This window comes from Erpetoichthys calabaricus, chromosome 1 (genome assembly GCF_900747795.2).
Source record: "Erpetoichthys calabaricus chromosome 1, fErpCal1.3, whole genome shotgun sequence".
NCBI classification, from domain to species: domain Eukaryota; kingdom Metazoa; phylum Chordata; class Cladistia; order Polypteriformes; family Polypteridae; genus Erpetoichthys; species Erpetoichthys calabaricus.
This window is the reverse complement of record NC_041394.2, coordinates 34076211-34220389: the sequence shown is the minus strand read 5'-3', so window position 1 is coordinate 34220389 and position 144179 is coordinate 34076211. Positions and strand designations below refer to the sequence as shown.

Genomic DNA, 144179 nt, shown 5'->3' with positions numbered 1-144179 from the left:
GAGAGAGAAGAAACAAGATGGGAGGAGGAAATGATGTGAGAAGACAGGAAGGGGGGAGTGAGGTGGGAGAGTGTGGATGGACAGCAAGAAGAACAGATTCCAGAGTTAAAGGATAAGTTTGGTATTTTTCAAGTCAAAGTAATTTCTCTTATTTATTCATACCACTTCATGAACATGGTATGTATACATTTGCCATGCGAAACTGTCTTCCAAAGTTTAATATTTTCAATAACTTTTTAATAATCTCTTGCTTGCTCTGACATTTTATATTGGAATTAACGGGGCACAGGTACAGCTGGAAAACAACAGCCTTAAAACTACGGGGAGACTCTAATGGGTGGGACCCCGAGTTATAATGTGTTACTCACGCAATAATGAAGCGATAGAAACAAAATAAATACAGTGCATACCTTGATAGAAGTGTAAACAATCCAATCACATTTGGTGCAGGAAATAGGCGTCTTCTTCTTTCAAACACAGATCAACATATTGGCAAAGGTATCCGCAAGCATTGTAGGAGTGATGGCAGCAATTTCCTATTCCATGTTTGCTGTAATTGTTCAAGTGTACGAGGCTTGTCCTTGTACACCTTTCCTTTCAGCGCTCCCCAAAGGAAGAAACCCAGAGGTGATAGATCCGGGAAACAAGGTGGCCATACTCCCTTTGAAATGACACGATTGCCAAAAGACGATTCAATCTGTGCCATGCTGTGAGCTGATGGATGACAGGTTACCCCATCTTGCAGTTCATTCACAAATATATAAATATATATAAATATATACGGTACACACACACACACACAATGGTCTGAACACACACTAGAATAATAAGCAACAAATTAATAATTAATAAAAATAATAATAACTTATTTAACAAGAATTAATAAGCAACAAATAAGTAATCCTGTTAGCATGTTAGCTGTGAATGTAATTTAAGTCTACTGTAGACACAGTGGGACAAGAAAACAACCTGGTGCACTACTGTGACATCTTAACTTCATATCACTTGTATTCAGTTTATATATATTTATATATTTTTAAAAATTTACCAGCCTTTTTCCATCATGCTATTTCTAGCTGCAGATGGCCGGCCAAAATGCACTTTAGTAGGCTGCCTTGAGACACTAAACTGTAAAAATGCCAGGCTCACTGCCAGCTGGAATCTCTTTCTTAAGTCAGCTTCCACATTTAAAAGAGTTTACAATACTGACTTTACCAAGCTGTACATTTTTAAAATGAATTTCAGGATTTTTTTTTACCTCCTATGCCAGCGTTTCTCAACCTTTAAGTATTTGCGACATGGGTTTTCATAACAGTTTTAATTGCGCCCCCCTAACATTTTTTTGACCACTAATACCAGTTTGTTAATTAATTATATCTCATAAATGCATATTTTATTATACCTGCTTAACTTTTATCGACATTTATCTAACTCTATATTTATTTTTCTAGTATCAGAATGTAGTTTAAGTTAATTTGTTTTGGTTTCAATAGATGTATTTTTCATATTTTCGATTCTTGTTTTCTTTTTTTCACATCTTCGCTCCCCCCTTTTTGTTACTTTGTGCCCCCCTATGGGGGGCCGCCCCACAGTTTGAGAACCACTGTCCTATGCTGTACAATTCTCTCCTGAGGTTTGACCATGAGACTCTTTCCGTTGTACTATTCACCCAAAGGTCTGACCCTTCTCTGTCCTGCTTATTAAGCTTACTCCTTCATTTAATTAATTTTAACAGGCATTATCTGTGCCTCCGCTATGTAGAAACTGCATTAATAGAAGGACAGATGGGTACTTTGACAATTGCACAGAAATTTGCACTGCTGACCCAACATTTAAGGACCCGTCACTGAGTTTTTAATCCAGTCTCTTCCTGTGTATTGATACTGGAGAGACTGTGTAGACACAAATTGTTGCCCTGGTTTTTCACCAGTCACCACTTTATGAGAGAGTGGCAAAGAAAAAGCCACCGTTAAATACGTCCACAGGACATCTCAGCTAGAGTTTGGCAGATGGCACATGGGAGACTCTGAAGCAAGCTAGAAGAAGGTTCTGTGATCTGGATAGACCAAAATTTAGCTTTTAGGCCATCAGACTAAATGCCATGTTTATCAAAAATTCTGTGGAGCGTGGTGGTGGCAGGATCATGCTCTGGGGATACTTCTTCACTCAGCCCAGGAAGTCTTGTGAGGTTGGAGACTCCAGATGCAAGGCTGTCATGGCTGTCAAAGACGGATTGAATATTTATACAATCAATTATTTTGCCTTATAATATCTGTAATTAAGTTTGACCCCTTTGCAGAGATATGTTTTCAGTTTGTCATTAATGAATCTTTTTTACATTGATCAGTGTGGAAAAAGCCAAATTAAATCTGTGATTCCATGTTGTACAACACCCAAATGTGCAAAATTCCAAGGGGGTGAATACATAGGCACTGTATACACATAAACATAAACTACATATCTATCTATCTATCTATCTATCTATCTATCTATCTATCTATCTATCTATCTATCTATCTATCTATCTATCTATCTATCTATCTCTTTTCACTTTTACCTTTTCATCAATATCGCATTGAATTTTTTGATTCCATGTTTGGAATTACATCGTGACACACGCAATGCATAACTGCCCGTGAGTGAATATCGTTTCTTTCTCTACAAGAAATGTGTCTGACAATAGCATTCAAACAAATGAGAAATGATTTCTCTCACAGGATTTCACTTTCACCAAACAACAAATCTTTCAATTCTCACGGATACGCCTCTTCATTGGGAAGAAACACTGCTTTTTTTTCCTGATGGCAACATGCATTATACCATCTACAAGTCTCTGACTTAAAAGTTTAAATCTGAACAATATATTCAATCTCTTTTCGCTGTTCCGTTATTTCACCAAGTAATAATTTCTGTTTGTTTGCGCTAATGTGATCTTTAGAATCCGTTTTTTGAGACTTTTGAACCCTGGGCGTGGTTAAATTTGTTGGCACAAAGTCTCATCTCACGGGACGTGAAAGTGTCTCTCTGAGAAGATATATATATATATATATATATAGTCACAGATGACTGCGGTCATTACCTGGCCGGGATGCCTGGAGGGACCGGAAAGGGACATTAACAGCTTCCGGAGCACAAGGGGGCAGCCACCCTGGATAAAAAGAGGACCACGGGAAAGGGAGAAAGAGGATTTGACCTATTGAGGGAACCGTGGCCATCGCCAGGGGGCGCTTTAAGACTCAGGAGACCCGGATGTGATTACTTCCGCCACACTTGGCAAGATGGTGGAGGGATTGGCCAGGGACGCCCGGAGTGCTTCCAGTTCAAAGGGCAGCACTTCCGCCACACCAGGAAGTGCTGCCGGATGGACATCATCAGCCACCTGGAGCACATCCGGGCAGGAATAAAAGGGGCCGCATCCTTACAGTCAGTGAGCCAGAGTCGGGAGTGGGAGTAGGATGAAGCTCCCAGGAGGAGAGGAAAGGCGGCCAAGGACTGAGAGACTTGATTTTGGGGTGATTATTGCATTGTGTGCTGTGTGGATTTGTGTTTATTAGTGATTTAATAAACGTGTGTCTTTTATAAAGAAGTGGTCTCCGACTGGTGGTGTCCGGGAAAGTCTCACAATATATATATACATATATATATATATATATATACACATATATACATATATATATATATATATATATATATATATATATATATATATACACACATATATATATATATATATATATACACACATATATATATATATATATATATATATATATATATATATATACACATACACATATATATATATATATATATATATATATGTATATACATATATACACACATATATATATATATATATATATATATATGTATATACATATATATATATATGTATATACATATATATATATATATATATACATACACACATATATATATATATATATATATATATATATATACATATATATATATATATATATATATACATATATATATATATATATATATATATATACATATATATATATATACATATATATATACATATATATATATATATATATATATATATATATATACATATATATATATATATATATATACATATATATATATATATACATATATATATATATATATATATACATATATATATATATATATATATATATATACATATATATATATATATACATACATATATATATATATATATATATATATATGTATATACATATATACACACATATATATATATATATATATATATATGTATATACATATATATATATATGTATATACATATATATATATATATATATATATACACACATATATATATATATATATATATATATATATATACATATATATATATATATATATATATATACATATATATATATATATATATATATATACATATATATATATATACATATATATATACATATATATATATATATATATATATATATATACATATATATATATATATATATATACATATATATATATATATACATATATATATATATATATATATATATATATATATATATATATATATATATATATATACATATATATATATATATACATACATATATATATATATATATATATATATACATATATATATATATATACATACATATATATATATATATATATATATATATATATATATATATATATATATATACATACATATATATATATATATATATATATATATATAGAGTGTGACATGCATACGCATAGGGGACAATTTAAGGGCTCTGGTGGCGATAATTCTCTGCTGCTCCAGGGATAATGCTTTTTCTTTACCCTCTGCGTCCTGGAAGACTGATGGCTTTTCCAATATAGACATTGTTTGAAGAGGCGTTTCTTAACATTTTTATCCAAGTAAGCCAATACTTCTTACTGTGTTTACTTGTTTATATACAGTATATATATATATATATCCATCCATCCATTTTCCAACCCGCTGAATCCGAACACAGGGTCACGGGGGTCTGCTGGAGCCAATCCCAGCCAACACAGGGCACAAGGCAGGAACCAATCCTGGGCAGGGTGCCAACCCACCGCAGGATATATATATATATATATATATATATATATATATATATATATATATATATATATATATATATATATATATATATATGTGAAAGGTTCAGCCCAGATCACAGACAGATACAGGGCAACCGAGTCCAAAGGCACACAAGTTTATTTCTGTTCTTCTACTCACAACACAGTGCACCAACACAGCCACAATAACTCAGTCCTTTACTTTACTTCCTTCTTCTTCTCTGCTGCCCTTACTCCTCCACTCGCAAACTCTGTCCTCTTCCTCCCGACTCCAGCTCCCCAAATGGAGTGAGGTGGCCCCTTTTATGTTGCACCTGGATGTGCTCCAGGTGCGCCCTGATGAACTTCCTGCAGCATTTCCTGGTGTGGCAGAAGTGCTGCCATGCAGGGCTCCGATGATCATCCACGCTTCCCCTGGCAGTGGCCATGGACCCCAAATGGGTTGAGCTTTCAAGCTCCAAATCTGTGGCCCTGATGTAATCCAGGGGGTCTGCCCTCTTGTGTCCCAGGGAAGATATTGCCCCTCTTCCGGTACTTCCCTTCTCCAGGCGTTCCGGCGGGGCAAGGTCCCAGGTCACCTGCCACAATATATATATATATATATATATATATATATATATATTCACGGCATTCGAAGTCATTCCCGAGAGGGAGTGCAGTGGAGTGTGTACGCCTGATGAGCCCAGAATGAGGGCGAAATACTTGTCGCGTACTCTTTGCATTTATTTGACAGTAAACTATTTCAACCATATATATATATATATATATATATATATATATATATATATATATATATATATATATATATATATACATACACATATATAAATAAAGTCAAAATGTGGTGTGGTGGGTCCACAGCTCTCTCAACGAAGGCCATTTTAAATAAATAATCACTGTGCTCGCGGCTTAGCGAGGGGGCATGGTGGTTGTGGCTGTAGCGTCTCAGGGCCATCTGTGGTGTGGGTGTTTCCCACCTAAGTGCACAGGTGAGAGGCTGCCCACATCCGTGATTGATCCTGGGGATGCTAATGGGCTGCAGCTGCTATGTCCTCGACAAAGGACGAAAGAGAACAAAAGACAGAAGTTGCTGGAGAGCAAGGAGCAGGAGAAGAAAGAGAGAGCCGGTGCGGGCGAGCGAGCTAATCAACATGCAACATGTCACCACTCTCCGACGATATGATTAGTAAGTAGAACTTACCTCAAAACTTTACTGTTCCTTGGTGAAAAGTTCAACTGTACTGTTCTTCCATGAATATAATTTTTATTACTGCATCATTAAAATTTACATTATGTTATCTGCTACTTACAAATATAGGTGCATATTGTACTGTACTGTATTTAACAGAAGGATGTCCTCCAGCTATGAAGTACGAGGAGGGTTCTTTCTATTATTTACTTGCCTGGCTGCCAGCAGAAGCTTAAGTCAGTGTCCCACCCAGAGCAGTGCATTGCAAATTATGTTCTTTAGCATTACTAGCTTTACAGCTTGAGTATAAAATAGATATGAGATTTAAAAACAAAATCAAATTAAAATCAAAAAACATCAAATGGATGGTTTGCTTAGATAGACAGCTTTGATTTCATCCTATCTGGCTGGATGGCAAGTCTGAGCCAAACTAATTTGAATCACAATACTGTAGATGCGGTGGGTTGGCGCCCTGCCCAGGATTGGTTCCCTGCCTTGCGCCCTGTGTTGGCTGGGATTGGCTCCAGCAGACCCCCGTGACCCTGTGTTTGGATTCAGCAGGTTGGAAAATGGATGGATGGATGGATGGATGGATACTGTAGATAGTATCTGATACCTACATTTTTACAAAACAAAGCAAGCAGACAATCACATATTTGATTTTTACAAGGGTCATAGGGTCAATTGGAGCAAAACACTTATATAACATTTATCCTCCACTGCCATATTTTACAGATGGGTATGAGATTTTATCACGGTATGCTTCACCCTTCTGATGGTAAGCACAAGGATGGCTGAGTGACCAGAGATCATTTTGATCTCATTTGACTGTAGCTGCCAGTTACGATCATAATCAACAGCAGATGCTGAAATACAATGACATTCTAACAGCTGCATTCATTTTGTCTCTGCGGTTAATGCCGCTGTCTCATGAATGCAGCATCCTAGGTTTGAATTACATACACACTCCTTGCCTATTTGGAGTGTAAATATTCTCAATGTGTTGGTGTGGAATTCTTCTGGTATCTTCATTTTCTTCCTACATAGCTGAAGATGTTCATGGTAAGTTTTTCCCCAGTTTAAATTGGGCCTCAGTGTGAGGAATTGTCAGTGTGTGAGGCCTGTGAGGCCTTATGCTCCATCCAAGCTAATTTTCTGCTTAGCGCGCAGTGTAGTCTAGAAAGGCTCAACACTGAAATGGATTAAGACAATTTCAGAATGTCTGTAGCCAAAAGTATGAAAATACAGTAAAACCTCGATTATCCGTTTCTCGATTAACCGTCAGGGAAAAAAAAAAACATTGCGCAAGCCGGGCCGGCCTATTACTGTACCACAGTACGCTGCGAGCTTTGCACATTGGAACAAGTCTCCCTTGTGCTAGCGTGTAGTGTTCTTCTCCAGCACCACAGTGTCAGTCACATACCTTCAGTTTTAATAGCGTTTCATAACTTTTCTCTTTTGTTATAATTAAACTGCTATACATTGTTATGGGCAATAAACGTATGAATGTGGTGTTGGAATTGTCACAGAAACTGAAATTATTAAACATTTACGAAATGGTGAAAGCTGCGGTGGGCCGGCGCCCTGTGTTGGCTGGGATTGGCTCCAGCAGACCCCCATGACCCTGTAGATAGGATATAGCGGGTTGGATAATGGATGGATGGATGGAAATGGCGAAAGTGTTTCAAGCATTGCTTCAATTTACGGAGTAGGAAGAACAGTGAATGATATAAAGTGTGATGCCAACAAAATTGAAAAACGTGTGGAAAATGGAAACCACTGACAGCAATGTTATTCTGTATTAATGTTAGTGTTCTTCTGTACTGTAATTTTCTTTTTTAAATTCTGTTATATTATATTTTGTTAATATATTGTGACATGCAGGTAGCTTGTGATGCGCTGTACGGGAGCAGAAAGGGTGGAATGAATGCTGTAAGTGATGGGACTGAGTGAAGGGCTTCTGTTCTGTAAGGAGCGTATACACCTCTTAGGAGATGAGAACAGACAGGAGAAGTTTGGAGAAAAAGGAACATGCGGCGTAAAGAAGTTTTGAATGGGGAGTCAAGAGACAATAAGTAGGGTGTTTGCGATATAGAGAAAAAAAGAATGTAAGTGGCAGGAGATAAACTGATTGGTAGGGAAAGATTTATTTTATTGTTTTGGAGGTGTGCTCCATAACCCAGATAACGGCGTATAAGACTGGCACTGATTGTTATGGTATAAATACTCCACGTAAAACGTAGAAAACTCCAGTACCACTGAGTTGCATTTGCTTATTACGCTGGTCATTACAATGTTATATGAATTTATTAATTGTATTAATACTATATTCTGTTAATATAATTTTGTTTTGTAAATAAATATGACTATTCACTGATTTACTAAATATCATTTTTAAAGTAGCTGTTCTGTTATCCGTCTTATCTCTTATCCATCACGGCCTCCGGTCCCCACCCCTGACAGATAATCAAGGTTTTACTGTAATGTGCATCCTTTGACAGCAGTGCTTCCATTTTCTAAGAATTTAACATCTGGCTGTGATTTTGGAACACATTTAAGTTATACTTATCTATCTGATGCAGCTACCTGTAAATGTAGTGAGTTAGGAGCAAACAAAAGTGATTGGTATTCGTTATGGAGAATTGGTGTAGAGGTCTACATATACTACAAATGCTTAAACATAAACCCTCAAAGGTGTGTGATCAAACACACCATTTCAATTTGTGTGATGGCAGAGCATTTTAAATTGACTTGATTGAATTTAGAATATCTGTTAGTGAATGAAGCTTGAAGGTCTTAATTAAAGATTATAATATAAATTCTGTTTCTTTTTAAAGTGAAAACTATCATAAGATGCCACACATATTTTAATGCAGTTTAAAAAGAGAGCGCACAAGTGACTCACTCTGAGTAAAGACAATGTGTCCGCCAATAAATTACACAAATATAAGTTCATTCATTTTTACTGCTTATAAATTGAGAACATTTTAAATTTGGTGCATTTATCAGAAAGCATAACTTCTCTGCCTAAGTCAAGCAAATGCTTGTGTGGAATCCAGCCTGTAAAGGAAATGTGTAAATTCATTGCATCTGCCTATTAAATAGGTGAATTCAGTTACAAATTGTTTACAATTCTGTGAAATTAAAATATAGTGAATTTAGCAAATCTATTTGTGAATATGGGCAACATGGAAAAATATCAAATGAATTATTTGGTAGCGCTGCTGCCTCGCAGTTAGGAGACCTGGGTTCACTTCCCGGGTCCTCCCTGTGTGGAGTTTGCATGTTCTCCCCGTGTCTGCGTGGGTTTCCTCCGGGCGCTCCGGTTTCCTCCCACAGTCCAAAGACATGCAGGTTAGGTGCATTGGTGATCCGAAATTGTTCCTGGTATGTGGGTGTGAGTGTCCTGTGGTGGGTTGGCGCCCTGCCCGGGATTGGTTCCTGCCTTGTGCCCTGTGTTGGCTGGGTTTGGCTTCAGCCGACCCCCGTGACCCTGTGTTTGGATTCAGCGAGTTGGAAAATGGATGGATGGATGGATTATTTATGAATTCTGTGTGTTCGTCCTTTAGTGCAGTGTTTCCCAAACTCAGTCCTGAGGACCCCCTGTGGCTACAGGTTTTTGTTCCAACCAACTTCTGTTTTTAATTGGACTCCTGGGCTAATTAAGTGATGTGTTATTTCTCAAGTTATGTGTTTTGGGAACAATATAGAAATTAGAAAACTAAGCTTGGTAAAAAAAAATATTTATATATATTAAAATGTACCAAGCAGTTATATGGGAATAATGTATTTTTTTTCTTTTTAACAATATTTTCATCTTGATTTTCATTCTACTTTTCTAGGTGTTCTAATTGTTTAATTAATCCATTATTTACTAATTAGTGGGTCTGATGCTAAAGTAGTTGCAGCCTTTGATTATTTAGTGTTGTTTTCCTGGGTGTCTGATCTTCTCGTTTTTAATTGTCATTAATAAGATACAACGAAGGGGGAAAAACTACACAGAGAAAGGGCAAAATATAATGAAATCAACAAATGAGAGTTAAGCATTTAAATCTATAGCAAAAGCAGAAATATTTCTAAATGTCTTATAAATGTAAAAATCATGCTGCTGTGCTTTTCTGAATGTCGAATAAAAGAAAAAAAAAATACCAGCTAATTACAGTAAATGAGCTCAGTGTTATCAGGTGTTGTCACTGATTAGGAATCTGGTTGGAACAAAAACCTGCAGCCACAGGGGGCCTCCATGACTGAGGTTGGGAAACACTGCTTCAGTGAATTTCTTCTTCTTCTTCTTCTTCATAATGCTCTTGGTGTATTGACCTCCTAAATGTATCTACAGCTTCTATAAAAAGTATTCATCCCCTTGGACATTTTCACATGTTATTGTTATATATCTTTGAATCCAAGTGGATTTAATTTGGCTTTTTTGACACTGAGTAACAGAAGAACACTCTTTAATGTCAAAGTGAAAACAGATGCCTGCAAAGTAGTCTAAATTAATTACAAATGTAAAACACAAAATAACTGATGGATTAAGTATTCACTACCTTTATTATGATACACCTAAACCATCAATGATGTAGCCAACTAGTTTTAGAAGTCACACAATTAGTTCAATGTAGGGGTTTGATTGTTAAATAAATGCACATGACATCTCTGCTAGACTTTGCCAGGAAACAAATGGGAGACCATAGGTCAGCTGCATGACGGTTCAGTGGTCTGAGGAGACCAACATTCAGAGTTTTGGCCATTAAACTAAATGCTACAGTATAGACATGCACATTAGCAAAAACACGGCATCCTCACTGTGAAGTATGGTGATGGCAGCAGGAAGGCTTCTGAGGCTAGAAGGTTTAGGTTTAGGTTTAGGTTTAGGTTTAGGTTTCTTTATTTAGTCATGTTTACACAAGAAAACATGAAATTTGCCTTCTCAGTTGCATCTAATAACAGGTAACAGACAGAATGAAATAAAACAGACAAACAGAAATAAGAAAGGTTAAGGTAAGGCAGTTAGATAAAACATATTTACACCAAAAAAAATAATAAGGGATAATGAATGCGGCAAAACACAGCAAACTCCTAGAGGAAAACCAAATGTAGTTCCCAAGAAATCCTCTGCTGTGGGAGAAAATTTGTTTTCCAGCAACAAAATGATCCCAAAATTAAAGCCAGGAATGGCTTAAAACTGTGATGGCCGAGTCAGGGTCCAGATCTCAACCCAAGTGAATAATAGTGGCTCGACTTTACAAAGGTTGGTCACTCACAGTCCCCATGCAACCTAACATTGCTTGAGCAGTTTTTCAAAGAAGAAGGGATGTGTAAAACGTATTGAAAGAGACCTGTGCACACAGACTCAAGGCTGTCATGTGCTAAATATTGAAGGGGGTGACTACCTATGTGATCAATAATTTTGTGTTTTATATTTGTAACTAGGGGGCTTACCCCTTGCTCACTTCGTTCTCCAACCCCCCCTTTTCTGCACTACACACCAGCCACTTTGCGTCTCTGCCACTCACATTGTGAAGACAGGGGCTGAGTGCACCGCAAGGAGACATGGTCGATCCTCCGAAACCCCCCTCTTAAACGGTGATACAATGGGAAACAAATACAGTTTTTTTTTACCTCCTCTTTGCTCGATCAGCTGCTGGCTTGCTGCTGCTGCCGTGCTGTATGATCTGCATCTTGCATGGCGCTTTGAACATTTAAAAGCCTGTACAGCAGCTGTTCTTCTCTTTGTCTTTTATTTCTGGCCCTGGGCATGGTTAAATCTCTTGGCACAAAGTCTCGTCTCGCCGGACATGAGCTCTTGATATTTTAGTTTATAATTTAAAAATGGAATAAGAATCTGAAAATCTAACAACATCACATTAAAGTTTGATAGATTCTGAAAAGAATGATACCAAACATATATATGTAGGTTTAAAATAAGCCTGTTTTAAAGCATGACAAAAACGTGACATAAAAATGTCACATAAAATCGTTGTGCAAAATCATTGCACTTTTATGATTAATCTACTCTCTATATATAAAATCCTATCAACATGCAGAGATCTGTCTTCACTCTGACATCTGTTATGCCTTCCCCAGACCACATGGGGGTGACCGCCCTGGTGGCTATGTGGACCACGGGTGCAGAGCTTTGAAGCTCAACCCTGTAGGGGCCCGTGGTCACCGCCAGGGGGCGCCCCAATGCCTTGGGAGCCCCGGACCTCAGCACTTCCGCCACACCTGGAAATGCTGGGGGGAAGAGGATTGGGGACACCCGGAGTGTTTCCGGGTGCACAGCCGGCACTTCCACCATATTGGGGAGTGCCGGCGGAAGATTGTCGGGAGGCACCTGGAGCACATCCGGGTGACGATAAAAGGGGCCGCCTCCCTCCATTCAGGGGCTGGAGACGGGAGTGAAGGAAGGACAAGGTCTGGGAGGAGAGACAAGGAGGCGGCCTGAAGAAAGTGAGGCATTGTTGTTGACCAGGACTTTGGGGGCTTTGGGGTTTGGTTGCACATTTGTAAATATGGAGTACTGGAATAAACGTGTGTTGGGTGACTTAAACAACAACAACAACAACATTTATTTATATAGCACATTTTCATACAAAAAGTAGCTCAAAGTGCTTTACATAATGAAGAAAAGAAGAATAAAAGACAAATAAGAAATTAAAATAAGACAACCTTAGTTAACATAAAAAGGAGTAAGGTCCGATGGCCAGGGTGGACAGAAAAAACAAAAAAAAAAACTCCAGAAGGCTGGAGAAAAAAATAAAATCTGTAGGGGTTCCAGGCCACGAGACCGCCCAGTCCCCTTTGGGCATTCTACCTAACATAAATGAAATAGTCCTCTTTGTAGTTAGGGTTCTCACGGAGTCACTTGATGCTGATGGTTATACAGACTTCTGGCTTTTAATCCATCCATCATTGTTGGAACATCATGGTGCTTTGGGTAGATGGTGGTGGCACAAGCCACCACCAATAGGACACCGGAAAAGGAAACAGAAGAGAGAGTAGGGGTTAGTACAAATTTTGAATGAATAAACGTGTCCGCCTGTCTGTGTTTGGGGCATCTTCCACAGAGTCTTTTTCGTTGATCAATATCAAATAGGCCAAATTAAATCTACTGTGTTTCAATGAATAATAATAAAATTTGAAAACTTGCAGTGTGGCGACATTAGAATATTTAAGCTTAGAGTTAGGTATGGTAACACTTTAGTTTAGGTACTGCAAAAATGCAATGATTACACATTTACTATGATAACAGGAACTTAACAAAGTTGGGTCTTCAAAACTCAAAGCATCAGTAAAATGTTTATTCATCTCTGCAATGAGGCCTACTAAATAAAACTTCACTTTGAGTGGACTAAGGTGGCTTAACTGAGACACATTTCTGTTGACATTGCATATTTAGTGTACAAACTGTGAATTCTTCATATTAACAAGTAATCTGACCATCTTGTCAATATGCCACACTACACAGACATGAATAACCAATCTACTATGCCTCATAAGTATTATGAAGTAGTAAATGCATTTTTGTAGTACCTAAAGTGTTACCGAATATTTATTAACATAGAGCTTCACTCATAATGGAATCTGTGTATGTCAGAAAATTCAAATTATAACATTTCAGCAGTCTAGCATCCTATTTAGTGCTGTGATAGACAACAGGGGATCTTGTCCCACCGGGATGCCGGGAGAAAGGAAGGACCGGGAGAGGGGCAGTATTTTCCCCGGGATGCAAGAGGGCAGCCCCCCTGGATTGCACGGGGGCTACGGAGCTTGGAAGCTCAACCCCAGGAGGCACCTGGATGGTTCCAGAGCCAAGGACTGCAGCATTTCCACCGCAGCAGGAAGTGCTGCAGGAAGGTCATAAGGCAGCACCTGGAGCACCATATTATAAAAGGGGCCGCCTCACTCCATTCAGGAAGCCGGAGTTGGGTGGCAGAGGATACAGCTTGTGGGAGAGGAGTGGAGGTGGCAAAGGAAAAGTAAAGTAAAGTAAAGTAAAAGGACTGAGCATTGTGGGTGAATTGTGCACTGTGTGTGTGCCGGTTAAAAGTCAGTCAGTCATTCTACAACCCGTTATATCCTAACACAGAGTCACGGGGTGGTCTGCTGGAGCCAATCCCAGCCAACACAGGGCACAAGGCAGGAACAAATTCTGGGCAGGGTGCCAGCCCACAGCATGCCGTATAAAACGCAAAAGAAAATTCAAAGTGTGTGCTTTTTGAAATTCTGAGTCCGTCTCTGTCTGTGTTCTGGGTGTCTTTCACATCGCTTGTTCCTGTATTTCAGGTGCTGGAATATCCTACAGCTCCCTTGACTAGAAGAAATTACAGTAGTATGAAACAAAAATGAACAGATGAATTGGGAGCTTGGCCAACTTTCTATGTCTGTCGTGTAGATTCAACATATTAATTGACAATGTTTCTGCAAATAAAATACAAAATGAATTAACTGTACACTGAGTAAAGTCTCTGGGTATGTTCGCACAATTTTCACTCATCTCTCAGCGGAATAATGATGTCTCTTCAAAGGAGGCCGTGTTCTGTATAGTTTTTATTAAACATTTGGTGTAACATTTTGCAAAAAGAAAAAAATGCTCTATAAGAATTAAAAGCAGTTTGCTGAAAGTTCTTTAGGAAAACGGGCATAAGTGATGTTAGTTAACACCAAACCAGCTTGGAGCTGAAACAAGTTGGCTGGCCTTTCAAACTTGTGCTGCAGTGAGTCACTAAGGTTACACATTCAGTAAAGTCAAGCACTGACTTAATGACTTCAGCTAATCTGACCTTACGCGATAAGCAAAACTGCGGTGAAGCATTAATGGAGGCAAAATGCCAGTAAACTTCCTCCTAAAAAATTGATGCTGGAAATTCAATGCGATCAACTCCTACTGTGTATTAAACTTTATTACTTTGTTTATCATGTGATAACAAACGTCATTACTCCCTCTTAACCAGTTATTAAAAAAGCATTCCTTACTGGTGATGTGTGGAAACTGTCGTCAGAATTTATTTGTTTTACTATGGTCACTAGCAAGCTCTTTTGTTCCTGAAGCACTGAAAATAGGAATGCATGTTGATGTACTGGCAACTTTTCAAGCTTCCTGTCATCATACATCTCCAAGTTAAAAACTTTAAATTAAAAAATAAATCCCATTTAATTGGACAGTTTCTACAAAGGGGAAAGAATACACATTCTTCTGAAAATGTCCCACACTGTAGACACAGGAGGTAGCTAAAAGAACAGTCCATTAAATGCAAGTAAGTAAGGCACAGCTAACTGGATGGTAGTAACTAAATTGTTGTGCTTTATGACATTTTTGAAGCTCTAGATATTAAAAATACTGTGCTTCTTTGTCTTCTAGGTGGTGCAGAGATTCTGGTTTTCAGATCCTGGGTCTGTATTCTGTGTCCAGCTTTCTCTGTGTGATCCTACCCATGGCGGCGTACATTCTTCTGTGTGATGTAAAAAGGCAACACAACAATTCCAAAAAGGAATAAAGCTTCTGAAAAGTCCCACAAAGCAGGCCAGGACTTTCCCATATGTAGCCTCACCCTAGGAGGCCAGCCTCCTAAACGCCACAGACAGTCTTTGGCCCAGGGGTAGGCAACGTCGGTCCTGGAGTGCCACAGTATGTGCAGGTTTTTGTTCCAACCCAGTTCCTTAACGAGAACTCAATTATTGCTGATGAAGCACATATTGCTTAAGTGACATTTTAATGCTTCATTTTAGTGGTCTCGCTTGTTAAGGTTCTCCAACCTTAATTGCTTATTTCAATCTTAAACTGCTGCATTCAGTGTTTTAATTGCTCCTTATTAGCAATAAGATGTAAAACAGGGGTAGGCAATGTCGGTCCTGGTGAGCCGCAGTGGCTACAGGTTTTCATTCAACCCAATTGCTTAATTAGAAACCAATCATTGCCAATCTCAGACCTTATTTAATTTTATGGCTTGTTAGTCTGTGCAATGTAAGGCTTTTATATCGTAGATTTTTTTCCTTTCCAAGGATATCATCCAAATGATTTGAAGCCTAAAACAGATCATTTTCAGTCTGTCACATTTTTCTATTAAGTGTTTTATTAAATCAAACCGTGCATGATGAACACACACAGATGTAATTGGAAAAAAGCTAGCTGGAGAACTGCTGGCTGCTTTGTCTTTTACATCTTATTGCTAATAAGGAGCAATTAAAACACTGAATGCAGCAGTTTAAGATTGAAATAAGCAATTAAGGTTGGAGAACCTTAACAAGCGAGACCACTAAAATGAAGCATTAAAATGTCACTTAAGCAATATGTGCTTCATCAGCAATAATTGAGTTCTCGTTAAGGAACTGGGTTGGAACAAAAACCTGCACATACTGTGGCACTCCAGGACCGACGTTGCCTACCCCTGCTTTGGCCTACAGAGGACTAAAATGGGGCCCTGGCTTTTAAAATTCAAAATATACCTCTAACTATCCAACAAAAACCTCTGGCTTGAGTGGCAAGTCCATTACAAAAAATCTTTATAAATGATGAAATATTTATTGCTATGGCAAAAATAGCAAATTTAAGGCACCAGACTTTACCTAAAAAGGCAACCCACCGCATGCAAATCCTAAGACCAAACCAAGAAAAATCCAGAAAACTGACACTCACAAATAATAGCAATCTTCCACAGTCAATGATCCACTGGAGGATGAGCTTCCCAGTCTCAAAATATAAAGGCTGAGGGCAGAACTTAAGCTGTGATGTCAGAGTGGCCCCACCTCCTTGGGTTCCACCCACAAAACACAAAGAATATACTTAAAGTGAAATACACAATACATAATTGAACAATATATTAACAACACACTGCGGTGGGCCTAGTGCCCTGCCCGGGATTTGTTCCCTGCCTTGCGCCCTGTGTTGGCTGGGATTGGCTTCAGCAGACCCCCGTGACCCTGTAGTTAGGATATAGCGGGTTGTATAATGGATGGATGGATAAACAACACAATAATAACAAAACTTACATAAAAACACAAAATTCATGACAAATAATAATCCAAAAAAATCGTCAGTAGGCTTTGCACCCTAGGAACCAAGTTACCCGAACAATTTTATAGCATTTCAACAATTACCGCTCTGATGCTGATCTTTCTGATCATAAAATAGGACATTACGATAGCAGTTGAGGAGAAGAATTCATAATTAATTGCAGAATAATGGTATTTAAGGGATCCTCTAAAGTGCTTCTTTCTCTTGCACGATTTGGCTCAAAAATGAATCAGTGCATCGTCATCTCATAACAGGCTTAAGTTTCGAGCTCGGTATTTTTCCATCCTCAAGAAGCTGTGACACACACACAGACAGGCAGACAGACACACACCCATCATCGACATATCAATGGTTTCGGTATCAGGGGACCCTAAAACCTTGAGATAAGGTGAAAACTGGAGATCGATATTTTTGATGAATCTAAAGCTTTCATTCCTCTCCCATAGACGATAGGTTATGGTTGGGGAGGGTGCAAAGCAAAAAAAAAAAACACAAATATCAAATACACAAAAACAGCTCAAAGTTACCCTTCCCTCTCCCTACTAAATATTGGTACAAAGGCAGGTCACTCCTTTCTAATTTCTTATGGAATGGTAAAAGACCTTCCCATTAACATTCCACTTTCATGTGTAACAGGAAACGCCATTGAGTATCGCTTCCCAGTTAAGAATTCTACCAGCGGCCATTCACTCTGCACTGTGTGAGGTCCTGCTTTTGTCCCAGACCCTTCTATTATTGGACCTCTCTACCCTCACTCTCACTTTTTACCAGTGTAAAGTGTTCTGTCTTTCTACTTTAGCAGCCAAATTACTCACCGCCTCTCAATGGAAAACCCCAGAGCTTTCAACAGTTGGTACTCCTCATTTTCTTATTTAATCTCTTTTGAACGGTCCATATGCAGAATCAATCGTGCTTCAATTAAATTCATAGAGAACTGGCTCAGTCAATTTGAACCCGGTTGTCTGTGACTAATGATAAAGTCTTTTTCATTCAACTAGCCTGCTTAGGTGGTGCGGTTAGTTTTCTACTGTTTTTATTTATTTTTTCTTTTTGTCCCTAGGCTGTTATTGGGGGCATTGTGTGGGGCATTAGGGGATTTGGGTGTCTACACTACACTTCTTATTTGGCTTGTCTTTAGGTATCATGTATACACAGTTTATTTCAGTACAAAAAACAAAGAATAAAAAATAAAAAAATAAACTTAAGCTAGAGCAATAAACCTTTCTGAACCGTAACATTCCGGTTTCTATCCCACATCCTAAAATGTGGACTAGGTGGATTGGCAATTGTAGTTTGTTCCTGAGTTAGTGTGGCTATGTGAATGGGCAGGTCTTGTGATAGGCTGGCATCCCATCAAGGGTTGTTTGTTTCCTGCCTTGTGCTGTTGCAGCTAAGCATAATGATGCGTTCCATTTGAAGTTTGAAGTAGGAATTTTTGAGTTCCTGTTTGTAATCTTCAATTCGAACGTTCCCTTAAGTCAGATTTCTGATTTGGAAATTTAGGGCTAGTCTGTCAAATCCGACTTTGTTCGACTTCAGATAATGACATCAATCCAAAATGGTGATGTACACCGTGAACCTTAGCGAAAGCTGTAGCATTATGTTTATTAGCACCTCTGTCTGTTTGTGCCCCAATAAATCAGTTGTACACAAAGTACTGTCCAACTTCTATCAGTAAGGTTTCTATGGTGTTTGGAAGTGCAAAATACTACATAATGTGTTGTTATCAATTGCTAGTTATTGCGATGGACCAAGTGCAACAAAGGTTGTCCTGCATGCGTCCATATTGGTTTTCTGAATGTTTTACTCGTACATGGTAAACTCGGGTGTGACATCATTCCCAGCTCCAACATCTGTGATAAATGGAACATAGCATATGTTCTGAGCCTGTTTGATCCTGAATTGGATTAGGCTGGTCAGATGATGGTATGTTAATCACCCAAGCTTTTGCAACAGCTGGCCTAACTGTCATGCTAATAACAGCTAGTAATCATGCTAATTAGACAGTTTTGCTATACTTATAGCATTTGTGGAGGATGGCCAGGACCCTTGCCCGGCCAGGATGTCCCTCTGATGGAAGGACCAGGGGACAGGAAATGTTCACAGCAATACCTCCCTCGGAATATGAGAGGGCAAGATCCCTGGATTACATCGGGGCCATGGCTTTGGAGCTTAGAAGCTTAACCCTGCTGGGGCCTGGACAGTTCCGGAGCCCTGGACTGCAGCACCTCCGGGACACCCAGAAATCCTGCTAGAAGAGGATCTGGGATCACCTAGAGAACTTCTGGGTGCACATGCAGCACTTCTGCCACACCTAGGAGTGCTACCGGAAGTGGATCAAAGACCACCTGGAGCACTTCCAGGTGCACTATAAAGGAGCCGCCTCACTCCGTTCAAGGAGCCAGAGTCGGGAGGTGGAGGACAACGCTTGCTGGGAGAGGAATGAAGGCGGTAGTGGAGAAAGAAAGAAAGAAAGAAGAAAGAGAGAGAGAGTGAAAAGGGACTGAGCAGTATTGTTGTGCTTAGTACTGTTTATTGTGTTATGAAGTGGGGAGTGTGAAATAGATCTGCCCCACGAAGAAATAAACAGTGTTCTGTTTTGGACTTGTGTGTCTATGAGCCTGTCTGTGTCCGGGTTTGGGGAGCTATACGACCCCCTCTATTCCACACATTGAAAGTCATTTAAAGATGTGACATGTCTCTGTAACATTACATAGTGCTTTTCTGATATAATGGTTTATAAAACAAATTTTGTTTTTAGTGATACCATCAGGCTAGGAAAATGATGAGAACCAAAGGTGTAATAGGTACAATAACAAAGTTAAAAATATTTTTCAAAGCTTGAAGAAAAAAAAGTTAGATAGTGTTAGATTATTTTTGGTCAGCTCTTAGGGAATGGCAGTAGCACCTGCGAATGAACCACTAAAAAAGCTCATCTAATCTACTTAAAAACACAGATCATTGTAAGTGTTACTTTGTAAAATGTGATCTCTTAGCAACTTAATTTATATTAGTCTTCCATGTCATCTACATTGTTTCCTTGACTAGCTTCTCAATGACAAGTGCAATCCTCACAGGTGGCGCAGTGGTAGTGCTGCTGCTTTGCAGTAAGGAGACTGTGGAAGATTGTGGTTTCGCTTCCCGGTTCCTCCCTGTGTGGATAGCGCTTTGAGTACCTAGAAAAGCGCTATATAAATGTAATGAATTATTATTATTAATCATGAGAAACTACATTTAATGACACATGGATGGAGAGAGGTCAGCATCCACCGCTGTAAATTGGGGAGACTGAGGTGCAGACAGTGGCCACATTTAATTTTCTTGGGATTAACATCTCTGAGGATTTCACTTGAACCTACCACACCACAGACCTGGCAGGGAAAAACCTGACAGAGTTTGTATTTTCTGAGAAGTTTGGCATGCCAAACACTATCATCAGCAACTACTACAGATGTATAGTTGAGAGTATCTTCATCTACTCCATCACAGTCTGGCTTGAGAATAGTACAGTATGGGACTGCAAGGCTCTAGAGCGAGTGGTTAAATCACACAAAATATCATTGGAACAGCACTCCCTGCACTAGAGGACATCCATGACACCAGAGATCTCAGGAGGGCCCATAACATTATTAAGGACACAACCCACCCAACAACATGAACTATTCATACTGCTACCACAGGAAGATGCTGTAAGAGCATAGCAGCTAAGACATCAAGGGTAAAAAGACAGTTTTCTCCATTATGACCTCAGGCTTGTAAACAGAAAACAGTAAACAGAACCCACCAACTGACTGCTTCCATTGAATCATCAATTTATTTGCATGTGCACTTTTACTTCTGTTTGTTTTTACATTTCTTTTTCACCTGAGTGTTTTAAATTATTGTTGTGTATTCCTGTTTATTGCTGGAGGACTCAAAGAATAAGATTTTCATTTTACTGAGTACATATGACAATAAAGTTGAAGTTTAGAGTTTAATTTAGAGTTTAATTTATCCACCTATAACTATGTTGGCAAGTCTGCTTAAGGTTATATTACAAATGATTAAATTTGTGCATAATTCATAAAGTGTCACTGTATCTGATTGTATTCGGGGAGGTTACTTGCATCCAGATCTTGTAACTCCGGTGGAAAAGAACTATCCGTTAATTTTGCAACAGTTCCTCTTCAGATTACTGGTCTCTTTTCCAAGGATAATAAATTGAGAGAAGCCAGTGGGTAAACAGCAATAATATTGGCACACTTGGTTTTCCAAGAAATCTTGTGCCTACTCAGAGAAGTGGAGGGTCTTGTTTCAGGCATTATTCAGGATGCATTTATTTATTTATAAGTATTTTGTCTATGGATGGGCTTTGAGATGGTTGGCAACAATTCCTGCTTAAGTTAGGTAAAGCCCCCATTGGCTAACATTAGAAAGTTGTTTTCAATACATAATATCGGATTGAATACAAGGTTGTTTTGAAAATCTTCTAACTAGATAAACAGACTTTCTCCTAACTGGCTACTGGGTAAGTCCATTAGCCTGTCAGGCACATACAAGCTTACCCAGGTGGACATCTGCTCAGTTCAAAATGTGAAATGTTCTTGTAGCTTATTAGTCTGTGCCAAGTCGAGATAGATTATATAGTACCAGTAACAGCGCATACACTTGACTTATAGTTTTCATGCTCTTTCTCTGTACGTTTAGCATTCATTTGCTCAGAGGTTGATGCGCTTGCTGCTTCCTGAGCAGCTCTTCTTTTCTCCACCCTAGCGGCCCACTTCTTCTCTTCTTTCATTTGCATCTTTTTGTGTTAAAACTGATTAAGTCAGTGCTTGTGTTGTAATTACTTAGTAAGTTTTCCTTAATTTTTCACTTAAGCTGACACTTAAGTCTTCAATCTGCCTCAAGAATGATTTAAGATATGAAGAAGTAGGTGAAGTGACGTCATAGGTGGTAGGGATGAAAATGGCGCCCATTAGCATGCACCACACGGCTGCCCTTCTGCCCGCTGCCAAGAGTTGATTCTGCAATTAAATAAAATAAAAATAAAAAGAAGAATAACCTTGGAGGTCAATCATCACCAACGAAAGCGGATAGTAGACGTCATGTAGTATATGTGTACCAAATTTCAGGTCAGTAGGTCAAACGGTTTGCAAGCTACAGATGATTTTAAATCCTGGACAGACAAACGAACAGACACGGTAGCATATTATATCAGACCAGTAACGGCGCACTGCACAATAACGTGCAGTGAATCCACTTGACTTGAGCATTCCTAGTTTTCATTCTCTTTCTCTGTACATTTAGCATTCGTTTGCTCAGAGGTTGATGCGCTTGCTGGTTCATGAGCAGCTCTTGTTTTCTCCACCCTAGCAGCCCACTTCTTCTCTTCTAATGTCGGCAGAATGTACTTTCTGATTTGAAATGTAGAAAGTTTTGAAGCCTTTAAACATTTACAAGACTGAGTTGTAGCAGCAATGCCAGGCTTGTGTTGCTGTTCCTGATGCTTATATTACAGATAGGAATCAGAGATGTACCCTTCTGGAATGGGACACAACTTTAAATGGTTAACTAAAGGTGCGAGGAACACTGTTAAAAATGGGTGAAGATAAGAGTGGTGTCCCTCAGAGGTCAGTTTTAGGACTGCTGCTATTTTTAAAAAGTATAAATGATTTGGATAGGAAAATAAATTAAAAGCTGGTTAAGTTTGCAAATAATAACAATCTAGGTGGACTGGCAGATAATCTGGAATCCGCTGAATCATTACAGAGGGACTTGGACAGCATACAAGCTTAGGCAGATTTGTGGCAGATGAAATTTAATGAAATAAATGTAAAGTAATGCATGTAGGAATTAAAATGTTATGTTTGAATAGACAATGGGAGGTCTGACAGTTGAAAGTACAACTTATGAAAAGGATTTAAGAGGTGCAGTGGATTCCACACTGTCACCTTCCAGACAGTGTTCAGAAGCCATTAAGAAGGCTAACAGAATGTCAGGTTATATAGCACCCTGATGTGTGGAGTACAAGTCACAGGAGGTTCTGCTTAAGCTTTATAACACACTAGTGAGGCCTCATCTGGAGTACTGTGTGCAGGTTTGGTCTCCAGGCTACAAAAAAAGGACATAGCAGCACTAGAAAAGGTCAAGAGAAGAGAGACCAGGCTGATTCCAGGACTACAGGGGATGAGTTACGAGCAAAGATAAAAACAGCCAGATTGATTAAGAGAAGACATAATCAAAGTGTTTAAAATTAAGAAGGGAATTAGTCCAAGGGAATGAGACTGTTATTTTAAAGTGAGTTAATCAAAAACACAGGGACACATTTTGGAAACTTCTTGAGGGTAAATTTCGAACAAAGTTTAGGATTTGTTTTTTCCACACAGAGAACAACAGACACATGGAATAAGTTGCCAAGTAGTGTGGTAGACAGTAGGACTTTAGGGACTTTCAAAACTAGACTTAATGTTATTTTGGAAGTAGTAAGTGGATAGGACTGGTGACCTTTGTTCTCGTCTAGATTATTCTAATGTTCTATATGCAGCTTAAGAAGGCTCTTAACATTAACAATGAACAGGCTTACCTAGATAAAGTGGAGAGTCTGTCACACTAGTGTTAAGACACCAGTGTTATCCTGAATGTCAGCAAGGCAAAGGGGCTGATTGTGGACTTTGGAATAAAACAGCAGAGGCACTATAACCCCTTCAGCACTGACAGTACTGCAGTGGAGAGGGTGGACAGTTTCAGATATTCTGTGTCCACTTCACAGAAGACTTCACCTGGTCTAAGCATGTTGATACCCTGGTGAAGAAGGCACAACAACATCTTCACCACCTCAGGTACTTTATAGATTTTAGGCTTCACTCCTAGATATTAAAGAACTTCAACATATCCACCATTGAAAATATCCTGACAGGAGGTATTATTGCCTGGTTTGGAAACAGCACAGCAGAACTTCAACAGTCTGAAGAGAGTGGTGCGGTCAGCTTAGCACATCTCTGGGTATGGACTGTCCAACTTCTAGGACATCCATATTAAGCAATGTCAGACCAGGGCAAAGAAAATTATTAATGATACCAGCCATCCCAACAATGGCCTCTCCGCAGTGCTACAGTCCGGGAAACATGACCACTACCTGAAGGCCAAGTCGTGGAGACTGAGGACTAGCTTCTGTCCACAATCCACCTGCATCCTAAATGAGGGCAGTGCCTACAGATACATGATGCTCTGTTTCTAATTCTCTTATATTAAGTTATTCATTATTTATGCTGTCACTGTACATATTAAATTTTATTGTGTCTTTTATATTCTACTTCTAATACACAGTGTTGGTGTTTATCATTTCACTACTGTTTTGTCTTGGTAGAGTCAGATATATTGCTCTACTTTCCCCTATTGTATTATTAATATGTAGCTTTAGAATGCCTAATCTCACAGACTTGCCACTGTTTATAAGATACTATTGTATAAAACTTATCCCCACCTTCCCTTCTATATCTATAACCTCAGGCAATTAGATGTAGTAAAAAGACAAGCAGAATTTAAGTTACACATAAAATAATGTATTACTGATAATATTCATAAATAATAACAAAATGCAAAGTACATTTGAATATTGGCAACCATAAAATCTGATTAAATGGTGATATGTAGTTCAGGCGGCACACAGATTTATAGTTACTTAAAATGTCTCTAGTTAAGGCATCATTGGTGCTCAGCTTTCAGCCACATGTCTGTTCAAAATGGCTGCTAAACTGTTCTTCATTGTGTTGTCTTCATCATCACAGGTTAGCAAGAGAGAGATACTTCTTCATCATATGTTGGTTGGTAAGAGAGAGATACTTCTACATCATCACAGGTTAGCAAGAGAGAGATTGTGAGGTTAAACACATACATTTATAGATGTTCTGTCCAACCTCTACAGCCAATAGGACATCATGGTACTTAAAGGCCTCTGAGACAAGCCAATTCCAAACAGCCATACCTCAGACCAATGGGGGAATACAACATCTTAATACCTGCCCCCAAACCATATGTTAAAGTACACCTTAGCCTATTTGCGGGGGTAGAAATGACTTTAGCAAAGAAACACTCGGCAAACTGGTTTAAGACACATCCCCCAAATCCTGTCGTAAAATTCAAACAGACCCATTCCTAAGCCGGGGGGGTGGTAAACACTAAATTACATTGCTTTGTCTAAATTACAAATAAAGACATTCAAAATATTCATCAAATTATATGTAAAATCTCACATCACAACAACTACATATTGTACTGTGAGTATAACTATATGTGGCAAATTCAATTTAATTTGATTTAATGGGGTACATATTAAAAGACTGGGATACAACTGATGCTCATGACATTCTCGGACTGCTTTGAGCCAACAGCAAAGCTCCAATTCAGAACTTAAAAACTGTAAGGACATAAGGAGTTTGACAAAAAAGAGGACACCATTCAGTCCATCAGGCTTGGTTAGCTAATAGCTTAATCATCCTAACCTCTCATCCAGATCATTTTTAAAAGTTCTCTGCTTCAACTACACGACTTGGTAGTTTGTTCAGATTCCTGCAACTCTGTCTTGTTAAGAAGTGTTTCCTGGTTTCAAACTTGCTTTTCTTTAAATCCTGCCTTCTCTGCTCAAGACTAAATAACTTAAAGTCTTTTTATTGGCTGGATACATCTAAATTATAAAAGAAAAATCATTCTTAAAGTGCTCATACTTTAATTAGAGGTGGGCTTTCTTTAAGAACAGGGGAAAGCATAAAACAATATGGGCGCTGACATGTCAACATGTTAATGCTGTTGGATATCATTTTGACTATGTGAGTATCACTATCTTAGTTCAAAAGGACAGTTGTGCAGTTGATTCATTGCAGAGTTTCAGACGGGAATATAAACCTGTGTATCATCAGCATAGCAGTGAAAAGAAATGTTATATTTCCTAAAAATAGCTCCAATAGGGTGAAGGTATATAGAGAATAAAATAGGATCCAAAATGGATCTTTGAGGAACACCACATTTAAGAGAAGCAGTAGAAGAAGAAGATGAATTAAAAGTCACTGAAAAGTGTCTACCAGTTAAATATGACCTGAACCAGTTAAGAGCAGCCCCTTTAAGTCCAACAAGATGTTCAAGCCGCAACAGCAATATCTCCTGGTCAATACTGTCAAAGGCAGCGGACAGGTCAAGGAGAATATGGACTGCAGCACCACCTGAGTCAGTAATAATAGAGATATCATTGAATACTTTCAGGAGGGCCGTCTCAACACCATGATAACGCCTAAAGCCAGATTGGTAGATCTCAAATAAATTATTTGAGTTAAGGTGATCAACCAATTGATCATAAATAATTCTTTCTAATATTTTAGCCAGAAATGGCAATTGGGAAATCTGGCGAAAATTGGCTAAAACTTTAGGATCTAATTCTGTCTTTTTTAGATGGGGACGCACCGCAGCATGTTTAATAAATGAGGGCACAACCCCCTCACTAATAGAACCATTGATAATGACTAGTAATGGCTTTGGATACTCACAATCCTGCCATGATTTAGAAAACGGATGACTGAATGGAATGGAATTCACTGGCGTTCCCTGACACTTTAAAAGTTATCAAGCACCAAGAAACCTATTACACCTGAAATCAAAAAGACCTCATTCCTGCTGACATTTTCTGCAAAAGCAGCTACCAAGACTGTAGAGAAATACGGTAGACATGGAAAAGAACTTACGTTATATGTTATACACGTTATAAGGAATATTATTTTAGTCTTCAAATTTGTTGGGTTATAAATTGATCTGTTTGTATGGAATGATTACAATGAAAATTAATAAAATAAAAATATATAAGAAATATTATTTGTACTAAAACTAAATGCAAACACATGTGTTTACTACATTGCAATGTGATGCATATTTATGTGATATTGTTTAAATTTAATTTTTTTTACTTAAATACTTAAAAACATATCAACCAAATGATCAATTGCTTTTCAGTACTGCACTCAAATTTCATGTCAGTTTAAAATGTGATACAAAAGCGTATTACATTTTAATTCATGTCCATAGATTGTGAGTCATAACCAAAAGCAAAGCATACTTATTTAATTTCACTTAGTGGCTGCTCTGAGGGTATTGCTTTTTGATTCAAGTGTGAGACAAGGGGCGTCAACAGTTGGGGTAAGAAGTGTTATAAGAACAAGTGTGTTCACACAGCACTAATGGTGGAAAAAGGGGAGTTGATAAATCTGGGGATCTGCTACCTCATCAAACAGGTCAAAGCTGGCAATGTAAATTATGATTTCATTACCTTTTGTTTCAAATGGTTGCTGCAGTAACTTGTAGTAGCCATTACGTGAAATACAAGATGTTTTACTTGCTTTTAGTGACTATACATGATCTATGGATATAAATGAAAATATAATAAGTTTATGTATTGCATTTTAAAAATTGTGCGCCACAGTGAAAAACAATCAATCATTTGATTGGTATGTTGTTAAGTATGACATGTTAAACCTGTGTCACAATTAAATGCACCACATGCATATGCATTGCATTACAACACATCAGTTTGCATTTAATTTTGTCATAACTAATATTCCATACAAAAAGAGGGAATCCTTTAAACTGCAACCAGATTGTTCAGCTTCCAAATGGTCACTTGTAGAGTTACAATCAATTAAAATAACTGCTAGATTAACGTAATATTTAATGTAAAACACAGTTTCATTTCAAAGCTAGCAATACTGCCATATTGGGTACTATAGCAACATTCTAAAAAGGGTAAATCCATCCATCCATCCATTATCCAACCCGCTATATCCCAACTACAGGGTCACGGGGGTCTGCTGGAGCCAATCCCAGCCAACACAGGGCGCAAGGCAGGAAACAAACCCCAGGCAGGGCGCCAGCCCACCACAGAAAATGGTAAAAAAAAAAAAAAAAAAATATATTAAATAATAAAAACTATAAAATAAAGTTAAGATTGTGTTTGTGTTTTTTAAGTTTGTTTAATGTTAAGCTTTTGATTGAGTCATTTAGTACTGTTTATGCTCAGTATTTTTTGTTTTTCTGTGTTTTAGTGGTTGATGTTGTAATTTTATACTTTTTTTTTTCTTGCACCATTTTGAATTTCTCCTGTGGCACAGACATTTTATAAACTTTTCACATGTGTGCAGTCATATTGTTTACTGTTGCCATGGCTGTTACTAGTCAAGTGACCAGGTTGGTCATGTGCGGTAATGCATCATCATCTCCAGCCTGTAAAGGATGAAGGTGCTATACTGACTGCATCCTAGTGGTGGGGTGTTTTTAAACAAATACATGAAATCTCACATTTGTTTCCTGATTTTTCATTTTTTTCCATGGATTTTTAAAAGTCATATTGGCTCCATAATTTTGATTGTTCAGGTTTTTACCCTTTGTAAATTAGGACTACTTCTTCTCAGTCCTTCATCATCTGGTTCTTCATGACAAAACCCTATTTTCCCCATCTAGGCAGAATTCTAGAACAGATTAAACTGTTTTTTATGAGACAAAACAGCCCCAATAGGAATAAAAGACCATCCAAAAACAAATGGAGTAGCTGGCAACTACTATGCAGCACTTAGCGCCTCAAAGTAATGGCCTACAACAACAACTTGAAATTGAATCTGCTTGTGACGCCTCTTTAGTTTTTCTTGTGCATTAACAACAAATTCCACACTCTGAATGTTTTAATGGAAATGCTGCCACGTTTAGGGGATTTCCTAATTAATGCTGGCTAAATATTTGTCTGAAAAGGCTAAATCTTGTATTTTAGAATACTTTTGATTCATGAGCCTTAGGAATGGGTGTCTACCCTTTGAAACAAATCATCCTTGTGTTAATAAGGAGGATGATTTAATAAGAGAATTTCGAGGCATAATTTATCAGCCAGAAGAACAGGGGTGTAACCACTTATTGCCTGATGAGTTTGAAGCAGGGGTCACTCCCAATTAGTAATTAAATTATCACCTTGAAAATGTTGGCACCTGACTCAGGGTGGATTACATCAGCTCTGATCTCAGCTGCCATGAATTCTGACTGTTTTTATTTTATTTTTTTTCTGAAGGAAATACATTTTGTTTTCTAAAGTAAGACCTTCTTTGTACGGATTTCATCCTTGCGATTCTTGTGGCAAAATTAAAACCATTATACAAAACCACTTTCAAAAAGTTATAATTATTTGCAGTTGCATTTTCATCTCATCACAACAGCATTTTGCATCTCACTTGCTACACAGTTCAGAGTTACTGGGGGCAGGTCCAGGAACTTACGCTCTTTTCTGTCATTGGCATAATGGCATGAAAGCCGGTGTCCTTTAAGAGTATCTGACAGTCCAAATTTGTGGATATCTAAAAGGCTTTTGGTATGCATTATTATTGAGTTTTCAACTTCTCTTTGTTTCTGACTACAAATATGGCTTCCCCCTTAGGCTTGACGAAAATGATGCATTTTCTTAGTTCTGACTCTAAAAATTTATACCCCACAGTGAAGTGATACCCTGAAAGAGTGAGCAATTTAGAATGGCAACTCACAGATAGATGCTATCGCTGCCTTTAATAATTTGGTTGAACAGTTTAAAAGACTCGAGATTCAAGTAGAAATTAGGGCTTGTTTACTCCTAGCCGCTAGTAGTGCTGAAACCGCGGTTTAGATAGATAGATAGATAGATAGATCTTTATTGTCATTGTCACTTTTTACAAAGGAACAACGAAATTGAAGGTGCAATCGACTCAGTGTGAGGAATAAGAGTTAAAAAGACAAAAAGACAAGAAGAGAGAAAAATAATAACAAACCAAATAGTAATAAAAGCCACAACTGATTCTTGGGGGATCAACAGAAGTACCTTGACTTCATAAGTCAATGTAAAATGGTCTTCAAACAATAGCTTCAAATTCAAAATAGCAAATAGAAAAAAAGATTTCTTACATAATCCCTGTTTAGGCTGTAAGCCCCCTGAAAGGGTGGCGGCTCTCCGTACTAAATATCATCCCATCCGTTCCTCATTTGAACTGTGTCTTGAGGAACTTCAAGTCATATTTGATATTCCTGAAAAGGCAGAAGCAGCAGTTAATCTGTCGTTCACATTATGACAAGGGGACCAAAGTGTGAGTGACTACGTAATTCAAAACAGTTGCTGCAGAAGTAGTGTGGCCTGATGAACTATTAATCTCTTTATTTAAAAAGGGTCTTTCTCCTGAGATTAAGGATGCTGGGTATTTCGTAACATTTTTCAAGCTTCCCCGGGTCTTTTGCTACAAATTTGTTTTCAACTCCTAGAATATAGTGATGACATTAGTTTGTCGCTTAATAGCTTGATTTTATTTTTGTGAAATATTTTAGAAAATTTCCAATGCCATTCTTTGAGCTCCCTTTTTCGGGGATGTGTCCTCTGAGGTTGTGCACAATCACTCATGATACGATGGGATAAAAGTTCATATCCATATCCAGGTTCACAGATTAAAAACACAAGTCCTTGATATTACCTCTCTTAACGATTTGATGACTAGTACCTTTGTTTAGATTCTGGTTGCTGTAATTCTTGCTCTCCAGGTATTTGACCTGTTTTTGTCTTTTCTTCTGGTTACCTATTAAAATCCTAAGTGCTTTCCCACAAAGTGTGACAGTACCTTGAAGTGACCACAAGGTCAGATGTAAATTTAGGGATTTGAGGGAAGTTCAGGATGATGTTAAAACCTTTACAAAAACAAATGATGGAGAAACAAATATCTTTACAAAAGCTCGTTCACAGAGAGGTTAGACATATCCTCACATGGTGAAGCGCTGGCACTCCAAAAAAAAAAACAGACAGCCATACCACATCCAATGAGGTTTATGGATGACCCAGATGAGTGTTGTGGTTTTCTCAAGTAGTACAAAATACTTTTAAGCACAACCACAAATGTATTTTGATGACCGCACTTGCGTTGTGTTTATAATGTCACAGCTTCACAAAAAACACCACAATGTGCATCCACAATGTTTGACACAAATCACTTGATCTCTTTGTGCAGGAGAAATTATGATGCTCCAGCGTAGTCAGAACTAAAGGCTAATAGGTTTTTTAAAAAGTCGCAATGGCACAAGCTCCATTAATTAATATATTACTGCTCATAAAAATTAAAGGAACAGGGCTGTAGTAGGTCCTTAACCCATCAGCAGGACCGGTATCTGCTACTTTGGTCACGGAGGAACAGGATGAGCACTGGCAGAGCCCTACAAAATGACCTCTAGTAGGCCACTGGTATGAATGTCTCTGACCAAACAATCAGAAACAGACAACATGAGGGTGGCCTGAGTGCCCAATGTCCTCTGGTGTGCCCTGTGCTCACTGCCTGGCACCATGGAGCTTGATTGGCATTTGCCATAGAATATCTGAATTGGCAGATCCACCACTGGCACCCTGTGCTTTTCACAGATGAGAGTGGGTTCACCCTGAGCACATGTGACAGACGTGAAAGGGTCTGGAAAACATTATGCTACCTGTAACATCTTTGGGCATGACCGGTTTGGTGGTGAGTCAGCGATGGTCTGGGAAGGCATATCCATGGAGGATCGCACAGACCTCTACAGGCTAGACAACAGCACCTTGACTGCCATTAGGTATTGGGATGAAATCCTTGGACCCATTGTCAGACCCTATGCTGGTGCAGTGGGTCCTGGGTTCCTCCTGGTGCATGACAATGCCCGGCCTCATGTGGCGAGAGTATGCAGGCAGTTCCTGGAGGATGATGGAATTGATACCATTGACTGGCCCCCACGCTCACCTGACCTAAATCCAATAGAACACCTCTGGGACATTATGTTTCGGTCCATCCGACGCCGCCAGGTTGCACCTCAGACTGTCCAGGAGCTCAGTGATGCCCTGGTCTAGATGTAGAAGATCCCCCAGGACACCGTCCGTCATATCATTCAGAGCTTCCCCCCAACCGACGTTGTCAGGCATGCATATAAGCACGTGGGGGCCATACAAACTACTGAGTTGCTGCAATGAAATTTTGGCAAAATGGACTAGCCTGTCGCATCATTTTTTCACTTTGATTTTCAGGGTGTCTTTGAATTCAGCCCTCTGTAGGTTGATCATTTTCATTTCCATCAAGCGATGTGACATCCTTTCGTTCCTAACACATTACCCAGTCCATATCAGTAGAGATAGCCAGCAGGATTATTTTTTCCCATTGAGATCTGATGTGTTTTCAAAGTGTTCCTTTAAGTTTTTTGAGCAGTTTATAATGAACGTTCAAATGCTGGCAACTGAAGCAGGTTGGAAGGATGAGGCTCTGAAAAGTGTGAATCTCCTTAGTTAAAAGATGAGTTAGCTAGTCATGACCTTATGGGAATTCTAGAAAAATTAATTGAAAGAGTACAGGCATTGAGTACCCATTGTAGAGAACAGAAAATGAAGCACAGATGAGAAAGCACTTTGAATTTCATGGAAAGTCAAGTTCCCCCCAGAGCGTATGGAATTGGGAAAAACATCTCTGGGTATAAAAGAGCAAAAATGTAGTGTCACAGAGAGATTTTGTTTTTGTTGCATCAAATCAGGACACATGGTGTCAAACTGCACACTTTGGGTAAAGCAGGTCTCCAAGGTGAATAAACACATACTTAGTATTTATGTTATGCTAAAATCAACGTCATGGCAGCATTATCTGAACATTATTATTGCAAAGAACGGATATTATCAACCTGCAGCTAATGGGTGTTTGAAGTAATTAATTACACAAGAAAGGTGCAGCTCCCCTTAATAATATAAGCATAAAAAGAGTTTAGAAAGGGAACTACAGTTTACATTTACATATTTGGCAGACGCCTTTATCAAAGGTGACTTACAACATTTATGATACAATTCGCTACATTCCTTTTGGTTTTCCAAATGGAGCACCGGCGGGTGAAGTGACTTGCTCAGGGTCACACAGTGTCAGTAGCAGGATTTGAACCCACAGCCTCAGAGCCTAAAGTCCAAAGTCTTAACCTAGTTTGTATGTGGGCAGAAGATCAGAGCGGAAGGACATGCAACAAGGACTGCACTGTGGTGTACAGTTTCTACAGAGCATGAGCAGTCTCATTGTGCCACAAATAGCAAGGACAGAGCAAAACTGCAGCTTAGACCATGTTATACGTAACGTATAGCAAAGACTGACTTGGGGTTAAGGTTTATCTGCGTCTGAAGAGCCTCATTTGCTTCTATGTAACATGGGACAGACATTTAAATCTTTGTGATTAGTGTGGCCTTTCGTTAGTTCCTTTCCAAGTTCTTAGTTATTTGGATAATTGAGTTTTAACTAATATTAATAGCTAGATGCAGAAATCAGTGCCTTTGCTTTTCTCCTTTCATTGAGTAATACTGATTGTGATTTTCTTTTAGTATTGGTCATTTTATATTTATATTACTATTTTATAATTAACATTATTTTAAATTTAGTCAGTCAGTCATTATCCTAACACAGGGTCACGGGGGTCTGCTGGAGCCAATTCCAGTCAACACAGGGTGCAAGGCAGGAAAAACCGCGTGCAGGGCGCCAGCCCACTGCAGGTTGCGCGCACACACAGAAACACACACACCAAGCACACACTAAGGACAATTTTGAATCACCAATGCACATAACCTGCATGTCTTTGGACTGTGGGAGGAAACTGGAGCACCCGGAGGAAACCCATGCAGACGCGGGGAGAACATGCAAACTCCATGCAGGGAGGACCCTGGAAGTGAACCCGGGTCTCCTAACTGCGAGGCACCAGCGCTACCACTGAGCCACCGTGCTGCCTTATTTTATACTTATTTACTTTTATTTCTTTGATTTCACTTAATTGTTGGCATTTAGTAGGTGTGGTGCTGTTACTATAGTTGAGAAAGAGAAGCCTGTCTTTACTGCACTGAATATCTGTTCAGGTGGATAGTGGGGGTTTATTTTGTTATTTTAAAAAAAAATCACATTTTTAAATAAAAACTACACTTGCATCTTTAAAGATAATATGATACCGTGTCTGTGCATTTGTCTGTCCAGGATTTTAAATCACCTGTAGCTCGCAAACTGTTTTACCTATTGACCTGAAATTTGGCACACATACACTACGTGACATCTACTATCCACTTTTGGGGTGATGATTGACCTCCAGATTATTCCTCTTTTCATTTTATGTTACTGTAGAATCAACTCTCAGAAGCAGCCAGCAGGGTGGCCATGCGGCACATTCGTACGGGCGCCAGTCTCATCCCTACCACCTTCACCGCCAGTTCCCCTACCTCTACATATCTTAAATCATTCTTGAGGCAGATTGAAGACTTAAGTGCCAGCTTAAGTGAAAAATTAAGGAAAACGTGCTAAGTAATTGCAACACAAAAACTGACTTAATCAGTTTTAACACGAAAAGGTGCCAACGAAAGAAGAGAAGAAGCGGGCCGCTAGGGTGGAGAAAAGAAGAGCTGCTCAGGAAGCAGCAAACGCATCAACCTCTGAGCAAACGAATGGTAAACGTACAGAGGAAGAGGATGAAAACTAGGAATGCTCAAGTCAAGTGTATTGTGCTGTTACTAGTTACATAATAATTCAACATTTCTCTGACACTGCAATTTATCAGTAACACTCTAGACCTGTTCTTCAATCTGAGGCTTTAACATTGATTTTACCTCTCTATTGGGTACTTCTTTTAAAACCGTGATGCTTAAGAAATATGAACAACAGTTAGACACAGACCCTCCTCACCTAACAAGACAGCATCAATCAACGCTACTTTTATGTCACTTTAATTGGACTCTGCTGTCTATGAAAGCACTTGAGCCACCACAAGTGTATTTGGGCTCTGTTTTCAAACACATGATATTGTAATTCCTCAAATGTACCTGAATGTTACACTATGCATACATTTTCTAACTTGTTGTACTCTGAATTACCCTGAAAAGTAATCTCCGCCATTCTGTTAAAAAACTCTGCATTCAGTCTACCTGTTAGTTTGACTCAGACAACTTTCAGCAGTTTTTTTAACACTTTTCATATTAGTTTGCCTGGTCTGTTATCTTCCTTTGTCCAGGACGGACAAGACAGTTTAAGCACTACTGTCAGTAGTCACCGTGCTTGGTTTAGACCTGACTCCATTCCTCCACTTGCTGGTGTGAGCACGAGGGGGTGCCACTGAGCCCCAAATCAAAGACACAATCGGACCTGACACAGTTTCAAATTGAAATAAAATCCCAAAACTTATCCATTATGGCATCTTCACAGGAAATGTACCCTCATGAAGGTCCCAATTGGCTTCTACAGACTGAGCTAATATGTACCACTCTGGTCAGTGATCTATCACCTGTTACTACTTCATCATGACAAAAAGGGATAGAAAATAAGAAAAAGCTTTCCATTTTTTAGGTTCAGGAATTGCTTGCCCTTCCTCTTGTACTTATTGTACTATTTAATGACACTTTATAATTGTTTGTTTGCTTCATCAGTATCAAGCTCCATTGAAAAGCCTTGTTAGAAACTTGCACTTTATTCATTTCACTTTTATATTTGGACAAGATGATGATAAGGAGCTAATATCTATGCATTCAGATCCTCAGTAGTCATGGAATTAATTTCCAGAAATGCAAACAGAATGGTGAGCTATACTTAAACACAGTTAGAAAACGTAATTTTTATACTGGAGTAAAAAAATAAATAAAATGGATTTTGTGCATTGTTCATATTCCCCAAGGCAATGAAACCTTGCCATATTTTAGTCAGGTGATTATGCAGAATTAATCATTTGTTGTCATTTATCATGTTTTCATCCTGATTACCACCAGGTTAAACATTCTCCAACTATTTATGGAAACCATTGAACCTAATTTACAGGAGTCATAGAGACGTCAAATCTCCAGGCGTCATGTAGTCAAGTAAACTTTGCTATAATAAAACAAGAGGGCATGAGATATTTAAAATAAGTATTCATTCCAGGCAGCAAGATGGTTAGCACATCAGCCTCATAACTCAAGAAACTTTGGTTCAGTTCCTGCTGTTGTCACTGCTCTTGTTGAAGTTGTGCATTTGTTTTAAGTTTTCCATCCACATCACAATGCAGAATAGAATTTTATATATCACTACATACTGTAAATTCAATGGGGTCACTGTGCCCCTCAATAATTAATGCCTGATTCTGATATAGTATGCTTCAGCTCCCTGTGATCCTTTAAAAAAAAACTTTACACTAAATAGATATGTGAACTTTATACATACAGTAGATTATTTTCCATGCCACATTGCATTCTTGAGATTGTGTATAACAATATAAATTCTGAATTGATACAATAAATTCTCAAAATGTCAGATAAACGTTTTGACATAGAGGAGGTGAAAACCAAAGGTTTAGTTTAAAACGAATAAAACAGCATACAAAACTAAATAATTATAGATCAAAAATTTAAAGCAACTTGATAAATACTAGATCTCCAGAAGGAAGGAGTAAGAAGATAAAATAAAAATGTGGAAGAAAAAGACAGCTATATACTTGTTAAATTTAGGGTTTATCAGCTCAAAGAGCAACAATTAAAAAAGAGCTTGTGATTTTCTGTTTGCATGTTCTCCACGTATGTGTTCATGGATCACCCACCATGCACTCCAGTTTTCCTCTCACATCCCTCATACAATGTAAACTGGTCCCATTGGAAGTGTGCGAAAGTAGACCCTGTGATGGACTGGCACCCTGTTCTGTTCTGGTCCCTACTTTGTGCTGGACACTGCTGGGATAGGCTCACTTTCCCCTTGAACCTGAATTTCATTAAGCGGGTTTATGAAACTTATGTTATGTTAAAAGACATTGGGTCATGCACGTGTGCTTGGGAGTCAGCTTAAGGGCTCTGGTGATGGTAATTACCGCTGTGTGCTAATGCCTTCTCTCTCCCTCCATCTGCAGAATTGAAGATTGATGACCATCCCATTGCTCACTGCACGTCCATTGTCCGCCATCCTGGACCCACCCTTCCTGCCTAGAATTCATATGACTGGATGTTCTGCCATTTTAAATACAATACAATTTATTTTTGTATAGCCCAAAATCACACAAGAAGTGCCGCAATGGGCTTTAACAAGCCCTGCCTCTTGACAGCCCCCCAGCCTTGACTCTCTAAGAAGACAAGAAAAAAATCCCCCAAAAAAACCCTTGTAGGGAAACAATGGAAGAAACCTTGGGCAAAGCAGTTCAAAGAGACACCCCTTTCCAGGGGTGCAGTGCAGTGGGTGTCAAACAGAAGGTGGTCAATACAATACAATACACAGAACAGAACACAAGTAATCCTCAATACAATATAAAAATAAAAATATTACAAGTACGGAGCAGAATTTAATGGTAGATGATATCACATAATAAGATTTATTTAGAGTCCTTAAGACTTCAGCTATCAAGCTGCCTCCCCCAATTGGCCATTCCACAGCTGAGACAGCGCTGAGCCAGCCAAACCGATGAAAGGACCCTCTACCCAATGATTCCTGCGATCCTCCATCAGGGATGACTTTATCTTAGGCAGGCAAAACAACTTGGCAGGTGGGCTGTGGCAACAAGTGCCACATTTGAGTACCGACAAGAGAAACAGAATAGGTAAGGGTTAGTAACAAATTATAACTATCATATTACTTATGTTTTAGTGCTAATGACCAGCAACAGAGATGCAGTTTGTACAGTTAATCAGCAGCTCTAGTCAGGGTGTGCTAAACTGAAGTAGTGAGTCTTCAGCCGGGATTTAAAATCTGAGACCAAAGGGGCATCTCTTATTGTAGCAGGCAGACCATTCCACAGTTTAGGGGCCCTGTAACTAAAAGCACGACCTCCCACTGTTATTTTATTAATCTTTGGAATCATAAGCAGACCAGTATCTTGAGATCTTAATGTACGCTCTGGTTTGTAAGTCATGATAAGTTCAGACAAGTAAGCCGGACCTCGGCCATTTAAAGCTTTATATGTTAAAAGGAGAATTTTGAAATCTGCCCTAAACTTATCCGGGAGCCAGTGTAAGGATTTAAGAACTGGAGTTGTGTTCGTATTTGCTTGTTCTTGTAATAATTCTGCTGCCCAGTTCTGTATTGGACTCCTGTCTGAAAAGACATCATTTTCACCTTTGTAAAAAGGGTAATTTTGCCTTCATTTATTTCAAAAACACGAGGTTTTGGACATGCCCCAAACCTTTTCCTATATTTGCTTTTTATCTTACAGTAGAAAAATACAGAGAAAATATTTCTATTAATTTAAAAATCATTTTATTATTTTAGCACTAAGAGATCAAACAAGAAGGAAACGAGACATATCAAAAACAGCAAAGATTAAACTAAATATATAGTTTATATGAAGGAATAACAAATACTACGTTTTATGGGTGTGGTGTAGTTACAGCACAATTTTATGTAGTGTGTGGGTGATGTTAAATAAAATGAAGTTATGAATTTTTATATTCTTGTTTATCATGGTCCTGGATAGTGATGACAAGTTACATATTGGCTGGACATGTAAGTAAAAATTTCTCTGTACTTTATACACAAGACAAAGCTGCAGCTACATTATTTAATTATGAGAGTGAAAGTGGGGGCATGTGCAGAAGTGTGCCCTGAAATGAACCGGTGGTCTGTCTGGGTCTGCTTCCATTGTAAATCTGAGTTGGATTAAGTTGTTTTAAGAATGTTATAGTTTGTTATTACTTTTCTCGTGCTTTCACCTGTAAAGAGACGCACTACACTGTGTGAATTTCCCCTTTGGGATTAATAAAGTATCTATCTATACTAATCATTATATAGAAAATACTATAATTGATTAAAAATCATTGGAGATTATATCGAGCAATGTGATATAAAGACTGAAATGGATGAAATCAAATAAATAGCATGACTGAGAAACATTCACCTTTCTAAGTATCCAGTACAGGCTTTCCCCCACACTGATGTGTTCTTCTTTCCTTAATGAAACATTAGAAAAACATTTTTTACAAGAACAGGCCATTCAGCCCAACAAAGCTCACCAGTCCTATCCACCTACTTTCTCTAAAATAACATCAAGTCGAATTTTGAACATCCCTACAGTCCTACTGTCCACCATGTGATGATGCCGGTCCCCTACAGATTCCCTCTTCCCACATGGGAGTCTGCTGAACCAACACCATCGATATTAATGACCGAGATGAGCTGACAAATGAGGACATTTCTCTGATGATGCCAGAGGATGGAGGAAAAAGTGCCCAAGTGCTTTTATTAAAAAACAGTCAAACAAAAGTAAAACCAACAAAAGTGTCAATTGTACAGTGTTCTAAAAACAGTAAATACTGTATATAAATCCAAAAAATTCAGTGAAAAGTGGGGATAAAAAAAATCAATAAATAAATCCGTTAAAAATCAGAGGTTAAAAATGCAGGCTAACTCCTCCCGATCTCAGCCCACCTCCTTCTCATTCTCCCAGGCTCACCCATTGCTCGCGTAGCCGGTGGAGACTCAGCAGCCACGAGCTCCATTATGCCGACCCCTGTCTTGACTGCCTCCGGACATCGCAGCCAGACCGTCCGAGGTCGGCTCTCCTCCCTTCTTGCTCACTTGGTCGCACCTAGGAAGCCAAATATTCAGTGGGTCGAACTAGCCCGTAGAATGCCACAGCCAACGCTCCTTCACGAAGCCCCAGCTCGTACTACTTCCTCCTTCTAGGTGGCCAGATCGTACTTCCAAGACTGCCTTTATTGTTTTTTAACCTCTTTCCTTTCCATGTTTTTCCTTTTCTTTGATTCATCTCCCCCTTTTGTGTCGGCCCATATATATACACACACACACGTCTCTGTGGGCGCAACACCTTAATCACATGCTGCAGGAAGCCAATGAAGCAATTGAGAATGATCGCACCCACACGTGCCGGTGCGACTTGCCCCAACTACCTCATTAACTCCACACGGTCGTGCATTCGCGTCCAGAGAGAGTGACGTGGCTTTAAGGATTTAAAACCTGGCCCTTTTTTTTTGAAGCCGCTGACCCACTATACCATACACAATACATGGTTATTTATTCCATGTGTCTATAGTTCCCTCTGTGAAGCAAAACTTACTAACGTTTGTGCAAAATTTACCTGGGTGCATTTGCATTAGTGTACTCACACTAGGCCCCTCTTTCCCTCTTTCAGGCGGGGGATTACATGTGGACATGGAACAAATTGCAAGTGTGAATACAACCTTAGTATAAGGGGAACCATTGTCAGGGAACATCACCAATAGGCACATTCATTAATGTTTAGTTTCTATAGCACCATTCATTAAGAGCACCACTATAAAGTAACATAAGATTATTTGCTAAGAAAACATTACATGGATTTATGGGATACTAAGCCTATCAAAAATGTTAACTTTTGCCCTCATTCACATTTGAAAGAATACTTATTATTACACCAACACAACACGTGCCACACAGGCTTTATATGGTGTTTGGGTTGGTCCCTTGCTGTGGCCTCGTCCCTTAAGGCTCAATATACTGGAAACAAGAATAAATGAGTTAAAAGTATTAACATAAATTAAAAATGATGATTGAAAAAGACAAAATTGATTAAAGAAAGAAAGTACTAGGGTGTTGTACCATGTTAACCATTATGGATGCAATGAGACGTCAAGCAAAATGACACCTTTTATTGGCTAGCTATTTATTTACATCTTTCCTGAAAAAGGGAACTAAGTTGCCTCGAAAGCTTGCATACTGTAATCTTTTTAATTAGCTAATAAAAGGTGTCATTTTACTTGACTTGTCACTACATTCAAAATGCCTAACATGGTACAACACCCTAGTACTTGTGGCTAACTAAAAAGACAAAAACTTATAACTTGAGGAAAGCAGACTTTATGGAATGAGGCTCAAAATAAGTTTATTCTGAAATCCAATAAAACAAAGAGGAAATGGAAAAATAAGGAGCATTATTAAAAAAAGAAAGTAATACTGAAAAGATCACTGTACAAGAAAATTTTTAAAAAGACAGATAATTAAGACATAGAGGAATACCAGACACTACAGCAAGAGATCAAAAAAAGAATTTGAAATGTCAAACGAGAAACTGAAATAGAAATTGCTAGAGAAGCCAAGACAAAAGTAAGCAATATTTTCAGTACTACTCGAAGCAAAAAGATCCATCCATCCATTAACCCGCTATATCCTAACACAGGGTCACGGGGGTCTGCTGGAGCCAATCTCAGGGCACAAGGCAAGAACAAACCCCGGGAAGGGCGCCAGTCCTAACGCAGGGCACACACACCCACACACCAAGCACACACTAGAGTCAATTTTGGATCGCCAATGCACCTAACCTGCATGTCTTTGGGCTGTGGGAGGAAACCGGAGCACCCAGAGGAAACCCACGCAGACACGGGGAGAACATGCAAATTCCACGCAGGGAGGACCCGGGAAGCGAACCCGGGTCTCCTTACTGCGAGGCAGCAGTGCTACCACTGCGCCACCGTGGCACCAAGTAAAAAGATAATAAAGGAAAATTTAAGAAACCTTAGGGACACAAATGGAGAAATGATTGAAATTAAGAAGGAAATAGCAAATGAATCAAACAAGAATTTCACCCAAGTATTTATAAGGGAATGCCTCATGTAGAAGTAAAAACAAATGCTGAGATCATAGATTTTAAAATATAAGCGTCAGATGTGCTTCAAGCCCTCAATATGTTGAAGACTAATAAAACCCCTGGACCTGAAGGGATTTTAACAATTGTACTGAAAGAAACGAAAAGATACCATCTATAAATCTGTATTAGGTGAGTTTGAGAAGTCACTTGAAAAAGGAAAAGTACCTAAGCATTGGAAAGTTTAAAATGTGACTCTAGTCTTCAAGACGACAGACAAAATGGAGCCTGGTAATTACAGACCAATAAGTCTTACTTCTGTGTTATGCAAAATTATGGAAACTATAATAAGCAATAAATTTGAAAATTACCTAAATGAAAATAATATACTAAATAGCAGCAAGAATGGGTTTATGAGAGGAAGGTCCTGCAAAACCAATCTTTTGATTTTTTTGAAGAAGAAACTAGAATAGTTGACAAAAACAAAGCATACGACATAATTTACCTCGACTTTCAAAAGGCCTTGATACAGTCCCACAGCAAAGATTACTTCTGCATGTAGAAGCTGTAGGCATCAGAGGTAACCTACAAAACTGGATTTCTAGTTGGCTAACTGGCAGGAGACAAAGAGTACAGATAAGAGGAGAATGCTCCTCATGGAGCGAGGTCATCAGTGGAATCCTTCAGGCTCTGTTCTTTGGACCTTTACTTTTTCTGATTTACATTAATAACATTGGTTCTGGTATAGTTTGTATACTTGTAAAATTTGCAGATGACACTAATATTGGAGGGATGGCAGACACTAAGGAGGCAGCAAGAAGAATTCAAAAAGTTGTGAACAACCTTCAGCAGTGGGTTAACACTTAAAAAATGCAGTTTAATGTAGACAAGTGCAAAGTGCTACACGCGGGCAAAAGAAACATAAATTATAAATACACCAGTAACGGTGCACTGCACAATAACATGCAGTGAATACACTTAACTTGAGCATTTATAGTTCTCATCCTCTTTCTCTGTACGTTTAGCATTCGTTTGCTCAGAGGTTGATGCTCTTGCTGCTTCCTGAGCAGCTCTTCTTTACTCCACCCTAGTGGCCCGCTTCTTCTCTTCTTTCGTCAGCATCTTTTTGCATTAAAACTCATTAAGTCAGTTTTTGTGTTGCAATTGCTTAGTACGTTTTCCTTAATTTTTCACTTAAGCTGGCAGTTAAGTCTTCAATCTGACTCAAGAATGATTTAAAATATGAAGGGGTAGAGGAAGTGACGGCGAAGGTGGTAGGGATGAGACCAGCACCTGTACGCATGGGCCCCATGGCTGCACTGCTGGCCACTGCCAAGAGTTGATTCTACAATAAAATAAAATAAAAATAAAAAGAGGAATAACCTTGGAGGTCAATCATCACTCCGAAAGCAGATAGTTGACGTCATGTAGTATATGTGTACCAAATTTCAGGTCAATAGGTCAAACGGTTTGCGAGCTAAAGGTGATTTAAAATCCTGGACAGACAGACAGCCATGGTAGCCTATTATATAAGAAGATGGGAGACACTACAGTAAGCAAAACTTGAAAAGGATTTAAGGGTTTATGTTTACGTAACATTTTCATAAACTAAGCCATGTAGAGATGTTACAGCTACAGCTTTGTATTTAGTATAATTGTTTATATTCTTTGAGTTAGTCATGAAATTTACAGATCTGAATCTGTTTAGCTCCATCTATAACCGGATTGTCTGGCAAGCTGATCATACCATAGTAATTGGCCTGATACAGTAAACAATAAGGCTGCATGTAGGAATGAGATGACTAATCATACAGAACAGTGTTTTAACAATAACCAGGCCCTGAAAGCTGTTATGTCAGTATAATTCATATAGACTTAAGAAATCAAATCAGGCCACATGTAAAAGGATATCAGTACAATCTTTTAGGTGCTTCAGATTCCTTCAGTTGCATACTGAAAAAGTCACAAGAGTGCCTCTACATTCTGAAGTACTTACAGAAAAGAGGGACGAGTTAACACATACACTAATTTTGTATGTACTTTTTCCAGTTTTTCTCAATTGCTTTGACGCATTTTACACACCAAAAAACACCATTCTCATAAAAGTTCCTGAAATCCCCAAAGCAGTAACACATTTGGGAATGGCTCGGTCACATTTGTCATCCTGTTTATACAAACTGCAAATGCTACAGCACACATTGCACAACTCCAAACACATTTCTCACTGTGTTTATGCATTCTTCATCTGAATCTGATGAGCCTTTCAAAACAATCTTTACAGTCCACTATATACATTTCTCACTTGTGTAGACAAAATTGTGTTAATTTTTGCATACAAAACACTTCATACATACAGCATGAATATATCTATAAAGGACAAGACTAATGTGAAATTTGTTTTCACATGCAGTTAATCCTCCGGTAAAGCCTCCTCCTCTTGAAAACAAATTCATACACCTACTGTCAATAATGTGCATATCGTAAAACAGGTCATAGCATATATTTCAAACTGTAGTTTAGAATCTATGGCCTCTGCCCATCACTTTATATGTTACTAGATTTTTAGAATTGTACCACTGCCCCACTCTAGTAGCACAGGCCTTGTATTCACACCTGACAAAGAAATAGAAATATGGTGTCGACATGGTGAGTGAAAACAATGCCATTGTCTTTGGGATATTCAGAGTGCTATCATGGAAGACATTAACATCTTTATGAACATCATCTCTGTGAGCTTTTCCACCAGAGACAGGGTTGCTGAAGATGCATACCACATCTAAGAATCAACTATACAGGGTTCCATTTGACAGGAATAGTGAGATGGCAAAGTAGGGCACTTATATATACAGGTAAGGCAAATCAACCTGAATGTCCACCTTAATAAAAGGATAGGTGTCTATGTGTCTGTCAGTGTGTCCATCCAGTTGTTATGTCTCTGTCACTCATAAAATGGTGTATCACAAATATTTTTAGAAATAAAATGCATGGCACTTGTCCTTCTAATAGATGGTGCATCACCAATATTAACACTGCTTTTACAAATCCCATACCAAATGGCATATAACAGAGACATGTGCATTGCATGAGGTCTAAACTGATTACTTAGATTTCAACCCATGTTAGATGAGTACCACAACTAGTTTAATAAGAAATGTATAAGAAGAGACTTATGTTTCTTTTTCATTTTATTTACCTTAGTCATGTGTATGGAATACAGACATCCTTTCACAAATGTGTAATGTAAGAATAGCTGTAATGGATTTCCTGCTGGGCCAGGGGTTACCAGGAAGATAGAAAGAAAACATACTTAAATACACACAAAATATGTTGCAATGCAACTGTAGGAAATAAAGGTTTGGCCAGAGGTAGAAATGCTCTGTTCCTGTACCAAACACACCAACAAGATCAACAAGCAGGGGCACCAGTGAAGAGAATAGATAATTGATATTAGAGAATAACTGTAGTAGGGAGGACACTGGAGAGAAGGTGATTCAGCATGTGCAGGGGATGTTGAAACCTCCACCTAAAGTGATAAAGAGGAAACAATCTGGCATGAAACACGTTGTTTTGTTCTAGTTAGTTAGATGGCAGCACACAATCCCTGGGTGGGAGAATTAAAATTGTGTGGTTCTATAAATAAGGTAGTTCAGAATCTGTCCTAAAGTTCCAGATCTTTAAGGAATCAGGGATGCAGAAGACTCAGGTGCCACCAAAGATCTCTGAGGTTTGGTGTTCATGATATTTCACAGACCCGCTCCTGACAACATAACTAATTTGTCTTAAGCCACACCTTCCATTAGAAATGTGCTGGCGCACCACTCCTAGACATCCTGTTTTCCTAACAATTGAAACCAACATTTCGATTCACTTCTGTTACAGTATAACAATTATACTGGACAATAAAGATTTTGCTTCCTGAACACTTTTGGGTGTATCTTTTGGACTGTGGCCTGCTGATAAAAAAAAATCATCTTTAAAATTCACAATCATATATTGTTTGATTGCAATTACCTATTTTTGTGATTTCCTCTCATTATATGTATACATATAGAGTACAACAACTACAACTGGAACCATCTATTGTGATCAAAATGTAGTGGCACTACTACTAGAAATGCAGCTTGAACATACCATGTTCTGTAACTTCATTTGCAAATGGAACAGCTGTGCTAACGAGTCTCATTACATTAAACACAACTGGCTGCTCCATAAGCATGTGATTCATGGGCAGGAAAGTGTGGCAGATAAACGACCACAAGATATTTTTGCCTCCTTTTCATATAAAACTTGGACCGATGAAAAATTTGGTAAACGCGATGAACAAGGAAGGTGAAGGATTTCAATATTTAAGATACTTCCATGAAAAACTAATACCAAGACTAAGGAAATCACTTTTGTTGGTCCACAAATCAGCCAGATCATTAGCGACAAGCAGTTCTAAGTTCTTCTAGTGGGGCCTGTGGAAATCATATAGAGGACATTTAAAAATGTTGTTGTGAACTTTTTTGGCTTCTAAAGAGCACCAAACTACATCCAGCTGGTTGACAACATACATCAAGCATATAAAACCATGAAGTGCAACAATGTGGGTAAAAAATTAATTTTCTGCATTCAGACTTGGACGTCTTTCCTTCAAATCTTGGTGCAGTCAGTGACAAAGATTGTAACATAAACCAGGACATGGGAAAGGTGGTATCAGGGCAAGTGGAATCTATTGGTGTTGGAGATAATTGGTACACACTGAAATAAGAAAGTATCAGATGCTGAGTAGAAGTGAATCAAATTAAGCAAAATTGATCTAACGCAATGTGTCAGCATCATTAAGAGATTAAACACACTAAATTCAACTAAAGTTAATTTCTTGTTTCTTTAAATTCCTACATGATATAGCCAGTCTGAAATTAAAGTTGTTCTCACCGTGAAATTGACTATCATAATCACCAAAACTATTTCAGGAAGAAAAACTTCTGAAAAAAGTTGTCATGTTGAGGATGGGAAGAGGACAATAAATTGAACGAACTTGGATGGTGGTTAGCATGAGCATTGTGTTTCGTATCCTTGCAACTGGCCCATGAAAGCTCCCTTTTCTTAGAGGTAGAAGCTAGATTTTATAATAGTCAAATAAAAAATAATCATTTAATGGGTTTAAATCATTACAAACATTCATAAAAGATGTTCAATAAAATATAGAAAGTGAAAGACTAAAATAACAGCAGTGCAGAACATTGGTAAAGTAATTCTACAGAATCTGGTACTCAAAAAAGCCAGTACTCGTTATGACTGATGAGAACAAATTTAACAGAAAACAATAAAAGAAAATTTAAGACAAGTGGGAGGAGATACATCAAATGAACTTTCATGACTGAGCAAAATATGAAAAGCAGTTAAAAGCGAGCTTTAACAAAGCACCTCTAGTGGAACAAAACTTTAATTATTTTACTAGTGAGAGTGTGTTTTTCTTGTATTTTTAGTTAACGTTCTGATAATAAGTTACAGAGTCCCTTTCCTCTTAAGTAATGTTGCATCTAGAATGCCACCAAATTGATGTGTTATTCAAAGCAATACCAGATGAACACTGCAACAATAACCAAAAATGACTGGAGATTGCAGCAGGGCAAATGATGAGGGAGGGGGAATTCCAAATGATTGGGGTGCCAACTGGGCAAAAACCCTATTTAATTCCAACAAAAGTGCAAAAAATCTTTAAACAAAACACACACTTGATTAAGCTATATCATTGGGACAGTTTCACTGTTACAATGGTCAATTTTTAACAAGACTCACTCTCTCTCTAGAGCCAAGATGGGTCCAAAATGAGACACCACCTTCTGGAAGCAGACCTCAACATTTAGATAGATAGATAGATAGATAGATAGATAGATAGATAGATAGATAGATAGATAGATAGATAGATAGATAGATAGATAGATAGATAGATAGATAGATAGATAGATAGATAGATAGATAGATAGATAGCTTTATTAATCCCAAGGGGAAATTCACATACTCCAGCAGCAGCATACTGATAAAAACAATATTAAAAAGTGAATGTATCCATCCATTTTCCTTACTTGCTAACTTGCTTATTGTAGGGCAGGGTCATGGGGTAGGTGAAACCTATCCCAGCAATCACTGGGCAAAAGATAGGAACAACACCTGGACAGGGCACCACTCCATGGCAGGGAGAATACACAACCATACTCGGGCCAGTTTAGCAATGCCAATTCACCTAACCTGTAGCACCACAACATGCCTACCTAAACTGTAACATGAGAGAACATTTCTCATTGTCAACTGAAATTACTATAATTACAAAGTGATTTTTAATTTTCTGTCTTTATTTTACTCAGTTATATAACACAAAATTGTAAATGTAAATGTCAGGTAAATTTATTAACTGTCTGTACTTTACTCACTGTAGTGTATTAATTATCCACACTTGTTAATACCAGAATTAAATTCCAAAAATGAATATTCTAATTGTGTTTTAAGGTACGCAATTTCCCCACAATACCTCTGGACTCCATTATTGAGTTCATATGACTTGTTTAAAATATGACTGTCACAATACATATCATTTTTGGATCTAGTTGCTAAATTTTATAGGCAAGAGACAAGCTTTTTAAAGTAATTATGACTACAGATGTCCAACACATAAGCTGCCCCATATTGCAATGCCTGTCATGAAACAAAGTGTCCCATAGCTGGGCCTGCTTCAGGAAAACCCTATGCGTCACACTCGGTCACTATGGAAACATCCAAGAATGCTGCTTGTGTCATTGGCTCTTCCTCTGGTGTGTAAGCAGGATGTGTGTGAACAATAATGTGTGGAATCATTGGCTGTACAGTGCCATTCTGAAGAAACTATTGCCGACTCTGATAAGACACTGTATTAAATGTTTGTACAATTAATAAGGGCAGATAACAGGTGTTTGTTTAGTGAAGGAGCACAAGTTTCAGATTATATGAATGGTGAGCTCATGTTTCAGATAGCTAATGGAAATAAGTATCAGGTATTTGTGTGGTTGCCAAAGAAAAATGTCAAGTACTTTTGTGGCTGATGAGCTCAGTTAGCAGGAGTTAATATGGGCAATACATCCAAGTATTAAGTGTTTGAGTAACTGAAGAACACACTTGTTACATTTTTGTGTAGCAGATGAGCAAAGTTTATCAGCTATCTGATGAGTTCAGGAATAATGGCTTTGTGTGGCTGATTGTTTTAGAGGCATCAGCGTGTATGTGGCTGATTTGTCCAGGTATCAGGTTTATGTGTGGGTAATGAACACAGATGTTAGTTTGGTATCTAAAATTAGTATTTGGTTAATGATATGAGCTGATTATATTGCTGTACAAGCATTAGGGGTAGGTGAGGCTCCTAAGTGCTGGGAAAAGATGTTTTAGTTTCTGATAAAATCAGTTACCACATGCTTATGTAGCTAATGACTTCAAAAGCTGTATGAGAGGTTGGCGTAGCTCATAAACACATCTGGTATTTGTGTGATTGTACTGTGGTTAATAAACATATAGTATGTATGGGGGTGATGACTATGCATAGCAGCTGTTTATGGCTACTGTGTGCAGGTGTCAGGTGTTTGAGAGAATGTTAGGTGCATTTGCTAGATATTTGTGTGATTGATAAGTGCACTAATTGGGTGTATATATGTATGATGGATGATTGTTAAATGTCAGTGTGAATAATCAGTACAAATATGGGGGGCTGGTATAGCTGGTAAGCACAAACATCAGATTATCTGCTTGTATGGCTTTACTAGCATGAATACTAAGAGCAGCTGACAGGTGTTATTAAGGCTGATATTAGCTGTGAGTCTGGTAACTATGAGTTTAGGGAGTTTCTGTGTCATCTATTAATAGGACTTATGAGAAAGGTGTTAGGTGTTGGTTTAACTGATGAACACAGGTGGTAGGTTTGACTGAAGAATGCAGCCAAGCAGTGTTTTGTGGCTTGTAGATGGTTAATGTATATATGATCGTCACCAGGCATGGGCTGGCATTCAGGCTAGGATGGTCCAAGGTCCCATAACTGGCTGGGAGACCAGTTTAATGGAAGGACAGTTGGAGACCAACAAAGACAAATCATCACCCCCTTAAAGGAACCTTTGCCTGATTTGGAATTACTTCTTGCTTGCGGTAGCGTCATATAGAAGTGATCCTGGGTCTGGCATAAAAGAAGCTGCCCATCTTCATTCATCTGAGCTAGAGTCGGGTGGATGTGGCAAACTTTTTCGGGAGGAGTAAAAGGAGAGGACGAAGAGAAAAGAGACAGGGCAATATAAAAGGAATTGTGCTTGTGCAATATTTGTGTATCATCTGTGAGGTATTTGTGAAAATAAATCACTCTTTGAACTGATACTTGTGTTGGTATTGAATTGTTTATCTTATAAATAAACATCTACGTGTGGAAGTGTGTGTGTCTGTCCGGCCTGGAAGTGAGAGGTGGAGTCGGCTAAGGACTCCACCTCCAAGGATACGAAAGTGAGGCCAGCATGTTGGCAAAACGAAATCTCCAAAGAAAGACAGTTGATTAGCCGCTAATTCACAAACGATGCGAGCACGTTGGCAAAACGAAACCTTCTAGGAGAGAGATGCCCAGAGTAGTTCCTTTCAATTACCTGACATTTCTATATTTCAATTTTTTTTCTGATGATTTTAATAGTTTCTAGGACCCCATGTTTTTTAGAACACGGGCTTACACAGCTAGTATATATATATAGGTATGATCGCAATCTGATTATTTGGGTAGTCACTTACCAGGTAACACTTGTGGTTGGCTGGCCATTCGGCAAACATCTGCCACACCCTCTCAGCTGCAAGAAGCAGATCACAGATATGCCATGTAGTACCTGTTAAATAACACAAAGAGTACACAACACGTGTTTCACTCTAATTGGGGCACATCAGGTGTATGCACCTCTGCTTCCCCTTGCGGCAACTGAATCTCGGACGTCATGTCCTATGTGTCATGTCCTATGTGTCATGTGCTATGGAGGGTGGTTCACTTCCTTGACAGGTTAAAGATTGCGGAGAATTGCATCTATAGGTCTGGTCACAGTTTAATTATTTTGATGGTTACTTATCAGGTATCACGTGTGGTTCCGACCAACCATAATATTAGTTGAAATAATGAAGGCCAGAAGCTGAACACCTTAATAAAAGAGATTGTCCATTGCTTAGTAATACTAGAAACCAGGAAAAATGAGTTAAGGCAGGTCTCACAAACAATAGCCTTACAGTATGAGGTACAAAGAGTGCACCAGGATAAGGAGCTGAATATTACCTACCCCATGCCACATCACTTCTCAGAAATGTTACAAGTGGCACAGAGAAGGGAGTATCTTTTTGCAATTAGAGTGGTGAGAAAAAAAATAAAACAGGGAGGACAACCATATTAGTTAGCCATTAAACTGATTTACACCTGTGGGATGCATTAGAAGAACCTTCCAACTGTCTGATGTTGCTCAACATGGAAAAATCCACAATATTGCAGACTTCACCTAGACCTATAATGCCAAAAAGGAAGGCATCACTTGCCATTCCTGGCAGTGTTTTCATAGTTGGAGACCCTTACGATGACACTGTTTCAAATACGTGGTCCAACTTTCTTTTACCCAGCAGTAAAGAATCTTGATAGCCTTAATATTAATATGACACTTTGAATTCAGCCTTTCCAGGGATTTGACAATTCCTTCAACTCGAATACACCTGTGCCTCCACAATGAAGTGAGACAAAGGCTAGGAGCATACTACAAAGTGGTTACTGAAAACCTTGGTAAGCCACAACCATTTGTCCTCCTTTGCTTCCTACAGCTCACCACACTGCCAATGTGAAAGCCACAATAGTTAAAGATTAGTCTTACCTACTTGGGAGGTTCTGATGCCCTATTTAATCTGTTAAATACACTTGAAACCGGTCTAATCAAATCTTTGTAGCATTCTGATATCTCTTGAGTTGCCACCTCTAACCTAGCTTGTGAAAGTGAAATTGCATAATTCATATATACACTATGGCCAAAATTTCCTACAATATTCACATCATAACATAATAAAGAAGTTTTTATGCCTTTGGTTAGTTACATTCACTTCACAGCTTGAACTAACAAATTTTCTATTGGAATGTTTCCTCCCTTCCTAAAATGATGTTGCAACTGGAGGAGTTAAAAGTCAGATCATGTCATTTTCACTCAACCAGTCTTAATGTACATGCCCTGGTAACCATCACCCCTTTAACCACATTCCGCTTTACCACAAATGCTAGAAATTTTAGCTTAGACAAGACCACCTAATGCCAGCGTTTCTCAACCTTTAAGTATTTGCGACCCGAGTTTTCATAACAGTTTTAATCGCGCCCCCTAACGTTTTTTTGAATGGAGCCCACTAATACCAATTTGTTCTTCTTTAATTAATGATATATCATAGATGCATATTTTATTATACCTACTTAACTTTTATCGACATTTATCTAACTCTATATTTTTCTAGTATCAGAATGTAGTTTAAGTTAATTTGTTTTGGTTTCAATAGATGTATTTTTCATATTTTCGATTCTTGTTTTCTTTTTTTCACATCTTTGCGCCCCCCTAGGGCGGCCCGCTCGACAGTTTGACCTAATGGATGAATCAATCAATGTGGTTACAGGAGAGCTAAATCCCATTATAGCTGCCACTGGCTCAATACAAGAATTCACAAATACATTCAGGAGCAATTCAGGGCCACTAGGCTTTGAATTTTTTGTTAACATAAGAATAGATGAGGAGAAACCCACCTGAATTGGGAAAAACACGCCAGCTCTGCATAGAACGCAGCCCAGTCTGCATCTGAATAAATCAAATTTTATTTAAAATAACACAGAGCTACCTAAGAAGCAAGCTGGGATCCAGCCACTGTGAGCAGGTAACATTATCTTCTGTAGTATCATACTTCCTAAATAAATCAATTAAGTAACCTTTCTTTTACACAGCATATTTCACAGTAATCACTACCTGGACCATTTTACAAATTAAACAAGGGGTCCTAAACTCTTACAGCCAGCTACTGCACAGACATGATTAATTAATTAATCAAAATTCTTTATGAAGAAAATTTATCAACTAAACAATTTTCAACTGAAGACACATGGGGAAATCAATTAACTTTTGAAAAGGATGTGGATAATTTTACTTTACGTTATACGAAGAATGACATAAACAAGTATGTTGGCTGCCTGCTGTTCACACAGTTTCTTTTAAGACGAGCAGAACCGGGAACCACACACTACCAGTGCTCATGACCCCGTAGCCTGATTGCCCTGCATACCGCACATTCCAAAAGCTTTTTCTCCCCAGCCTGTACCCAGCGCTGACTCTTCCGATGGGAATTTCCAAAGTTACCCAGGATACTATAATGACTTCACGGTACTTAGCTTTTATTTGCTGAAGGAGTGTTTGTCATCTGATGGACACTGTCAACTCACTGCTGTAGCACATGACATGATTTTATTTGCGCATCCTGTGTGTGCGTATGCAGTAACAAGATCTTATACACAATGGCAGACTGCAATCCAAAAACAACACTGCCCAAACATCCAGGTGGTTAGAATAAATACTCCAGAGAGCACAATTTCATAATAATGGACTTCTATACGCAAAGCTGTTTAAAAGGTAGAAGGTTAAGATTCAATATGTAAAAACAGACATATCTAACGTTAATAAACATTTTGCTGTGTAGTGCTACCTCCTAGTTGCCCCAGTCACTGACAAATCATTGAGAAAACTGATGGGCCCTGCAAATAATACACCTGCTATTTTCAAGGTCAGATGAGGTGACACCTACTAGATGCCCCTAAAACTATGTTTCTCTGTCAAAGCTATGCACAATCCTAAGGGCATGTCACCAACCCCATACGAGTCACACAACAATACCTCATAGACATCCATCCATTTTCTTAACTCACATTTTATCCTGCAGACCTATGAGCACCTGTGGCCCATCATGGCAGCATAAGAGACCAAGAATGAAGTTAACCAAACATGTGACACTAGTCTGTTACACAGAAAATGTGTACAGTTTTAAGGCAGCACTAACCACTGTGCGGCCATTCCTTAAACAGACCTTTACAAAGAACTGGAAAGAAAAGGCCTTATATTGTGTCACTATGATATACTATGTAAAAAAAAATAAGAAGATTGCCCAGACATGATAAATGAAGCTTGTTGCTCCATATATTTTTCTAAAAAAATTAATGTGAAGGTTGTGATGGCAAAAATTTGATCACTACTTTTCTGTACTGATTACAAATTGTTGCTCACTTATAAAGCTTTGCGTGGTCTTTTATCCCCAATATATGATTGAACTTTTAGACCATTATAATCCCATTTGCCAACTTCATTCACAATTTGCAGGTTATGTAGTAATTGCTTGAACTAAGATCAGAGCTGAGAATAAAACATTTTCTTATAAAGTTCTCCAATTTTGGAATTGTCTACTCACAGATATGAGAAATTAAGAACACACTTTCAATATTCAAATCTAAGATAGAAATGAATTTATTTAGTCAAGCTTTGTAACAGACTATAATATCTAATAATAACAACAATAAAATCAATATATGCTATTACCTAACAATATGAATGTTTGACGTTATTGGCTATCTATCTAATTTTAAAGTGCAAGGAAGTTGGATAAGTCAGTAGTCGCTCTCGGACATTTTTGATTTTGATTTTTGACTTACTGCTACATCAGATAAGAACCTCTTGTTAAGTGCTGTACTCTGGCCATTTGTGACAGGGATAGGGAGAGTTGACTAAAGACAGTAAGGTGTGTAGAAACTCTTTACCTTCTATCAGCTATCCTCTTCGTGTAAGAAAGCTTGGAGGACGAGAGACAGGTTTTAGATTTATAACCCTGGGAATTGTGACAAGGATGGACCACTAAGGAAAAAAGTTATAAAAAGTCAGATGATTAGCTTACTAAGAAGAGAGCAGACCAGATGATGACCTGAAGAAAGCAGATTAGAGGGAATTGAGTGTAACCACAAGTTTATGTGCCACCTGAGCACATCTAGCACTATTAGGTTGTAAGGTTTGCAAAGCCTCATTCTATTTGCTTTTGTTTATTGCACTAGTTATAATAATAAAAATAATAATAATATAATATAGATTTGAGGCATTCTGTTAAGGTCAACATTAATAAAAGGTTTAAAGAGGAGAATAGGGTCACCCTATGACCTTACCATAACAAAACAAGCCTCCACATGAATAATTAGAAAGGTATATTTTGTGATTTACACATTTAATAATTTGATTTCTCTCCTCTATCAATCACTTGCAGGATGTAATGTTTGGAGGCCCAAGTTCAGAATTCAACTTCTACCTGTTCTGAAATCAACAGCCAATCTCCCAAACAATTTGATATTGCAGTCCTGGTCATCTGGGATCCTACCAGACTTAAATAAATTATAAAGCCATCAGGCAAACTGACCCTGGCATGCTCACTCCTGCCTCCCTCACTGAATTCAGCCTCCAACTTGAAATGACAACCATAGGAAACTAACTTTAAATTTTGAAATCTTTTTAACATAACTGTACATGACTAAACTAAGACTATGTTTTTTTTTAAATGAAACACAGTATAGGTAAACATTTTTAAGTATTAGTCTTTTTGTTTTGTTTCTACCATGAAACATAGTATAGATTTTTTTAAAATTTTGCCCATTTTTAATTACCTCTGTGCTGACTAAAGGAGAGTAGATGCCCAGCTTGAGCATAGTTTCTGCTCAAGGTTTCTCCCCACTACAGTGTATCAAAGACTGGCTTGCCACTATTGCCATGGACTTGTTCACTGAGGTTTAAGCCCTGGAAATATGTAAAGTTGTAAAAAGCACTGTATCAATAAATGCTGCTATTATTTTGTTTCAGGAAATGATTTGTTTTCCTAAGATTTTACTGACTGATTAATGACGAACATAGTATGGATGTGGCTGATTAGCTCCTTGTTAGGAAAACACTTATTGTACTGATGCCTATTGTGCCTTTATTCTCATTTCTAAATGAAAGCATTTAAAATCTATTCTAAGGCCAATTATAGAAAACACAGACACAGAGCAAAGACTCTTTTTATACAGCACTCTTTATTAATTTTCTTTTAAATCTGTGCTTATTGTTAACAGATTGTTCCCTTAATTACTTTTAAATGAGCAGATCTGAGGTTGCGTCAGGTTGAACAGCTCCCTTTGAGCACCACTGTCATCTCCTTGTAGAACTCCTCAGTTGCTCTGTTATACTGACAATATAAATTAGTTCATTAGAACTAACTGTTCACTTGAAAGACAACATTATCATTCTCAAGGTTGTTAGAGAATAAAAATATTTATCATACAAAATTCTCCATGGAAATGCTTCATTTACACTGAGAGTTTAGCAAACGTGGATAAATCTGAGAGTATTTCCATATCCTTTTGTATGCAGGGCCTGCATTTGCATTCCACGTTTATGACATTACATACAGTTATTTCATTTATCTTGGCTAAATCTGCAGAAGGAGGTGTTGCTCAAAATCACTGAAAATGGTCAAAGAAAATGTGGACCAAAAGAATCAAAACAAACCTTTACAAATTTTCAAGTGAAGTTAAGCAGTAAAGTGTTAAATTGTGGGATCTCTATATAAATACTGATATTTACCTTGAGCATTATCTCTCCATTTATCATTGCTTCTTGAGAACAAATTGACAAACTGGATCTACTTGTTCTTCCCATGTAACTGATATTTCAATCAGTGACAACATGATACGGGATGTGCTAACATGACTTTTAAAAAGAAGTGTTTCCAATTCACTGAAGGATTTAAAAATACCAAAGATTGGAGCAGCTTTAAAAATTATATGGCAATGCTCATCACACACTGGTATGAATGTATCAAGGACATGAACATGGCTCAAATTTGCACATGATAGAGTGACAGGTGTATTGAAGATAAGCAAACATCCAAAAAACATCAGGCTATCAACCCTCCTACGTTTGGAAGCAGACCACTGATGAAATGAGTCAAAAAGGTGTGTCAGGACTTGTGCAAGTAACAGATGGGCAATACTCATTCAGTCAATCAACAGTTTAGTACATCAGCACTGCTGTGCATTGTCTCAGGTGAGGTATGTCACTTGATGATCCAACTATGGTCCACTCCTACTAGTGGTAAACAGAGATGTTATGTTTGCATTTGGCTAAGAAGTACAAAAACATGACACTGGAAGATTGGAAAACATCACCTAGTTGGATGAACATTCAAAAGATGATCAATAAGCAACAATTGACAGCCTTCTTCCACAGACTGAAGGCTAAGGAGGAGATTCTGTCCATATCTGTACCTTTTCATACCCACAGCATATGAACCCTTTTGGTGTCGAAATTAGAGACAGATAGATGGATGTAAGCTTTTATAAATAAGAGTGAAAATTCCCATTTTCTAGCCCAATGCAAAATCCAAATGAAATGGTCTCATATGAAGAACAACAACAACATTTATTTATATAGCACATTTTCATACAAATAATATAGAAAGAAGCTATTAATGTAGATAAGAAAGCTGAGAATTATTAGAATTACTTACCCAGTATTTCTCAGTCCGTGGTAGAATGTGAGAAAGTGATGATTTTCCATTAATTGCAAAGAATTCCTTCTACCTGGATGTAAAAAAGATAACAGAAATCAAATTAAAAAACACTATTATTTAATTAGATTTCAAATGCAAGTAGGGAGGCAAAAGCTACTTACAGCTGAAATAAGCCTGCCACCTACAGCAGTGCTCCAGGACTATGGGGTGGTGTACCATCTTCAGCATCCTCCTTCCTGGGGTGTATGGACAAATGTTAATTGTATGATAAATAGTGTAATGCAAACTTAAGTGTAGTATACCTGGTAACCTAAACTTTTGAATATTATTATTTTATTATTACATTTGTCTAACATCTAAAATTATTTGATTTACAACTTCTATTCATTAATAGACCAGAATCTTGAACTGATCACTAACTGTTTGAGGCTTAAATCTTTTCCTGTGTCCAAGTTGTTTTTCTTTGGGTTCCTCATTTTTGTCTCACCTACCAATAAATTGTTTGTTACATTAATTGGTCGGTTTGAGTACGCAGTTGAGCATGCCCTGCAATATACCATGGTGCCTGCCTTGCATCCACTGATGCCAATAACATCTCTAGCTTCCTGTGACCAGAACTTGAATTAGGTTGGTTTGGGAAGGATACTGTGCATACATGTTCTTCAAATAGAATAAATAACTTCTTACAATTTCAATTTGTTCTTACACTCCAAATATATATTTTCAGTTCCATTTGGGTTATAACAGTTTATACATGTTTCTACCTAATATCCACCCCACTACATACTGAAAATAGGAAATACTGTCTTAATCTTAATAGTTTACCTGATAAGTAATCTTTTTGCTCTTAACAATGACACTTTAGTTCTTGTTTGGGCCATTTGTAGAATTGTAATGTTCTCCCCATATTCGAGTTGGAGTTTTTTTTTTACAGTATCAATGTTAGGGTACTGCGGTGGGTTGGCACCCTGCCCAGGATTGGTTCCTGCCTTGTGCCCTGTGTTGGCTGGGATTGGCTCCAGCAGACCCCCGTGACCCTGTGTTCGGATTCAGTGGGTTGGAAAATGGATGGTTGGATGTTAGGGTAATTAACTGCACTAAAATAACAAGAGGCATCCAATTCCAAAATGATTTAGTGTCTATTGATAGGTTCAGGTCCTGAAACCTCAAGAGACCACTGCGGTTGGAATAGGCTTTTAGCTGTCAAATGTCTTATGCTGGTTAAGACAGGGGGTTCTTAAAAAAAAAAAAAAAAAAAGATGTAAAACTTAGTTTTAGATATCACCTAAACTGTATCACAAGTATTTGTCATCCTGACAGCACACTCAACTTAACTTTAAAAGCACAGGCATTGAAATTAGGACTGGGGGGTCCACTCTCAATATATTACAACCAAACTTCATGTTGTTTTCAACATTATTCTTCATGTGTCTTTTTGAGATTTTGTACAAGTTATCCCTTATCGTTGTGTCCAGCAATTCCTTTTGGCAACAACATTATTTATATTTTATATACTTGATTTTAGTTTGTACTGGGAATGTTTTTATTGTAATCTGGAACTCTCTTAAAATAGACTTGGCCTCTTATCTATCAAATAACCACATCTGTTGTTTGAATCCCATGTTAAAAATCTTAGCAGATCTGCTCTTTTTCAGCTGAAGAACATTTTTCAAATCAGCCATTCTCTCACTGATCATGTCACTCAAATACTTGTTCATGGTTTTGTCATCTCTTGGCTTGATTATTGTAATGCTATGCTCTTTGGTGTTTAAGGCAATGCCTTAAATAGACTACAACATGTACAGTGGTGTGAAAAACTATTTGCCCCCTTCCTGATTTCTTATTCTTTTGCATGTTTGGCACACAAAATGTTTCTGATCATCAAACACATTTAACCATTAGTCAAATATAACACAAGTAAACACAAAATGCAGTTTGTAAATGGTGGTTTTTATTATTTAGGGAGAAAAAAAAAATCCAAACCTACATGGCCCTGTGTGAAAAAGTAATTGCCCCCTGAACCTAATAACTGGTTGGGCCACCCTTAGCAGCAATAACTGCAATCAAGCGTTTGCGATAACTTGCAATGAGTCTTTTACAGCGCTCTGGAGGAATTTTGGCCCACTCATCTTTGCAAAATTGTTGTAATTCAGCTTTATTTGAGGGTTTTCTAGCATGAACCGCCTTTTTAAGGTCATGCCATAGCATCTCAATTGGATTCAGGTCAGGACTTTGACTAGGCCACTCCAAAGTCTTCATTTTGTTTTTCTTCAGCCATTCAGAGGTGGATTTGCTGGTGTGTTTTGGGTCATTGTCCTGTTGCAGCACCCAAGATCGCTTCAGCTTAAGTTGACGAACAGATGGCCGGACATTCTCCTTCAGGATTTTTTGGTAGACAGTAGAATTCATGGTTCCATCTATCACAGCAAGCCTTCCAGGTCCTGAAGCAGCAAAACAACCCCAGACCATCACACTACCACCACCATATTTTACTGTTGGTATGATGTTCTTTTTCTGAAATGCTGTGTTCCTTATACGCCAGATGTAACGGGACATTTGCCTTCCAAAAAGTTCAACTTTTGTCTCATCAGTCCACAAGGTATTTTCCCAAAAGTCTTGGCAATCATTGAGATGTTTCTTAGCAAAATTGAGACGAGCCCTAATGTTCTTTTTGCTTAACAGTGGTTTGCATCTTGGACATCTGCCATGCAGGCCGTTTTTGCCCAGTCTCTTTCTTATGGTGGAGTCGTGAACACTGACCTTAATTGAGGCAAGTGAGGCCTGCAGTTCTTTAGACGTTGTCCTGGGGTCTTTTGTGACCTCTCGGATGAGTCGTCTCTGCGCTGTTGGGGTAATTTTGGTCGGCCGGCCACTCCTGGGAAGGTTCACCACTGTTCCATGTTTTTGCCATTTGTGGATAATGGCTCTCACTGTGGTTCGCTGGAGTCCCAAAGCTTTAGAAATGGCTTTATAACCTTTACCAGACTGATAGATCTCAATTACTTCTGTTCTCATTTGTTCCTGAATTTCTTTGGATCTTGGCATGATGTCTAGCTTTTGAGGTGCTTTTGGTCTACTTCTCTGTGTCAGGCAGCTCCTATTTAAGTGATTTCTTGATTGAAACAGGTGTGGCAGTAATCAGGCCTGGGGGTGGCTACGGAAATTGAACTCAGGTGTGATACACCACAGTTAGGTTATTTTTTAACAAGGGGGCAATTACTTTTTCACACAGGGCCATGTAGGTTTGGATTTTTTTTCTCCCTAAATAATAAAAACCATCATTTAAAAACTGCATTTTGTGTTTACTTGTGTTATATTTGACTAATGGTTAAATGTGTTTGATGATCAGAAACATTTTGTTTGACAAACATGCAAAAGAATAAGAAATCAGGAAGGGGGCAAATAGTTTTTCACACCACTGTATATAATTATTCAGTCCGATTTTAACGCATGCTAAACCTTAGGAACATATAACTATTTCACGGACTTTTTTGCATTGGCTGCCTGTTAAATATTGAACCTCTTATATGATTCTTTTGTTAACAAATAAAGGTGTCTATGGCAATTGTCCTATCTATATTTCTAACATGTTAACAATACTACACATCCCGTCACAATTTAAGGTCATCCAATGTTGAATTTCTTGTCGTGCACACTAAATGCAAATCACTGGCCGATCGATACTTTTAGTTCTGTAGCATCCAGATCATGGACATCCCTGTCTCTTTATTGTAGACAGTCTCCTTTATTTGTTTTTAATTTTCCATCCATCCATCCATCCATTTTCTAACCCGCTGAATCCTAACACAGGGTCACGGGGGTCTGCTGGAGCCAATCCCAGCCAACACAGGGCACAAGGCAGGAAACATCCCTGGGCAGGGTGCCAACCCACCACAGGACACACACAAACACACCAAGCACACACTAGGGCCAATTTAGAATCGCCAATCCACCTAACCTGCATGTCTTTGGACCGTGGGAGGAAACCGGAGCGCCCGGAGGAAACCCACGCAAACACGGGGAGAACATGCAAACTCAGGTTCCCAGATCACCCAACTGCGAGGCAGCAGCGCTACCCACTGCGCCACCCTTGTTTTTAATTTTGACTGACTTATTTATTTGATTTTTTTCTATGTTTTAACTTAACTTTAACTCACGGACAGTGTCATGAAAGGCGCTTACAAATAAAATGGATAGATGCAGAGGATAGGAGGATATGGAAGAAATGATCAGCTGTGGAGACCCCTCACGGAAGTAGACAAAAGAATTATCATTGTTATAAGAAACCAAAAACGGGCCGGTAACGCCGGCTAGCGTCACTTTCAAAACATTAACTTATTTTCAATTCATTTGTGCTAGTATTAAATATTAAGTCGCAAAACCTCAACTTGCCTCACATTAAGAATGCGAATATATTAAACAAATATTCATCATGGGAAGCGCTAATGTAGAAGGTGATTTTGGTTTCTTCGAGAGCTTGGAATCCTGAGATGTTTCGTCTTCAGTGCCCGTGCTCCCAGCCTTAACCTCGGATGCTCCAGCAACTCCTCCGCCAGGAGTCAGTCAGATTCGGGGACGCGCGGTGCTGTGTTGAGCGTCGGGGACGCGCACGTCACGTACAGTTTCAGGAAGTAGCCGAGCGGCGAACGGGCGGAAGAAATTTGTCAATGTTTTGTTTGTGTTTTTGAATGCGGAAACAAGACGCATTTATTTCTTTCATTGAATTACACACTATAATGGAGAGCAGCTCGCAGTGAGGGCTACTATGCGTTCGCTTTGAGGTAAGACAAAGTCGGCAGACCGGAATTGAACAGATGGGCTGAGGGCAAGTAGTGGGTGACCTCGGCAGAGTTTTGTTAGGTTCTTAGTGTCACTATATTACCTCATTTTAACAGATATGAGATCCCAGGAGTAGGGGTAGAAATGGGTTGCTAATCAAGTTCTGGGTTGTTTGGGACAAGATAGGATATGAGGATAGGTTAAAGTGCGTAAAAATTAGCAGTCCGGATGCAGGTACTGTACACAGTTTACACACGTTGTACTTTCTCACTGACCGATTAACTCATTTTTTGCTGGTTTCAATATTCCTTCTAAATACTTAACTCATTTCTTACTGCGAGATTGCGTTGCCTTGCTAGAATATTGAAGCCGTGATTGGACTGCGCAGTACTTGTCACGCTGATGAGCTTTCACAAATGTCCGAGTCCAGCACAACATATTTTTGTTTTTCCAAGCATGAATACAATAACTTGAGTACACAGATAAGCCATTTGTTAAGTACAGAAAAGAGCAGACCCACATGTAAGTGAGGTGACATTTTTCTGTGCACCTGTTGTTTTTCTCTGGGTTGTTCAGTTTTTCTCACACATCTCAAAGACTTTCTTGTTATACAAATTTGTCAGATTGAGTAAGTACTGGTGTGCTATGAGATTTCCCTGCACTATTCAGTTGTTCTTGCCTTGCATCAACTGATGCCACCAACCAGGTCCAACTTCCTGTGACCTTGAGCTTGGGTTTGATTGGTTTAGGGTGGATACATACATGTTCATCATATAAGTTAAATCTTTTCTTATATTTTCATTATGCTGCTAAACACCATTGATACACTTTCAATTTCATTTTCAGTTATAGAACCAAGTACTTAAGGAAGATAGTGAATATATATATAAACCCTTCATGCATATTTTAAGAAAGTCACTGAGTGCTGGGGAAGTTTCCAAGGACTGGAAAATGGCAAATATTATCCCATTATATAAAAAGATTGATTGGGTAGATTCACTATAAGACAGTAAAATTCAATGTACATCACTGGTTAATTAATGGAAGGAATTATTAAGGAAAAGATTGAGCAACACATTGCAAGAACAGAAGTTAGACTGAATAGTCAACATGGGTTAAGATCGTGAAGTCATGACTTACTAACATGCTGGAATGCTGTGAGGACCAGATTGGAGCGTATAATATTATTTATCCTGATTTACAGAAAGCATTTGATAAGGTCCCACATGAGAGGTTGGGCATCAATCTAAAAGAATTGGGAGCTTAAGTTGTTGTGTGTAGATGGGTGAAGAATTGGCTAAAACCCTGGATGTACAGGGTTACGGTCTGAGGAACCTTATCAGAATTGGGTGATGTTAAGAGTGGTATCCGTCAGTGCTGGGGCTGCTTCTATTTTTTAATATACATAAATTATTTGAATAGGAATATAATCAACATGCTGGCTTAGTTTACAGATAATACCAAACAGGTTGATTGGCAGATAATGTAAAATCTGTTGAATAATTACAGAGGGACTTGGACAGCCTACATGCTTGTGCAGGTTACTTACTTTTGTATCAGATGAAATTTAAAGTAATGTGGGGAATAAAAATGTTGAATTCAAATATACAATAGGTGAAAACTGAAAATACTGTTTATGAGAAGGATTTAAATGTCATAGTGGACTCTGCACGATTAACCTCCAGACAGAGTTCAGAAGCCATTAAGAAGGCAATCAGAATGTTAGGTTACATAGCACCATGTGTAGAATAGGAGGTTATGCTTAATCTAACTTTATAACACACTAGCATGTCTTCGCCCCAAAAAAGACAGCACTGTTAGAAAAACGTCCAGATTAAAGTGACTGGGCTGATTCCAGGAGCACAGCTGATGAGTTATGAGGAAAGATTAAAAGCGCTGAGACTTTTCAGTTTAAGCCAAAGGGGATTAAGTGAAGACATGATTGAAGTGCTTAAAACTACGAAGGGAATTAGAAGGGAATAAGTCCAGTGGATCAAGACTGTTACTTTAAAATTAGTTCAACAAGAACATGGGGGCACAGTTGGAAACTTGTAAGCATAAATTACGCACGAACTTAAGGAAGTTTTTCTTCACAGAGAGAACCACAGACACTTGGAATACGTTACCAAGTAACGTGGTGGACCACAGGACTTTAGGGACCTTCAAAACTTGACTTGATATTATTTTGGAGAAATTAGCTGGATAGGAGTAGAAAGCTTTATTGGGCTAAATGGCCTGTTATTGTCAAAATAATTTTGTTATCTTCTACTATAACAGTTTACACCTGTTTCTACCTTATATCAATCACATTACCCACACAAAATGGTCAAATCTTAATAGTTTATTGTCTGGTGTGTCATTTGTAGCAGCGGTCAGATTAAAAAAACAGAATTTTAGTTCCTTTTTGGGCCTTCTTTACAGAATTTACATGTTCTCCCCATATTTGAATTGGTGTCCTATTCCAGTCCTAATGTTAGACCAGTCGATTGCACTAAAATGTCAAGAGGCAACCATTTCCAAAATCATTCACTGCTGATACACATGTTCAGGTCCTGAATCTCTAGGCCCTTTGGAGGATATTTCTTTTGGGATAGGTTTTTGGCTGCTGAATCCCCTAATGCTGGATAAGTTGGTGGTCCTAAAATAGACATAAATATTTAGTTTTATATCTCACATTGCTATTTTATTGCACTAATGTTAGTTATTAATTAATTATTAATTAATTAATAATTAATATTAGGTGAAGAACTACAAAGAAAGATAATTCCATTTCTCTATTTAGTGAACCTGCTTAAAAAATGTTTGTGTGGAGCTATTTTGGTAGCATCATGCTGAAGGCAGCAAGTGGGATGAGGTGTCATTCCATTGCCAGGTATAACCACTCATACACCACTTGACTCATTTATTGACAGTTTTAGTTTTCTTTGGTATATGGGAGAAAAATTAATAAGGTGGAGAAAAACCCACATAGCCATGAAGAGTATACGCTGTCTCCAGTTGACTCAAACAGGATTTGAAACTAGAGCAGCGTGACAGCAGTGATAACCACAGTCCCACCATACCACTCTAAAACCACATCTCTTTAAATATATATTTCTGCCATAAACATTTCATTACTATATGTTAAAATGGCACATTTCAAACTGTGTTATTACCCCCCTGAAGATACGAACAATTCTGTTAAAAATGGCCCTAGAAAGAAACTTCAAGAAACCCAAAACAATTGTAAGGATCCAATCAATTTTAGAAGAAACCATGAGGGATTGTGACATACTGTATTTTGAAAGGATTGTGAACAGAAATTGTATATATGGAGTCATAATATGGAGGGCACAGGTCAAAATTAATACAACTTATTGGGGCTTTTACATCTAGACATGGTGCAAAGCGATTAAGAAGGCTCATAGGATGTTAGATTTTTTAGCACAATGCATAGAGTTCAATCAAAGATGGATATACCAAAGCTGTATAATGCAGTGGCGAGGCCCCAGATGGAGTACTGCATGTGGTTTTGTTTCTCCAGGATAGAAAAAGTCCAATGAAGAACAACTAACCTGATTCCATGACTCCAAATTTAGGAGTTATGAGGAAAAATTGAAGGAGTTGAATCTTTTCAGTATAAGCAAGTACTTCAGGGACCTACAAGACTTGATTTGGTGTTAGCTTGGAGAAATACGTTGGATAGGATTGGCAAGCTTTCTTGGGCTGAAAGGCCTGTTCTCACTGAAATTTGTCCAATGATCTAAAGTGGAACAAAGGGTTTAGTAGTAGTGGAAATATAACTAAAGTGCAGTTTTTGTGCACCTGTGACACAGATGGGTATTGGGAGTAATTAGATATTATTTGAGGCATAACTAGAGAATTTCAATAGGTCAAAGCGAGCAAAAGTAAAGTTCAGATTGACTCTCGAGGTATAAGAGGTTCAGGGCAGATGAGTTGCCACCAGTGTTCTGAGTAGAATATAAGAAGTCTCAAATGCATTGAGAGGTTCAGCAAAGATTATGTTTCAGAAATTCTCAGACATGCAGTATTAATCAAGTGATGGTTTTTGAATGTCAAGATAGCCCAACCCCTGGTTGTTTTCAGTCTTTACTGCTTGAGAGTTATTGACTAATTACCTGCGAGATAATGAAAAATATACTGTTTTATTTTTAAGGAGAACTTGTCCGTGAAATTTAAATAAACCTTGTTTTTATATTGCTACACTTTTAGCTTAGAAAATGTTGCACAGTTTTAACTGTAGAGTTTGCAACAGCTAAAACGTCTATCCATTCTTTTATAATATCTTGGTTAGTCTCTATAGTGGTTTACCGTAACCCTTTAAAACTTCATTTGGCACGAAATTTTGTAGTCACTCTTGTAACTGGCTGAAGATTTCAAGACATATTACTCTAGTTTTGTCCCATCTTCGTTGGCTTTCCATTTCTTTAGTAATACTTTAAGTTAAATAGACCTACTTGAAAAATACTAGCAGAAATTAAAGGAAGTGTCTTGCACAAAGAAAATAGGAAGCAATTTTTAATGGAAAAGATTGTTGCAATCTGGAATAAATTCTGGAGTCATGTAATTGAATTGGAATCCTTCGTAACTTTTAAGGAGTATCTTGGTAAGATATTTGGAACCCTTAGCCAGCTAAGCCATCTTGATGGAATAATTACTTTGTTTATTCACATTTGTCAAATTTCTCTTGTTTTAATATTCTCTGTAGAAGATTTAAAATATCATTTTTAATTTGCACAACCTTGCTTTTTATGTCATTGTAGTATCTGTACATTTATTGATGCATCCCAATAGGGAATAGAATTTTGCAGATAATGTTTTATTGATGAAGTCTCTCAGTACAATTGAAAATGTAAGTGACTGTATAAGTCTGAAGTGACAGAGGTATGTGTATATATATATATATATATATATATATATATATATATATATATATATATATATATATATATATATATATATAATATATATATACACAGTGGTGTGAAAAACTATTTGCCCCCTTCCTGATTTCTTATTCTTTTGCATGTTTGTCACACAAAATGTTTCTGATCATCAAACACATTTAACCATTAGTCAAATATAACACAAGTAAACACAAAATGCAGTTTTTAAATGATGGTGTTTATTATTTAGGGAGAAAAAAAATCCAAACCTACATGGCCCTGTGTGAAAAAGTAATTGCCCCCTTGTTAAAAAATAACCTAACTGTGGTGTATCACACCTGAGTTCAATTTCCGTAGCCACCCCCAGGCCTGATTACTGCCACACCTGTTTCAATCAAGAAATCACTTAAATAGGAGCTGCCTGACACAGAGAAGTAGACCAAAAGCACCTCAAAAGCTAGACATCATGCCAAGATCCAAAGAAATTCAGGAACAAATGAGAACAGAAGTAATTGAGATCTATCAGTCTGGTAAAGGTTATAAAGCCATTTCTAAAGCTTTGGGACTCCAGCGAACCACAGTGAGAGCCATTATCCACAAATGGCAAAAACATGGAACAGTGGTGAACCTTCCCAGGAGTGGCTGGCCGACCAAAATTACCCCAAGAGCGCAGAGACGACTCATCTGAGAGGTCACAAAAGACCCCAGGACAACGTCTAAAGAACTGCAGGCCTCACTTGCCTCAATTAAGGTCAGTGTTCACGACTCCACCATAAGAAAGAGACTGGGCAAAAACGGCCTGCATGGCAGATTTCCAAGACGCAAACCACTGTTAAGCAAAAAGAACATTAGGGCTCGTCTCAATTTTGCTAAGAAACATCTCAATGATTGCCAAGTCAAAAGTTGAACTTTTTGGAAGGCAAATGTCCCGTTACATCTGGCGTAAAAAGAACACAGCATTTCAGAAAAAGAACATCATACCAACAGTAAAATATGGTGGTGGTAGTGTGATGGTCTGGGGTTGTTTTGCTGCTTCAGGACCTGGAAGGCTTGCTGTGATAGATGGAACCATGAATTCTACTGTCTACCATAAAATCCTGAAGGAGAATGTCCGGCCATCTGTTCGTCAACTCAAGCTGAAGCGATCTTGGGTGCTGCAACAGGACAATGACCCAAAACACACCAGCAAATCCACCTCTGAATGGCTGAAGAAAAACAAAATGAAGACTTTGGAGTGGCCTAGTCAAAGTCCTGACCTGAATCCAATTGAGATGCTATGGCATGACCTTAAAAAGGCGGTTCATGCTAGAAAACCCTCAAATAAAGCTGAATTACAACAATTTTGCAAAGATGAGTGGGCCAAAATTCCTCCAGAGCGCTGTAAAAGACTCATTGCAAGTTATCGCAAACGCTTGATTGCAGTTATTGCTGCTAAGGGTGGCCCAACCAGTTATTAGGTTCAGGGGGCAATTACTTTTTCACACAGGGCCATGTAGGTTTGGATTTTTTTTTCTCCCTAAATCATAAAAACCACCATTTACAAACTGCATTTTGTGTTTACTTGTGTTATATTTGACTAATGGTTAAATGTGTTTGATGATCAGAAACATTTTGTGTGACAAACATGCAAAAGAATAAGAAATCAGGAAGGGGGCAAATAGTTTTTCACACCACTGTATATATATATATATATATTACAGTCCAATAACTTAGCTGTTTGTTCTCTGTTTTCATAGACGTAAGGGAGCATTGAAGAGAAGTCTGAAATATTTTTAGTGAAGCTTGGCAAGCAGTGCTTGAATTTTTAATTGTGGTCATTTACATCTGATCTTTCTCAGGGTGTGTGACTATTTATGATGATTCCAAATAATACTTTGTCAGGTTGAACAGATATTTTTGTATTGATCCATCTATGTTTACTGTATATGTTACCTTTCATAGAGGCCACTACTTTAAGATAACCAAAAAAAAGTTTTTAAGGAATTGTCACTTCAGCATATTCTGTAAATAAAAGTATACAAAAACATGACAAGAAGTAAACATTATGAAGATTTTAACACATCGTAATAGTTGTTTTGAAGCAAGCCAGCAGCAAAGTAATCCATTCCCTTTCTAAAGTCACCTTTTCCATTACAGTTTTGCAGAGGTCTGGACCTACAGTCTGATCTGTAACTAATCCCAGCTGTACAGTATAGGACCTAAGGTAAAAGTAGGGGTGGTACAGGCCACACAGGATTACACAATTTCCTACGTAGCACAGCTTTTCCCTTTATTCAGTGTGGGACTAGGGGTTTCAATCAAAGTTTTACTGAGAAAAATTACTGTTTTACAAACAAATATAAAGCACAGCAGCATCCTTGATTTAATTTAGTTTTAGATGGAAGTAAATCTTAACAATGAAATAAACTGATCTTTCATGGTGCTAATGGACTGGAAGATTTGCCCTGTGGTCCAAATGTTATGCAGCCCAAGGATATAATCAATCTGTCATACAGGGATCATTTTGAGTTTTTAACTTATAGCATTTTTCTTTTACATATATTTCAAAGATGGAGTTGGTTGAGAACAGGTAATTTAGTCCAATATACTGTATCTCACAATGTAACAATTTAATTAAGTTTCCAAAGTATCAGGGAATTGGGAGTTGAAGGTTCCCAGGGTGCTAAGATCTAAAACAGTTTTTTTTGTTCCATGTGTCACTATACTTTACTCATTTTATATTTTTAAGCATGGCTGTCATTTCAGTTCATAGCTTTCATTTGCTTAAGCTGAAAAGGTTGTGGAAAAAATCCAGTCATTCTTATGTGAACTTTCTCTATCATTTCAACAGCTATCTAGTAAATGGAAAAACAAAATTGTATGTTCCATAAACTGGCTGAGTAACCGGTTATCCAGACTGAGCATACCTGCTCTTGATTTGTACTGCAAACAGTGTGGGACACGTGTGCCATATTACTTACATCTTATTGGCCATGTTTAAGCTCAAGTTTATTATAAGGTCTACGTAGTAGAATAACTTATCTGCATTTCTCCTAAGAATAGTGACAGTAATGTAATATAAACACAAAAAAACATACTGTACACTTGAGCAAGGCCTTTAACCTGAAAATTGCTCCAGGGGCACTGTACAATGGTTGACCATGTACTCTGATCCCCAAAGGTCATGTAAAAAGACAATTTCACCTTGGGGAGTTAAAAGTATTTCAAATCAAATCAGAATACATGAAATTAAACACATATACCATTTCGTACAATATATACCAGAATACAGAGCGCTTGTTATTATGACTAGCTATTTAATAAACTTGCATAATAGCACTGCTAATATGACTGACTGTTCAGTGATCATATTACTTGTGGATAGAGACTGTCCCAGAATCAATGAGTGTGAATATTCCCATAGTGATAGCAGAAGGGATTAGTGAATAGAGCAACTGTGCAGGATGGCTAAAGTCTTAACAAGTCATGTTTGACTTTCTAAGACAGCATGTGTTATGTCCTGAACAGAAGGCAAGTGGGTGTTGGTATAATTCTGCGCCTCCACCACTCTTTGCAGTTTGTTATGATCTTTAGCTGAGCAGGTGCCATACCAGGATGTGTTGCAACCAGTTAGGATGGAATTGCAGTTTGCATCTATAGAAGATAGTGAGAACAGATGGAGAAATACAAGCTTTCCTTGGATCTTCAGTGAATACAGAAGTAATCTACTGTATATTTATAAAAGTCAATGTACAGTTAGGTCCATAAATATTTGGACAGAGACAACTTTTTTCTAATTTTGGTTCTGTACATTACCACAATGAATTTTAAATGAAACAACTAAGATGCAGTTGAAGTGCAGACTTTCAGCTGTAATTCAGTGGGGTGAATAAAACGATTGCATAAAAATGTGAGGCAACGAAAGCATTTTTTTAACACAATCCCTTCATTTCAGGGGCTCAAAAGTAATTGGTATTTCTACAAGGTATTTCTCTTGGGGAAAGCACAAATTGACTAATGGTAATAGAGTTTTAGATACAAGCTTTTTTTCCCTCTCTGGCTTTTGTAAATATATACTGTATAGCATTAATGGAGAGCTTTTGTTTTTTTTTTTTTTGCTTTGCACCCTACCCCTACTATAATCTATCAGCAATTTTTTTTTGGGGGGGGGGGGGGGTTGTGGTTAGGGTAGGCAAAAGCCTTGAATTCATCAAAGATTTCAATCTCTGGTTTTAGATGGATCTTGACATTTTAGGGTCCCTTGATAGTGAAAAAAATCAAAATTTCGATGATGGGTGTGTGTCTGTGTGTCCCAGTTTCTTGAGGATGGTCTAGAGCTAAAACGGCTGGATAGAAAAACACCAAACTTGAAACTTAAGCCTGCTATGAGATGACGATGTGCTGATTAGTTTTTGGGCCAAATCGTGCAAGAGAAAGAGGCACTCTAGATGAACCCCCAAATACCGTAATTCAGCAATTAATTATGAATTCTTCTTGTCAGTTGCCATCGTAATGACTTATTTTATGATCAGAAAGATTAGCATCGGTAAATAATTACTGAACTGTTATAGAATAGATCAGGTAACTTGGTTCGTAGGACACAAAGCCTACTGATTCTGTGTTCCAAATCTTTTTATTTATATTCTGCTCGACAACTGCTAAAGCTTTTTTGCTTTATAGATTTTTATTTGTGTTTAAACTTTCAAAGAGTGTTAAAGGTTTCTTCAGCAATTTAAATATAATATAATATAAGTTGAAATAATCCTTTTTATAAAAAAGATTTTCATTGAGTGTGTCGTTTTCATTACATTACAAAGAGTGAAGCATCTCATTTTATTACTTAACTGTGTCCTTTACTTTTCTGTGTTTGTTTACTTCGATTCCGATGATATGTTTCATTTATGCAATAGTATTCTGACCTTCTTGTGTATATATTTTATGTGCTAACGTTTTAACATTCTCTCTCTTTATAATGTGAATGACATTATTTAACAAAGTGTTTCTCTTTTTAATAAACTAAATTCTGTGTGTAAAGCCAATCTTTTCCCGTAAAACTCAGCAATTGGTGGTGTTGCATGTTTATTTCCTATTTTCAAATTTAGAAATGTCATTAATTTTCTTGCATTTCTGGGTTTCTGCTTTTTTGTGAAGAGCAAAATATTATTTGACCCCACGTAGATATGCTCCAAGTGTTTCCCAGGGTCCTCTGGCAGAAATCTTGTTAATTTTAATAAAAATATCAATGTATTGATGCTCTGAGTTTCCGAATAAGTGGAGCACCATCAGAACAATAATATTTAATTGTGACACATGACAGAACATAAAGTATTTTTTATCAATAATCAGTTTGTGCATATGTTTAATGCACTTATCAGAAAAAAAGAATATTTTCTTGAATATGGTTGGAGAAACCTCCATGACTTTGACAATTTAGTTATTTTTAATAAAATGGGAAAAACTTATGGGAATTTGAGATAATATGGTTGTAGCTGAAGATGGGGGATGTAAAGCAAGGTTTATTCACATTTTAAATTTCAGAGCTACAGTATTTGTTTGTGATTGTGATATATATATATATATGTATATACTGTGTATATATAGTAATATAAGGCGCTATATTGCGCCCAACCTGGCACAGACTCACACGGAGGCATGTGTAAAATAAACACAGACTTTATTTTCTTCACCTGTGGGGCACATCTTCCCTATGAACCCCACAGGCATAACACAGTCCAAAATAGCACAAGCAAAAACACAACACTCCCTTCTGGCACCACCACTCCTCCCGTCAAGCTTCGTCCTCCTCCTCCCGACTCTAGCCCCTGAGTGATGGTTGCAGGCCCCTGTTATAGCCCACCCGGAAATGCTCCAGGTGCTTGATCCCCTGTTTCCAGTTGCACTTCCGGGTGGGGCTAAAGACTCGTCCAGCTGGGCTCAGGGACCCATGCAGCGCCCCCTGGTGGCCACCCCAGATCCCAACAGGGCTGTGGAGAACTCCATCTCCCATGTAGCCCAGCAGGAAGCCGAGGCATCACCATCAGCCAGGGATGCTGCCACCAAGCGTCCCGGGGGAGGTATTGAGCAGCCCATGGTTGCTCTCCTGGAACATATATCGAAGGGGCGTCCTGGCCGGGTCTGCCACAATATATATGGAAGAAACATTAACTATGAGTTCTTAATCATCCTATTTAATGCATATACAATATATTAGGCAGAATTAGTCTGTTTTCATTCAGTTGTCCCACTTCTAAAAGACTTACCTCAGAGAAAAGAAAATTGTTTGGTTTATGAAACCATATTCCTACTCCCTTGGTTTAATTGCAGTTACTGGAATGAAGTACCTCTCCAATCTTTTCTGCCTTTTATCAACACTTATCAGTACATGTAAGTATCAAGATTATATTGATTGTTACTGTATGCCACTTGCACCAAAGCATTACACTGATTTTGATTTGATTGAATTACCTTCCACCTCAGGATTGTTTACATCTTTTGTTACAGATAGTGAAATTCTAGCAATAAATATAGCTGCTCATGTCTTGAAACATGTTGGCCTTTGCTACACAAAGCTAGTCGTTACCTAGAAGCAGTGAGTGAAATGCCATATGGTAATCAGGGGTCCCGTCAATGGTCCTCTTTGGACTGAACATTGAAATATTACTCTGGTACTGTGCAATATATACAATGAATCTGCTGTGGTGTACGTCATCACTTAGGTATTATTAATGAAGGATTGCTGCTACTCTTCTCTGATCCTTTCCTTCTAAATGCGTACTCCCCTTAGAGTGAACTCAGATCAGTGCCCCAAGGCTGCTGCCTGCTGGGAATTGAAGTCGTCTCAGTAGCACTACTTCAAGTTCAGTGTAATAATAGGCTTGTGTACTGAATAGCAATAAACAGCAAATCTATACTCCAAAAACCTAATAATATGGGTGATTTTATTTTCCTGTGCTTACAGACTCAAATTCCTCTAAAACAAATGTGGCTAGCTTTGCTCTGTTCCTGACCTGAACACCTTTGGTATCATGTTATCAACAACAATCACCATCACATTCTTCATTATTGCTAAGATAATGTCCCATTATGGCAAGCACTTAATTTGTTCCCTATGAAAGTTTCTCATATTTTCCTCATTTAAAAGAATCACTCCCATTTTTTGCTGACTCAAACATCTATTCCCATCCAGCCTGTGAAGACCTGTCTATGCGCTGCTACATTTTCTTGCAAATTCTGTAATGGTACTGAGTCATTTATAACACCATAACATGTGTTTAAAATTTGTTTTCAGGGGACAGAGTTTTGATTTTTTTAGGCTTTCAAGAGGGTTTTAGATTACCCTAGAGCAACACTATATCGTACACCTAACCTTAAAGCACAAACTTATGTTTTTGGGAAAAGCAGCGGTTGATATAAAATGCCACCCATCGAATGTATTGTCTTTTATTCTGTAATAAAAAATAATTTGTGCCAGTATGTTGTAGCATACAGTTGTTTTCTGTGATGGAATAAAAAACACACTCTTAAGTCAACATGTACTTTATATTTTCAAACCTACTTAATCCAATTCATGTTCAAAGTGTGCTTCAGCCTATAAAATCAGACTAGCTTGTGTGAAATAACATTTAAATAAGGAATTCCAGTTTAAAAAGAATTTCCAAGTATTACACAATTAGGTGACATGCACATTGACTTCATTTTATCAGATTGTATTCTTTTTTTATCCTCCACTGAAATTTCCAAATTTTATCTGCCTTTTTAATCCAAAGTGATATACAGTAATTAGTTGTGCTCACTCTATTCATTGCTGGGTCTAAATTGGTTGTTGTCATTACTGGAAGAAAAGGATGGTTACAGCAGATAGTATGTATACTGGGAAATCTTAGCTAGATGTCCTGCTTTGATATGTGTAAAGTTTGTTAAACAAGTGGTAATGATCAATACTAAAGGTAAAAAAAGTTAAAGTATTACATGAAAACTATATTACATGAAAACTACAAATTTCTGATTTTTGTGAAAATTTAGAAAACAAAAAGTAAGCACAATTCTTCCATGTTACAAAAATACACTTTTATTTAGTACAGTAATCCCTCGCTATATCGCGCTTCGCCCTTCGCGGCTTCACTCCATCGCGGATTTTATATGTAAGCATATTTAAATATATATCGCGGATTTTTCGCTGCTTCCCGGGTTTCTGAGGACAATGGGTCTTTTAATTTCTGGTACATGCTTCCTCAGTTGGTTTGCCCAGTTGATTTCATACAAGGGACGCTGTTGGCAGATGGCTGAGAAGCTACCCAACTTACTTTTCTTTCTCTCTCTCTTGCGCTGACAATCTGTGATCCTGACGTAGGGGGTGTGAGCAGGGGGGCTGTTCGCACACCTAGACGATACGGACGCTCGTCTAAAAATGCTGAAAGATTATCTTCACGTTGCTACCTTCTGTGTGCAGCTTTTAAGTATGCTGCACGGTGCTTCGCATACTTAAAAGCTCAAAGGGCACGTATTGATTTTTTTATCTGTCTCTCTCTGCTCCTGACGGAGGGGGTGTGAGCTGCCGCCTTCAACAGCTTTGTGCCGCGGTGCTTCGCATACTTAAAAGCAAACAGCCCTATTGATTTATTTGCTCCTTTGAAGAGGAAGATATGTTTGCATTCTTTTAATTGTGAGACTGAACTGTCATCTCTGTCTTGTCATGGAGCACAGTTTAAACTTTTGAAAAAGAGACAAATGTTTGTTTGCAGTGTTTGAATAACGTTCCTATCTCTCTACAACCTCCTGTGTTTCTGCGCAAATCTGTGACCCAAGCATGACAATATAAAAATAACCATATAAACATATGGTTTCTACTTCGCGGATTTTCCTATTTCGCGGGTGGCTCTGGAACGCAACCCCCGCGATGGAGGAGGGATTACTGTATATTTTTCTCTTACAGTATTACTCTTAACAATAGTGTACAACATACAATAGGATGATGTGGGACCTTTGTGATAAATTGAACTTCTAACACAAAACATCATGAAAATCTGAATAAAGAGGATTAATTCTACAAGTACTAAAAGTCTGATGGTATTTACATAACTTATTTCTGTAACAAGAGTTCTGAAATCCAGTAGAGGTTTAGTATCTTCTGAATGTCTTGCAACAATTTCTGACACTTTTATTTTCTTTCCTCTTAACAGGTTGGGCTTACTTTTCAGGGGTGAAGTACCTTCACAATGAGCCGCCCACCATCACAACAGATCCAGGTCTGTGGCTCCTGGGAGATGAAGGAGCGTCTTGGCACAGGAGGCTTTGGTAATGTCATGAGGTGGCAGAACAAGGTAAGTTCTGTTTTGAGTTGTTTGAACCAACAGAATTCTTGTAATGTGGTTATCATCAGTGGCATAAACATCCATCCATCCATTTTCCAACCCGCTGAATCCGAACACAGGGTCACGGGGGTCTGCTGGAGCCAATCCCAGCCAACACAGGGCACAAGGCAGGGAACCAATCCTGGGCAGGGTGCCAACCCACCGCAGGACACACACAAACACACCCACACACCAAGCACACACTAGGGCCAATTTAGAATCGCCAATCCACCTAACCTGCATGTCTTTGGACTGTGGGAGGAAACCGGAGCGCCCGGAGGAAACCCACGCAGACACGGGGAGAACATGCAAACTCCACGCCGGGAGGACCCGGGAAGCGAACCCAGGTCCCCAGATCTCCCAACTGCGAGGCAGCAGCGCTACCCACTGCGCCACCGTGCCGCCCGTGGCATAAACAAGATACTCTATATTAGAATTATATTATACACTGTAATGGAAGAAGTACCATATTAGAAGGGAGGTGCGTTGCAAAAGGAAATAAATACTCAAGTGTTTTGCAAAATAGTAAAGCTATCTGTCTCACTTGGGCCATACTCCAGATCAGTCTCTTTAGGTACCTCACATTTGGTTGCTCAAATGGAACTTTCTAAGCACTGGAAAGCACTTAATAAAAATGATTATTGTTATTATTGCCATGATTTCTCAGATTCACTTTCTCATTGTTACTACTTAAACTCCAAAGCTGTCTGACAGCTTACAGTTATTTATACCCAAATGTGTGGTTTATTCTGTATTGCAGTTCTTTATGTCTTTATAGTTTTTATTTATTCCTTTCCTTTAATATACCATCTCCCTGCTACACTTAAAATCTATAACTTGGATTTTGGTTAATCTGAACTTTAGAGGTTTAGTGACTACAAGTTTTCTTTCAGAGTCATTTCTTATTTAGAATTAATTTCTCAGAATTAATGGAAAACGTCATTACATTTGACTTTTTGTTTATACCCCCTTTCTGTAGCAAGCAAAATTCCTACCTACTTTTGCAGCAACAAGCTTTAGTTTTATACCCCAAAAACACACTTCTAAAGACATAGAAGTGTTCACTCATGAAGGGAGGCAGACCTTCAAGTGATTCCCCTGAACCTTCTTTCCCATTGCCTGGATTAAAGAGTTAAAGTACCCTTCCTAAGCCTTTATCTTATTAAATGGAGTAAAAATGGAGTAAAAAATACAGTTTGTTTCCTAAGACTGCTTATTTCATAACACCCTAATTTACTGTAATGTAGGCTTTAGAACATTTTACTAATTTGAAACACTTGATTTTGAAATATTTGTTTAAAAATACTTGCGTATTTCATTCAACTTAACCTTAACGTGTTTACCTGAAATGTTACATTAAGGGCACTGATCTAGGTTTGAGTGACAGCACATTAGTCCATGCACTTTGGTTTATTGTGCGAGCCACACTTAATGCATTAAAGGCTGTCGAATAAGGGTGATATGGTAATGTATAGAGTACATGTGAAAGCTCCATTGAGATATCTTTACTTTCTCTTTATAAGGAAACAGAGGAACAGATTGCCATCAAACAGTGCCGTCAGGAGTTGAGTCCAAGAAATCGAGAGAGGTGGTGTCTAGAGATTCAAATTATGAAAAGGTGAGTTCATTCTCTAAACAGTCCAGATAAAGATGCATCTCTGCATGTTAATCTTTGAGCTCATTATAATGGTGAGGATGGCTAGTAAAGGAATATCCATCCATCCATTATCCAACCCGCTATATCCTAACTACAGGGTCATGGAGGTCTGCTGGAGCCAATCCCAGCCAACACAGGGCGCAAGGCAGGAACCAATCCCGGATAGGGTGCCAGCCCACCGCAGGACACACACACCCACACAACAAGCACACACTAGGGCCAATTTAGAATTGCCAATCCACCTAACCTGCATGCTTTGGACTGTGGGAGGAAACCAGAGCACCCGGAGGAAACCCATGCAGACACGGGGAGGACATGCAAACTCCATGCAGGGAGGACCCGGGAAGCGAACCCGGGTCGCCTTACTACGAGGCAGCAGCGCTACCACTGTGCCACCATGCCGCCCTAGTAGAGGAATACTGCACCCAAAACATGATCTTTTATATTGTAGTGATCATCTGAGATTAAACGGAAATCTCAAATGATATCAAAACATCCATGAATAAATGTCTCATGATCCAATTATTAAGTATTTAGTCATACGCTAATGTGTCTTAAATTGATATTTTTACTAAGATATTGTTAGATAAACCATTTTTAAAAAATCCAACACTGTTGTGCATGACAGGAAAGTGCACAAAGATGTGACTGAGCTTTTGAAATAAAGGCCCTCCTTCCTCATTATTGGCCATTAGTCTTTCATACTCCTTGGCTACCCTGATGTCTCACATTTTAATCAAATGTAGTACTTCTGAGCCGTTTCTCCTCAGTTTGTGAAATTGCACAGGTGAATTAATCTTCTGCTTGTTGAAGTATATACATTATGCACAAATGTGATGCATTCTTTCCATCTGCTAATGCTTCCGCATGTTTATGTTTTATCTTTTAATCTCTGATTATACACCTGCTGTGCAGTGTTGATATCACATGAAGCACTATGGTAACCAATGAATAAGCTTATTTATGAGCATATCTCTTGACCAGCAAATTGGGGGTTGGTAAGGTGCGACTTTAATTCAACAGATCAGTTCTGTTTATGTGCACTTCCATTTCCGTCCAAGAGAGAATTTCCTGTAAATGGTAAATTGAGATTTTCTTATGGACCTTTTCATATTGTTTACAGTTTAAGATGCTCCCCATTGAGGTCAGTTTTAGCAGGTATTTTTTTTATTATCTCCATCAAAGCATGAAATTAAAATTTTGTCTTTGTCATCACTACAAACAATGCAGAGTGAGTAACAGATACAAAAAATATCATTTATGGATGGAATATTCCTTTAAGAAGATGACCAACCCCTTTTTTACATTTTGATCTTGTGGCCACTGTGGTGAGATCTCCTTGGCTTGTACATTTTTCCAAGCATGGTTGGACAGTCTAATTGGCTAAGTTTAAAATAGTATTGCCCACGGCTTTTGTGACTATTGCCCGGGTTGTGGTAGAGAGATGTGGGACTGAAGCTAAATAAAACTTTCCAGATGAGTAACAGTTAGGATAATAAACTACCACCCTCAGAGTTCAGATGTATGTTATTCCGAATTGTATTACACAAAATTGTTTAGCATTTGACTGTCTGTGTATAAACCGTAGAGTTGTGTTTAAGATATTCCAGCTTTGGGTGTGTGGCATTATTAATCTCATTAATACTAGCAGACTCCCTGTGATGGTCTTTGTTCTTCATTATTTTCTTCAGTTTACTTCACGCAGTGACTTCCACAAAATGCTTCACAAAGTCATCAACAAGATGATAATGATGGGCTTTCATTCCTAAAACCTTTTTTTAGTCAGTTTGAATTGTATTGCTTTTTAATTTTGGCTCAGTTCTTCCTGTTAAGCTTACTATGCAAAAGAGAGAATTTTCAAATATTTTCTCAACTTCTAGTTGAATTAATTCCAAAGCAGTTCAGCATTAGCTGATCATGTCATCTTTAATCATGTACAAAAACATCAAATACCAAGAACAGTGCAGTTTTCCATTAAAGAACAATTATTTTTAAACAAAAATGCTGCACTATTACCCTATTCTTTTATATTCCATCTGATTTAATGATCGTTTTTACTGTTGGTCAGTGGTTACTGCAACCTATCTAGCTCCTCATTTTTCAGCTCTTTCTTGTGTGGTAGAATGGTTCTGTCTGTTTAACGCCCTGAAAAGAACTTTGTTGTGCTATGTTATATCAACTCCTGATTCAGATTATTTCTTTTTACACAGTTCATTTCTTGCTGATATTTATGTTATCGACTCAACTGAATTCCTACAGTTATTTCATCCACAGTTATTAGTGGGGCATGCAAAAGAATGGCCCAGGTCCTGTTATTTTCTTTGTGTTTATCTGTAAACTGTAACTCTGACAAAATGAATGAAATTTATTTGATATTTAAAATACCTTACTAATAAAAAATAAAATTGTTTCTATGTTGTTCTGCTGAAAGAAGGTGCTAAGCAATGCTACACTGGTACTTGCTCAAATTTACATTTGTATATTTGTGTGTATAAGTGCCTGAGTCCTACAACCATTTGTGAATTAATTTTTCAAGCTTGTTTTACACTGCAGTGCAGCATGAGCAGGCAAGAGGTGCTACCCAAAAGTGCACAGTTGTTTACCGTGATGGGTGTTAGGACTTGGGAGGAAACCCAGAACCAGCTTTATTTAATACATTAGGCTGTAATTTATTTATTTATTTTGTGGATGGAAAGTTTTTTTTTTACTTTAAAAATTAAAGTTTAAAAAGTTTTTAAAGTTTTAAAAGTACAGTACTTTAAAAAGTTAGCTTGTTTTTAAATGGAAATACTACAAATAAATGTTTTGAATGTTAAAAAGGTATATTTGTATATATTGGTGCATGCATAACTGGTCAGTTGTGAATTTTCATATTTTAATTCTGTCTCTGTAAAAATGATCTTCTATTGTCCAATCTTTCTAAAGTAATATGCACATAAAAATGATATACTCAAAAGGACATAATTTTTACTTTATCAAAGACTGAGGTCACATTTTTCTTTATTAAATATTTTTGTAACAAATCATATTTAAAAATGATGGCAATAATGGAATGTACCTACGTTTATTAGTAGAGTGATTAAAGTACATGTTTTTGAATAACCTTTTACAATATCATGTTTTTAAAAATCAAGCCCAAATAGCTTTCATAGACATCAGATTCCAAGTCAAGTGATATAAAAATTGCATTGATTAATGGACTATTGTTAGTTTGGAGGAACTTTTTCTAATTGTTGTTCATATTGATTAGCACATAAAAGTACAAAAATTCACTGTAATCAGTACATGTGACAATAATGACCCTATAAACATATTTATTAAAAAATATAATTGTTGAATGAAATCATTGGAGAGTTCAAATTAATGTTGAAACTATTTGCATATGCACAAAAAGCTGATGTAATAGTGGGATTCCGGCTGTATATGTGACTCTTCTGACATTAAGCTATACTGGGGAATTGATTTGCTGTTAGGACAAGCAATTGGATGGGTAAAGGAGAGACATACAATAGATAAGTTGGAATAACATCTTATCAGTAAATTGAAAAGAGTAAATTAATCAGCCACACAGAATGTTGATTTCTGTTTTAAAACAGTTCCATTTCAAAAATTATCCAATGTCTTTAAAATAGAAGTTTTAAATTAAAAACTTTAAATTTGAGCTACTTTTCATTTCAGATTTCCCTATGGAATAAATATACCAAATACAGTATACCAAATTTTAATGACAAATAATTGAAATTAACAGGTTTAAAAAAATAAGAACAGAAGTGCTTCTATGATGTACACTTCACTATAATGGGTAGTCCTCATCATTGATTTAAATACTGTGACTGAAGGGGCCTCTTTAACATTTGTACAAACATCTTTCCCGAGTCTGACATCCTTACTGCTAAAGGCTGTGTCTGCTACAGTTGTTTTATTTGCCCTTGAAATTTAAGCAGGCGTCTGTCTTCAGATTACAGTGCATGCTTTCAAGTAAAGGAATGAATGAGTTTATAGGGTAAGGAGAGGCTGGGGCTTTTAAAGTTTAATATTTTTAGAAGGTGAACTTGAAAAGCAGTTCTAGATTTAATTGGAAGCCATTGTAGTGATTAAAGTTATAGGGTTTTAGTTCTACTTACGATTTTAGTAGCAGTGTTTTGAATTAACTGTAGAATAGTAAGGAAAATTTTTAACTTCCCAATTATGCAGTGCAGTAGTCAGTTTTGTTAGAATGTACTGGCAGGATAGAGAAAGTAAATAAATGTGTCAGCTAAAGTTTAAAATTGTTTATACTAAAGAAGATATTATTGAACCTAGAATTTAGAAAATATTAAGATGAGTATTAGCTGTCCATCTGTGTGTAATATTAACAAAGTGGTTGGCTGTTTTGAATTTGCATGTTCTCCCCTTTTCTGTGTGGAATTTCCTCTTGCAATGCAAAGATGTTCATATTAGGTTGATTGGCTGTTCTGAATTGATCTTGTGTGAGTGGATAAACATTTGGAAAATATACTTTCATGTAGAAAAGTGCAAACTATTTTGTTTCACTTCATGGTATTCTCATGTGACACTTGGTGCCACTGCTTTACTTCCAAGTTGTTTGCCTGACTATAGAAAAGTAATCTCAGTCATCTCCCTCTTTCATCAGATTGGTCAGCACTAACTCACTTATGGAATAGCCAATAAAGTAGGCCGCTAGTTAGCTGAGGTCTTAAGGACTCCTTTTCTACAATTTGGCAGTGGTTCTATAATTAGCTAATGAACCAATATTATTGTTTTTCATTTATGTTAATTAGTTTCTACTTTGTTTTTAAAGTATTTGGACCAATCTGTATCCTTATATGTGATAGTTCTGTGTTGTAATCTATTCTTGCATTTCGATGTTTTGTTTAATATTGTATTATATTTCTGCAGTGACAATGATAGACTAGCCAACTAACTCTGTGAAGAGGATTACTTGTGTTCTTTTTTGTGTATTGTATTGTCCCCTATTTTTGACACCAAGATTTCTTCCATTGTTTTTTTTTTGGGGGGGGGTCTGGAGTATTTTTTTCTTGTCTTTTTAGGGAGTGAAGGCTGGGGATGGGCTGTTATAAACCAGCCCATTGAGGCATTCCCTGATTTTTAGTTGACGAGAATTTGGATTTTGCAAGTTATGGAGCTTTACTTTCATATTTGAGGTAGAATTTTATTTCCCTGCTTTAGGAATTTGTTTTTCTTTTAAATTTGTATGGTGTCTCGCCTGTTGTTAGAATTTGATATTCTGGTTTTGACTCTTACTCTTTGTTTTGAGTCGATTTATTTCTTAGTGTTTTTAGCTCTGGTTATTATTAGGCTTTTCTTGGTGAGCAACTTTTTATAATTCTATTCTTACTACAACTAAACACTTATACAGTACTTACACAACTAATTTGCTTAATTTGCTTAACTAAGTGCTTAGTTGTGTTCTGAAGAGTTTATATTTTGTTTTCAAGTTTTTATTTTTTTTTCTTTCTTCTGAAGTAAATGTACATCTCCTGGTGAGCTTCATTAAAAATGTACTCTGCAGAAACACCACATTTACACATTGATTTTCTCTGCGTGTTTTGTGCAGTGACTGGCATTTTTAATGCATTGTAACACTTAAAGGTTTATATATTTTCATGTGCTAGTTATGTCTGTCTTAGGAAAATTGAGCAGAAAAGCATTCTGGACAGGGTGTCAGGCCATTGAAGTGTACCAGTTTAGTGTCCTCATTGGATCCCACATGCATCCTAATTGAGCATGCATGCGTTTGCGTTATGTGAAGAAAACTGTAGCATCTGGAGAAAAACCCATGCAGACCTTTGTCCATGCTCAGGTTGGGATTTGAATTCTAGATGTTGAACACGTAGGACATAGCCCTAACCACTGTGCTATAGTGCTGATCCACCGTTGAAACAGCAAACCATTTTTTTCTCCATTAAAAGACAATATTCTGAAGAAAATGCCACTCTGTTTATTTGAATAGAAAATACATTTTGTGTTTTAATTTTGTCTCACCATGAAGAATTTTTCCTTAGTAGTAGTTACATATAACAAAAATATTAAGAAGATGTGTTACAAAGAAAGGTTTTTGTGGATTGCTGCTTTACAAAGCAATTAGTGTGTTTATTTTTAGGTCTGTAGATTTAAAATAGGATTACTGCCTACCAACATTGTCCCCCAACCACACCCATGTTTTCATTTAAAGTTGTGATATGTTGTTTTAAATTTTCTGTTACTATGGGTTCTCTCATTTAAAGCCTTCAGTTCTCCTAAAGACTAACTATTCTTTATTTTATTTTTCCAGTATTGGTAGTTTGTAAATGAAAAGAAAGTCTCAAGTTGCTTCTTTTTATTGTACTCCAAAAAATGCCAAAAAGATAGCATTTAGTATCAAGTAATGAATGTAAAAGATGTTAATGCCTTTAGAAAATTTTGTGACTTAAATGTGAAGTAAAGCTGACATAATAGTTAAAACTGAATGCATACTGATGAACAATTATGAATGATATAGTAAAATATGATTACAAATATAGATATAATGTCTGTAAACAAAAATACGTACAGGGTGAGTCAAAATTATGTTAACATTTGAATGGCGGAAACAATTTATTCACAAAACGTACTTCATATGTGCAAGATGATTTACAGGAATGTCTCATCCTGTTCACCATCACATTCAGCACATGTACCATATGTGGCACATAAACTGTCACAAAACTTGTATATAAGTATATACATAGCAGTACCATTAGTGTTAACACAAACTGAATATGTTTGCAAAAGAAGCTGTCACTTACTGAATTCACAGTATGTGCTATATCCATGATATTACAAAAAATTTGGAACTGATTTAACATTATGTACACTGCAATTGCAAACATATGGTTTTATTGAGGAAAAATCATAGTAAAATTTATTTTAAAGATCTGTATAGTGTTATCTTTTCGTGAGTCCTGGACCTTAAATTGTCCTTGACAAAGAAAATTGCTTTGAGAAAACTGGGCTTCAGAAGGGCTCAAGAAGCCAAACTGAAAGCCGTTGACTTAGATATTTATTAAAGTACTAGTCATTTAGCCCGTTACAATAACGGGCACTAGAACAGTAGTGCATAAACATTAGTAGGAACATTCTATATTAAATGGCAAGGGACTTAGACCTCATTCTTTTTGTTGGTCGTATTTTTCTTTCTTTCAGCCTTTCTTTTGTTGATGTTTACTTACTGAGCTGACCGTTCTTCGTGGGCTGCCGCCGTGTATTGTGTGTCTAATTTTCTGTGACTGTCTTGTACGGCTCTATTCAATAAGGGCGCGCACAAAAAGGTGAGCTTCAAAAGTGCGACCTCAATTGAGCGCGGCGAATAAAGGCGTTCGTAGATAATTTAGTTCAAATGGCTCTGGAATATGTGAAGAGCAACAAAGGTGCAGATCTTTATTTACGCGTGCCTTTATTCGCTGCGCCCAATTGAGTTCGCCCTTTTGAGGCTCGCCTTTTTGTGCGCGCCCTTATTGAAGGATGCCTGTGCGCGCCCTTATTGAAGGATACCGTCTTGTATGTCCGCTGGCTTGTACGTCCGTAATATACCTTTAATTTTCTCTGGCGGTAATACAGGCGTGCGTGTCGGTAATATGCCTTTAATCTCCTCTGACTTTAGTACTGGCTTGTATGTGGCTGTAATATGCGTCACTGTATTGTGTACCTTTAATTTCCTCTCGCAGTAATACTGGTTTGTATTTCCGTAAAACGCCTCTAACTTTCTCTGACAGTAATATCGCGAGTCGCACCGTGCCCCGCGCATGCTCACTTTATCAGAAGACACCCACACACGGACACCTGGACGCACACAGGGATTTTATATATATATAGATACACTTTAGCACTGATTACCCAAGCATTTGGCTCTTCTATTTACTTAGCTAGAATTATATGCATTCTTCCTAATGTAGCACCTTTCATGCTAAAAAAGAATAAGAAGAGGAAAAAATATCTTAGCATAGTGTTTATATACTGTAAGTACTTGTGTGTCTCTCATCATGGGAGTATTGGAGCAGAAATGTGTAAGGCTAGATGCTTTTCCTGATGCCAATCTCCTTTACCTTTTAAAATCACCTTTTACATCACACAAGAGGAGCAGTGATCTTATAGTGCCTGTTTTATTGTTTTTCAGAAACATTGAATTACAGTGGCTTTAATTAGGCTTTTTGACACTGATCATCAGAAAAAGTGAAAGAAATCTCTACAAACTGTTGTAAATTTATGATCATAATTAAACACAAAATAATTAATTGTGTAGCTATTTACCCTTTTTACTATGACATGCCTAAATTATCACTTGTGCAGCCAGTTGGTTCTAGCAGTCACATAATTTTTTCAGCGGAGATCATGAGTTTGTAGTCTAGGTGTTTCAAGTGATTATAGTATAAATATACCTTGTAACAGAGGCACTATATAGGCGCCTGACCTGACACAGAGGCACGTATAAACTAAAGCAAAGTTTTAGTTTTCTTCACCCGTGGGCGCACGTCTTCCCCGTGACCCACAGGCAATACACAGTCCATAAAGCACTTAAACACACAAAAAATCCTTTCTCCTTTACCACCACTCCTCCTCAGGCTTAGTCCTCCTCCTCCCGACTCGGTTCTCGAGTGGTGGTGGCTGGCCCTTTTTATAGCCCACCCGGAAGCGTTCCAGGTGCTTGACCACCTGGTCCTAATTGCACTTCCGGGTGGGGCTGAAGATTCGTCCAGCCGGGCTGTTGACTCCATGCAGCTCCCAACCAGGCTGTGGAAGACTCCATCTCCCATGGAGCCATGCGACAGGTTGGGGAATCACCGTCCGCCAGGGAGGCTGCCACCAAGTGTCCCGGGGGAGGTATTGAGCTGCCCATGGTTGCTCCCCTGGAGCAGATGCAGCAGGGGTGTCCCTGCTGGGCATGGGACCCGGCTGTCCATCACAACCTGTACAGCGGAACCTCGGTTCACGACCATAATTCGTTCCAAAACTCTGGTCGTAAACCGATTTGGTCGTGAACCGAAGCAATTTCCCCCATAGGATTGTATGTAAATACAATTAATTCGTTCCAGACCATATGTATGTAAATATATATATTTTTTTAAGTTTTTAAGCACAAATATAGTTAATTAAACCATAGAATGTACAGCGTAATAGTAAACTAAATGTAAAACATTGAATAACACTGAGAAAACCTTGAACAACAGAGAAGACTAACACTGCAATAGTTCGCGCTATAGCGCTACCAACTGCTGGCTAAAAACACTTTTTTTTTTTTTTAAATGAGTTTTAAGCACAGGGAAAAAAATGAACACTTGAAAAAATCCATAATTTAATAAACCACCAAGAAAAGGAACATTGCAACAATGCACACTACGAACCGATCGCTGTAAACAGAAGTGAAAACAAAATCAAGCCCATTGCATTCTTTAACTGCCTTCCTATCTTATGAGTCCAGCTCTCTCTCTCGCGGTGCCTGTGTGTGTGTGCGTCTCTCTTTAGTGCTGCCTGTGTGTGTGTCGCACTCTCTCTCTCTCTCTTGCTCGCTGCACAGGAAATGCACTGGGAGAGACTGAACATGTACAAACCGAAAGGGAAACTGGCTTGTTCGTATACCGATTGTGTGGTCGTGAACCGATTTGTACGTGTACCGAGACGTTCGTGATCCGGGATTCCACTGTATTTGGAAGGTCCATCTGTTGGTGAGTCAGTTTCCTGGCAACAACAGCAGGAAGACAAACCAACAATCCAAACAACTCATTGATAAGGTTATTGAGAATAACCAGTCAAGGGGTGAATATATATATATGGAGTACAGTTAGGTAAATCATTAAAAAGTAGAAGAATATGGCACAGCTCTTTTTATAGGCACTATATTTTACCCTTTGGTCAGTGGGGTAGAAAGATGAGTATTGAGACCGTTTGTTGGAGGGAGCATCGGGTCGGGCGTTTAGTCTAAGGTTAACTTTAATTGTTGGTGACTTGAATTGGGCATGTTTGAGTGCAGGGCGTCTGTGGGGTACCAGGAGTTCTGAGGGTGAGAGTATTTTGGAGTTTGGTGCTGGTGCAACACAATGTTTTTGTGCAACACGATGTTTAAGAAGAAGGAAAACAAGTTTGTTAGAAAAACAGCTTCAAATGAATCTGATGGTTTCAGGAGCTCAATAGACTGGTGGCAAAGATGGTTGATCCGGGCATTGTGAAAAATATGAAGGTGATCCTGAAAGAGTGTTGTGTATCAAACCATTGGTGTATGATAGATCTTTTAGAAAAAAGTTGGAGGTAGAGGAAGTATGGCCCTATGATGGTTGTCTTGCAGATGAAGGAGGAGAATATGAGAAGTAAATTTGATGAAACATTGATAGCAAGATGATTTTCTGAATCATCAATTGTGAAACAATGAAGAATGTCCAATTGAAAATAACAGAAGGTGCCTCTCGTTGGACAGATGGACTACCAAGATACACAAAAACATGGTGGTGGAATGCTGAAATAGAGCTGAAACAATGAAGAATATCTAATTAAAAAAACAGAAGTTGTTTCTGGGTGGACAAACAAACCACCAATACACATGAAAACATGGTGGGGAAATGCTAGAGTAGGAATGATGGTTCAGAATGCTACAGAAAAGAATTAGAGGATCAAATGAAAGTAAAATGCAGTTTACTTTCATAAATGGTTAAGTGTCTGTTTCATGGTATTAGTGAATTTGCTCTCAATGCTGTCTCTTTTACTTTCTTGTATACGAATCGTTCAAAAATTTGACCTCAAGATTTTGATGAATCTCAATGTTTTAGACCTCCCTGAGTCCAAAAATACCATTTTTTAAATTAGATAGATAGATAGATAGATAGATAGATAGATAGATAGATAGATAGATAGATACTTTATTAATCCCAATGGGATTATGTCTGTGTGTCAGTCTGTGAGTGTGTGTGTATGTGAACATAATAACTTGAGTATGTTTTCAGTTAGATCAACCAAATTTTTCATGCAAGTATTAGGTACAAAGCGTTGATTTCAATCAATTTTTATGCTCTTTCTGTTAACCGGAAGTGGTACTTTTTTATTCATACAGCTGCAGAGTCCAATTTATTCAACTTTACTTTTGTAATAATTGTTCAATATATTATTAATTTGATTTGATTTTTTATTGATGGTTCTTTAATGTACATAATATAAAAATATAATCATTGTCTTGTGATTTACTCCTCAAATATCCATCCCCATATCTGAGTATACGAGAAAGTCTAGGGGAGACCACTCACGATTTTTTGCATTTGTTCTGAACATGTACCATTTGAACTATTATAGATTCACTCTTTCTGAATCTGTAGAATTTCTTTCATAATGGAGGAGAACTAGACATAAAGTAGACTGAAGCCATTTATGTGTTTACTAAATGGCTTTGGAAATTTAGCTTTTTGCATCATCTTGTGGGAGAGCTACACTAAACAATTTTGGGACAGTTGAAGAGTCAACCAAGTTAGAAATAAAATATCAAATGTATTTTTAAAGCTGGCAGCAGAGCAAGTACCCACAGGAGATTCCACTGTTGGACATTTGCTTATGCAATTTTCCAGAATGGCTAGCTGTCTCGTCCACAGCCTACACAGGCATCATGCATGTTTCTTGGAAAATATGTGTGATGATTACCCACATAATCCCTATGCCACTGTCAGATATATGTAGCTGGTAGCTGTTTTTGACCAAGTTCAGCAAACTGCTGCTAAAATTACTACCCCATCTGCTGCTTACTCCTGAGCTACGTTGACACATTTTGTTTCTTTTGACTGCCAAGATAGGTGGGGTTGTAGAACAGGAAGTGGTGAGACTTTCTGGTGCACATATATTATTGTGATGTGGAACATAATGTCTGACCAAATTTTTTTGATTTCTATGTTTTTTTTTTTATAGATGCCATAAACTTGTCTATTTAAAGAGATGTTTTACATTTAACAATACTACATAAGTCCGAAAGTTTACTTTATTGTACTGAAATCATTTACAATTTGGTACTTTATCAACTGGCACAGGCACTATCGGTTCTCATGGCAATCTGGCCCTGCAAAGATTTGTAGCTTTTTATTTGGTTTTAGGTGTTTTGGCTTACTTTGTGCTTGAAAGTTTGTGAACCCTTTAGAATTTTCTATATTTCTGCATAAATATGACCTAAAACATCATCAGATTTTCACTCAAGTCCTAAAAGTAGATAAAGAGAAACCAGTTAAACAAATGAGACAAAAATATTATACTTGGTCATTTATGTATTAAGGAAAATGATTGAATATTACATATTTGTGAGTGGTATCTGGTGTGACCCCCCTTTGCAGCAATAACTGCAACTAAACGTTTCCAGTAACTGTTGATCAGTCCTGCACACTGGCTTGGAGGAATTTTAGCCCATTCCTCCGTACAGAACAGCTTCAACTCTGGGATGTTGGTGGGTTTCCTCACATTAACTGCTCGCTTCAGGTCCTTCCACAACATTTCGATTGGATTAAGGTAAGGACTTTGACTTGGCCATTCCAAAACATTAACTTTATTCTTCTTTAACCATTCTTTGGTAGAACAACTTGTGTGCTTAGGGTCGTTGTCTTGCTGCATGACCCACCTTCTCTTGAGATTCAGTTAATGGACAGAATTCATCGTTCCATCAATGAAGGCAAGCTGTCCTGGCCCAGATGCAGCAAAACAAGCCCAAACCATGATACTACCACCACTATGTTTCACAGATGGGATAAGGTTCTTATGCTGGAATGCAGTGTTTTCCTTTCTCCAAACATAACGCTTTTCATTTAAACCAAAAAGTTCTATTTTGGTCTCATCTGTCCACAAAACATTCTTCCAATAGCCTTCTGGTTTGTCCATGTGATCTTTAGCAAACGTTTTTTTTTTGGAGAGCAGTGGCTTTCTCCTTGCAACCCTGCCGTGCACACCATTGTTGTTTAGTGTTCTGCTGATGGTGGACTCATGAACATGAACATTAGCCAATGTGAGAGAGGCCTTCAGTTGCTTAGAAGTTACCCTGGAGTCCTTTGTGACCTCGCCAACTATTACACGCCTTGCTCTTGGAGTGATCTTTGTTGGTCGACCACTCCTGGGGAGGGTAACAATGGTCTTGAATTTCCTCCACTTGTACACAATCTGTCTGACTGTGGATTGGTGGAGTCCAAACTCTTTAGAGATGGTTTTGTAACCTTTTCCAGCCTGATGAGCATCAACAATTCTTTTTCTGAGGTCCTCAGAAATCTCCTTTGTTCGTGCCATGATACACTTCCACAAACATGTGTTGTGAAGAGTAGACATTGATAGATCCCTATTCTTTAAATAACACAGGGTTCCCACTCACACCTGATTGTCATCCCATTGATTGAAAACACCTGACTGGAATTTCAACTTCAAACTAACTGCTTATCCTAGAGGTTCACATACTTTTGCCACTCACAAATATGTAATATTCGATCATTTTCCTCAATAAATAAATGACCAAGTATAATATTTTTGTCTCATTTGTTTAACTGGTTTCTCTTTATCTACTTTTAGGACTTGAGTGAAAATCTGATGATGTTTTAGGTCATATTTATGCAGAAATATAGAAAATTCTAAAGGGTTCACAAACTTTCAAGCACAACTGTATGTTAACCAAAATGAAAGGGCAGAATTTCACTGATTCTGAAATGTATCCTTTCATATATTATTCGGATTGGGGGTACCCACAAGCACTAACTGAGGTGGGGCCACCAGCTAAATTTTGCAGTGAAACATAGCCTAAAGCCTTCACCTGTACAAATGAGGAATCTGCATCAAATATAGAGGGCTTGAGTTCAACAATGAGAATATTCATACTGGATAAACACACATTCAACTTTATATATTAGGTACACTTCTCATCTTGGTGCTATATATTTCCCTGGGAGCACAGAAAGGCACCACTTGCTTTCATGATTCATTAATTTCAAATAAGAACACAAATGGGAAAAAAAAAAAACTATATTATATGCATTGAAGGTCAGGTTGGTCAGGTTTGGAAGCATGCACTGGTACAGTGTTTTGCTGCACCCACCATACAATGAAACAGCTCAGGATCCTGGTTGGCAACCACCCAGGCAAATATGTAATCCAGTTCCCACCTCCGGAAATGCCCATCTATCTGCCGCAGCCAGGTGTTACGTTGGCATCCTCTTGGCCTGGTTCTGCCACTTGGGTCCTCAGTAATGAGGATCCAGCGAGCTGGATCATCCACAGGGAATCGTGCCACATGGCCATTGTGCTGTAACTGACGCTCCCTCATAATGCAGGTAATGTGCCTCATGTGGGACTCCGTTAGCAACTGCTCTTTCGAAACAAAGTCAAACCAGTGGTACTCAAGGACTTCCTGAAGAGAAACAGTATTGGAGGAGTCCAGGTCACTGAATAGTGTCCATGTCCACATGCTCTCCCGGTCCATCTACCAACTTAATAGGAAGAGTCACCAGAGACACGAATGTTGCTACCGAGGTAAGTAAATCTCTCGACAAGGACGACACTCTCACCGCAGACAGATACACTGCTGATGGCTGTGTTCAAGAGGTCATTGAAAGCCTGGATCTTGGTTTTTATCAGGACACTCACAAGCCAAGAAACTCGGACTCCTCACTCAGTCTCTTGAGAGCCCCAGTCAGAGCCTCCATTGACTCCAGGAAGATCACAGCATCATCAGCAAAGTCAAGATACAGGAATCTTTCTTCACCAACAGATGCCCCACAGCCGCTGGACCCCACAACCTTGCCCAACACACAGTCCATACAAGCACTGAACAGAGTAGGAGCAAGAACACACCCCTGGCAAGCCCCAGAATCAACTGGAAAAAACGCAGCGGTTCTGCCTCCACTCTGCATAGCACTCACAGTACCGGTGTACAGGCCGGCCATGATATCCAGCAACTTTGGGGGGATCCCACAAAGTCTCAGGATGTCCCACAGGGCAACTCAATCAACTGGGTAAGACACTTTACATAAATCGAAAAAAGGCTCTGAAGAAACTCTGCCAATATTTGCGTTTGAGCTCCATGAGAACCCTCAGTGTCAGGATGCAGTCGATGGTAGATTTCTTAGGTGTAAAACCAGATTACTCTGTTCAGCTTTAAACAGTTGCTCAAAGTACCCAGCAAAGCGGATCAGAATGGCAGCCTCATCTGTAAAGACTGTTCCATCACCCGCCCTGACTGCGACTCTCCAAAGAACAGATTTTGATGTATGTAATGCTTTGATTCCTCTGTAAGCAAGATGTGGGTCACTGGACCATAGATGATGTGTCATTTGCTCACAGATTTGTCTAACAAATGCCTCCTTATCTGCCCTCATAGCCATCCTTCCTAGTTCCCGGTTCAGACCAGAGTTGCCATCAAGCCGTGCGTGTGCTGTGATTCTTTTCTATGATATGATATCCAGAGTGCTCAAGTCCAACAGTGTGGCTCATGGCTTTGGAACCAGGATCCAGTGATCTGTAACCCATGACCTTTTGCAAAGTCAGGGAACATGGAGCCACTTTCACCATGGTCACCAGACTCATGGGGACCGAGACAATCCATATTGCTGTTTGCCAGTTTTTGATTTGGCTAAATAATTCATTCAAAGTATTTCATTTAGTGTTGTTTGTCTAATAAAATGTCATCTCCTTGGTATGGAAGATCTTGCTGTTACTAGTCTGTAATTTGATGATCAATTTAAATACAGATTAGTAACTCTCAGATTCAGTCGCCAAGCTAGCTGTATCTTATATTTTTAGAAAGTTTTTGAAAACCCAAGAAACATTTTCTTGCTGGTTTAGTTTAGTATGTAGCATTGTCTTTTCACGTTTATTTTGTTAGATGAGTTGCTAGACAGCTGAATCTGTGACTCTTCCTGTAAACAGAAAATAATAAAAATCATGTGTTACCATAAGTTTTTCTGAGGTTTCTGCTAGCATCTGGGCAACATGCCCATGCCTCATCTTGGAAGCATGTTGCAAATGGTACAGTTTGCTCCCTCTCTGCCAATAAAACTAATAGTTTAATTAATGATATCAACTTTACTGAGGAAAATAGACGTATGTTTTTTATAGCATTTTGTTCCTTTTGTTTTTATTTACATGGAAGGGATGGGCTATATAGTACATAGAAATCAATATTATTGATTCTTTCAAAAACGTTGACATATTTGACATGCAATCATTACATGAACTTGGTTTGAAATTTAAGTATATTTAATATTGCCGAGGATTGCTCAGCAGTACAGCTTCATTACAGTGCCAGAGCTCTGGATTTAAAGACAGGACAGGCATTTTATGTTGGGAGTCCAGACAATAAGGGTTTTCTATTTCAATTTTCAATTTTATTAAGATATTCTTCTAGATAACTCCAACTATAAAAAGATTTGCTTAGTAGATTGAAGTGTCTGTCTAATTTGTGTATTACTGTGTGAAAGGTTGTGCACTGTGGTGAACTTGTGTTATGTTCAGATATGGTTCCGGCTTTGTAGTTGATGCTGTTAAGATAGGCTCCAGCCTCAACAACCCTGTGTTGGAATAGTTGACAACTGTGGTGTAGTAGCTAAGGCATTTAATCTGTAAGGTCTACTGTATGTTTCATTCTTGGTTTCCAAATGGTCTAGCACAAAACATAGAAAACCTGGAAAACCTTGAAATGAACCAAGTGATTTTCCAAAAAAAAAAATCTTTTGTTGTACCTCTCTTGTTAAACAGTAGCATGTAGACTAGTCACAGAGTTAGGAATAGCAGTGACTGAGGGATTTATTAGGTAAAGCAACATTCATCAGGAGAGACTTAACTTGCTACATGATGATTAGTAACTGTTTTTGTGAAGCCACTTGATATTTTTCTTTTGTGCAGTGACACATATATGTCCTGATAAACATGTATTTTATTGTTACATATATATTAAAATCAGTTTTTGTCATAAACATACCTCATAAATATGAAAGGCATGTTTTCTGCTGTTAAAATCGTAGCCACTACAAAGTGCATATGGTGTTTGTGTACTAAGTCTTTTTATTAATTTTAAATAAAAGCAAATAACAATCCATATAATCAAGTCAAACTTAACAAACTAGATACTGCAGTAACTATCTCAATAACAAACTTATTGGTCATTCAACTGCTAAAACCACCGAGGTGATTCTCTGCAGGACTTAATTCTATATGGCCGAGGTGTGAAAGAGAGAAAGACTGCATCTGAGTTTCAGTTTATGTTCACGTTTATTACCATGTATACATAGCACAATGAAATTATTACTTGTATACCTTCCAAGAATAGTAATAAATATATTAAAAATAGTGTTTATATGTTAAAGTATTTGTTTTTATGATTGACTGTTTATTATATATGGATACAAACTGACTCTGAATCTACTGGTGCAACTGCCAGTGGCTCTGTAGTGTTTGCTTAAAGGGAGTAGTGAGAAAAATAACTGGATGGTTGAAGTCTTTAATGACATGATTAGACAGTGAGTGTTGTATACGTCCTGAAGAGAAGGCAGCTTGCTGCTAGTAATATTTTATGTCACCTTCACTCCCCAACCCCGAAGTGAATAATGATCTTGAACAGAGCAGGTGGAGTATCATAATGTGATGAAGATGGACTCTACTGTGCATCTGTAGATTTTAAGGACAATAAATGGAGTAGTCTGCATTTTTCTCAGACTTCTGAGAATGTTGAACCAAAATTTTTAAAAACATGGAAGCCTGGTTATATGGGAAAAAAATTGTATTTCCTCTGAAGCGTGGCTAACTGCTGAGACACCAGACACTGCAATGCTGGTAGATGGCTTTCCTATCTTTCATTGACATCAGACTGAACTGTCAAGTAAAAAAAAGGGAGGGAGATGTATGTTTTGTGGTGAAGAATAATTGGTGCACTGTTAAATATTTAATTTATTGTGAAATATTTAAAGATCAAGTATCATCTGTTTCATTTTATCTCTGGGTTTACATTTATTCGCAAGCCAACATGAACAATGTGCTGGAGAATTTGTTCATTAAGAAGAAAACATTACATTTACAGTTTATAGTATTCTTCTTACTGCTTAAAGTGCTTTACATACAGAGTTGGGATCCACTTCAACCACTACGAATGTGCAGCATCCACCTGGTAAATGCGATGGTAGCCATTTTGCGCAAGTATGTTCACCACACATTAACTTTTAGATAGTGAAGGGATGAGAGAAAGAAAGTAAGCCAATTAATGACCATGCTGTGCTGGGCAATTTAGCCTGGACATCAGGTAAACAGCCTGCACTTTATGGAGGATACCCAAGGATCTTTTATAACCACAGAGAGTAAGGACCTCAGTTTTACATCTCACCTGAAGGACAGTGCCATTTTCACAGCGCAGTGCTCCTGTCGCTGAACTGAGGCATTGGTATCCACACACAAACCACAGATTTAATGCCCCCTGATGGCCTCCCCAACAGCTCTTCCAGCAGCAACCCAAGCCAGTCCCTCCAGGATTTCACAGGCTTTTTTTGTGATTGTTGCAGCCTAAAATACCTGATTTTGTGGCAGCTTTTTCCAAAGGTTGCAGTGAAAGTTGCGTTTTTTGAGGCTTTATTTTTTTCTATGACATTACAAGAACAAATGAATTTACAAAAGTAAAAGTAAAAAACACATATTTAGTACAGAACAAATGCAATAAAACTGGATAAGATGTTACCCACTCCACTGTTACCCTCACTAATAAAATATGTGAGCTTATTTGTGTATGCTCTTTCCTCTGCATGACAGTGACACATGACACACACATTCACACATACAACTTTAAAACATTAAACAAAGCACATACAGCATGTTTAATTGTTTCATCTAATATTTTTATCTGTAAACATATTTATTTCTCTCATACTCGCTCACACTCACCCACACATGCTACGCACACATACACACACACATCATTTGAGACACAGACTGACAAGCACGCCTCTGTAACTTTCTAATTATGCCTCTCTATTACTTTCCATAAATGTACATTTTAATCAAACTCACCTTGTTTTTTTAAGCACTTGCAGCTGATCTGGATGGAATAGCCTCTGTCGTGGTCACTTGTCGTGTCTGTAGTCCTTGCTTTTCAGCCATTCTCTGGACATGTTTTGCAGTAGAAAAGTGCCTGTCAAGCAATGACTTTCGTCTGTGTTCTACCACAAATATTGCAAATGGTGCTAAACAGTTTACTGCCACTTTCATGTAATACTTCGGGAAATTGAGTTGCACGGACTTTAGCAGTAATATTTGATGGCATATATCAGTGTTTCCCAACCTCAGTCCTGGGGACCCCCTGTGACTGCAGGTTTTTGTTCCAACCAGATTCCTAATCAGTGACAATACCTGGTAACACTGATCTCATTTAATTAGCTGGTATTATTTTTCTTTTATTCTACATTCAGAAAAGCACAGCAGCATGATTTTTACATTTATAAGACATTTAGAAATATTTCTGCTTTTGCTATAGATTTAAATGCTTAACTTTCTTTTGTTGATTTCATTATATTTTGCCCGTTTTTTGTGCAGTTTTTCCCCTTCGTTGTATCTTATTAATAACAATTAAAAATGAGCAGAGCAGACACGCTGGTAAGCGACACTGGATAATCAAAGGCTGCAAGTACTTTAGCATCAGACCCACTAATTAGTAAATAATGGATTAATTAAACAATTAGAACAACTAGAAAAGTAGAATGAAAATCAAGATGAAAATATTGTTACATTTTTTTTTTTTTTTTGCCAAACTTAGTTTTCTAATTTCTATATTGTTCCCAAAGCACAGAACTTGGGAAATAACACATCACTTAATTAGCCCAGGAGTCCAATTAAAAACAGAAGCTGGTTGGAATGAAAACCTGCAGCCACGGGGGGGTGGGCACAGGAACGAGGTTGGGAAACACTGGCATATATGATATTTTCATGTAGTAGATCTTGCAGGCTCTGATTCAAGGAAGTGAACCTGGGGAGGGGGGCTAAGGTGAATTTGTGGAAAATCTGCAGTGAGTGAACAAAATTGCAAGGCTGTGCAAAATTTGCTGGGATTGGTTGAATTTGCATTAATAGTTGCGATCGCGACATCGCAACTTCCTGGAGGGGACTGCCAAGCTTTTCCTAGATGGTCTCCCATCCAAGTACTGGCCAGGCCTGAACATGCTTAGCTTCAGATGGATTACCTGTCCTGAAGTGCATGTGGCGTGCTGGTGGTTATTTTAATATTATTATCATCACAGAATACAAGCATTTACATTGCATGCTGAGAGATTACTTATTTCTGCTTTAAACAAAAAAAAGTTAAGGAGCGGTTACCCAAAATATGGGTTGTAGTACTCTAAATCACTGCTGCATATAAATGAAAGACACTTAGTGGCTGTTGCTGAGTCTTCTCATCAAACACTCCAATCACATAATCCTGCTGCCAGTTTACAGGCTGAATGATGGTCCACTGCAAACATTGACAGTTTAGGTCAAGGTTTTATTACCTCCTTTAGTTACAATTTGAACTGATACAAAATAGAACAATAGCAATTATCTTTTATCTTATAATTATCACAATTGGCATATAGACTGGCTAATGTGATTTAATGTATGTGTATAATTAGAAAATTAAAACAAAAGTTAACAGTTTGACTTTTTTTCATATACAAAAATATGTAATTGTTACTTAGAAAAAAATAATCATGTCTATGAGTGTTAATAGTATGTAAATTGGAGGTGGCTATGCTGCTTGGTTTTGGGATGACTGTATATTTTCTTTCTAACAACTAAAGGTCTTTTTGTTTTTCTGTAGGTTGAAGCATGTCAATGTTGTAGCTGCTAGAGAGGTTCCTGAGGGAATGCAGAAACTTGCAACCAATGATCTCCCATTGCTTGCTATGGAGTACTGTCAGGGCGGAGATCTACGCAAGGTGAGAATTTATTTAAAAAGAAGAAAAAAGAGTGGTAACAAAACAACTCTTTTCCCCTTTTGTGCATAATATGGTGAAGTGTTTAAATGTGTAACGGCTGTTCTGCTTTTCAATTTTCATTTTCAGAAGCTGTGTATGAGTCAGGCTCATACACAGCTTCAGCCTTCTCTAGTTGAGAATGCTTTTTGTTTACTTTGTGGAGGTCATTTTATGTAGATTATCATGGGCCTTTTAACTGATAGAGGCTTCAGTTATCATAATAATATAAATGCCTCTGAGCTCTGCAATTAAAGCAGTAATCGACTGTATTCCAGCTTTCTCCTGTCTGGTTGTATTGGCTTCTAGATAGAGTTTAAAGTACCTAAGTTCTTGTGTTCTTGAGTAACTTTTCAAGATGGTGCAAAGCATACACATTTATTGTGGTATTTTTTATATATAGAAATTACCTTAAGGTAATGATTGTAAACACAAACTGTCATGCTCATTAAGCCGTTGAATTTCACAAAAGGTTGTCAAATTGTATAAGCAAGATTTAGTTGACCAATTTTAATGGTCAATTACATAGATGCAAATGTGAACATTATCTTGCTTTCATGAAGGACAGTAAAGCTAAACTGATTGCAACTTTTTATGCAAGCTTGTTCAAAGTTACTTTCTGATTATACCTTGTTCTAAAAAAAATGGGCTTTGTCCGCACAGTCCTAAAGCTGGATTAATCACAATTAGGAAATTGAAAGATTAATATATTATCATAGAAATATTAGTAAATGGGAGAGATTATTACATACAACTAATTCTTAGAGACACTAAGGCAGCTTATTCGTACATTGTCAAAGCTGTCTGTATCAAGTTGTGGCAGACTCATTTCATTACCAGTGGGTATTCATTTTCTTGCAGAACTGGTAAATACTTACAAGGAAGCTTTCTTTAGTAATTTAGAAATTGTCTTGTAATATTGTACCAAATTTCACTGTATGAACCTGAACATCCACATAATTATGACTGTTGCTTAGAATTTATAGTTTTAATTAAGATTTATGTCACAAAGCACTTTAGAACTAAACAGTGCATGAATTGTGAATTTCTTGTACACAAGATTGTAGGTACAGAGAGCACATTTAAAAGCACAATAATTTTTTGAAAATTATTTTGCTCATAGACATCATAAAAAATGTGGGTAAATGAAAAGATAATGTCAATGTTTCTATTCATACTTCACTATTTAAAAGGTTGTCATCTGGACTGTGCTTACCATTTTTCACCAGAAAGTTGTTTTTGTTAAAATAATAATAATATACTGTATTGACACATTATCTTCAAAATAAAAAAATTCCCAGAAATGATTACATGCGATTGAAGGAATGCCAAGAGAAACAGTCAAGCAGATATGGAATTAAATGTTTGACATGTTAAAAAGAAACAACGCCAATGTGAATTAAGAGCAAAAGCCAATAAAAACATGTCAGTTGTATTTGGCAAGGAAAACAATAGATCAGGTCCAAGTACTGTATATTGTCACGTATACAGGGAGAAAAGGGTTTATTAGATGAGGAAATCTTTTATCTGAAGTATGATGCTTGTTTTGTTACTTTTGAAGTAAAATTTCAATGCAATACCTGAAGCAAAAATTATGAAGCAGTACTGAAAAACCTAGCTGTGGAATTTTTGTTTTATCTCAAGCTAATAAGGAATCATTTTCCCTTGATCGATACAACAAAAGGCTTCAATGAGGAAGGGAAAACAAACATTTACAAAGTGTGACACTCTCAATCCCCCTTATTTCAGTTTAATCTCTCCTGACAGCACTTGGTGCAGGGTAGCAATAGATCCTGGATGGGACAGTAGTCCATCACAGTGCCCATTTATACATTCACTCGCACTCAACACTGAACCAGTTTTGAATCACAAGTCGACCTAACAGACATACATTTGGGCCACTGGCTGAAAACCAGGGTACTTTCTGTAAAATCTACAGATACTTGAAGAATAAAGATACTGAAAGACTCTGTTATGCTGACCTTTGAATTTAAGCCACATTCATCTCTGGCAGCATTTTTGTATTTCTAATTTACTTCTAAAATGTTACTTTTAGTCCCTCATAATCTCTAGGGCTAGCACTGGATTAACTTTACTTGTACATATTAATTTGATTTTAGATTCAGCTTTATTTCTAAATTTTGGGAATAATTTATCCTACAAGATATATGAAGAATACCTTTAAGTCCAATTCATTAGCTCATCCATTTAAATTATAAAATATGTTGGATATTATGTTTTTAGGAATTTCCCAAATTTGCTGAAAATTTGTTTTTACTAACATTAATAGTTTTAATATATTATGTATTTGCTCTGCCAAAACAGTCCGAAATATATCATGAATTGAAGATTCTGAGAGTTCATTGACATCTATGTTCAGCATTCTATCTTCATTATTACAGATTAAAAAATCTAAATAGGCCTCTCTTGTTGGCATTTATCATACATACTGATATTATATATATGAATTCTATGAATATTTGCTGGGTCTTCCAGTTTATATCTGCATCATTATAGTCACTATTACTATATCATTCCCATCTAATCTTGCTTTATTAATAATATTTTAATTATTGCTTGTTCAGCCAGCACTAAGGGGTCTTTAGACATTAATACTGTCATACCTCATTTCTTGAGGCATTTTATTCAAACCCGAATGTCTTTACTAAAATATGAGTCATTTCCTATTTGACTTTTACGTAGTGTTACCCACATAAATTGACCACCGTCCACCAATTTGATCCTGCCCACTTTTGTAAATAAAATGTATTTACACATTAGGCTACTGTACATTCATCCCCATCTGTAGAATACAGCATGGTTTTTGTTATTGCTATAACAGAAATGTTGTATGCAACTACATGTAACTTTGATCCATTTATGTTTACTATTAGTAAAACATTGCAAACCTAAATTATACAAAATGGGTAAAGATTATGACAAAACGAATAAACAGTTTTTAGCATTATAGTAAATTTCTGTCAATTAATGATTTTATATCTTCTTATTTCCCATAGGCTAGCAATTTCACAGTTTATATTTTTGACAATATTGCTTTCAAATATTTTACATGAACTATCCTAACATAACACAACCTCCTTACATACAAGGTATGCATGCCCCTTCTAACCATCAGTGCCTCTCCAATATAAATGTAATCTGCCTTTGGGATCTTATTTGTTTCACTCCATTCTGTGCTAGTGTTTTAAGCTATTTCTTAAATTTTCTCATCCCCACAAATTACAGTGTATGAACAGCCATGTAACACATGGAGGAGTTCTGAATACAAGCCCAACACTTTATCTTGCAATTTATGCCTATACTTATTTATCACTTGGACATCTGGATATCACTCCCAGCTCTGGCCAGAGCTGTTACACATACCTGGTGAGGTGTTCCCAGTATTAACCATGAAGGCAACACACCACATGAAACCCTGCATCACTGGTGGAAATCTATTGTCTGACCCCTGTGAAGCCAAGGTATATTTAGCTCTTACCTACTCCTCTTTCTTTTCCCTCTTTCTGTTACTATAGTACCTGAACATGATGGAGAACTGTTGTGGAATGCGGGAAGGATCAGTCCTCATTCTTCTGTCTGACATTGGTAAGGGTACACAGCTTCTTTACCAAGTTTCTACTGTGAGCATGCAGTGAGCCGCTGCCCACTGTGGCTGAAATCTTAAAGCTCCAGTCAAATTGTATATAAGAGACATTATAGATATTTCTTGAACAGGTTTTAATGATTTTTATTCAAATAAGTTCTTATGCTTTGCTTACTGAACTTGAAGTACCTTCATGCTAAATTGCTAGCTTATGCACATAATCTGTGTAATAAATCTAGTGTGGTGGTTGTGTGATTCATCCGTCAAATTATGACCAACTCTATACACCTTTATGCCTTAGCTATGTTTTAGAAGCTGAGTGAAGCAAAAGCATATGTTGTGCTAATTTCAGCATCTTTGACCTTGAACTTTTGATTAAGTTTGGTGGATGAGTATATGTTTCAACAACATGTTTATCGTACATTTGTATAATTTATATCAATTTATCTTTTAAATTACTCCCAGTTTCAGAGTCTGGTGATGATGCAGTTTTCATTGCTGAGAAGAAACTATCCACACTAATTCATAAAAGTAAAGTTAAAGAGTAGCTGCCTTGGAACAGCATGTTTTATTACAGTATTGCTTTATTCTGCTCAATTGTGCTGTAATACAGTGGTTCCCAAAGTGGGGGTCGCGACCCTCTGGGGGGTCGTGAGACATTGGGGGGGGGGGGTTGCGAGATGATTTCCAAGAAATCAAATACTTTTTAAAAACTTTTTAGAAATTAATTAATTTAATTTTTTAGAAATAACATTTTATCCATAACTAACAAAGGATAAAAACTAGTAGTTAATAGTTACATTTAAAAAAAAACATGCAAATTAAAAAGCCATCAGACTGTCTTGGAGCGAGTGCGTCGGTGTGTACAGACGGTGCTGGAGCGATGCTGGGGAAGAAGAAAGGTCTTAAAGCAAGAGTCTTACAAGTGGGGCCTCACGTAAAATTCACGCATTGTATTATACACAGAGAAGCTCTTGCGAGCAAAACACTTGACCCAGAACTTAAACGTGTTCTTGAGACTTCGATAAAAATGGTCAACAATATAAAAGCGCATCCACTCAATATCAGACTGTTTGCCACTCTCTGTAACAAACTGCGATCGGAGCATGAGTGCTTGCTTTTCCATACAGAAGTCAGGTGGCTTTCGCGAGGGAATGTGCTCTGCCGCCTGTTTGAGCTGCGGGACGAAGTGCGCTTATTTCTGATGGAGCATGGGTCCCAGCTCGCTGATCACCTCACTGATCCTGACTGGTTAACAAGGCTAGCGTATTTGGCTTGCATATTTGAAAAACTGAATGGACTTAATATGTCATTTCAAGGTGAGAACACACACATAATTTCGCTAAATGATAAAATCCACGCATTCAAGAGAAAACTTGAGCGCTGGACTGAGCGAGTTGAAATAGGAAGGATTGATATGTTTTCTGAGCTGGATGAAAAAAGTTATATGGTTGTTAGAGCGTTATGTTCTTTTTTGTTGTCATGCTCTTGTTTGGATAAGATATTTTGTTGAAATTAAACAAATGAGTAAATTACTATTAAAAAAATTATATGGTTGTTAGACCATTGTGTTCTTTCGTGTTGTCATTCTCATGTTTGGATAGGCCTATTGGCGCATGTGCACCGTTGCGCGCAACATTTGTATATTTTAACCACTTCCGAGGATAGTGGGGGTCACGAGTCACTGGCACGGTTATTTTGGGGGTCGTGAGCTGAAAAGTTTGGGAACCCCTGCTGTAATATAAAGTTATAACCCCAAAATGATGAAAAATGCTAAAATATTTGCAAACTCAATGTGTCAAAACTGGAAAACTGTTGTTAGATAAAATGCAATATTTTGGTATTATTTTGTGCATGCAGTTTTTAATTTGCTATATTTTTGACATAAAACAAACTAATTTTCAGTAGAGTACAGGAAGTTTGTTGGTTTAGAAAGTACTGGCAACAATGATGAGGTGAAACAATTGTAAACCAAATTCATTGAACTACAAGAAAAATGTTCATAATACCAGATTTATTTTTTTTGCTAACAGAGGTTAGAGATTGTTTTATAGCTCACCAGACGGACCTGTTTGAATATTTTTGGATAAAGTTTATTAATCATTGAATGTTAGATGTGTTTAAATAACATAACATTCACATACCTGTTTAATCTGATACAGTTTTAAAGGGAACTTTTCCAGTAACATTTTGTGCACAACAGGGCAGCAGTCTATTTCAAGGCTATTTTTTGAGATTTTACACCTAAGAAAACATAACCTGATTTTTATCCTTGTAGATTTTACTTGCTTACTCACAATAGTCAGCACATGCACTTTTGGAATTTTCTATCAGGTTTTATTTTCTGGATGCGATGTAGGGAAGAGGTGTAAACTTAATTCAGTGGATAATTCACAAAATGCATCTAAGTAGTTTAAAATCTCTACACTTGTACTTTTGATCTTGTGTATCCAACAGGGGGCGTTAGCTCCCTGGGAATGAGCCCCTCCGTTAGTGATACGGCGGTATGAAATCACATAAGAGAAATAACTTAGCTTTGTTTAATGACGGCTTACGCTGCATAACAGACGAAGGAAGCCAATGGCAAGAGTCCAGTTCGGGAGAGGGGGCCCGATGTGTAGAGTGCCATTTTCGCCATTGCTGTGGAAGGATTTTCAGGATCGGATGACGTTATCTCCCATCCGTCCATCGGCTTCAAATGTGTGCCGGGAAATGATCCAAGAATGTATACTCTTTCTTCACGTGCAGGCCCCCGCTTAGGTGAATCATGCAATTCCAAACAAGGCAAAGAGAGGATACGGTTTCATGCTGACTTTGACAGACAAAACTAGTATTCAACAGTTCTCAGTCTGACTGCCCATTTTGCAGTTGTGTCTTTCTGTCTTGTCTTAATATAATGCTTGCCTAGCAGTTCTATATGGTGAACCCATGTGCTAAATCTGGCTCTGTGTCAACTGTGCATGTGAGCAGAAAAAGACAGCTTTGTAAGATATATTTGCACAGTGACAAATTAAACTTATACTCTCATTACATCTTGTTACATAAGATTTCAAATATAACGTTAGTTGCCCCTGTACTTTTTTGTACATGCTGTATAGGCATTGATAATGAAATGGGCTCCCAAGGTGGTTGTTATATAGCAAATTGACTTTTTTTAGCACCACCTTATTGTTCTTATGTGGGTAATGTTTTCTTTTTCCTAAAGATGAGGTCAGTTTAGTTTAAAAGAAAAAGATTTGCAGCAGGTAATATCGCCCTCATGGAAAGTTAAATTGATTTAATCAATATAACTTTCCCAGTTGCATGACAACAAGAAGGTACATTACTTAACAATATGCAATGAATAAAAAATTAAAACATTTTTATACTATTGGTAGAATAATTTTGTTAAGTTTGATGAGCGTTTTAATATACTTTTTGTTTTGGATATATCCTTCAATTTGGCCACTTCTGTGTCATTTATGATTGTATTTGTCTTGTGCTCAGGATGTTAGTCAGCGTTACACACTTCCATTCTTGGTAAACTTAGAGTTGGTGAAGCAGGAAAATGGGTTTGAGCAATTTCCACTTTATTTTTTTGTCCAAATTCAATTGAATGAAAAGCGTTTTCCTGAGATGCCCACAATCCTTTTCACATCTGTACATTGTGGGCTTGGTACTGAGAATTCCTCTTAGCAGGAAACGATCCTTCCGTTCTGCATTTAAATTGGAGTAACAGAGTCAGTAGCTTTGGAAAAATGACACATAGTATACAGTCAATCTGTTCACACCAAGGTTGTCAATCCTTTGGAACCAGTTTCACAAACATGTAGTAATAAAAATTACCTGCATGAATTTGTAAACCATGTCTTTTCTGATGTTTATCATTTATGTATTAGATGCAAGTTTAGTTTGCACCTTCTGGCTCATACTGTATGCATGTAATTTCTCAAAAAAAAAAAAAAAAAAAAAACTAACTCTTTTACTTTTTTAAGCCTCGGCTTTGCGCTATCTCCATGAAAATCGAATCATTCACCGGGATCTAAAGCCAGAAAATATTGTTCTACAGCAGGGAGAGAAGCGAGTAAGTATAGCAAGTGCCTTTGCATATAAATAATTTTATGTAATAATTACTTCTATGAAGAACATTTTATGGCTATTCTATTATTGTATTATTATTTCTATTCCTATTATTTGTATTATTTTTTAAGTACTAGGGTGTTGTACCGTGTGAGCCATTACGAATGTCGTGAGAAGTCAAGCAAAATGACACCATTTATTGGCTAACTAAAAAGATTACAATATGCAAGCTTTCGAGGCAACTCAGGCCTCTTCTTCAGGCAAGATGTAATCTTACATGATTACTCACTATTATTTTTTAAGCAATCTTTATATGTCACCATACCAACCCTATTTTTTCAGAGGGCAGTCAAATAATCTTTACCTTATCTATTTTATTAAACAATTACTACTTTCCTGCATACACGCATATAAACATACATACGGTGCATGGCAAAATGTTTTCTTCTTAAATTTGTGCTAATTTCCTGCTTTCCTGATGTAGCACCATGATTCCTATCATTGCAGTTGATCCATAAGATTATTGATCTTGGCTATGCTAAAGAATTGGACCAGAGCAGCCTTTGTACCTCTTTTGTGGGAACGCTACAATACCTTGTAAGTGAATTTACATCTGACAAAGCACACTTTTAAATATGAAGTTCATGAATTGTGGAGGATAACCTGGTCACCAAATGGGATGAAAACCATACAATATTTTAACTCAATATTGAAAGGGCCCAGGAAAATAGCTAAAGGAAAAGGCTTAAGCCCCCATTGACAATGAGATTGCATTGGTATGTTCCAGTATGGGAAGGCAGTCACTGCCAGGGACACTACAATAATCTCTGAAGGTGTACAGTATGTCCTAGAAGGAATTCCACAGATAGCAGCAGAGAAAGAGAGAGAGAGAGTTAAGCCAAGCTGATCTGCAAAGAAGACATGCTGTCTCCAGAATGACAACTTGCAACATATTGTTCTTAGCCAGGAAAGCTGCGACCATCTTACCTTTTAATGGTACAGCTGAGAAAACTAAGCGATTCATTTCTCTCTGGCATTGAAGCTGGCAAAATGTAATACCAGAGGAATCTGTTTTGTCTGTTTGAGAGGGTACCAGGGGAACTTCCTTAAAATATGGTTATCTTCAGTCTACATGATATACAAGCCTACAAAAACACCCAAGAGCCGTTATAGGAACTTGTAAGGTGGTTATCCTGTTCCCAAAGTGAAAAACAGATAGGCCACCATTGGCCATAATTCTTAGACTCTGGAAAAGTGAGGAGACTTGGTATTAAAACTCAGTGGATTGTGGGAGAGTGAGAGAAGAGGTGCTGGAGAAGGGGACAAATTAATGAGACATTCCAACACACAAGCAGAGTTTGATTCTTGTTTGGCAAGGCCCAAAAGTTTAGCATGTTTTTTTTTATTGTTTTATACTTTTTTGATCCTCTTCTGCGTGTTAAATAAAATAATTATGTTTGAGGTTCACTTTATATTATGTTTGTGACTGGAGGTTTGCCTAGAGCAGTGGTTCTCAAACTCGGTCCTAGGGACTCCCTGGGACAGCAGGTTTTTGTTCCTACAAACTCCTAGTCTAATCAAGTGAGGTGTTATTTCCCAGTTTGTGTTTTGGGTTCAATGAAGAAATTACAAAAGTAAGTGTGCTAATACATTTTAATAAAAGTGAAGCAGTTATATGTTATATTTTTTATGGTCATCCTGATTTCCATTCTGCCTTTCCATTATTGACCAATTAGTGGGCCCAACTGTGAAGCAGTTGCAGCCATTATTGTTTAGTGTTGTTAGCCTGAGTGTCTGCTTTGCTTGTTTTTAATTGTCACTATTAGGATACAATGAAGGGAGCAGACTACACAGAATAAGGGAAAAATAGTAGGAATACATAAAACAAATTAAGTATTTAAAGCTATAGAATAAATATATATTTTTAAATGTTTTATAATGCAATAATCATACTACTATGCTTTTATGAATGCAGAATAACAGAAGGGGAAAATGAAAAGAGAAAAGCCAAATAAATTAAATCAATTATTATCACTTATTGTGAATCTGGTTGGAACAAAATCCTGCACTCACAGGGGGTCCCCTGGATCAAGCTTGGGAACCACTGGCCTAGAGTATGTAGCAGATACATTATTTATGGTATTCAATACTCATGACTCTGACTCTCTTTACAGGCACCCGAGCTTCTAGAACAGCGCAAATACACCACAACTGTAGACTACTGGAGTTTTGGCACATTGGTTTTTGAGTGCATCACTGGTTTCAGGCCTTTCTTGCCCAACTGGCAACCAGTACCCTGGTACTTAAACTTTATATGGTTTATATGTTGATTGAAATTTTTGTGTTTTACTTTGTGTTGACCCTAATATGTGTGTTCATTTATGTAAATGATGTACAGTTTAATATTATAATGGCATTATACCTGGAAACACGTGCATGCCTATCTGAGCATTTACAGTACAAAGAGTGCTTTGCAAAAATGACTTTATTTAAATTTAACATATGAGCAAAAACTGGAGCAAATATTCTGCTAAACAAAACCTGGCAATCTCCTGTGTTAGGACTAAGAATGAATCTCAGGAATATTCCGTGCTGTGAATATTCCATTGAACCGTTAGGTCATTTGGTCGGAATGTGGACTTGTACCAGATGTTAATGTGAGTGGACTGATCATAACAGGATTGGGCAGTGTTGTTTATAAGTCTGTGGCTAACTCGAGTTTTCTTTCATAAGAATGTAAATTTGTTTATTTTGACAAATAACTAGAATGTTGAGAAATCCTGGAAGAAGAGAGGTACTCCTCGTCTGAGTAGAGGAGGAAACTATTAAGCCCAATTTCCACTAGTAATAGATGTAGTGTACAAAGCCACTGTAGCAGTGAAATAGATTGCGCTCTTCTAGTGGAGTCAATTCTTTTTGCAATAAAGTAAAACATGTTTTTTTAATTCTTCTTGCTTGGCTTTTTACTTTGGTATGTTTAATTATTCTTTATTAGTTATAATTCATTATTATTAATATTATTATCACTCACTGCTCAAGGCACTTAGACAGAAGGGGAACCATTTCAATCACCACCAATGTGCAGCACCCACCTGGATGATGCGACAGCAGCCAGTACACTCACCACACATTAGCTATCAGGTGGTGAAGGAGTGAGAGAAAAAGAGACAATCAGAAACAGGGAGCCATTATGGGGCCAGAATGGATATGGCTGTGATGGGCAGTTTAGCCTGGAGATCAGGATACACCCTACTTTTTTTGAAAGATGCCCACAGATCTTTAATGACCACAGAGAGTCAGTACCTTGATAATACAAATCATTCAAAGGATGGCACTATTTGTAAGGCACAGTGGCCCTGTCACTGGACTGGGGCATTGGGATCCACACACAGACCACAGGATAAGCTCCCCCTGTTGGCCTTGCCAACACCTCTTCCAGCTGCAACCCAAGGTTTCCTAGATGGTTTCCCATCCATGTACTGGCCATTCCCGAACATGCTTAGCTTCAGGCGGATGCCTTGTTCTGAAGGGCAAGTGGTGTGTTAGTTGCAGAAGGAAACGTTTTAATTATTTTTTTATGTTGTATCACACCTAAGACTGGACATTTTTATTATTTAAATTACAAAATTTGATTATACAGTGATCCCTCCTCGATCACGGGGGTTGCGTTCCAGAACACCCGCGAAAGGTAAAAATCCGCAAAGTAAAAACCATATGTTTATATGGTTATTTTTATATTGTCACGTTTGGGTCACAGATTTGCACAGAAACACAGGAGGTTGTAGAGACAGGAACTTTATTCAAACACTGCAAACAAACATTTGTCTCTTTTTCAAAAGTTTAAACGTGCTCCATGACAAGACAGAGATGACAGTTCCGTCTCACAATTAAAAGAATGCAAACATATCTTCCTCTTCAAAGGAGTGCGCGTCAGGAGCAGAGAATGTCTGAGCAAAGGATAGAGAAAGAAAAGCAAACAATAAACAATCAATAGGTGCTGTTCGTGCTTTTAAGTATGCGAAGCACCGTGTGAGAAACATATCGCCAGACAAAGCAGCCACAAGTAAGCCCAGCAAGGAAGGGGGCGATGTGAAGGTAGTCTTTCAATGTTTTTTAGGAGCATCCATATACTCTAGGGGTGCGAACAGCCCCCCTGCTCACAATATATTTGAGGAGTTTTATTTAATACATAATACGTGCTCTGGGTAGCTTCTCAGCCATCCGCCAATAGCGTCCCGTGTATGAATTCAACTGGGCAAACCAACTGAGGAAGCATGTACCAGAAATTAAAAGACCCATTATCCACTGAAACCCACGAACCAGTGAAAAATCCGTGATATATATTTAAGTATGCTTACATATAAAATTCGCGATAGAGTGAGGCCGCGAAAGTTGAAGCGCGATATAGCGAGGGATTACTGTAATAGGTGTATTTTAATAGCTTTAATTTTCCCTTGGGGAAAAATAAAGTATTATCTGTTTGTCTGTTCATATTTTTGCATCTGGGGCACTTGCAGGTTATGCCACTTACTTGCTCATGCAGTAGTTCACTGGCTGGAACTGAGATAAAACCTGTGGTTTACAGTCCAACAGTCAGAACTGCCCAGGACCAAGATTGCCTAAGCATTATTAATCATGATGAAATATGCAATGCCATTTAATCAACTTGTAATTAAGTTATTAACTGTCAGCATATTGTTGTCTTGATCATTTAATACTCTGTTATTACACATCCATTGTCTTATTAAAAATAAATGACTAAATAAACTGTCAAGTACATATTATCTAGATAGTGCTTATTAAAATACAACAGACCCAGGAATCATTCAACAAAAGTTTACTTAAATTAAAGGTAGAGATATATTTGTTGACTCATTCAAATTCATTAGTATGCAGTCCCTAACCTCAAAACTTTCTTGTTCCATGATATTCTATTTCCCACCAAGTGTAAGATGGGTAGTATTTAGTATGCATTAAAAAGGTAATGAGTAGTTAGTCACATTTCACTAGGGTGGCTTACTTTAAAAACCTGCTGCACAGATATAGTTTGCTACCGAGCATGCACTTGATATCCTAAAGCAGAAAAATGATCTCCTGAAGTGTAGTTACTATAAGCACATTTCAGTTAAAATTATTAATATTCAAAGATGTAGAATTGATAAAATGAGCAGCATAGTATGCTGTAAAGTACCAAAAGGTCTTGCAGAAAAGTGCACATTTGAATTCGAGGAAGAGAAAAGTTGATTCACTTATTCCCTATATTCTTATACGAGTGTGATATCTGCTGCATAGTGGCTCTGAGGCTAGGGATCTGCACTGGCAATTGGAAGGTTGCCGTTTCGAATCCCGTAAATGCCAATAGGGACTCTGCTCTGGGCCCTTAAGCAAGGCACTTAACCAGCAATTGCTGAGTGCTTTGAGTAGTGAGAAAAGCGCTATATAAATGCAAAGAATTATTATTAAATATAAGATGCTATACAGAAAAGGAGAAATGTATTTGAACATATTTCTTCCTTTAAGATCTAATATGGTTATATAAAATTTTGCTTCTGATCAGCATATTATTTTCTTAAAAGGTAACATTTGTGTTTTTAATTGACTCCAATATTCTACAACTACATTCTGAAATACAGTGGATATTGAAAGTCTGCACACCCCTGGCAAAATCACAATTTGTATAAGTAAAAAATGAAGCCAAGATAAATCCTGACAGAACCTATTTCACCTTTATTGTAAATTTGCCATCTATACAAAGAAGGTGAAAACAAATCAGAAACTGTTTAGTGAAAAAAGGGGGAAATATTATACAAAAAGCTGGTTGCATTGGTATGCACAACCTTTAATAACCAAGGATGTGGCTGTGTTCAGAATCAACCAGTCACAAGAAGTCTCATCTCGAATAGTAGTTAGTATATCCCTGACATCAATTAAAGTGGCTGTTATTGAGCTCAGATACAGTTTAGCTGTTCCTGTAGGATTATCCCGATGTTCTTTAGGTTGCAAGATACTCCAAAAGCCATGGTCCACAAAGAGCTTTTAAAACATGAGCAGGAACTTGTCATTGAAAGGTATCAGTCAGGACAGGGGTACAAAAAGTATCCAAAGCATTAAACATCCCATGGATGATGGTGAAAGCAGTCATCAAAAAGTGGAAAAATACGGCTCAACAGTGACTGTGCCAAGATCAGGGTGTCTCTGCAAGATTGATGAGAAGACAAGGAGAAAATTAGTCAGGGAGGCCACCAGGAGGCCTAGAGCAACGTGTGATAACAGTTAGTAGTATTTTTCATATGTCTGGGTTGTGAGGTTGGGTAGCAAGATGAAAGCCTTTTCTCACATAGAAAAACATCCAGGTTCAGCTAAACTTTGCAAAAAGGTATAACTACAACCATGTAGAAAAATGTATTATGGTCTGATGAGATCAAGGTTGAACTTTTCGGCCGTAATTAAAAAAGGTATGTTTAGCTCAAAAATAACACAGCACATCATCAAAAGAACACCATACCCACAGTGAAACATGTTGGAGGCAGCATCATGCTCTAGCTGGAACTGGGGCTTTAGTCAAGGTGGATAAAATGATGAATAGCTCCAAGTAATCTATTCTGTCACAAAACCTTCAAGCATCTGCAATGAAGCTAAAGATGAAGAGTAGCTTCACCATAACAACTCAAAGCATACATCAACATCAGCAAAGCAATGGCTTCATCAAAGGAGCATTAATGTGTTTGTGTATATTTATTTATTTAAAAAGCTTCTGTAAAAATCCAAATTTCCCTTGGGGACAAATAAAGTTCTACCTACCAACCTACCTATCTTCCTTCCTACCATCTGTTCCTTTCATTATTTTAATGGAAAGGATACTAAGGTGCAGCAGATGCTTAGAGAGTATCCAGTTTTTAAATATAGGGGTTGCCTTTATGCTGTTTGCAGGTAATAATATAATAATAATAATAATAAAATTTATTTATATAGTACCTTCCCCACACTCAAAAGAAAGATGCTGATTTTGTCTTCTTGGCCATCTGTCTGTGCTCTCAATTGCACAATGGTTTGAGTTTTTAGTTGAGTTTGATTTGGTTAGGCTGAGATTTACTGCCTCTAAATGTAAAGTCATGGCACCCTCCCAAAATGATTGCCTTGTTCTCCATAGTTAACAGGTGAGCAATTGACTTAAGAGAGGGAGGTCAAGTACAACGGCATATTGTTCTCTAGTGAAGGTAGAGACGATCATAAGTTTGATAGACTTTGTAGGTGAAGCAGGATGTACATTCTCTTGAGTTTTTTGGCTGGTAGTCATCCTACATCTCCATCCTCGCCTCTGGTCATGAATTCTAAGTAATGAGTAAAAGAATGAGTGCCAACGGTCAAAGTGAGTTTTAATGTGTAGGGTTGCTGAGTTCAGTCCCCATGACAGGATGAGGAACTTAACAACATGGGAGGACATCGAAGCCTGTTGAGGTGATTTGGGCATGTATGTGGGATAGGCAGTGGAGACTTTACTTGAAGTTTGTATCAGGCACACCTCATTAAGATTAGACTCGGAGGCAAACCATGGACATGCATGAGTCATTATGTCCCTGAGGGTGGGGTGACCTGGGCAGTCTAGCTCAGAATGTTCCTACCATGACCCTCCTCACGAAAAGGAAACATAAGTGAAGACATTTTTTTATCCATAGACAATTAACCAACTGAGTTAAAATAGGTGTATTCGTGTTACTTCAATTTTACAGTTAATATGTTGCTTGTCATTTGTTTTGTTTTTGTAATTATGTTATTGTATGCTTTTTATAACTAGTCCAATAAAAGTTTTAAATAATAGACTACACATTTTTCTTTTGATACTATGTTTTCAGGCACACCAAATTGAAACAAAAAGAAGAGGATGATATTGTAGTGTCGGAGGACCTGACTGGGGAAGTGAGGTTTTCCAAGCACCTGCCATATCCACATAACCTTAACAGGTGAGTCACAATTTCTTACTGTACATTTCAGAATCAAAAAACAGCAGGAAGGTGAAATGGACCTCTTCTGAGTTGGCATAGAGCATAGGTTCCCAAACGAGGGTAAACTTGCTTAAAAAAGCTGAAGTCGCAAAGATTTCGGTTGGTTCCTAAAGACAACATGAGACTTGCTCTTTCAACAACTGCACCAATAGTATCCAAAATTGTAGGTGAAAAGCAAGAACAAGTGTGTCACTGAATGTTGTGTCCTCATCAACTCAGTGTGTTTTGTTCTGGAATACCAGTATCTGCTCCTCATTAGTTGTTTTTAAGTAAGTGAAGGAACATTATTATGGGGTGATGTTATTGTCATTTGTACTTAAAATAAAAATGTTAAAAACCGTATCTTAAAATTTCCCCTTTGTTGATCACTTTATTATGGTAGAAGCATAAACTCAAATACTGAACAAAATAGTGCGGGGGTGAATTTACTTTCAATAAGTTGCCATGGGGTAAATGGGTTAAAAAAGGTTGGGAACCCCTGGCATAGAGGAACTAAAAGAGAAAGTAGATAGTCTTGAAAATACCTGTTTTGAACCGTTTGTTGGCTTAAAGTTTAAAAAAGCATTTTTGTCTGTAGCTTAAAAAGATCAGATTTTTCTGCTCGCATTGAAAGATGATGAATTTTCTGACTGTTCACACTGCAGGTTCCTCGCAGAGAAAATGGAGCGTTGGTTGCAAATCATGTTGAAGTGGAACCCGCGTGAGAGAGGTACTGATCCTTTTTATGGCCCCAATGGATGCTTCAAGTCACTGGATGTCATTCTCAGTCTCAAGGTAGCATCTTGTTTACTGCAGTGTTTGCCAGCTATGGTCCTAAAGAATTTACCTGTAAATCAGTAATGAATAACAGGACTACAAATATGAAGTATTTTAAGTACTGCGGGTTTTTAGGAGCATTGCACAGAAACAGCTAATTCCACTTGCTTTTATGTCATTTTTTTCTTATTTTTACCTATTTTTAAACCACAGCTGTCAGAGAAAAAGATCAAAGATGTCTAAAATTTGCGAATTAAAAGTAAAGCATATGTTTGACTGTCTGTTGTGTTCACTGTTGTTATATGTTATGGCTTTGATCAGAAATTTCTCATTAGAGTGCATTTGAGAATATGTAATTTGTACTTCCACTACTTGGTGGTAGAAGCCACATTATCTATTTAAAACTTTTTTTCTTAATAATTGATACTTTATTATTGCTGATATACTGTTTGTTTAGTTATCAAAGAAGTTCTGTGTTGTGCTTTCAAGTCCATGAAATGTGTATGTGGCATCTGCTGTCAAACAGACATTATCATTTTTCTTTCCTGTCTTTATGGTTGATTTGTAACTGTACATCAGTTATTCACCCAGTGATCTCTAGGTGACATTCCCAATTGTGAATTCATCTGTCATCAAATTTCTGTTGAATGAATTTATCTGTTGTATATCTATTCTGGGAAAGCTTAACTCATTATAGTATGATGTAATTTCTTGTGGTGCTAAACTGTGAACAGTTAAGCTTGATCTCAGAATTTGCCCACCTACCACATGCCTGGCAGATCATACTTGGTATCACTAGAAATTTAAGAATGGTCTGGTAGTGAAGCGAGTACATATTTGAAATTTTACTGAAGGAGAATTTCAGTCAGCAATGAAATTAGCATCACAGTCACAACTTCTCATAGTGGAAAAATGTGATGCAGCTTCACAAGAGTTAATATGTAATTGTATGTGTTTTTACCTTAACATTTGTATTGATTTTTACTGAGGTCAAGTTAAAATAGTATAATTATTTCGATATAAACATTTCCTTTAGCTATGGAAGTATACATGTCAGAAACAAATTTGCTATTTATTTATATTGCAAAAACTTCTCAGAACATAATTCAAGCATATCAAGAAAACCAGTGATCTATATGTTAACGGAGTTAAAACATTTTTGTCTGCAATGCTTTCGATGTAAATGGGTAGGTTATAAGGGTTCAAGTCCTGCTAGCAGTGATTGCAGTTTTATATTTACAGGATATTTGAGGATTTATCATCATTTTGTAAAATAAATGTTTTAGATAGATAGATAGATAGATAGATAGATAGATAGATAGATAGATAGATAGATAGATAGATAGATACATACATACATACATACATACATACATACATACATACATACATACATACTTTATTAATCCCAATGGGAAATTCACATTCTTCAGCAGCAGCATACTGATACAATAAATAATATTAAATTAAAGAATGATAACAATGCAGGTGAAAAACAGAAAAACAGACAATAACTATGTATAATGTTGAATGTTAACGTTTACCCCTCTGGGTGGAATTAAAGAGTCGCATAGTTTGGGGGAGAAACGATCTCCTCAATCTGTCAGTGGAGCAGGACAGTGACAGCAGTCTGTCGCTGAAGCTGCTCTTCTGTCTGGAGATGATACTATTAAGTGGATGCAGTGGATTCTCCATAATTGATAGGAGCCTGCTGAGCGCCCTTCGCTCTGCCACAGATGTTAAACTGTCCAGCTCCATGCCAACAATAGAGCTTGCCTTCCTCACCAGTTTGTCCAGACGTGAGGCGTCTTTCCTCTTAATGCTGCCTCCCCAGCACACCACTGCGTCGAAGAGGGCGCTTGCCACAACTGTCTGATAGAACATCTGCAGCATCTTATTGCAGATGTTGAAGGACGCCAGCCTTCTAAGGTAGTATAACCGGCTCTGTCCTTTCTTGCACAGCGCATCAGTATTGGCAGTCCAGTCTAATTTATCATCCAGCTGCACTCCCAGATATTTATAGGTCTGTACCATCTGCACACAGTCACCTTTGATGATCACTGGGTCTATGAGGGGTCTGGGCCTCCTAAAATCCACCACCAGCTCTTTGGTTTTGCTGGTATTCAGGTGTAGGTGGTTTGAGTCGCACCATTTAACAAAGTCATTGATTAGGTCCCTATACTCCTCCTCCAGCCCATTCCTGATGCAGCCCACGATAGCAGTGTCATCAGCGAACTTTTGCACATGGCAGGACTCCGAGTTGTATTGGAAGTCCGATGTATATAGGCTGAACAGGACCGGAGAAAGTACAGTCCCCTGTGGCGCTCCTGTGTTGCTGACCACAATGTCAGACGTGCAGTTCCCAAGACGCACATACTGAGGTCTGTCTTTAAGATAGTCCACGATCCATGCCACTAGGTATGAATCTAATCCCATCTCTGTCAGCTTGTCCCTAAGGAGCAGAGGTTGGATTGTGTTGAAGGCGCTAGAGAAGTCTAGAAACATAATTCTTACAGCACCACTACCTCTGTCCAAGTGAGAGAGGGATCGGTGTAGCATATAGATGATGGCATCCTCTGCTCCCACCTTCTCCTGGTATGCAAACTGCAGAACATACAGTAGAAATATGTTAAAATGTTTTTATTTTAATGTGTTTGTTCTCATAAATTATTTTTCCTTATTATATTGTTTAGTAGGGATGGCATGGTGGCACAGTAACAGTGGCATTGTCTTTGTGCAGTTTGAATGCTTTCCCCATGTTCATATGTTTCTTACTCCAGGTACTGTAGTTTTCCTCCCACATTCCCAAAGACGTGCACATTACATTAATTAGCCATCCCAAATTGTATTCCCACTCTGTGAATGTGGACACGGATGTGTGTAGGTGTGAAGCCTGTGATGGACAGGTATCACTTGGAAAATTATTTTGATTCCTGCCTTGCACCCTGGGTTTCAAGGATAGGCTAGGGTTCATCCTCCAGGACTGGATTATGTGGGTTTAACAATGTTGTGTTACTATTATCTTGAGGTACTATTTTGGTACAGTAGCTAGTTTTTCTGCATCACAGCTCCAGGAGACTGGTCCCAGTTATTATTTGCATTTGCACATTCATGATTTTTTTTCTCTGGCACTCAAGTTTTCTTTCCACATCCCTAAGAAGTGCATATTAAGTTAATGGACTGCTCTAAACCTGCCCTGTATGAGCATGAGACCATCAGTCTGTCCAGTTTTGGCTTGTTCCTCTAAGGATTCCTGCAGAGGTTTTGGCTCTCTATGATCCTGAAAATGGATTAAGATGGCTCTGTGAATGGATAGATATTTTTTAATATTTGATAGTGCTCCGTTTGCTTTTAAATCTGCATGGCCTGCTGTCAGACTTGGAAGTTTCTAGTTAACAATGATATTGCTTCTAATTTCATAAGCCCCGGGCTTGTAAGGGTTGTAAAAAAATGATGTTTCAGCCTTCTGTGTGGAGTTTATTTTGATTTCTTCTACAGAACATTGTGCAGAATCAGTGTGTTTTTACAGGATACCCCATTGGCATTTCTAATAAAATGAACTAATGATATAATTCATTAAAATAACAACAAATGGTTTACATTCAAATAGTTACCTAACCAAGTTGCATGTACGTTCAGTGTCTTCTACAGTGCTCTACAGATTGTGTGCCTGGTTTTCTTTGTGAAACGTTATGTTGTTCTTATGTCACAAGTCGTTACAGATATTGCCGTTGGAAAGTCCATCTGCATTATCTTGCTAGTCAGATCGCTTATTGTTTAGCTCTCTCAAGGCAGGTGTCGACAAAACTAAATATCAAGGAGCAGAAGGCTTAAACATTGAGAAAAGCTGATTAGGTCATATTGTTTGGCTTTATCTGCTAGATGGCAGCAAAGAACACAAGATAAATGAAGTTCAGTGCATTTCAGGCATTCATTTTCCTTACAGCACAGTGTTAAATACAAGCCGGTGCTCTTGTCAAAAGCCATACAATCTTGCATATTGTCAGTGACACCCATTGTGAGCTGTTAGAAGGATGTAACAATGACGGTGCGGCTGAATGATATAAGAGAGGATTGTCACTGCACAGATACCCTCAAATGCCATTAGGGAAGATCATTATTTTATCCTTGGAGCCCTTTTGGTTGCCAAATTGCTAGTAAAACATGTGGGTTCCTGGAGGACACTTCAGATTAGTTGATTATTTCAAGTAGTTTTTTTTTTTTAAACTCATGAGTGGGGGTGATAAACAAGATATGCAGGACATTCTTTAATCTTCCCTGAGAGGTATCAATACATTTCATTTCATTATTTTTCAGCCATCTATGACAATGAGAATTACAAGCTGAAATGTGTAGTCTGTAACTACAGGCAGAAAAAAAACACATCATCCTTATTATATCAAAAAAGTGCAAAACGTCTTAAGTTACCAGTGCATGCAATTATTTGCTTTGAACAGTATATATGCTTTAGAATGATCAAGCATTGAGGTTTCATTCATTTGGTAGTGGTATATTTTTCATTATATGAGAATCAAAAAGTAATTTTGACATCTTTCTTAATCTGAATACATTTACATTTGCATTTACATCATTTAGCAGACGCTGTTATCCAGAGCGACTTACAACAGTGCTTAGTAGTCTACGACTGTTCTTCAGTCTTTAATACAAAAATGACCTCAAAAGAGTTAAATTCAAGGTTTTTGAATAATTAAAACAGCAGTTTTTTTTTCTCGTTTTGTGAAGGCTGTCTTCTCTTTTGCCAGTTTGTTATATTAGATTATGTAGAAGTTTATTTGTCCCCAGGGGAAATTAGGCTTCCTCATTAGATTAATGATCCTCTGGCCGCTTATAGTCCAAGACTGTTAATTTTGTTCCCCTTGTCTTCTTCACATTAGCTGGTTCATGTCCTCAACATGGTGACAGCAGAGATACACACTTACCCGGTCCAGTCACAGCAAACTATTCAGTCTTTACAAGAATGCATTGCAGTTGACACACAAATTCAACCAGCTAATCAGGAACTTCTTTTGGAAGCTGGAGTCCCCCTGGACCCCCTGAAAGATATCACACAGTGTGCAGTTGACTACAAGGTAGGTTAAGCTTTGTTTTAACTGGCATAATAATTATGTTTTGGACACACGGTGATTAGGCTTAAGGTGACTTCATTTTGCTCATAGTTAATTGATGGACGTATAGACATGCCTTTGCTGTTCCTGTTTGACAAAAGCAAGAGTAGCTATGAGCCTCATCTGAGTCAACGTCCCATGCCAGAGAACATCAAGTTTGTTCGTAAGTAACTGTTTTTATGGCTACATTACTCTGTATAACTTCACTATGGAAAATGACAGTCTTCTTAAATTGCCATAGAGGTGGACCCAAAGAAGGTTCTGCAGTACAGTCAGCTGCGAAGGACTTACGGCCAGGCTTGGCACACAATTCGCACACTGAAAGAAGACTGGCAAAGGATTCAACAGGGGCAAAAAGCGGCCCTGTAAGCCTACATCTTAATCTTAAAAAATATTTGATTAAATAAAATTGCAATAGTATTTGATCTTTGGAAACAATTTGGGTCAAATCAGTTTAACATGCATCAGGAAGGCCTGCAAACAGAAACACACCTATTTGAAATTGTTTTTATTTTTTAAATGTTCCTGTACAGTATGAGCCTTCTACGCCATAATGGTTCTTTGTCCAAGCAAAAGAATGAGATGACATCTATGAACCAGAGATTGAAAGCCAAGCTGGACTTCTTCAAGATGAGTGTCCAGATTGATATGGAGAAATACCAGGAACAGAAGGTTTCTGGCATCAGTACGTTCCTGCTGCGTTAATAATGTAGTAATGGACTTCACACAGGGTTTAAGATTCCCAGTGTGTCTGTTCAGATTGGAAATATGTTGTAATGATCAGTGCATTTTTCTTCCCCCAACAGCGTCTGAAAAGATGATATCTGCTTGGATGGAGATGGAACAAACTGCATTGATTTGTGGACAAGTAAGAGGGGAAACTTAAAGGTTTTCTTGTTTATTATTGTTTTTTCTTTTTAAATATTCTATTGTCAGAACTGATATTTGTTTGTAATCAATAGTGTCTTCTTTGGCTGTTCATTTCTGTTGCCAAAGCGTTTAATGAATGGCAATGCCATTTTAATAAAGGCACTTTCAACAAAATACATTATTTTGTAGCAGGAGGAAGTGATGCAGCTTGAAGAGCAGATGATGTCACTGCAGACTGACATAGTGGAATTGCAAAGGAATCCTTCGGGATGGAAACATGGAGATGGTCTGGATGGACTGTGAGTGTAAACTCTTCAACGTCAGAGAGTATTTAAAATCAAGATTTTTTTCACATCCTATCTTCTGTTGACTGGTTTGGAGAGGCTACTTTTGTGAGAATTTTCTGCCAAAAATTGCTTCATCCTTTGCTTAATAGGGCAAGAGGAACATGACTTATTTTTTTTATCAGTGAGATACAACCTTCTTTATCCAGCACCACTCCATCCATATCTGCTTCCTTGCTGGCTTTATACCCTCCATCTGCATAACAGTGCACATGTTCATCTAGTCATTTTTCATATCCATGTATTTTTGTATTGCTTCATCCACATTCGGTTTGTTGCACTATGTTTAGTGAAATCTTCAACAACTGGCACAAAACATCTGATAAACAAGGTCAAGCGCACAATCTTCAGCTGACCCTTCACATAAATCTATTACTCCTATTACTATTACTTTATGCAATCACTTCAAGGAGCTAACCTACAAAATATCAGTGATCTTCAGTGTGTATGCTAAACAGCCCCTTGTCAACCTCATTCACGCCTCCTGCCTGTTTGCTTCCAGCAGTCATCCTGGGCTTTTTTTCATTAACCTTCTGGAATTTTGCTTCAAAATTAACTTTTCCATTTCATCACCCTTTCATAAGTTTCATTTTATTGTTATATTTCTAGCAGACTTCAGTAATGCCATGCATTCTCAAAGTCCATCTCACAAGCTCTCACACCCTTTTCTCCAGTTCAGCAATACCTAATGAAATTTCAACCCCTTTGCTTGCTGTTTTTCCTGAAGTTAAATCAAACTGTAACTTATATGCATTGTTTCTTTTTTGTGGGCAGGAGGCCTACCTGCATTTTACAGACTGATCTGTAATTTTCAGCACTTTGTCAGTCACCTTCACTGCCTGTCACAAGACTTCGCTACTTGTTAAGTACCCAGTTTCACTGAATTACCCCTTTCTTTGTATGATGGAATGAGCAGACTTGTTTCTCCAGTCCACTTAAGTAGTATTTTTCCTCCATTATGGATGATCGAGCTGCAACAATCTGTCAGACATTCAACTGCTTATCTCACATTTAGCTTTCTTGTAAGTCAGTATGTTGCTTTGCATCTAAGACACAAGTCCAATCACAAACGTGTCATATTTAGTCAGGCAGTCAGACATTCTTCATTCCAGTTGACTTAACATTTAGAACAGTTGTTTTCTCTATCATTGTCTCAGGAAATTTAAGTCTTGAACTCTCTTGGTATAAATCCCAGACCTTGAGTCTCTGCACATACATACTGATATTTTTACTTGGCTCTCCGTCTTGCTATCAGGTAATGTTGTGTTCTCCATCCTTTTCCACATAACCCATTGATCCATCACGTACCTCACAAGCAACTGATAAAAGAAACTGAAATATTTTTACATGATTGAAACATAGGCACTTTGTTGACATTATTTCATAGGTTCAGACATAGCTGGAAAACAGTTTACGAGTTAAGCTACCATGAGCAGTCATTATACTGAGTTCATATTTATTTTTATATATACTGCAATAGCGCTATATTTGCAGAGTCCCTTAGTATGGAGTTCTGTGTAAAAGGACACCATAGAAAATAGAGGTTGCTTCTTTGATTGGTCATACAAAGCATTACATGTACAAAACATTATTATCAAATAGTGCTTGTTAATATGTTGTAAACGTTATGTTGCATTCATTCTCTCCACTTTGCTTTAGCCTCTGGGGTAATTTGAATTGGGGCTGCAGCGGGATGCAGCAGGGGCAGCTATTTTGTGTTTTCTTTCCTGCTTGTTTCACGTTTTTCGTGTTTTGTTACATCCGCTCTTCTCACACTTGTACTTGGATGTATAGCATTGCTGCTTCCTTTAATCAAAAAAGCTAAACTGGCATTTTAGAATTAACTTTTTGAAAGAGGCATTTGATTGATTTAGATCATTTTATACTGCGTGAACTGTCTAATTGTTCCCACCCACTTTTAAGCCACATTCACTCATGGTTGTCTCCGAGAGATACTGTATATTGTTTTATGTCTGGCTCGACAAGACTATACACTGATCAAAAAATTAAGGACACACTTAATCATCACAGTCTAACACCAATTCAGTTAGGCTTCCGGGATGTCATTCTGTCCAGTTAGGAAGCACAAGCGATTGTGAATCAACTGCACCTGCCTTGGTGGAAATGTAAGTGACAGCAGATGCACTGGAGAGGCGACAACAATACAAGCCCCCAATATGGAATGGTTTTGCAGGTGGTGGCCACAGACAGTTACTCTCTACTTACCCTTCCTGACTGATTCTTTTCTAGTTTTGCAATTTGTTTGTGTCATTGTCACTACTGGTAGCATGAAGTGGTATGTACAACTAATTCAGATTTCACAGGTAGTCTGGCTCCTCCTGGATGGCACATCCATATGTGCTGTCGCAAGAAGGTCTCAAGAGCATGGAGCAGATACCAGGGGATGGGCCGTTACACGAGGGGAGCTGGGCGAGGTCGTAGAAGGGCATCGACCCAGCAGCAGGATGGGTATCTGCTCCTTTGTGCGAGGAGGAACAGGAGGAGTACTGCCAGAGCCTACAGAATGATCTCCAGGTGTCCACTGATGTGGATGTTTCTGACCAGACTGTCAGAAACAGACTCCATGAGGATGGCATAAGAGCGCAACATCCTCTATAGTGGGACCTGTGCTCACAGCCTGTCACCATGCAGCTTGATTGGGATTTGCCAGAGAATACCACAATTGGCAGCTCCACCACTGATGCACTGTTCTCTTCACAGCTGAGAGCAGGGTTGGGTTTAGGGTTCCTCCTGGTACGTGACAATGCCTAGCCTCATGTGCCCAGAGTGTGTAGGCAGTTCCTGGATGATGAAGGCATTGATACCTCTGACTGGCCTGCACTTTCTCCAAACCTGAATCCAATTAAGAACCTCTGGGACGTTATGTATCAATGCATCCTACACCACCAGGTAGCACCGCAAACTGTCCAGGAGCTCACTGATGCCTTGATCCAGGTCTGGGGGAAGAGTTCCCAGGACACCATCTGCCGTCTCATCATGAGCATGTCCAGACATTGTCAGGAGTGCATATAGGCATTTGGCAGCCATACACACTTCTGAGTCATCTTATGAGTTGCTGTCATGATAAGTTGGATGAGCCCGTGATTTCAATTTTTGACTTTGACTTTCAGTGTGATGTTGAATCAGTGGGTTTGTGATGGTTTCCATTGACCGTTGTTGCATCATATTTTTCTCAATGAATTACACAGTATTACTCGGTAAAGATTTTCCACTTTCATATTTTGTTCATTGAGATCCAATGTGTGATTTAAATGTTCCCTTAAGTTTTTTGAGCAGTGTATTGTTTGAAAAGTTGGGCTAAAATTACCACAGCAGTTTCCAAATGTGTCCCATTGACCTTTCAAAGGTTGCCCTTAAAGTCATCGTAATAAGTAAGTCAGTGTGACCCGGAGCTATAGACTCAGGAATGTTCCTCAGAGTAGCCAGTTCAGTCCTCACCTCAGACATGTACAGTAATCCACAAGCAATTCAATTAACTTGTCAGGCCTCCAAATGTAGACATTTGAAAAGAGTTATAATTTCATACGAACAATAAATTGCTTTTGGATAGAAAAATGAGCATGTAAGAGCTGTCATCAGTTGATCAATGTGAAGAGCTCTGTTATATTTGGTCTAAGTCATCTTTTCATTAGTTATTCTGAAAATATTCAGGCTTTAATCCCTTATTTCATCAGTCCTATAACAAGTCTGTGAACCGTACTTTTAACAGGATAATGATCTTTGCAAATACTGCGTATCTGCTCTGTCCTCACTCTCCTTACTGCTTTTTACTTTCCTAATGAGAGATCGGACTTCTGTTAGATAAACCTTAAAGGGGAAGTTCAGTATTTTTAAAGACAAAGTTATTGCTTCACAATCATGGCCTACATTAATTTATCACATAAAGTTGTAGTCTAAAGTGAAGCCTTTTTAGTTTTTAATAACAAGTGAACTGAAAATATTTTATTACTTCAAGAACAATATTTCCAAGAATCTGTAATTAAATATTATTTCTAGTTTCCTTTTGTTATCACTTGGATGCCTTATAAACGTAGAAGACAAATTTCATGAGGCGGCACGGTGGCGCAGTGGGCAGTGCTGCTGCCTCGCAGTTGGGAGACCTGGGGACCTGGGTTCGCTTCCCGGGTCCTCCCTGTGTGGAGTTTGCATGTTCTCCCCGTGTCTGCGTGGGTTTCCTCCGGGCGCTCCGGTTTCCTCCCACAGTCCAAAGACATGCTGGTTAGGTGGATTGGCGATTCTAAATTGGCCCTAGTGTGTGCTTGGTGCGTGGGTGTGTTGGTGTGTCTCCTGCGGTGGGTTGGCACCCTGCCCGGGATTGGTTCCTGCCCTGTGTTTGCTGGGATTGGCTCCAGCAGACCCCCGTGACCCTGTGTTTGGATTCAGCGGGTTGGAAAATGGATGGATGGATGGACATATTTCATTGATGGAAAGTTTATCTGCTTCAAAGTGCATGTATTTGGTTACGTTTTAAGGCTTTTCCATTAACGTATGGACCTGCAAATCTGGTAGTCACATTGTAAGCTGCAAGAACAGACAATGAATTTTTTAAAACATATAAGAATAAATGCTTCACTTTAGAACACAACTTTATATGGTAAATAAATACATACCATAATTGTGAAGAAATAACTTGAAAAATACCAAACATATCCTTTAACATTTTCTGCTCTCTGTATGAATGCTGTGCCTTGAAGCTTATTTTGACTGTGCATATAAAGGTGGAGTTCCTCCTATAAAATTTCATTTACTTTTTGAAGACTGCGACCTGTACTGGGCACACCAGCACCCCAGACACACACAGTCACGGGTTCAAGGAAAGAAGTGTTTATTCAAACAAAAAACCTTTTACAGGTTTTATTACCTGATAAATCAGTCAACATTTAGTTTTGCTTCTTTCCTTTCCTTCTCCACCTCCACTCTCTGATGAGCAAGCCTTGTCCACCTCCTCCCAACTCTGACTCCTGGATGCTTTTCAAAACGAACTCTGGAGTCCTTATAGTCCAACAGGATTGCTACATGGAAGCACTTCTGGCTGCGGTTGAACCTCTCCGTAACAGGGGAGCCTAACAGCACCTGAGAAACCCAAGAGGACTGCCCAGCAGAACTACAACTCCCATGCAGCCCTGCAGCTGTCCAAACGGGAGACATATCAGGGGACACTGCCACCTGCTGTAGTGATGGAACACAAAGCCCAGGAAGGCAGTCCCCCACTGTCCTTCCATCATATTATCCTACCATCCAGGAAAGGTACCACTAACCAACCCAGTCGGGATGCCCGTCCTTCCATATCCTTCCTTTATCACAGCCTGAACCCGTGTCTTCTATGACAAATCACCAATTAGGACAGGACATCTGTGATGTGTTCTCTGTGCTTAACTTACAATAAAACGTGTTGACTTGTTTTTATGGAATAATTTTTACAAAATACCTGTGTTTGTGTTTATGCACTTGTGATTATTAAGTTACTTTGGATAGATGGTGTTGGCTAAATAAACAAATAAAGGTCCGATTTCCACCTAAGGAGATGATTTTTTTTTTTTATGTATATTTTCTTTTGCAGTGAGGGAAAGGCCATGGAGCTATATCGCCGATTGAGGGAGAAGCCAAGAGGTGAGCATAAAACATTATTTCCTTTAGGAACATAGTCTGTTCTTATAATAGTTCCTGTTCTTATAATGCTGGCTGATCTGTTCTAATCTGTAGACCAGCGCAGCTCTGGAGATTGCCAAGACATTGTGAAGCTGGTAGTTCAAGCTGTGTTCTTCTACGAGAAGAAACTGAAAGACTTTTATGCACATCTCAGGTGGGTCCCACTTGCTTTATCAGAAAATACTGATGTCAAATCAGTGCTGCCCTGAAATAAACAACACAATGATTATCAGCATGTGGAGTTTGCAGCAAATTGTTTACAGGCATCATAGCTATTCTTTCTGACTTATCATAATTAATATGATTTCATCTGGAGTCCCTAGATTGTGAAAACAAATACTTGCATAAACCCTTGGAATTTCTGAGTTTCTCCCCTGAGGTTGCCATTGCTTACCAGTCTTGTGAGTGTCTCTAATTAAACTTTTTTTATGTTCCAGTAAGACAGTTGTGTGCCGGAAAAAGGTGATGGACTTGATCCCTCAGGTTGAGGGGGTCATTCAAAAGATGACAGAGAGTGAGAGAACCATAACAAGCTTGCAGGAGAAACGTCAGAAAGAATTGTGGAACTTGTTGAAGGTGGCCTGTGTGAGTATTGGGGTCTTGCCATAGCTGAACTCTTTTTTTAAGTGAAGATGTTTCAATCCGATTTAAAAGGATTTGTCTTTGTGTTCCCACAGAGTAAGGTGCGCAGTCCTCTAAGTGGGAGTCCTGAGAACATGACTCCTTCACGGTTTAGTGCCAGCGCACCACATATGCTCTCTGCTCAGGCACGCCCTGTCTGCAAGGCGACGTCGGATTCCAAGTGCAGGTACAGCTCTTAGGTGTTGTAATGTTGAATGCTTTCACAACTAATGCATTTTTAATTTCATGCATTAAATGGGCTGGTGGTATTTTTTTAATTATTCTTGCAGCATCAGATTACATGTTTCTGACATTATAATGGTAGTAATGTATAAAGCTTATGTTAAAATGTGACTCCGCAGAAAGGGCAAAGCACTGACGTGAGAAATTTGGCAGTAAAATTAAACATGTGTAAGTTGTCTGTTGTATTTGTAATTTGATCATGTCCACAAGTGCTAAACTGTAATTCTTGTCAAAGTGTCAACACTGCCAGTTTTCAAAGCCATTTCTGTTAAAGGCAACTGTTTTCATGTCAAACACGTACAGTGTTAGCAAGTTCAACAGGAACAGAATATGATCTGTAGGTTTCTTGGCATCCTACTTCTCCTTGTTAAAGAAGGAAGCTACACGCTTGAGTTCAAACTGTGTGACGGCACATAAGCTGGTCCTGTTGTCGTTGCATCCTGACCATCCAAGCGCATTTGCATGTAAGCAAATGTCAAGTTAATCTGCCTAACATTGGGTTTCATCATTTTTGGCCTTTTGTGTTTTTGAATGGTACATGAACACTTCAGGACAGAAAACCTGGACTTGTACCCAAGGATGCAAGGAAGTAATCACCATTTTACCTTCCAAGTAGACGTGGTGTAGAGTTATTGCCTTTAGTATTTTATGATTTGCATTGTAGGTCATGGAAGTGTCTATTCCTGACTGTCAGAACTCCATTAATAATATCCAATAAGTCCAGTTAGTCAAAACAGACACACGTTGCTCATGTGCATAAGATTTAATAGCCATTAGCTAATCATGATGTTTCTTATACTTAGGTTGGGTTGGGAGCATGCACCGATTACAGCGCGTTGCCACACTCACCACATGGCAAACCACCCAGATTGAGATCTGAGTACATCTGTGCAATAGGTGACACCTCAGCACCACACTGAACAGTATGAGGTTTCTTAACAGTGGCTGGAATCCCAATCCTGCCACCAACCCCCAAGCAGGTCCTCCAACTTGCAGGGCAGGGTACAGATTAACGTCATACCCAGGACAGAGCAATTGCAGGTTAAGGGCCTTGCCCCCCACTATTTAAGTAAAGCTAATTTTTTTTGTCATTGGTCTGTGCCTGGCAGAGTTTGCCCTATAGTGGGCTTTCATCTCATCCAGGATTGATCTTGCCTACAATGTGGAAATCCAGCTCACTAATAGACTGTAATAGGAAAAAAATTATTTAGATCAGGGATGAATACTGTATATAATTAGAATTGATATAAAATATATGAGGCTGCATTGACATAAAATAATTAATTTATAAAATGAATATATGTTGAAGTAAAATGTAAATAACTTAAAATCAAAGCAGTAGTTCAATAACTAAGTAACAAATAGACACATAAACAGTTAAAGGGTTGGGGCTCCGTGACATGTTGGTGGATGCCCTGTTTAATCTGACGACTTCTTCTTTCGGCTGCTCCCGTTAGCGGTTGCCACAGCGGATCATTTTCTTCCATATCTTTCTGTCCTCTGCGCCTTGTTCTGTTACACCCATCACCTGCACGTCCTCTCTCACCACATCCATGAACCTTCTCTTAGGCCTTCCACTTTTTGTCTTGTCTGGCAGCTCTGTCCTTAGCATCCTTCTCCCAATATACCCAGCATCTCTCCTCTGCACATGTCCAAACCAACGCAATCTCGCCTCTCTTATTTTGTCTCCCAACTGTCCAACTTGAGCTGACCCTCTAACGTCCTCATTTCTAATCGTATCTATCCTCATCACACCCAATGCAAATCTTAGCATCTTTAACTCTGCCACCTCCAGCTCTGTCTCCTGCTTTCTGGTCAGTGCCACCGTCTCCAACCCATATAACATAGCTGGTTTCACTACCGTCCTGTAGACCTTCCCTTTCACTCTTGCTGATACCCATCTGCCACAAATTACTCCTGACACTCTTCTCCACCCACCCCACCCTGCCTGCACTCTCTTTTTCACCTCTCTTCCACAATCCCCATTACTCTGTACTGTTTAAACTCATCCACCTTCGCCAACTCTGCTCCCTGCATTCTCACCATTCCACTGACCTCCCTCTCATTTACACACATGTATTCTGTCTTGTTCCCACTGACCTTCATTCCTTTCCTCTCTAGATCATATCTCCACCTCTCCAGGGTCTCCTCAACCTGCACCCTACTCTCGCTAAAGATCAATGTCATCAGCAAACATCATAGTCCACGGGGACTCCTGTCTAATCTCATCTGTCAAACTGTCCATCACCACTGCAAATGAGAAAGGCCTCCGAGCCGATCCCTGATGTAATCCCACCTCCACCTTGAATGCATCCGTCGCTCCTACCGCAGACCTCACCACTGTCACACTTCCCTCGTACATATCCTGTACAATTCTTACTTACTTCTCAGCCACTCCCAACTTCCTCATACAATACCACAACTCCTCTCGAGGCACCCTGTCATATGCTTTCTCCAGGTCCACAAAGACACCATGCAACTCCTTCTGGCCTTCTCTATACTTCTCCATCAACATCCATAGAGTAAACATTGCATCTGTGGTGCTCTTTCTTGGCATGAAACCATACTGCTGCTCACTAATCATCACCTCACTTCTTAACCGAGCTTCCACCATCTTTCCCAAAACTTCATGCTGTGGCTCATCAATTTTATCCCCCTGTAGTTACTGCAGTCCTGCACATCCCCCTTATTCTTAAATATCAGCACCAGTACACTTCTTCTCCACTACTCAGGCATCCTCTCACTTTCCAAGATTCCATTAAACAATCTGGTTAAAAACTCCACTGCCATCTCTCCTAAACACCTCCATGTTTCCACAGGTATGTCACCTGGACCAACGGCCTTTCCATTCTTCATCCTCTTCATAGCTGTTCTTACTTCCTCCTTGCTAATCCGTTGCTCTTCCCGATTCACTATCTCCACATCATCCAACCTCTTCTCTCTCTTGTTCTCTTCATTCATCAGCCTCTCTAAGTACTCTTTCCATCTACTCAACACACTGTCCTCGCTTGTGAGTATGTTTCCATCTTTATCCTTTATCACCCTAACCTGCTGCACATCTTTCCCAGCTCGGTCCCTCTGTATAGCCAATCGGTACAGGTCCTTTTCTCCCTCCTTAGTGTCCAACCTCTCATACAACTCATCATACACCTTTTCTTTAGCCTTCGCCACCTCTCTCTTCACCTTGCGCCTTATCTCCTTGTACTCTTGTCTACTTTCTGCATCTCTCTGACGATCCCACTTCTTTGCCATCCTCTTCCTCTGTATACTCATTTCCTCATTCCACCACCAAGTTTCCTTTTCCTCCTTCCTCTTTCCAGATGTCACGCCAAGCACCCTTCTTGCTGTCACCCTTACTACTTCTGCTGTAGTTTCCTAACTGCCTGGTAACTCTTCACTACCACCCAGTGCCTGTCTCACCTTCTCTCTAAACTCAACCTTGCAGTTTTCCTTTGTCAACTTCCACCATTTGATCCTTGGCTCTGCTCTCACTCTCTTCCTCTTCTAAATCTCCGGTGTCATCCTACAGACCACCATCCTATGCTGCTTAACTACATTTTCTTCTGCCACAACTTTGCAGTCTTCAATCTCCTTCAGATCAACTCTTCTGCATAGGATGTAATCTACCTGTGTGCATCTTCTTCCACTCTTGTACGTCAACCTATGTTCCTCCCTCTTCTTAAAATACGTATTCACCACACCATGTCCATCCTTTTGGCAAAATCCACTATCCTCTAACCTTCTTCATTCCTCTCCTTGACACCATACCTACCCATCACCTCCTCGTCTCCACTGTTCCCTTCACCAACATTGAAATCCGCTCCAATCACCACTTTCTGTCCCTTGGGTACACTGTTCATCACTTCATCCAGCTCACTCCAGAAATCTTCATTCTCACCCATTAAACACCCAACTTGCGGGGCATATGCACTAACAACATTCATCATCACACCTCCAATTTCTCCAACCTCTGCCTGACACTCTTTTCACCTCCAAAACACTCTTGACATACTGTTCCTTCAGAATAACTCCTACGCCATTTCTCCTCCCAGCCACACCATGATAGAACAATTTGAATCCACCTCCGATCCACCTGGCCTTTCTCGCCTTCCATTTAGTCTCTTGCACGCACAATATATCAACCTTCCTTCTCTCCATCATATCTGCTAATTCTCTCCCCTTACCAGTCATACTGCCAACATTCAAAGTTCCTACCCTCAGTTCCACTCTCTTTACCTTCCTCCTCTCCTCCTGCCTCTGGACACGTCTCCCCCCTCTTCTTCTCCTTCTTCGGTCAACAATAGCCCAATATCCGCCAGCACCCTGTTGACTAACAGTACTGGTTGCGGTCATTGTTAACCCAGAGCTTGACCGATCCGATATGGAAATTTGTATTGTTGTCCTGACATAACCCTCCTCATTTATCCGGGATTAGGACCGGCACGAAGAAACACACTGGTTTGTGAATCCCCTGTGGCAGGGTTCCCATTTAATCTGACTAATGAACCAAAATAATGGAGGGTTAAGAAATATCCAAGGACTGTCCAGTCTAAAACACAGCTTCCACTGCGTGTAGTGTGTGCTTCCCGGTAGGAGGATCTGTCCTCCCTAGTAGCTGGTCCATAAATGAATGGTTCTTCTTAAGTAGAGGGAGGAATGGAGGGAAGCAGGACTTCTGGAGTCTGAGTAGAAGTGATGTCAGAGGTGGCATCCTCCACTCTAAAGGTAAAGAGGGAAAAGGAAATTAAGTATGGTATTTAGCACTCCGTTATCGTTTACCTCAATTCTGTCCTGGACAGAACGCTGTTAGGCTCACGTGTCTGAGGAATGGAAAAGCTGCATAAACGTTGATGAAATTCACTTCTTAATAAATTGGCAGAAATTAGCAGAAAACTTACTACAAGTATTCATCTGTTTAGGTATTTAGTTTTCTTCTTTTTTTTTTTGCGTGTTCATTACTTTTCTGGCCTGCGTAATCTAAATTCTGGGTTGAAGGTAGTAGCAGTAAAGCTGCAATATGGGCCTCAGATTTGGATGAGGTCTCTTAACATTCGGGGCATGGATGTTTTAATTATGAATGTGAATATTTTTTATGTAAATTTCTTTTGAGTATGAGCAGTTTTGAAAGCAAACTTTTTATTTTGTATCTTGTATAAGATGATCATTTTGGTCAATTATGGGTGGAGTGGTGGCTCTGAGGCGAAGGATCTGCGCTGGTATCCCGAAGTTTTGCCAGTTCGAAGTCCTGTCACTGCCACAAGAGGTCCTACTCTGCTGGGCCCTTGAGCAAGGCCCTTAACCTTCAAATTGCTCCAGGGGTGCTGTACAATGGCTGACCCTGCGCTCTGACCCCAAGGGGTATGCGAAAACTTAACAAATTCCTAATACAAGAAACAAAAGAACAAAAAAATCTTTACATGGTAGTATAAGATAAAACATGAACCATACTACAGCCATAGCCAAATTGATGATGGAGTGCTGTTGTTCATTTTCTAAATATTTATTGAGTTTTTACCCTTATACAAAGTAATGCAGTTATGTTGTGGATGTTCACATAACTTGGACATGCAATTTTAAACAAGTCACAGTAAGTGTTGTGACTACTGGGGAGTGGTGCAGCACCTCAAACCCTAGACACAAACTCACAGACACAAGTTCCAATATATTAAAAGGGTTTATTAGCATCACAACAGGTTTCTCACTTCTTACAATGATCATTTCTTTCACCTTGTACTCTTCCAGGCAAGCTTTATCCCCATCTACCCAACTTTGACTCACCTGGCTGATATCAGATGACTTCATTAATCTAAGACACAAGAGTACTTCTGGTCCCTGGGCATAGTCTGTCAGAAGCACTTCCGGGTCGACTGTAAAGTCCCAGAAAGTAGGAACTATGCATCCCAGCAGCTCCCCCTGGTGGCCCCCATGGAATCCAACAGGGCTGCCCTGTGGGACTACAAATCCCAGCATGCCCTGCGGGTGTCTTTGGGGGAGTTCCAGCTCCGGGATACTGTCACCTAGTCTATTAGAGAAGAAAATGTTCAGGCATACTCAACTTCCCCCGTCATAATTTTGTAGGGCAGAAAGCTGGCATAGAAGATAAACAAATGGACATTTTTTGGTTACCTTCCTAAAGCCTCTGTCACAGACCACTGCAAGAACTGGGAGTGAGAAGTTCATGTCTTAGCATTCTCTTAAAAAATCTCAATGTGAGGTCAGATTCGGAGGGTTACATGTGCTTCCTGTATGAAATCCCCACAAAGTGTGTTATCTACTTTAAATGTTCATTCGTTCTTCAGGCTATAGTTTGCAATACAGATGAAACCTCAATATAATGGTTACCAAAGTCATTGATTAAAAAAAGACTTTTATTGCGTGTCAGGCTGGAGTTACACAGTACTGACAAAGCATGAAGTGCTTCATTAACTCTTCTGGGGTGGATGTCAACTCTTGTCGACAGTAGGGGTTAAGGGTGGCTGTTGATGTTTGGGGCAGTGGGTGATAATCCGCTGTAAATGTCGATAAAATTCACCATTGCGTTAATGGTAGACCCTCTTTGCTAGGAGGACTGTTAGACTCGTTGACTTGATATTGAATCCCCTCGTGTGCATGAGTAGCATAGAGTAAACAGTGTCTAGAACGGCATCAACATCAGGCGAGAAAGAGAAGCGAAGGCATAAAGCAAATTCTGTGTGCATTGTTTATTTATTTTTTTGTTTTTTTGCATATTATTGCTGAATCAGACTCTTGACTTCTCGAATTTCGATTCGAGTGCAAGCGATCTGGAAATTGAACACGAAACACAGGTAGCTGTTTTTTTTCCAGAAAGTGCCTTTCAGCTTATGAGTGATGAGAGAAACAGGTACTGTATGTAATAAGTACATAATAAGTATGTGAATTTACATACTGCAGAGGCTCATGGAACATAAGAACAGAGTGACATTTGTTATAAATAACTGCTTTATGTTAATTTATGTGTAAAACCATCGTTTTCTGCGCTGTTCGGAAAATTTAGTTTTTTAGAAAAATATTCAGCTCTGGGAGAGAGGGGTTAGGAGCACACGCTGATACAGCGCGTTGCCAGACCGCCACATGGCAAACCAACTTAGGATCCCAGATTCGGACCCGAGTGCAGCCATGCGACAGGTGACATCTCAGCACCACACTAGTTCAGGTGGAGTGGAACAGTGTGAGGTTTTTTGGGAAAAATCTGGGGGTTGGTGGCAGAATTGGCACTCCAGCTCTGGGAGAAAAGGAAAAAAAAATATTAGCCCTAAAAGAGTTATATGTGATTTTATTAAATAACACAGCTCTTTAAAAAGTTTACCTACACAAAGTGTTTTGGGACTGTTTCGACTCTCTGCTCCCTTTGAGAATCTACAGCTTCATTGGACCTGTAAACTATGACCCGCAGCTAGTTTTCGTCTAGCCTTGGGGCTGCTTGTGCTACAGATCTTCTTGTACTGTAATATTTACATGTGCATCCTTTGTGAACATTATACTAACAACTGATCAGTCAACAAGAGGGCTGGGCTCCTACATTTCATTTTCTATCCTCTGGCAGCACCAAAACTAGTACAGTAAGCTGGATATTGACTCCGTCTAATGTGTTGGACCAACCACTATGAGTTTTGCGTGTAAAATTCCAATCGGGCCCACTGTATGAATTGCAGTCTTCTCCGTTTCTCTTTACCTCGTCTCTAGACATAAACAGTGTCTGCAGTTTGTCTCTACGTGATATTTTGCATAAAACTGACTTCATACTCCACACTCCCTGAACTCTGCAGTTTAGAGATTAGAGTGAGGCCAGCTGCCAGCCTCCTCCAGGTGAAAGAAAGTTCAGCTGAACTCATTTGCAGAAGCAGCTTACATTCAGAAAGGAAAACGCTGATTTCTCGAACTAAACTGAAGGGTGGATTTGTGCCTCACAGGTGGTGCAGTGGTAGTGCTGCTGCTTTGCAGTAAGGAGATTGTGGGTTCACTTCCCGGGTCCTCTCTGTGTGGAGAGTGATTTGAGTAGTGAGAAAAGCGCTATATAAATGTAAAGAATTATTAGTATTATTATTATATTTCACTGATGGCCATATATGACACAATACTTTAGCTTGCTGAATCTCCAGATGAAACAGTTGCTTCCTTATCTCCTACCAATAAACAGTGACTAACATTGCAGTCAAACCATCCTTAAAGTACAAAATATTAATAAATTTAATCATCATCTCAAAAAATGACTGCATTAATACAAAATTCACTCCCAGCACTTGATATTTTTCCTCTTCTGACGTGTTACCATAACACACACACAGTTGATTGTCATCCTTTGCCTCCTGATTGACAGCAAACCTCCTAAGCTGTCATATTTTGTGAATTTCCCCTTGGGATTAATAAAGTATCTATCTATCTATCTATCTATCTATCTATCTATCTATCTATCTATCTATCTATCTATCTATCTATCTATCTATCTATCTATCTATCTATCTATCTATCTATCTATCTATCTATGTAGGCCTTGCAGTCTCTGGCGGGCTTTAGTGGGGTACAGTAGGTGTTAAGAGGGCTCCTCCTGGTTGGACATACCCTAGAGAGGCATACTAATTAAATGCCCGAACCACCTCAACTGGCTCCTTTTCATGAAGAGGAGCAGCCTGGCTTTGCTTCCTCAAACCAAGGCATGTTGGAGGTATATACTTTTTAATATAATTTTCCACAGTATTTTAGGCTGGAGTATACCTTTTAGCCTGCAGTTGGTCTCATTTCCCTAAGTAACGGCTTCTGTAAGCTGTGTAATCTTCATGTCAGAAATCAATGCCCATAAGGCTGTGTCAATTGTGAACTTTTTGAGAGTAAAGAAATCATTTTCTGTACGACCAGCAAATAGACGAAAGGTGAATAGTCCAAGATGAAATATGGACACATATTTCAGGAAAAGCATGAAATGGCACAAGAAAAGCATGAAATGGCACCCCTCCTAGCAAATCCCAAGCCATGCTAGTAAATAACTGTTATAATAAACCTTCAGAATGATTGGAGTGATCATTAGAAAATAAGTTAAATATGTAATTGGAATAAAAGAGTTACGAGCCGCGTTTGTACATATAATAGTTGCTTAACACGAGTGTTTTGTTAACATATTTCTATGATGTGGACACTGGCCACTGAGGTGATTCGCTCAGACACTGAGCCACTAGCCAGGAGTCGAAGGCATTAGTCACTCTCTCTAGTTACTCACTTGTTTTTTCTTTTATACATTGAAACTATTCTCAATGTTTGATTTTTTTCTTGTAAATTTTGTTTGTTTTTTCATTTTTGCCCCCATTATTTTCTTAAAGCCACATTTTCAACTCATGTTTGCTGGTTGTGAAAACTGTTTAGGTCTTCTTCAAAGGAGACACACATCGTATATTTTCAAGGGTGTGACTATGAGGCTTTTCCATTGTGTTGTAGTGGCACCTACACACTTTTGTGAAATGAACTGTGAAACATGCTGTGACCAGTAGGGGGCAGTGTAGCACCCTTGGCACAGCCGCCACTACACACGTCCCGATATAATAAAAAGGTTTATTTGCACCAAACACCTTAAAAAGGCTTTGTAAATCACAATGATATTCATTTTCTTCTCCTTCAACTCCTCCAGTAGAGCATTATCATCTTCCACCCAGCTGACTCTGACTTGACTGGCTGAGATCGAGTGGCATCTTTTATCTATGACCCAAGGAATACTTCCGGGGCTGGGGCTTAGCCCGTAGGAAGCACTTCCATGTCGAACAGAAGTCCCTGAAAGTAGGAATTGTGAATCCTGGCAGCTTCCCCTGGTGGACCCCACAAAACCCAGCAGGTCTGCCCCATGGGACTACAGGTCCCAGCATGCATTGTGGGTTTCTGTGTGGGATTCCCAGTCCAGGGATGGTGTCATCTAGTGTATTGGTGAAAAAGTATTCAAGAGTGCTCATTTCCCGAAATAGGCCTAGTTGCAGACCTCCACAGCAATGCGATTCAGTAGCTCCGCCAGACAGCCAATTAGATTTCAAGTTTTTGTCACTTAGTTTACTTGACTTGAGTCAAATAACCCTCCCCAACCCTAATCTCAATCATAGTGTAACCGGGTGTTACCACTGATGTATAATATAAAGTGACAACCTCCTCTATGGAATGGAGATCTGCAGCTAGAGTCTATTGCATTTCCTCCAGACCTTCCACTGCACTTTCATCCCAGTCAGGATGCCAGTTCTTGTGTGCCGTCTGTTACACTGTCCAAGGTGGCAGGTTTACGGGGTTATTTGTGTCAAGTATACAAAGAACAGTGAAGTTCTTTCATGTGCTAAACTAAGCGATCCTGTCTGGGTTTGTGGAATGGTAATCTAAGACTTTCAATATCTGATACCTAAAGAGTGACGTTCTCCATCTTCTTTATAGAGATGAATCGTTTGTGGTGATTGAAGAAAGCAGGAACTTTGAATGTCAGCTGCAGAGTCTGGTTCAGGAGACAATCCAGGAGCAGGAGCAGCAGCATGACATGAAGGTAAGGCATTGGCAGAGGCTACTTCAGCAAGCAAGTATCATCCTCCTGCATGTCCTGGTGCTGGCATTTCATCCAGAGCTGACTCTTGCCTTTGGTTCTCTCCAACGTTGAGTGGGATAAAGCAAGATGGATGGTTGTGTAAGCTTTTCTTACTGAAGTAGAGCTTAAACAAGTGTATTTACAGCTCTTATTAAGCAGAAGCCCCCCAGTAGCCAAGTGCATATTGTGATTTTTAAGCCAAAGTAATACTGAGAGATAATTTGAAGCAGGAAAAAAAAATGGTTGGCACAAGGGTATACCATGACTAGAAATGGAATGTACTGCTCTGTAGCTTCTACAGTTTGTTAAAATACCTTGTTAGAATAAATATTTTTACAGTAGAGCAACACAGTGCTTGGCATGAGTGCCTCACAGCTCCAGAGTGCCAGGGTTGATCCATGTTAATTAGTTGCCTGAGTCTCTGGGTTCTCCTTGCACATACCTACGATATGGATACACTAGAATTACCAGAGCCTACGAAAAAACTCGTAGATCTGTCCCACCTTAAATCACTTCGCACCTCTCCATCAGCGTCTTTTGTCCTGTAAATGTGTCGATAAGCAGCAAGCAGCCTGCTATCACATCCCCCTCCGCCGCACAGTTTTCTCAGCTCAAGTCTGTTTACCTGCATGTCAGTTGCTTGGAGTTCGAACCCGGACGAGTCCATTTTGAGAAGTGAGCTGCTCTTATTCTTACTATTTTAGAATAAAAACATACATTTGTGTTACTTACAGTTATGTTACATAAAAGCCAGATCGAATGTTATTTACCTTTATTTATTTACTTACTTCCTACAGCGTAAAGTCACAAGTAGACTGCAGAACCTCCCCTGTACATATACAAAGTACAGTGATGGCAAAAGTGCAACGTGCATTCTTGCTCCGATGTAGAACCGTCGTCATGATCTGAGTTCACCTCTTTTATAGCGCGTCTTTATGTGAATACAGCAGTGTCAGATGGGGGGGGTGGGATCATGAACGCGACTGAGAGAATAAAACTGAATAAAAAAAAAAAAAAGCTAACCTTTACAAGTATCATAAATTACACTGGCTGTTACAGACTGGAATCAAATGTATGTTTTTATTCTAAAACAGTAAGAATAAGAGCAGCTCACTTCTCAAAACGGACTCTTCCGGGATCGAACCTGTGAAGTTTTGATTACCAGTCAATAGCTGATACCATTGCGCCACCGAAGCAGTCGTAGCAAATGCGTGTCAATGTCGCACCCTAACGCGGGTTCTTTTACTGCAGTTATATTCTTGAATAGAAGCGCACTTGTTCTGTTATATTTGTACCTTTTGTGAAAGTGTTATTTGATATTTGGAATTCAGGCTTAACACATTATAAACTTCATGTCTACAAATTGTCAATTATTACTAAAACATGAAAAACGTTTCTGTTTTAATGATGTGTTTACTGTACATAGATTGTTGTAGACACGGAACACACATGAAATGCATGTGTTCCAAATAATGATATAGTATTTATAAAAGGTGTCATTTTGCTTGACTTCTCACTCTATACAACACTAAGCAACTGACACACAGGTAAACAGACTTGGGCTGAGAAAACTGCGGCGGTGGGGGATGTTATAGCAGACTGCTTGCTGCTTATCGACACATTTACAGGACAAAAGACGCTGATGGAGAGGTGCGAAGCGATTTAAGGTGGGACAGATCTACAAGTTTTTTCGGAGGCTCTGGTAATTCAGCCCCTCAGTCTTGACTCTGTAAGAAGACAAGGAAAAACTCCCCAAAAAACCATTGTAGGAAAAAAATAGAAAAAAGTCAGTTCAAAGAGAGACCCCTTTCCAGGTAGGCTGGGCGTGCAGTGGGTGTCAAAAAAGGGGATCAATACACAGAACAGAACACAAGTAATCCTCAACACAATATTGGAGCAAGTAGAATTAGAATGTGTGGAACATGGTGGGTTGTTGGTTGCTGATTGGCCTTATTTGAGGCCTAAAACAGAGTGTTCTGTTGGTTTTCAGTCTAATGCAGAACAGAAAAGGTTTTCACTTGCAACGGCTTATTTTTAAAACATGCAGTATGCTCTCCGCTCATGCAGCAGACATTTATATGTCTAACAGGGATTTTTTTGGGAGACTTTTCAGCTGTAGACGGTTCTTTGTAAATGGAAGCTTGCCATTTGTCAGAACAGGTTAACGAGAGCACCTCTGATCTTTGCAGTTCAAAATCTCTGCCCCTACTTTGAGCTCCACCTCGAGGCAATTGATTGGTTTAGAAATGTGACACTCTGTGGGCTGTCTAATTGTTCCCACCCACTTTTAAGCAATATTCACTCCCAGTTGTCTTTAGATGTATGTATTACATGTATGTAAGTCTTCAGCGAGACTAGGACAAGGGTTCCATGACTCTGCTCTGCTTTCGTAATCCATGTTTTTATTTTGCTAAAAGTACAATTTACTAAACCAGCTAGATATTCATTCATCCAACAACAGAGCACTCTATTTTACATTGTCTTATTGGATGTTTTAAATAAAGATAAATCTCTTCCAGGACCTCCAGAAGTGGTGCTGGCTCAATGAAAGGGAAGCGAGTTCTTGAGAGGGATGAATCGAAACCACAGAGAAGCTTTCTATTGGCCGAGAGCACGAGTTTGGCTCACAGCATCAGGAACATCAAGGAGCTGCAGAACTCCCAGGCTGCATTTAAACCTTTCTTTCTTCATTTCTCTTTCTCTCTTTTTTTCTGTCTCTTTGCCATTCTCTTGTGCGTGAAGAACTGACTAATACGGGGACGTTGTGTTTATAAATTCTGGACTACTCTAAGTGCATGAGAGAATTCCTGTGCCATATTGCCAAATGGACACAACCTCCACGTGATACACTGTTCAGCGTGAGAATCGTACAGTTTGTAAACTAAGACACACAACCTGCATAAATGTAAAAAGCAGAATGTTCTGGAAAAGTGAAAGGACTTTAGGGTTATCTGCTTTCTATAATGGAATGTAAACTGCTGTTTTTCACTGCGTATATCAAAAATGTTTTATTTTTGTAATTAAAGGTCTATATATATATATATATATATATTTTTTTTTTTTTGATGGGCAGTTACCGACTTTGAATGTTGTTGCCACTTTTCAACCTTGACGTCCACGGCCCTGGCTCACCATTTGAGAAATGAGCCATTGCTGACCTTTCAGTTGAGCACTGACATGGCATTCAAGTTAAACCTACTAGTGTTTGGCAGATTTTATTTTTATGATTAAAGCAAATTCAGTAACTTATTATTCAGAAATGTACGGTTAAGGTGAAAAGATTCCATCCACTCGTATAACGGACATGTCTGGCAGGGCCGTATTGGCCTTTCAGGGATTGCTAGAACTGTTCTTTTTAAATGTACTACATCTTTATTACAAAAAACAGTCCAATTGCAAGTTTGAATTTATTATGGATTATCTGAAATCTTCAAAACATCAAATGATAGCTACAAGGGTGTAACATACACTCGCACGTACACCTGCTGAGATGACTAATGCAGTGGTGCTCAAAGCTCCAAAATGTGTTTTAAGTTGGTGGCTCTTAACTCTTTAACTGCCTGTTAGAGGTGACGGTTGACTCCGGCTGGTAGCTTCTCTGTGTGGCTTGTTTGACGGCACTCTTTGGATTGACTGACACGCGTTGCCATGAGAGAGTCCGAGGAGCTCAGTGCAGATGTGAGAATGTGAGGAAGAAGCGTAGACTTATACAAATGTCATATCTAAACAACATCAGATTCCAAGACCACCAGTTCACACAGTTGTTCTTGAGTACAAGGTATTTGGATCTGAAGTCACTTTGCCAGGGTCTGGACGCCGTCACCCTCATCTGGGAGGAAGTTGGTCCGGATGGTCAGATGCAATTCAGGAACCACCAAGAAACAGGTCTGCCAGGGACTAGAGCAGGGGTGACCAACTCCCTCCGATCCTGGAGGGCCTCAGTGGCTGCAGGATTTCATTCTAACCCTTTTCATAATTAGTGACCAGATTCTGCTGCTAATTAACTTCTTTTGCCTTATTTCTAGTTGACTTGCTATTTAAGAAGTTGACCCCTTGATTGTTTCCTTTTTCTTTAATTAGCAGCCAAACAATAATGAGATACAAAGTGAGCCAACACATGACCAGCTAACTTGTGTCCATCATACAATATCTGACCATGAAAGGTGAGGGTCTCAGGAATGTTGATCTGCTCAAGTCCATAAAACATTCTGATGGTTCTCTTAGAAAAAAAGAAAATCAACTGTATTAGAAGTGGCTGATGTGGCAGAATGAGGGCACCAGCAAGCCATGGAGGTAAATAACGGGTTTGATTAACAACAAGAGTCGTCTTCTAATTAAGAACCTGGCTGGAGTTAGCTGGTCATCAGTTGGCACACTTCACATCTCATGTTTGTTTGGCTGCCATTTAAGGGAAAAAAATAAAATCAGAGGACAAGGTCTCCCCAAGTCAATGAACAGCAGAATTGGTCCCTGATGAAGAAAGTGGCAGGAATGAAAACCAGCAGCCACTATGGCCCTCCAGGATCAGAGTTGGACCCCACTGATCGGCCGCTGGAATACCAGTGTTTCTCTGTCCCAAATCCAGCGAGTTACTACGCTGTGGGGTGAGTGGCTGCCATGCAAGAACGAAGCCCCTGCTCCAACATGAACATCTTCAAGTACACTTTGTGCCTGGTCACGTAGACAAAGGAGAAGCCTGCAGTGAAGTTTTATGTTAAGATGAGATAAACAACATCCAGGGGTATGTTTGGAGGAGAAAACTATGCCAGCTGTTAAGCGTGGTGGTGGCATCACACTCTGGGGCCATTTTACTGCTGGTGCACTGCACAAAGCGGATAAAATAACAAAGGAGGAGGATTACCTCAGGATTCTTCAGCACAACCTCAAACCAGCAGCCAGAAGGTTGAAACTTTGGACATAATTGGGTGGTGATGCTGGCATCATATACTCTGAGGCTGTTTTATTGTCAGTGGAGCTGTTGCATGGCACAAAGTGGACAGAATAACGAAGGAGGGTTACCTCAGAATTCTTGAAGTAGTGTCCTGTTTCATTGTTTTTCTTTTGTTTGCCTGATATAAGACTGATTAGCTCAATGAGAAATTGAAAAGTTTAGAAGAAAAGGATGAGCAGAGTAGTTGAGTAAAATGGTTCACGTGTCAAGTGTGAAACGACTTGAAAAGATCAACGTTGCCATCAGCTAGAAGCCCGGACACAATTACTCTAAACACACATCAAAGATGGCATTGGCATGGCTACGCCAGGCTAGCATTA

General features: G+C 38.4%; 1 protein-coding gene across 1 annotated transcript; it reads left to right on the top strand.

The window, feature by feature from the left end:
• The first annotated feature begins 62054 nt into the window (after nucleotides 1-62054).
• ikbkb (inhibitor of nuclear factor kappa B kinase subunit beta) lies at nucleotides 62055-141949 on the top strand. The gene is made up of 22 exons (XM_028797573.2): nucleotides 62055-62230; nucleotides 76273-76413; nucleotides 77967-78061; nucleotides 98898-99015; nucleotides 102588-102657; nucleotides 106630-106718; nucleotides 107222-107311; nucleotides 108889-109013; nucleotides 114568-114675; nucleotides 115362-115491; nucleotides 120369-120563; nucleotides 120651-120762; nucleotides 120841-120964; nucleotides 121133-121284; nucleotides 121406-121467; nucleotides 121659-121768; nucleotides 127395-127444; nucleotides 127538-127637; nucleotides 127921-128068; nucleotides 128161-128291; nucleotides 138764-138869; nucleotides 141428-141949. The coding sequence occupies exons 2-22, from the start codon at nucleotides 76309-76311 to the stop codon at nucleotides 141473-141475; spliced, it is 2268 nt and encodes a 755-aa protein (XP_028653406.1). The 5' UTR covers nucleotides 62055-62230; nucleotides 76273-76308; the 3' UTR covers nucleotides 141476-141949.
• The last annotated feature ends 2230 nt before the right edge of the window (nucleotides 141950-144179 follow it).

Coding starts and splice junctions, on each gene's coding strand:
- ikbkb (XM_028797573.2), top strand. CDS start 76,309: ATGAGCCGCCCACCATCACAACAGATCCAGGTCTGTGGCTCCTGGGAG. Junction 78,062..98,897: donor GAGATTCAAATTATGAAAAG/GTGAGTTCATTC, acceptor GTTTTTCTGTAG/GTTGAAGCATGTCAATGTTG. Junction 114,676..115,361: donor TATCCACATAACCTTAACAG/GTGAGTCACAAT, acceptor TTCACACTGCAG/GTTCCTCGCAGAGAAAATGG.